At 41.4% G+C, this 144,179-nt stretch overlaps 1 protein-coding gene and 1 long non-coding RNA gene across 3 annotated transcripts; both read right to left on the reverse strand.

Annotated features, from left to right (window-relative positions):
• Positions 1–12,116: 12,116 nt before the first annotated feature.
• LOC135981436 (uncharacterized) lies at positions 12,117–63,940 on the reverse strand. Of its 2 annotated transcripts, none has more exons than XR_010598458.1 (3): positions 63,833–63,940; positions 62,625–62,744; positions 12,117–15,743 (listed from the first exon to the last, which is right to left on the reverse strand). It is a non-coding gene; the product is annotated as an uncharacterized LOC135981436 (long non-coding RNA). The 2 variants fall into 2 exon arrangements; XR_010598456.1 differs by lacking the exon at positions 12,117–15,743 and adding an exon at positions 57,019–57,631.
• On the reverse strand, positions 39,972–42,516 carry LOC135981435 (uncharacterized). The gene is made up of 2 exons (XM_065583974.1): positions 41,536–42,516; positions 39,972–40,541 (listed from the first exon to the last, which is right to left on the reverse strand). Exons 1-2 carry the CDS (start codon positions 42,110–42,112, stop codon positions 40,066–40,068), a joined length of 1,053 nt encoding a protein of 350 aa, XP_065440046.1. The 5' UTR covers positions 42,113–42,516; the 3' UTR covers positions 39,972–40,065.
• Positions 63,941–144,179: the final 80,239 nt, after the last annotated feature.

The raw sequence follows: 144,179 nt of genomic DNA on the forward strand, positions 1-144,179 counted from the left end.
CAGGACTGTGAATCATGAACTATGGATTCTATTCCTGGCTCTGCCACTAACTGTGGCACTGGGTCATTTATTCAAAGCTTTCTCTGCTCTCAGCTTCCCCATCTGTAAAATGGGGATGATAAAAAAAATACTTACCTACTTCAGTGGGATGTTGTGAGTTAATTCACTCAAGTCTGAGTTTTCTGACATTCTCAGATAGAAGACATTATATGAATCAGAAACCAACAAAACCCAACATTGTTCTCAAAATGTCAATAGCAACATCAGCAACAAAATGAATTTGATGTTCTCATTGTCACTCACCTTTAAGTTTCCGATGAACTGAGAATAGTTCTAAAGTTATCCTACAAGCTGTTTTGGGGTTGCTAAATTCTGTTCTCAGCTACACCTTTGTAAATCGGGAGTAGCCCCACTGACTATAATTTCCACATAAAATCATACTAATTTAGGGCTTAAGTGTACAACCCTTACTCACCTTGGCAAGCACTTAGACTAAGATCCTCAAAGGTAGTTAGGTGCCTAACTCCCACAGATTTCAGTGGGTTTGATGCCTACATATCTTTGAGGATCAGGATCTCAGGAACTGATCCAAAGCCAATAGGAGTCTTCCAGCAAGCCTTTGACTTCAATGGAACTACCCATGGAATAAGATACTACTCAAAGAGATGAAGGTTGGTGAGAATTTGGCCTTTGATGTATGCAAAAGTTTAATTTGCAGCTTTTTTGTCACAGTCATCAAAAGCATACAAAATGAGCACGCTATTTGAAACATCTTTCTGCAGGGCAGGGAAATTATTCATTTTAGGAGAAATACACTTATTAATTATATCAAATGGAACATCAGAATCATGATAATTTTATAAATTTGTATAAAATGTTTATCATAACAAAAACAGCTATTGTGCCCTAGTAAATTAAAAGAAAGTTAATAATAGCCCTTCTTCATTTTTAATTCAGCATACATTAAAAACAATTATCCTACTGATCACTTCCCTACATCATGCCCTAATTTTAATGCAGTAGATAGGAATTGAAGGAAAACAGACACACAGAATGTGGATTATGAAGTGTAATGCCATGGAACACATGATTGACAGTCTTAATAACTGGGGGCGGGGAGGTTAAATATCATGGAATGCCAGATCTTGGTAATATTAAACCAATATCAAAATTCAAAGAAACTTGAATAGGATGAAGTTTTAACCTGTTAGACCAAATCTTAACTCATATTTCATGATTTCAGGAGGACCCCAAACATTGCTAAATGGGAGTGAGAGGAAAAGCAATTTCCAGAGTCTGCCAAAGGCTTTGTGGACTTCTGCACACCAATCCAGTCCCAGTTCTACCGCTGCTCCACAGCGTTTCCTGACAGTGTAGACAGCGCTAGGTCGATAGAAGAATTCTTCTGTCAACCTAGCTATCACCTCTTGGGGAGGTGGATTACCTATGCTGATGCTTGGTAGGATTACCTACCTAGCTGTGCTTCCATAGCATTTTAAGAGTAGACAAGCCCTGAGTGAAGTCATTTAACCTGTCCAGGGGAAGCGCTTTATATAGACTCTTGTTCAGCACATTGTTTATAAACATCAGTTTATTAAACCTTACAGAATGTTTCAGAGGCAGTTATTATTGTGATACATACCTTACAAGTTGCCATACTGAGGGATGGAGCGATTAAGTGACAGACCCAGGGTCACACAGTGACTGGTGGGGTGTGGGGGAGAGAGAAGCAAACTGAGTTGTTGTTTTTCCCAGTCTTGAAGCAGACAAATAAAATGATTAAACTACCATAAAGGGATATCAGAGTGATTAGCAGGTTGCAAAGGGGAAACAAAATTCTAACACAAAATCATAACAGATGGCAAACTCTGCCATAGTTTGTTCAAAAGGAATAAAAAAGTAAATATGATGAAAAATATAACATAGAAACAGAAACGAAACAACTCTTATTAGCCTAAAAGGATAAATGGGATATTTAATGTGCAGCATAATATAAAATGAATGGAATGATGAGGATTATTGAAAGCAAATCCAACTATATAGGAGCCCATTGAAGCAATTATAAAGGAGCCCAGTCTAGTCTCTCTAAACTTGAATCTACAATATGTATAAATATTTTATATATTTCCTGTACTCTTTGTGAAATTGCTGAACACATTTTTTTCCATGGAGTACACTATATGCAAGCATAGGTTTTTGATTGTTCAGATGGATGGCGATGAGTTTAGTATGAACCTGCATTAAGAAACTACTTGTGTTACGCATGTAAGGTTCACTTAAAAACATTGGATGATATCCTAGCCCCATTGAAGTCAATGAGACAAATATTTCCTCTCTGGGCAGGTAATTTCATATTTGACCGCGTCTATGTTTCTTGCTCCTTCTCCTGAAACCACTGGTAATGGCCATTGTCAGAGACAGGATACTAGATCAAGTGAACTGTGGCTGTGATCTGGTATAGCTGTTTCTATGTTCTTTGAATCCCTGAGTCCCCACCCAATCACGACTGCGGTGGGAAGTGCCAGGTCTGGTCTAATCTAGAGTGGCTGTCACAGCTGCACTCCTCTGAGGGAGTAGAGATAGGATGAGAACAGGGCTACAAACCTACCCCTATCTCTGAAGCAACAAGAGTCAGGATACTGCTTGCGGCACCATTTCAGAATCAGCCATAATTCCTCTAGAAACCCCTCCTGGTGACCCTCTTCTCAGCCAGCATTTTAAGGCATCAAACTGACCCTCTATTTTTACTTGAAATGCATTATAAACTCCATGGTATCCTGAAAAAAAATCATTATCTTGGGTCACATACAGGCATACCTTCCTTTTTATGCTGCAGGATCTAATCCCACAGGAAATAATATGTAAAAAAGGAAAAGGTCATGCAGAGTAAATTAAGACTATTTATTGTGTTCCCATAGTCTATAATGAGACTATCTAAACTTATGGAGGGCAGTAAACAAGAAATATTGAGAGCTCCCTCTGACAAAGTTTTTTTTTTATTGCTAGTAATTTTTGCATAAATGGAATTGGAATGGCACAAACCGATTTTAATCTGAGTCTCCTCACTTTTTTTTAAACAGATGGTAAAAATAGAAGCACTAAGAAAATGAAATGTTTTCCTTACTGAATGAAGTTGCCAGCTTCTCTTTAAGATGTATTGAAGGACCTGCCATCTTGGTTCTGATCTTGTTCAGATTAATCTCTTTTCGAAAAAGGAGCTACTTGCTTCAAATGCTACTTGAACCAGCAATCCAGAAGCACTACACCTTATGAAGCTCCTTGACAAAAAGTGGAAAAAACACACTCAATAATGGACTGCATCCTGGCTACATCCTCTAGATGTGTCTTCTGACCTACCATCAACTCTCACTTGTGTGGATTGAGCATCAGTCAACTTGTCATCCATAGCTATATCTCTGCAAAGCACAGAGACAGCATCATGCAGGGAACAGATTTGCCAAAAAAGGTCAGAGCTCTATGTTATCTGCATACTAATGAGATGGTCATCAGTCAATGGGATACAACAGTAGATAATATTACTACTTACACTAGACAAAGATGTCCAGAGATGTAACCAACCTGTGGAACAGGTATAAGCCCATATCATATATATCTGTGTGTGTATATAGCTATCTATATCTATATATCTATCTATAAATGTTTTAAAGGTAGTTCTTAAAATCTAGAATTTTCAATTCTATGACTGGAATATCTTCAAATTTATTTTTTAACCACAACACTAATGAAAACTTGTTTTCCAACAGAAAGTGCATAGAGCAATTAACGTCAAGAGGTTTTCAGTGCAGTGAACAGGAATTTGCATCAGTGAGTCACATTATTATAGTCCTAGTAGGTTAATTGGACTGCAATTTTGGTTCTCTTTATGTGTTGCTATCAATGGAAAGTAGTATGTGGGAGGTACTGCTCAACAAATAAGCACATAAATGTTGCAGGAAAAATAAAAAAGACGACCAGAGACAGGCTTTTGGGTAGACAGGCAACAAACAAACTGATTCTTCCAAACTCATCCATGGAAATGGTGTATTAAAGTTTATCATCAAGCAATTTGTTTTTTATAGCCAAAGGGCAATACACAGCACCACCTTGTCATTCTTTCTAGCATGGTCAGGCAGCCAAGAGTATTTCCTTTGTGAATATGCTGCAGCCCGTGTACTTCAAGAGCCAGAGTAAGAACAGGGATATAATGCCTAAACCACCACTCTCTTTATTATGATAAGATGGCTCCTGCAGACTCCGCACATGCAGAACTGAAATGTGTCTGCATTGTGTGAGAGTGCCCCTAGTGATTACACATGACTAATTTTAAAGAGACGGTACCACCATCTACTACCCACACGGTCCTTTAGTACTGCATTTTACTGATAGCTCAGAATACTTGAATTGCAAATTTCTGCTCCAGATATAGATCCTGAACACCCCCAAAGATTGCCAGCATTTACATCCAGGATCTTGGTTTGATTGATTATAAACATAGAGGCCATTTGCATCCAGACTCAGATTTACACCCATGGGGATGAGGGGGATTGGTCAGACTAGCAGGAAATAAAGACGCTAAGTCTGGCCCTTAGGGGTAGGAGCAATGACCTACCTCTGTCAGCCTTGTGCTGGAAACAGGAGGAGCCCCAGTCTTCTTAGCCCCGCCTCTACAGTCTAACTGGTCCATTCATGGGCCCCAAGAACACCTTAGTGGTCCAGCTTATACATCTCCCCTGAGCATGGGTCACTGTTCTGCACCTGTTTGTTTCTTGCTGCCCCTGCCATTCCTTTGAGTTTGGTTAATTGAAGCTAGATTCCCCACCTTGCTTCAGCTTTTAGCTTTAGTTTTTCAAGGGGCCAGGAAGGACTTTTTTGACTTTGCATAACTGCCAGACAGCAGGGTGGGATTTGTGCCCGGCAGTTATATGACAGTGTTACAATGTTTGGTACCCCATGGGTTCACTAAGGTAGCAGAGGAGCCAGAGTTGCCACTGCAGCCCTGGGAATTGCCTTTCTTCTACCTCATTGGCCCCTTGCAGTGACCTGCAGGGCCAGGGTATGGCTTCAATATCTAGCACTACAGGAATAGGGTATCCCTAATGTAAATCCTCATCCCTCATATGAGGAAGTGATAGGGGATCTGGGGTCATTTAAATCCTGTTCTCTGGGTTTGGTTTTGCAGGAGGATCAGAGGAAGCCTCCTGCTAAGGATTATAGAGCTTTTATGGCTATCCCCTAGTTCTTTTATGTCATAAATCATTAAGAATGGTGGCTTCTGTTTATTATAATTTCAACATACGGTATCTCATTTTCTGTGGCCCAAATGAGATCAAGGATGTAACATTCAAATGACTTCTTTTGCAGGCACAAATAATTGACAGTGCAAAATTGTGCCAGCTTCTAGAAAAGTGGCCCTAAATAACTTGCCTCAGGTCACAAATGAATTGTATGGCAGATACAAGATAACAGTGACAGATGTGGAGCTCTAGCTAGCTTTGAGGCACTATGTTTTTTAAAAGTAAGGCTTAATATTAAAAGACAATATTTCAGTGTGTTGCCTGATTAACAGATTCAGACCACAGTTATCCATTTTATTTATCTGTATTTTGATGTTGTAGATAGAATGGAAAATTGCACTAATTTATTCTGCTGTTTATAATAAAGTCTCATTTATCCCATCACTCTGTTCCTTCTGCTTTTTGCAAAATGCTGAGGTGGGATTTCCAAAATTACTCAGCATTGACCTAATTCTGCTCCCATTTAAATCAATGGTAAAACTTCCATTGACTTCAACACGAACTGAAATGTTGGGACAACACAGAGCACATTTAAAGAATCCCACTCTTTTTTATACTGTTACTTCATGGTGACATTTTCTTATGTCTTTGTTGTACCCTTTCTATACAGGCAGCCCGAGAAGAAAAAATATACATTCTACCCTATAAATGGTAGTAAAATATATCTACCTTGTAATGTTTTATTTGAGTATCATTTAGAATTAAGGAACATAGTTTTGCACATTGCACTTTTACTCTAGAATAGCATTGGTTAAAATATTTAACAGTATAAATCATAACAAATCCTATACAAGCAGCAGAGTTCTTTGGACCCAATCCTCTGTTCCTTCAATGGGATTTTTTGGTGTATAAGGAATATAGGATGTTTATGGGTAAAGTGATCATTTTTAATGATCATGTAAACCATAAGTATGAGGAATTCTAGTGGATATACTGAAGGAAAAAAAAACATACAGTTTCCCCCCAAAAGACACTTATTTTACCTAGATGAAACAGAACTATTATTTCTTATTAGGCAAACTCCTGCCTTAAGAATTAGCCCAAAATACCCTCCAATTTACTGAGCTGATTTTTTCAGCACATTAGTAGAAGACACCCTATGTAAAGTTAAGCAGCTGATTTTCATCAGTCCTTTCACTAGTCTCTGAAGAGAAGTTTAATTATACATGTCCTAGTTTTAGCATATGTAATATTCTCTTCTATCCCACAGCCCCAAACCCACCCCTCCACCCACAAACCATGTGACCTAGTCTGCAGTTTTCTATGTATGATGTGACATAACTGACAATTTACAGCAAACAAACTTGATTAGGAAATTTAACTAAAAAATGAAATCTCTAGCAAATGAAGAGCGAGAACTATACACAGAGCTAGACGAGGCAGTTTCATTCTACAGCTAAAAGGTATAAATTCCAGGAATGTTGTTACAACCATTATAGGCATGACTTTAAAGGACCATTAAAATGTCTTTAGACTTAATGAACTAAGGATAAGTGTTTCTGGTATTACACATAGCTGCAAATATAATATCCAACTATATATTAAATATACAGTGTTTCACATAGCATATACTGAATATACTCTGATTAAAGGAACAGTAAAGCTTGGTTGTAGTTGGAGAAATAGATCTGTAATAATGAGATAATGTAGTTTTGTATTTAATCTTTATCAATAACTTTTGGAAGAAACTTACTCAGTTTACAGTTTTACCACATGGGAAGAAATAGAATAAAAAGCTTGGAAGGTGCCTAGGTAATACACTGATAAGCACCTATATATATATCCTTCTCATTTTGTCTTACTTTATCTCAGTGCTTTTTTTTTTTTTTGGTAGAAAATCAAGCTGGCTCTCGCATCACTACCAACAATAAGGATTCTGCTATTGGAATTTAGTGTTGATGATGATTTTGTTGACTGTGAATATGGAAAGAAAGAATTTATCTCACTCTTCCAGAGTTGTCATGCATCTACAATGTTGACAGTTGTAGAAATTTGGTTTGGTTAGTAAAGTAAACAGATAGGAAGTTAGGGGGCATGGACTGGCATTCCATGTAGCCCCTAAATCTCCATTGATTTCAGTGAGTGCTTTTGGTGTGCAAGGAATACAGGATTGATGCCAAAGAGAGTGAATATGTTGAAAAAGAACAAAAAAATTGCTGACTCCTGTCTACTACACTGCTATCTCTTTATACAAAGACACATTCAGCTACACCACTTGCTCTCTCCAAATCCAGCCTGTGAAAACATACACACACACACACACACACACACACACACACAAACACCCTGTCATTCTCTGCACTCAGTCTCAATTACAGGAAGTAAACACAAACTTGTTTTAAGAATATTTTACCTCCCCCCCCTTTAATTAAAGGTAAACAGAACTGGTGACAATACAAGTTGTTTTCTTACATAAGAAAGCAAATGATTGTAAAAGCTGTTTCTTCCCATCAGTTCTCTTTTTGTTTCAATTCCAGAGTCCTAATGGGATAATTACACTAGAACTCATTTCTAAAGAGACAACTTTTAATTTGTCAACTCTTTATATTCCCCTCAGGGCCAGCTGTTCTAGATCCTTCCTTCTCCCTTGATGGATGACAGTTTGGCTATTTTAGTCAGCATTGTCATGTGGGCCTTTGACACTGCACTATGATCTTGTGTTCGGTTGTGCTTCTCTTCTGCTCTAGAGGAAAGATGCAAAATGTGAAATCACAGTTCAACAGTGCAATGTATAAATGGTGATGAGAATTCTCTTGATCTACTCAGGTCATACATAACGTAAGCTTGGTAATGGAGAATTATCTTCCATTGGCCCCTTCCTTTTCATGAGCAAAGTGTGGATGTCACTAATGAAAGCTTTACAACTTCTGGAGTTAGAGTGACCAGATAGCAAGTATAAAAAATTGGGATGGAGGTGGGGGGGTGATAGATGCTTATATAAGAAAAAAAATCCAAAATCAGGACTGTCCCTATAAAATCGGGACATCTGGTCACCCTATCTTCAATATAACAGTTATCAGCAACTATGTGGGTATCACTAAGAATAAGGATGAGGTTATCATTAAACTATTTTATGAGAGGAATAATGGTGGTTAAGGAAATGGCCTGGACCTCAGGAGACTGAGGCTAAATTCCAACCTCCATAGTCTTCCTGTGGGACATTGGACAAATTACTTAATCCCTCTGTTCCTCTGTTCCCCATCTGTAAATTAGGGATATACTTCTGTTCTCCGACCTTATGTCTGTCTTGTCTATTTGGACTGAATGATCTCCAGGGCAGGAACTGTCACTTACCATGTATTAGTACAGTGGCTAGCACAATGGAGCCCTGATCTAAAATGGGGCCTCTAGGCACTACTTGAACGCAAATAATAATGATAATAATAACTACTATGCCTAGCACTATTAGATTTGAAATTGCAAGTGGAAAAAAGGTTGCAATGATAATGTGCTCAGCCAAATCTCTGAACCCACAATAAAATTCACACTTACCTCATTGGAAATCAGTGAATTAGCTTTTGTGGAGAAACTACCTTGAGAAAGACCTGACATATTATGAATGGGTGCCACAGCAAAGGCCATTCAGAGAACATACAGTACTTGCCTTTTACTTTCCGGGAAGAACTGTTATTATCCCAAAGGGATTTTGTAAGGATATTAATGATCAGTAACTTGTTTTTGTTTGTTCTTTTATTGTAACCTAATGCTCCTAAGTCTAGTAAAGCTGATAAAAGCGTAAAACAAAAGAAAAACATAATTATAATGTGTACCTTTAAATAGCTGCTGGTTGAAAGTACTGAATGCCTTTAAAGTGATGTTTTCTGATAACTGGATATACACAGCTTCCATGTCCCTTTTTCACCAAGAGAAGATGTAGGGAAACTATTAGAGTTCCATTTATAGTCTCCTGATGGAAAGTAAGGTCAAAGGAAAATGGAAGATTGTTATTGTAAACAACAACAAAACCTCTAGGGAATGCATTAGACCACTGGTGGTTGTTTTTTCCCCCTCCCCTTCTTATTTTTTATTTGTAACTGATATTTTCTCTTTGTTTTACTAAAGGTTTAGTTTTCCTTCTTAAGTGTACACTGTTCTTTATTATTGGCAATGATTTACTCCTGACATCATATTATCTGTCCAACATGTCCTATTCAGAAGATACATTTTGAGATGATTTTGCAACTTGGATAAACAAGATGAAACAGCTCAGTTCTCCAAATTTCCAATTGCTTGTCAATGCTTGTAAGGGAATATTTTACCCCAGTACTATCAGTGGTGACACCTATAGCTTAACTTTTTGCACATTTTCCGCATAAAGTTAAGTTATAGATGTCATCTATAAAGTAAGATTGTAGGGCATATTGATTTTCATTCTGCAGTATTTCCACAAGGAAACTGAGTTCAATAATCTATCATAGCCCCCTTTCATCAACTGTTAATTTCCATTTATTTCCTGTCTGATCCTGCTGAAGCTTATGAGAAAGAAAGCTTCACTCGGTGAGGGCACTTTAAAGGAGACATATATTGCAGCTTTGAAAGTGCCTCAAACCTATGCAGTTTAGCAGCCATAATGCTTCATTTTATATGACCTCTCTAGAAGATTAGGCAGATGTATTGTGTTCCATTACTGCCATAGTTTCTGCACCTATCTATAGATATTGGGTCCCTGCTAGTTCAGGCTCTATCAGGGGTAGATAAAACAGATTATAATAGACATGCTAGTTGCATTACTCAAATGTAGCAAAACAAACCTTCAGCACTCCAGCAAGATGTAACATTGCAAAAGAAAGTAAATACAAAGGTTACAACTTTCAAGTCTTAAATGGATAATGATAACATATTTGCAATTTTATTTTGCATTTTTTTACCTTATCAGTAAAATAAAGAAAACAATTTGCTTGAAAAGGGTTAAAGAAAAGAAGAGTATTCTCCATGTAGATCATTCCCCTCTTAAATCAGGTGAGGACAGATATCTCGCAGAGGATGTACAGCATCTAGGCACTGCACTACTCACTGCAAAAACAACCAAGGCCCAGGGGTTTGGAAGAGATGGATTTAGAAACTAATAGTTGTAATGGGGAAGGCCTTAAAGGAGAACAGCCATCACCCAGTGGACATTTGCAAACCAGTATCTTTAATAATTACCTGTAGTCAAAAAGATCATCACATAGGATGGTAACCCTTCAATATACATTTCTAATTTATTTCTCCTCCATTAGGAACCCTGATCTTGGTCAGGCTCTCTAGCCACTATTAAAATAGAATATCACTAATACAAAATAATAGCATGTTACTACACATATGGTTCCTTTGAAATTAGTGAGACTACTTGCATAGTAGCAGGTATGTCTCCTCATCAATAAGCGCTGCAGAATTGGGTCCAAATAAAATAAACAATGTTTTAAATACTTCTGCTGTGTAATACAAGAAGCTCTATCGAGAGGGATGCCTTAAGCATTATGCTGCTACTGCTGGAAGTCTTGTTGCTTTTGGGGGGAGGGATTTGGTCCATGACATGCAGTCCCCAAGTGATGTTCCCATTGGTATGGGTGAAGGCACTGACATTCATATGTCCAACAGCTTCATGCTATGAAATATTACTTGTCTGGTGGGAAATTTAGTATTGATTTTTTTGTATAAGAAAGTTTAATTTTTGACTAAATTTTTTTTGTGGAAAAAGTTTGCTTTCCTTGAATTTTTTACCAGTTTTTCACTGGAAAACTGATAAACATAAAAAAAAAAAGGCTGAAAACTGAATTGTTTTCTTTCTGCAAAAACTGTTTCAGTTTTCAGTAGTTCTGGGGATAACATTTTGTTCTTTTTTTGATGAAAAGGTGAAATTTTCTACAGATGGAAAAAACATTTAACACCTCTATTGTTAGTATCAGTTTCCACTGTTTACTGTCTCTCGTTTTGTTTAATATAAAGGGGAGGATAGAGTATTAGCTTTTTATTTCCTGACACTCAGACTTGAAATTAAAAATTCTGCCCTTAGTTCCTCTTTCACTTTTTAGGTGTATTGTTTATAAAATAAACATTTATTAATTATGTCCTATAATGAGTGTCTCACATTTTTCTGGCATCATGGGTTTCCTTTAGTTTTTTCCCCCGCTTAAATTGAGCTCAGTGCTAATCTGGCAGTTCAGTAAAGCTTTTGAACTTTGATTTGACCTTAAATTGAAGATGAAAATTTCGTGGTTTCTCTCTGTCCCAAAATTTTGTAACCTTACCATGTACATCTTCCGTAATGAAGTGAAGCCAAAATAAGGGATGAGGAAATTCAGTTAATAAAATGTTAATTACTGTACCTATAAAAATGTTAATGAACTTCAATCTAAAATGCCAACAGGAAAGTGGGTGTAGTCTTTGTTATAAAAACGGACGATATGCTTGATTGATGTACTCTGTGAAACAAGGCAATATTTACCCCGTAAAACAAATAAAACAGATTTTCCAAGTTATAAAGACAGTGACGTGTTTTCTGTCTCAAGCTCAAGTATGTGGAATAAATGTAAATCAACTCAATGCTTGAAGCAAGCAGCAGCTTTGTTAGGTGCCTGTGAACAATTTTTTCCAGCATGAATCACTGAAATAACAAGATGCACTACAAAAGAAGTCCTTATAATTTGTCATTATTCATATTTTCAGAGCAAACCTTTCAGCCATTTAACAATCAATCATATTAGCTCTTTCCATTAGCTCAATACTACTGAATTTGCTGCCTTTTCTTTTTTTTAAATACAAGTTATTTGTTTCCATTTGATATGTCAGTACGTACAAGACAATCCCTTGTTCTGCCACTAACTAAGATGTTCCACTGAGTAGTCATTAATGCTTTATTATTAATTTAGACGGTACCTGTTATAAGGCCTCAAAGCATCATACAGTAAAAACCAAAATACACATAATTCAAAAAAACGCAAGTAGTTCAAATGCTCAATCAGACTGAACCCTGGAAGTGACCATAGAAAGAAATTTGACAGCTCTCAGAACAAGCCCACCATCAAAGGACCTGATCCTGCACCACTCATGGTAATGCAACCTTTTCCATTGATTTCAACAGGCGTCGGATATGACACAGAGAAAGGGATCAATTCCTTAATGGTACAAAATATGCTATAAATGGGGTAAGAGGAAGGGAAAGATAGCATATGCAAAAACAAGGGAAGGAGACCCCAAATTTTAAATTAGACTTGCAGCATCTTCAGTCTGACACATTTCAAAAGCACTAAATACCATTTTTATAGGATATAAGTTGTGTTTACATTTCCTTACCAGATCATAGGTTTCAGATCAACACATTATTCTGTGCACTGAATTTTGTTTTAATGGAAGTGTAAATAAATATTCCAATTTGTAAGTCTCTTATCTGAACAAGCTAACCATTACTCAGAGTATTTCCTTTTATTAACGATGAGGCACATTGTAGCTTGAAACGTGTGTTTTTATACTTTAGCTCTTGTGTACAACACTTGACTTACTTAATCCTATAAAGATAAAAATCACATTTAAATAATGATATCAATGCATGTGTAGAACACTGCAAATCAACACAGTGCCTACAATGCCAGGAAAGTGGCACATCGATAGCAGATTCCTTCCCCAAAGGGTTTTTATAGTATAACAGGAGGAGGAAGGCAGAACAAATAAGCCTAAATATGCCATACACAGAGTGGTGAATGGCTACTAGTGCACAGATGCTTCATGGAGGAGGCTTCAGTGGCTTCTCCAAAATGAAGATGGACAAAGGTTGCAGTACATTAATGAGAAGGATAGGGTTGTGGTGGAGCATGCTGGGCCCTTTAAAGCAGAGTTTCTGAAACTGGGGGGGGGGAGAGGCATGCCCCTCTAGGGTGGCATTGAATGTATTTGGGGTGGCAGCATGAGAAGCTTTAGGGGGGAAAATGCACTGCACACATTCAGAGCTGGGCAGCCAAAGAACGGCCACTTTTGGCTGGGCACCCAGCTCTGAAGGCAGCGCCACTGCCAGCAGCAATGAAGAAATAAGGGTCACATGGTATGGTATTGCCACCCTTACTTCTGTGCTGCTGCTGACAGCAGTACTGCCTTCAGAGCTGGGCACCCAACCAGCAGCTGCCAGTCTCCGCTCTGCCTTCAAGAGCTGGGCAGTGGGAGAGTGGCAGCTCTTGTCTGGGCGCCCAGAGGGGGGTCGAACTACTACAGACACAAAGAAGGGCGGGGGGTGATCAAATAAGTTTGAGAACCACTGCTTTAAGGGTGGGTGCCACTAGCCAAAAGTGGCCCAAAGCCAAAAGTAGGCTCAGCACACTCCATTACAGCGATGGCAGTGAAGTATGAGTGGATAAAGAAGACGAAGTAGGGAGGTGACAAGCATGAGCAGAAAGTAGGAAATAGGAGAGACTGTAGGAGCATATAAGAACGGAGATTCAGAATTATTGACATCTATGCATGTGAGGTGAGTGGGAGCCAGTGAAGAAGTATCAGGAGGAGAGACCATGATCAAAATGGTGGTAAAGGAAGATTGTCTAGACAGAAGCATTTTGAACTGAGTGGAGTAGTAGGATGTGGAGGTAACAGACGATAGTGGGGCAAACAAAGGAGAATTACAGCAATCAAAACATCAGCACGGACCAAAATCAGAATGGAGATGACAGGATAAATTTTCAAGACTATTTTGTCTGTTTATCCCTAACTAGAACACAACTTAATATCTGCAATTCCTTCCAAAGTAAATGAACTCTTTTGAGAGAATAATTATTGTTAGTTCAGCATTACAAAATATAATTGCTAAAACAGATAAAACCTTCATCCCATTATAGTTATGAGAGTTTCCCATGATTTTAAATTTGAATCCTGAAGCACTAATTTGTTGATCGGCTGTGAATTATAATACCAATTTGACAAACCAGAGAGCTAAACCCCAGTTCTATAAATGTGGCTGTTAAAATGGTGGGAGAAGAGAATGAATGAATGCTCACGACAGCTGGTACTTATGACAACTTTCAGAGAAACTTCAGGCTACCTAAACTTCTCAATGAAAACAATTCAAAGTCCTTAAAACCATGAAAGCAAACACAGGGTATCAATACTACATAATTAGCTTAGTAATTAATTAAAACTAATTGTCAACCTGGATCCTGTCTGCTTGTGTCAAAAAACTTGAAATAAAACACAAATCTGATGTCATTTTTCTATAGTTCCAAATAAGTCTACAGAGCCCTATATGACTCAAACAGAAGAAAATACACAGTAATTGTAAATTGCATCTGATGGGCATTCATCACTTTGTAGGATCTATGAAATGCATGCACAATATCCAATCAAGTGTCTTAATCACTATAAAATCCCATAAAACTGCTATAAATATAGTTATGCAGTAGCATTTTGAACCTAACTTACTGTTATAGTCCCAGGGTAAACCCCAGATTATCTGTTTTTGCAGTTTATGTGAAAGATGCTTAGAATTTTAGACAGCAACTTTTCAAAAATATTTTAGAAATCTGAATAAATTCATAAATTAAAATGGTACCCCAGATGTGGGATAGACTTGCTAATGTATCTGATATGCATCAGATTGCAGAAAATCAAGACAGGCATAAGAACAAGATAAATATTTAGATATATGGAGGCCTTTTATTATATATTCAGAAATTAAATAGCACCAGAAGTTAAATCTATGATGTCCTTTACATATTGAACATAATTGAGGTCTAAAATGTTGGACAAATAAACTAAAGGATTTAGACAAAAAGAGTTCCTTCAACACTTCCATTAGACATTCTGTTATTCAGGGTTTCAGAAGAAATAAATGTCTGAAATGTGGTTTGGTCTTTACTGATCAAATTCACATGTATGTTTTGTTTATATTTTCCACTATGCCTTTTTTATGTATCTGCAAAAATAATTATGTATGAAATGTAAATATATAGAATAATTATAAAATAAATATTTTTAAAGCATTGTTCATTGAGGAAAGTTACTTTAAATAATGTGATGGTCTTAGTCAACATTATTCACTTTGTCGGCTTCTTGATATTTATCTTACAGTGGCCACTATTATAAGTCAACCTTTAACACAGTCATTGCACAGTGATATCAGATTCAGCAGCTATTTTATATTTGACATAGGGGCACTTTACATAAAAGCAGATAAACCCACAAAGGTTCAAAGTTCAGATCATATATGAAAGAGTCGCTAAATGTTTGGAAGCTTATCTAAAGTTTATGCAAAGTATATGAACTTCTGAAGATGCATCCCACTGGTTCCTCTCGCCTCCTGCTCCTCTGGATATACTGCAGAGTGGCTTCCTTCCCTGCACTTTCCTCTTCCACAGCTGGATAGCAGCTCCAAGACTTTCATGGGCTCCTGTCCTCCTTTTCCTCCACTTATGCTCATAGTAGAGGCAGCTGGGCTGGACCTTCGTCTCTAGTTTCTTTCTCCAGACTCCAAGCTCACATCTAAAGTAACTGGAAACAAAGGAGACAGACAGTCCCATCCATTTTTTTTTTAAGGGAGAATTTCCAAATGCCACACAACTACAATTTGGTTTCCTCCTGTGGTTGGTCTCCCACAATAGATCACATTTCAGTTTTAGCATCCAAGGGCATGTCTACACTGCTATGTAAGCCTAGGGTTCAAACCCAGGCTCAAACCTAATCAAACCTGAGTCAAGCTGGGATCCAGGGTCCAAGTCCTATTGCTCTGCAATGTAGACATAGCTCCACTGGACTTGTGCTCTGAGAGTCTGCCAAAAGTATTCTACAATCCCACAGGCTGACTTTCTTTCTCCTCTGAACAGTCAAGTTTGGTGGACAGTCAAGTTTTCCCACACTGCACCATGAACAAAGGGCTAGAGCAACCACAGTTTGGGATGGCACTAGGAAGTCTGGGATATGGGTGGTTGGACTCAGATCCGCATAATGCAGTGTAGACACTGGGGCTTCAGGGTTCAACAATCCCCAACCTGGGGTTATAAATGGGGGTAGATGCTCAAGCCCTAGGTTAACAAACCCAGGATCTTCTAACTCGAGTTCTACTAGTCCTGGGCTTACACTGGAGTATAGACATACCTCAGGGTCTGGATAATGGGGTTGTTTGATAGTTTAACTTTGTAAACCATCTTCTGCTTCTCTGTAAATATATCCCTCTCCAACCAATAACTGCTCCCTCAGAGCAACCACACTCCTGCAAGAGCATTTCCTGTACTAGGCCTATGTTAGGTCAACATTTCTGAGCTAGGAAATATCTAGGAAAGAACGAATGTCATTCACATAGGATTGGACTAATTTGGAAAGCAGTGACTGAGAAAAGGAATTAGAGGTCAGAGTGGATAAAAATCTCAACTTGAACTCCCAGTGCGATGTAAGGAACCAGGTCCTCTTCAAACAGCTGCTTCTCTTCTAATCTGGCCAGTAGGGGTAGACACTATAAAACATTGCCTCCCTCCCTTCATCCTCTTGGAAATAAAAGCATCACCTCACAAGCACCGCTGAAATCTGGGGTTGCAAACATAGGATTCTAATGTGGATCTCCCATAGGGCAGCATTTTGTATCAGAAATTGGGTTTGACTAGATGTCATTAAAAAGTGAGAGCCTCACCTCTGCTCTGGCCCCTTTATACCACGTAAAAGCACTGGAGTGGTACAAAAGGGTCCCATGAGCCCTGTGTCTAGCTGGGGGACAATACCCCAATTCAGGTGTAACCCACTAGTTAGCTTGAATACGTTACCAGCTTTATCCCTGTTGATCAGCTGATTGTCTTAAGACCAGTATTGAGAACAATATTTTCAAAATGGTCACTATATCAGATAAAAGCAAAATCATTAGACACTTAATAGAAGATGTTAAAACAACAACTAAGTAAATCTTTGGAGTTTGAGAAGCAAGGATTAGACAGTATGCTACTAACTGCTTGGCTACTGAACTGCTTGTATGGTATTCACTAAACAATTTTAGGTGAATTTTGGCTTTTTTGGTGTGTGTGGGGGGAGCTTCACAAATTACCATTATTTGAGAGTCCACTTATGATTCAAAAATACTGAATATCAAAAGTGCGCAAAGGGCTTCTATAAATCAGTGATAATATCTGAGATTCAAAATTTGGTACCCATGTTTTCAAGTAGATAGAATATGTGTATAAAAAAGTTTATGATATTAAAGCCAATCTCAGAATTTTGGGGGGGTGAGGGTTGGAGGGGGTGACTCATGAGGTTTGAACACTTTGGTTTGTCAGTACTGCTCCTAGTATGTGGTTCCTCCAGAAAGGAACTGAGTCATACTGTCAAGCTGCTGCAAAGGGGCTTGTGTTGCTTCTGAGCCTGGTTACACAAAGGATGTTTCATGTCAAACCAGTACCTTTCATAATCATTACAATCTGAAGGTGGGGATACTATCAGTCGGAGATATTCAGAACTAGAACTAGAATTAGGATTATAATTTTTAAGGCTGGTGATAGATGTCACAAAATGTCTCTGTAAAAAAACTACTGCCAATGAAACCTATGGACAGGATTTCCTGTCCGACTTCTTCCTAGAATGACATTCACATCAAGAAGCAGCTAAACTCCATTCCTAAGAGGGAGTTTAAGAGTCATAACTTGGTAGCAAAAAAAGAAGGGGTACAAAATATAGGCAGAGAAACTGGAAACAGTGAAAAGTCAAGTGATTGCCTAGGCATCTACTCAATAGACTTGCTTCCCACATTATGCAGATGTGCTTGATCTTCTGTGGGGTCTGGGGTGGGCCAAACAGTGTGTTATGCACTATAGAGTGGGGAATGGAATCTCAGCTCCTCACTGGAACAATTGGGATGAAAATGCTACAAGGTGAACTTCCTGGAATTTTCCTCCCTTTTTGTCCCCTTCACCAAGTTTTCCTGTGGAAGAAGGCCATCATGACCTGTACATATAACAGACCAACTAAAACCCATATTTGTACATAAGCTTGTGTAACTGAAAAATATCTCTATACAACAAAAATAAATTGAAAGAATTTATGAGATGATACAATGTGCTAATAAATTCACTCCCCCACCGCTGATAAAATAGGACAAAGAATTATAATGATCAACCACCCTTAAAGGCCAATCTTTAATAAAAATACTATCCAGAAACAGAAATATACCATTCATCACTCCATTAGCTCTCAGAAAGATAGGGCCTAATCTCCTTTCATACCAATTTTGCCCCAGCATAAACCCACTGATTTCAATAGAGTAATTGCTGGTTTATACCTTCTTAAGGGCTGGATCCTGCTAGGTTCACTCTGCCTCCAAACCAGAAAAGAGTTAACGCCCACTGCCATGGTGTGGATCTTTGTCCCCCTCTAGTGGTAAGACCATTTATAGAGCAAGGTTTATGAGTTTTATACTGCCTCTTGGGTGCCCAGGTTTAGTTCCTGCAGACAATCTCATGGAGGGAGGGGAGTATTTACAAGTGATTGTGAAGTCAGTGGGACTACCCATGTGTTTAAGTGCTTAGCTGGATTAGGGCCAGAGTTCTTAGCACTTTGCAGGTTGAAGCCATAACTGAGAGAGAATCCACTCCATATTCCTTCTACTGGTTCTGGTTAGGCATGTGTTCATTATTCCTAACGACATTTAGTGGAACAAGAAAACATGTATGTGTTTTCTTGTCCTCTTTTCTTCCTATGATTTAAACTTTATAATTACTAAGAATCTGTTTATCTTTTTCAGAGGTCTGCACAATTTATCAATACAGGAATATTTTGCCTATGTTCCAAATCAAATGTTATCTTCACAGCAAATAGTCTACTTTCTTTATGCTTAAGCAATTTACTGAAGGTTTGATATTGCTACTAATGCAAGACACCAGATCTCACTTAACTATCCTCTGCAGATGTAATTAAGTGCTTCCAAATGTTTTGCTTAATTGCGTTCCTTAATGTTCTGAGTGATGTTTTGCTCCTTTCCTCCAGTTACAAATTGCATTTATAGCTTCCAGTAATGCCATTTATCATTGCAATTTGCTTAGCTTGAAATGTGCTCCATTAATTAGTTCTTTTCTAGTCTTTTAAAAGAAATGTCTGGAGATCATTAATTCTATATAGGCAATTTATTATTGCTTAGGAGAATTGCATATTGTGGTCTTCCTTCCCTCCACCCCAAACTTCTTTCAATATTTCCCTGTGTACAATTGTCTTACATGATCACCTTGAAAGCCCTCTCCTGTGAGTGTCATTCTATTTTTTATTACTACAAAAAGCTCCCAAACATTCCATGACTAATCCCAACAAACAGCACTTGGAATACACTTTTTTTTAATGTATTTATTTATTTTGCAAACAGTTATTCCAAAATGAGTTTGTAAAGCTGCTTATATTACCAAAATGAGCTCTTTCCTTGATTTATTGGTAAACAACATGGTAATGATGAAAGTGCACAATACAAAGGAATTCAGTGGCAGAAATAATGGACTAGCTCATTGTAAAATTATTAATCTGGAGAAGAAAAGATCACTCCATTTTTCTACATCAACTTTTGGAATAAACTGAAAATACAAAGCTCAACTCCCATTCTCCACTGAGTTCGGCACTCTGAACAGGTTTAAGGTTCGGATCTTGCAAAGGATCATACGAAACATTGCGTTCATCAGTAATCTCACAGAACTCAGTGCCTTTGAGCATGTGAGTAAGACTTTGTAGGATCAGGGTTTTAGGAATGGGAGGGTCTGTTGACAGCATTACAAGAGAATTTCCAGGTCCATATGTTCCCGTTCTGTACGGTTTTTTATTATTATTTATTTTTGAAGAGAATGAAATAGCTAATAAATACATAAAAATAGTAGACCTTATTCTCCTCTCACTTACACTGGTGTAATTCAGAAGTATCTCTATTGAGGTCAATGGCATTATAGTGGCATCAAACATGTGTAATCTAGAATAAGGCCCGCTACATGCTAGAACTGCAGGCACCTGTCTGAGGAATGAGTATGTTAAGAAAGGTAAATTTGTCATGACATTGAAGTTATAGGATAAGTCTGAGATCTTATTGTAACTACTAGGTGAATTGTCTTATTGTAACTACTAGGTGAGGTGAAATGCATTCCATACAACATGAACTTCCAGCATGAATCATTATAGGAAAGATGGGGTCATTTTGCTTTTCATACATATTTTCAGAATCCCCTGAAAATGTTCTAAGACAATGAATTGGTTAGTTTACTGTATTATCTATTTAAAAAAAATCTCTAGGTTGAAGAAAGCTCTGTGATTGACCTGTGTTATGTATGCGTAAAAGGCACTGTACGTTATGTTGGTGAATGAGCTCACTGGGGCACTGCTGTTAGTACCCAGGAGTTGTTGTCTAGAAAGGAAAGGATTCACTTTGAGTCCAATTCAGCATCCTCCTGCCTAGTGGGAAGTTTGTCTGTATTTCTCCTGTTCCTGACAAAACCAAAATAAGAGAGTTCATTGTTGCCGCTGACTGTAGTGTCCTTCACTACACAGATAATTTTTCTGGTGACAAGGATGTGATCCTGTTAAAAATTAAAGACAAGCAGCAGGATTCTGGAACCACACCCAGTAGAAAATCATAATCTCAAGAATGACCAGCAAACATTTTATTTAGAAGGCTGCCATCTTGGAATCTGAACCAACGTTGTGCACCTGCAACTTGAAATGGCCATGTTGGTACATATGGAGAACTTTGATGCAAGTCAACCTGAATCATGGTATTCTTATTCAGAAAAAACGTATTTATTATTTTGAAGCAAATCTAATCAACTCCAGACATAAATAGGCTGGTCTCTGATCATCTGCAAGGCCAGGATATTCAACATTATATGATCACTCATTGCACCTGCTTTGCCCCGGACCAAGGCATACAATGAAATCATAACTTTGTTGAAGGCACATTTGTCACTTATGTCATCTGTCAGTGTTCAACTATTTCAATTTCATAAATGAAATCAATGAGCTCATGAGGGCTTCACCACCTAGATTGCCAAGATATGTCACATCGCCACACATTGTAACTTTGGTCATTTTCTCAATGACATGCTGTGAGATTGCTTTGTCTGTGGAGTTCAGGATGAAGAACTTCAGTGCTGTCTCCTTGCTGAGCTGAATTTATCATTTTCCATTACACAGGAAAAAAGTCTTTGGCCACCAAAAATAAGGAAATTTCTGTTGTGGCAACCAATGTGAACGCTGTCCATCAGGATCAGAAAGATGATCATCTTTCTACAAACTCAGTGGAAGAATAGGAACTCAAATCACATTAATGTGGACATTGGACAAGATTAATTGTCCGAACATCTGCTTAGGCTGAGGAGGATAGTATCACTCTGCTTGCAGATTCAAAGACATCAAGTGCTGTTTCTGCAAGAACAAAGGTCATCTTGAATTAGGTTGACTATCAAAGATCAACAATGTGAACCAAAAGAACCATGAGAAGTATTCTCATTCTCAAGCATCAAACAACCTCAACACTTTATTCAACAATGGTGTCAAGAATCTGCATTCCATTCAGAGCATCCACAACAAGGAATCTTGAGTTTCTGAAACATTCGTGACAGTGTCCATCAATGGCACTGAGTGAAAAATGGAAGTTGACTCTGAAGAAACAGTTTCAATCATCAATGAAGACACATTGTTGTTTTTTTTCCCCATATTGTCCTCCCAAGTTTCCACATCCATCATGCAGCCTTTGGGACTACAGTGGACAAAATGTTGACCTCATCAGAAGCTCTGATGTGAATGTTTGCTATGGCTTTTTCTGTGAAAGATTGTCTCTCATTGTCAAAAAAAGGTCATTGTGAAAACCTTGTAGGCATGAACAGGTTTACACCACTGAGAATCAGCATGCATGGCATCCATGGCCTCAAAAATAGTAATTAAGAAAGATAATCAACAAACTCCCTCAAATGTTTTCTGAAGACTGGGAGCTTACAAGGGACCACCAGTGTCATTCCATCTGGATTCGGCAGTCATGCCAATCCATATGAAGCTCAGGACATACCATCTGCCCTACATTCAAAGATTGATGCAGAGCTAGAGCACCTTCTTGCACAGGGAATCTTTTATCCTGTTACACGTATGAAAATGGCTATGCTTATAGTACCCATACTCAAGCTGAACAGAAATGTATGAATCTGTGGAGATAAGTGCACTTTGAACTGGGCACTCAAACAGCACCCTAATTCAGTGCCTTTTGTTAACCAACTACCCTGTTCTTGCTGGAGGAGGAGTCTTTGCAAAACTTGACCTTGCATAAGCATATCAATGACTGATAGTTGACAACAATGCTACAGATGTCCAGATGATTCTGTCTTATCAAAGAGCATTTCAAATTAAGTGCTCCAGTTTGGAATTTCCATTGCACCTGGAATTTTCTAATGCTTCATGTAAACTCTACTTTCCATAATTCCATGTGCTGTACCATATTTTGACAACGTCATGATAATGAGATCAACTGAGGATGAACTTGCCAAGTGACTTCAAGAAGTCTTGCACTGATTTGAGAGGTCAGTCATTCGAGTCAAGAAGGAACAATGTGAAATTGGAGCTATAAATATCACCCTCTTAGGCTATCACATCAGTGCACCTGGCATGCACCTAACAGAAAACAAGGAGGCAATCCATGATGCCTCTGAGCCAAAATCCAAACAGGAACTTCAAGCATTTCTTCAGTTGCTCAACTTCTACTACAGTTTTTCTTCCAAGAAAGGTAACAGTCACTGAAACTCTTCATTTCCTTCTTGATAAGGAGTTCCATGAAAGCAGATGTCTTCAAGAAGGTCAAGAAGTTACTGACATCTGATTGAATCCTTGTCCACTATGATGAACAGAGGCCATTGATCATTACCTGTGATGCACTTCCCTACAGTGTCAGCACCATTCTCAGACATTCTCTTTCCAGGTGGAACTCAGGCACCTATCACCTGCTATTCAAGAACTTTAACATCCACCAAGAAAAAAAAAACTATGCACAAATTGATAAAGAAGTGCTCATTATCATTGCAGCAGTCAAGAAATTCCACAGTTACCTCTACAATCATGCATTTGAGATTTGGACTGACCACAAGCCGGTTCTATGAATTCTCTCCAATAACAAGCCGACACTTGCAGTCATGTTTAAACTTAAGCTTTCCACCCATAAAGGATGCCTCTTATGGGGACATCATGTCATTATTCCAGAAAGAGATGGCTGAGTCATCTTAGCTACATTACACATAACACATCCAGGAATTGGGCACATGAAAACATTAGCCCAAAGTTATGTATGGTGGCCTGGAATGGACGTTGACATAGGAAAAATCGTAAATGAGCATAGCGCATGCCTAGTTACTCAACAAAATCCACCCAAAGCCCCAACATCTCCTGGGAAGTGACTGAGAAAGCATAGTTAAGAATCCATATTAATGTCGTGGTGCCCTTAAAGGGAAAGATCGAGTAGACTATTTCTCAAAATGGTTTAAAGTGATATTAATCTCATTACAAACGTCTACTGCAATGATCACTATTCTATGTCAACCGTTCATGACTCATGGATTCCCAGATACTATTGTGTCCAATAACAGAACTGCTTTTACAGCTGATGAGTTCAAAGACTTTGCCAGAAACAATCTCATTGGAGCTGTCACTATTGTGTCATGATATCCCCAAGTGAACAGTCAGGCCGAATAGATGGTGCAGACAAAGTTGCCAAAACGAGAATCATTTAGGGAGACTGGCTGACAAGACTTGCCAGGTTCCTCATCACTCGACGTCACTCCATACCAGACTACTGGAATTAGCTCATCCAAGATACTCATGGGATGACATTTTAGGACATGCCTTGACCGTCTCAACCCTGACATCTCTGAGGAATTGCAACACAAACAGGATCCGTTTCAGGAGTCCTCCCTGTCATTATCTACCCTGTGTTTCTTCATACCACAAGAATGCATATTCACTAAAAGCTACAGAGCTGGACCAATGGGCATTCCTTCAACAATCATTGAGATCACTGGTCCCATCTCATAAGGTCCAGACCACAAATGGACAAGTTTGGTGTAGCCACATTGACCTGCTGAGAAAACATTAATCTCTGAGCAACTTACTCCAGAGGAGCCTTCAGATGTGTCTCCTTTAGAGACAACCATTGATTCTTTGTTATCAGTGCCACCTCCAGTCTCTGAGCTTGCTGAAGTTGATACTCATGGAGGACAATGCTCCTGTCTCACCACAGGTCCATGTTGAATCACAGTCAACAAAGACCATGCATCACAAAGAGCATTGTAGAGAGAACACAGTGCAGGCGAGATCACCCATGATGGCTGGACGATTGCGTTGCTAAGAGGGATGGGATGTTATGTATGCATCGGGGGAGCTATAGTTCACACAGATGAATGCACTCACCAGGCGTGCTGCTGTTAGTACCTCAAGTTGTTGTCTATAGAGGAAAAGAATTCAGTGTTCTCCTGGCTATTAGGCAGTTCATCTGTGTCCTGTTCCTGACCAAAAAAAAGTTTATTATTGCCACTGAGTGATTACATGTGTTCCTCACTAAATAAATACAGCAATCTGCAAAGCAGGGAATGGCAGGTCCTATCAGCAATCTCCCCACTACACTACCCTTAGCCCTAGACATGTAAGGGAAAAGGTCCTGGACAGGAAGTGGCCAGGGTCTGTTTGGAAGCTGAAGAAGCAGCCACTGAGCAACATGGCAAGAAGAGAGTTGGAGAAAAGTTGGAAGCAGGAACAGACACAGAGCCATGTGTGGAACAGGCTGTGAGCACTGGATGTTACAGCTTGGTGCAAGCAGAGCCATCCCTAGGGAGGTGAGCGGGTCTGGACAACTTAGCCAATATGGGGCCCTGGGGGCGCTGGTGGGGGAGATTGAGGCAGGGGGCCCAATGGTGGGGCAATGAGGTTCCAGCTGCTCTGTGGAGTGTGGGCTGAGGCGGCTTACCTGGAGCATGGCACATCCACTGGTGGTCAGGGGTCCCCGTCTCCTGGGTGCAGGTGCTGCCTCCTGCATTTGAATAATGGTGGGGCTCAGGTGGGCACACAGGGTGGGAAAACTGCGTGTGCAGCACCCTCCTGCCAACACTGTCCCAGGCCTGGCAGGGGCGGGGGAGGCAGGGCCAGACACACCACGCTGCCTCCTGCTCGCTGGCTGCCTCTGCCAGCTCTGCTCATGGCAAACAGTTTCTTTCCTCACCTCATCTGACACCGTGATGTCAAAGCACGGGGGCCCCCAAAGCACAGGGCCTGGAGTGGTCACCCTGATTTGCCCTACCCAAGGGATGGCTCTGGGTGCAGGCCTATGTGGGACTTGTGGGGGAGCAGCAGTGGCTGGGCAGGGAGCTAGTACAGAGGGCCTGGAAACCCCCGGCACTAGCCCTGAAGAGGCCTGACTATTAATTGGACTGCCCCAGAGATCAAAAAAAGATCTGCTATAACCCCCTTTGACCTGTACATGTGCAAGCCTCTGCACCTACAGTATTTGCAACCTTTCCTCTTTCCTTCCAGCCCTAGTAAAATCCTTTCCCTTAGCCATGTGTCTGAGTGGCTACTGGGACCTAGCAGGGCTAGCAACTACAACGCCTAGCCTCTGAGAAGCGGTACACCAGGTATGCTATTGCACCCTAGTGTTTTGGGGGTACAGAATAACCCCAATAATTACAGCTCACTGCATCTGTGATTTTAATGGAACCCCCACCTGCAAACAGGTGAAAACCAAAATTGACGAAAACCAATATAAGGCTATTTGTCTCATTACAAAATATTTTTACTAGCATATCAAAGGCTTCTATTATGTTTTTTTCCAGAGAGATATAATAAGGGGTAGATGTAACAGAGGCTCTTCAAAAATTTGCTTGTGCTACATCAGCAGCTTTCTTTGAAGAGTAATAATAATTAAAAACATATAAACTATTTCTCCTTAACTAGATGTAAAACAGAATTTTAACTGTACCATTCAACTGCAAAACAACAACCCTGCTCCTTGTTTGACAAAAAAACAAGTGATTTATCAGCTTGATGATTCCATGTCCTAGGAGTTGTGCAGGAAAAGAAAGAGGCATTACACGAATTTGATTAATGTTTGTTTCCTGGGAAATAGAATTCTAACTGAAAAACTGCCTAAAAGAAATTAAATTTAGCAGAAATTAGAAACAATTGTTTCCTTCCAAGCACTGTGATTTAATGTGTGAAAAGGCAATAGAAAATATTAAGAGACACTGTAATGAAGATAAGTGGCTGTTATTGCTAAATATACCTTTTCAATACGTTTTTCACAGGTGTTTTAGAGTTTTCTAATGATAAACTATCTCTTAAGTACTGGTTCATGCTGTAGTTTATTGAACATATTTAGACAAGAAAGGCCAATTTCTGAATATGAGAAAAAGTGAGTAAACTGAAAGATGTTAGGTGCCATAGGACAAAAGCTCATTTGACACCCATTGAAATCAATAGAAATACTTCTGTTGACTTCACTGGGCATTCAATCAGCCTTTGTATACACAAAAAGGCAGCTGGATTCAGTCCATGTAAAAAGGCTAGTATACTGCTATTTACAGGTGAGGCTTCAGATCAAAGGATAAATCTATGGTGACTATAAAGTAGCTGATGTTAGCATGTGCATCATCACCTAAATGTGAGCAGCCAAGTGCACCTACAATTTTGTAGAGCTGGACTGCTGAGGAGAAAGGCAGGCATGCATGTGGAGCTCTCTGCTAGGTGGATAGGTTCTGTTGCAGTTATATGGAAGCACGGGGGAAAGAGGGAACAGGGGTTGTGGGACCTAGTACCCACCTCCATGACTGCAGATGAGCATGTGAATTTATCTGTACTGATCCTCAGCTGCAAAACCTTGGGGGAGGAGGGGGTGTCTCAAATAATTTTAAGAAATATTTTTGCCATATTGATGGCAGGGTTTGTATACACAATTACATTGTCTTTCTCATCCCCAGGCTGGAACTAGAGACCTCTAGAGCAAAAAGCCTGATCCATTACAGCTTGAGCTCAAAGACTAAGCTCTGGAAAATGTTTGTGTCAACAATTTTAGATCTGCACAGGCATTCAGGCATGAAACACCGATTAATTTCCTCCTTCTGAGGATCTAGGCCGAAAGACACATAGATGGGAACTGTATCAGAATCATCCCCTGTGGATCTGTCACAGAAAGGGACACAGAACACATACTGAACCATAGGTTGCACATGCTTGTAAGTTTTTTTTTTCCAATATGGCTTCATTATGACAAAACATCATCATGCCCTGATGCAAGATCCTGATACAATAAAACAGTCACAGGATGTAGTTTTGATGGATTTCCCATTCTTTGCCTTTATGGGCTGGTAGGAAAGCAGCTCTAAGCCTGAAAACAACTGTTTATGAAACTTTGATGATAAAAATATCCATTTAAGTTAATATAAAATTCACCAGAATCTGCACAGAACCCCAGATGGTCCCCACATCTGTGGATTATTTGGAAAACTGTTCATACAAAAATGTTCAAGTGGTACCAATTTTATATGGAAGAACCTTTACTGTTGAGTGAATAAAAGATTCTCTGATACATAAGCAGGAATTGGCCAAGCCACAGGAACAGGAAAAGAAGGGAGAATATGATTAGAATAGGCAGAGGCAATAACCATTAACCAAAGAAGTGGGAGATAATCAGATCTCAGGTTGCAATGAAAGAATAATTTTTACTATAAAGTCCCTCAGCTCTATTCTGCTCCCACCTAAATCAACATCAAAACTCCCATTGACTTCAGTGGGAGCAGAAGTCAGACCTTTGTGTTCTTTCCTTTCTCTTCCTCCTGAGGGAAGTCACATGCTGGAGATGCAGCATGCCAGTGACTTGTTTCCCCTTGCTGCTCCCTGCTCTGCTTCTACAGGGAGGCGCAGAGGGAAGGAGCTGTCTAGTGGCAAGAGCATATTCCCATTTGCAACTACTCATGCCGTGTATTTATAGTAATAACGAAATAATATCCCTTGAGTTACCTGTCAGTTCGTTCAAGATGTGACGGTCACGGACCTATAAAAGTGGAATTGTACCTCATTCTTCAGCTATGGAGTTATGACTCTGGAGTTATGCCTTTTTTTATATTTAACTTATACACACTCCCTTCCCTTGATATAAATGCCTGCTGTACTTCCTTTTGCCTCATTGCTATGCTATTACTCTAATATTTCAAAATTTCTAATAAATATAATTAAGAAAAAAAGCTTCATTATTAACTCAGCTCTAATTTGAAATTAGCAATGCAGCAACTTGATATTTAATGGCACTACTGAAATGGAGGTAATAGAAATTCTATTGAGCCAAGTAAATGTGAATTAGTAATGGTTCTCATATGTGCATTGTATCTAAATTTAAGATTAAGGAAATGGCAATTGTTACACAAATTAACATTGAGACATTTTAAAGAGTGTTTAAACAAAGTTATTTGGCAATACGTTTATCAATGTTTGACTTTAAGAGTTCATGCAGTCCTGAACTCTGAGTGTCTTGAATATTTTAGCATTTTTAAGCCATTTTGGAGACTTGGGCTCAGGTTCTTTCAAGAGCCTAAGTGAGCCCTGTCAAAGTACTTCCCTGGACATCTATCCCAGGACATTCTGTGCACTGGTAGAATAGTTATTCTGAACCAGGCAGAATGTATACTAGAAAGAATTTAAGATGAGCCTGGAAACTTAAATTTATATCTCTGCTGGACAATAAAAAACAGACTTAACAGAGAAATTGGTTTCTGGCTAATTACAACAATTTGTAACACACACTATTGCTTGCTTACCCTAATTGCCCACTTTATTTTAAATGGTCTCCTATTGCATGTGTGAACCCCTTATGTTTAACTATCTGTCTTACCTTGTGTTTATGTCACTCTGGTTACCTTGTCAGAGGAAGAGCTTTGTGAAGCTCAAGAACTCAGTCCTTCCACCAGCAGAAGCTGGTCCAATAAAAAAAAAATTACCTTACCTACTTTGTCTCTCAGAAATATCATTTTAAGTCTCAACACTGAAAGTGCGTTGGTCTTTACATACACCTGCAGGTCACCCTTAGCTGTTCATAAACTGAAGTTTGCTTGAATCGTTCAATCAACAGACAAATTTTAATGATTTAAACAATCTTCTATTTCAATATACTCTTCTGTGTGTCTACTATCACAGATAATAAAGATTTCAGATATTTTATCATGATTTTAGTATACTGAGCTGACCTCTTTTTAATTAACCTGGGGATTAAGTTGAGGAATATTACAGAATGACTAGTACAAATGGTTAAAATAGTATTAGCATTTCTCTTCCTAGTTTCCCAACAAATGATAAAGAACACTAAATTCTGATCTTTAACTTCAGCAGAGTTGTTCTGGATTTACATCAGCAGAAGAGAGAAAACATGAATATCAAAAGCAGAGCTTCTTCTATCAAAGAAAGGAAAAGAGCAAAAGATTCTTGCTATTTACTAGGTGCTTCAGCATGCAGACCTAATACCTGGGAAGTACTTAGGTACTATGGTGATGAGTGCTTATTGTTATGAAGTGTAGAAAAGTGATAAGGAAAGCTAAAGACATTAGGCGAAAAACATGTCTGGCAGGGCTTAGGACAATAAAAAGGAGATTTTAAAGTATATGGGGGTGGAATCTTCACAATTTATAGTAAAATTGTTCATAATTATAAAAAGACAAGTGTTCAATAAATATTCTGTAGCCGTGTTAGTCTGTATCCAAAAAGAAAGAAAAGAAAGAAAAGAAAAAAGAGTCTGGTGGCACCTTAAAGACTAACAGATTTATTTGGGCATAAGATTTCATGGGTAAAAAACCCACTTCTTCAGATGCATGGAGTGAAAAATACAGATACAGGCATCAATATATATTGGCACGTGAAGATATATATTGGCTCATGAACTCCCTTCTCTTTATGTGCCAATATATATTTATGCCTGTATCTGTAATTTTCACTCCATGCATCTGAAGAAGTGTGTTTTTTACTGACAAAAGCTTATGCCCAAATAAATGTTAGTCTTTAAGGTGCCACCGGAGTCCTCGTAATTTTAATAAATATTCTATTTTGTATTTGTAAATAAGAAAGTTGATATATTTGTATCACATGAGGAAATTAAGTATTTTCCAGTCCATTGGTAACCAAAGAGGATGTTAAACAAAATCTACTAGAGATAAACATTGTTTAAATCAGCAGCCTCAGATGAGTGATATTGCACCCAATTGTCCTAAATGGGTTCCCCATATATTACCCCCAATAGTCCTGAAAGGGCTGGCTGAGGCGATTTCTACATAACATAAGAATGGCCATACCGGGTCAGACCAAAAGTCCATCTAGCTCAATATCCTGTCTTCTGACAGTAGCCAATGCCAGGTGCCCTGGTGGGAATGAACAGGACAGGTAATCATCAAGTGATCCATCTCCTGTCACCCATTCCCTATCGCCCATTCCCATCTTCTGGCAAACAGACGCTAGGGACACCATCCCTGCCCATCCTGGCTAATAGCCATTGATGGACCTATCCTCCATTAATTTATCTAGTTGTTTTTGAACCATGTTATAGTCTTGGCCTTCACAACATCCTCTGACAAGGAGTTCCACAGTTTGACTCTGCATTGTGTGAAAAAATACTTCCTTTTGTGTGTTTTAAACCTGCTGCCTATTAAAGATTTGAACCTACACCTCAATCCAGAGACCGGAACACCCACTTGAGAGCAAGACAGAGTCTTGTGCCTTAGACCACTCGACCATTCTGACACTGTAACGCAGGTCACTAGAGTCCCGGTCCAATGCTCTATCTACTCAGCCATACAGTTTCTGGCCCGTTGACATTAATTTTTAATACATCTTGGAATGCCAGGAAAATTTCAGACAACTAGAAGAGTGCTAAATGTCATTCCAATTTTCAAAAAGAGCAAGTAGGATGACCAGGTAACTATAAGCTTTCGAGTTTGACATCAATACCAGTAAAAATAATTGAAAAGCTGAAATGAGATTCAATAAAAAAAAATAAAGAATAGGATTATAATTAACACCAGCCAACATGGTTTCATGGAGAATAGAAAATAGATTATGTCAAACTTGATTTTATTCTTAGATGAGATTACAGGATTTGTTATTAAAGGTAACTGAATATATGGGATATCCTTAGGTTTTTGTAAGGCATTTGACTTAGTACTGCATGACATTCTAATTTAAAAATTAGCACTATGCAATATGAATAAAGCACCACATTAGATGGAATAAGAGTTAACTAACAAACAGATCTCAAAAAATAGTTGTCTATGGCAATCATCACACGGGGGTGTTTCTAGTGGGGTTTTGCAGGGATCAGTGCTAAGTCTGATGATATTCAACATTTTTGTCAAAGATGTGGAAGTAAATATAAAATCACTCTTACAATTTGCAGATGACAGAGATTGAAGGAATGGTAAATAAATGAGGACAGGGCTGTCATACAGAGGGATCTGGATCACTTGGTAACTTTAGCCTATGTAAACAAAATGCATTTGAATACAGCCAAAGGCAAAGTTATACATCTAGAAACAAGGAACACAGGCCATACCTACAGATTGAGGGAGTGTTTCCTAGAAAGCAGTGACTCTGATAAAGATTTATGGGTCATATTGGACAAGCAACTCAACATGAACTCCAGTGTGATGTTGTCCCAAAAATGGGGTAATGTAATCTTTGGATGTATAAACTGGGGAGTAGTAAGTAGGAGTAGGGCCTGAGAGGAGATTTTACTTCTATACACAGCATTGGTGAGACTGATAATGGATTACTGCATACAGTTCTGGCATCCAAATTTTTAAAAGCATATTAAGAAATTGGAGAGGCTACTGAAAAAAGCAACACAAAATTATTTGCGGGCTGGAGAAAATGTTTTCTAGTGAGAGACTTTAGGGTGACCAGATGTCCCGATTTTATAGGGACGGTCCTGATATTTGGGGCTTTTTCTTATATAGTTGCCAATTAACCCCCACCCCCGTCCCGATTTTTCACACTTGCTATCAGGTCACCCTAAGACACTTAAAGAGCTCAAACTGTTCAGTTTATCAATAAGGACTGAGAGATGACTTGATTATAGTGTATAAGTACCTTCAAAGGAGAAGATACCAGGTACTAAAGAGCTCTTTAAGTTAGCAGAGAAATGCATAACTAAAAGCAGTGACTGGGCCCTGGTCTACACTATGTGTTTAGGTCGAATTTAGCAGCATTAGATCAATTTAACCCTGCACCCGTCCACACGACGAAGCCATTTTTGTCGACTTAAAGGGCTCTTAAAATCGATTTCTGTACTCCTCCCTGAGGAGGGGATTAGCGCTGAAATCAACATCGCCGGGTCGAATTTGGGGTAGCGTGGACGCAATTCGACTGTATTGGCCTCCAGGAGCTATCCCAGAGTGCTCCATTGTGACTGCTCCAGTGTATCTTTCAACTCAGATACACTGGCCAGGTATACAGGAAAAGCCCCGGGAACTTTTGAATTTCATTTTCTGTTTTGCCAGCGTGGTGAGCTGATCAGCACAGGTGACCATGCAGAGCTCATCAGCAGAGGTGACCATGGAGTCCCAGAATCACAAAAGAGCTCCAGCATGGATCGAACGGGAGGTACTGGATCTGATCGCTGTATGGGGAGATGAATCCGTGCTATCAGAACTCCGTTCCAAAAGACGAAATGCCAAAATATTCGAAAAAAATCTCCAAGGGCATGAAGGACAGAGGCTATAACAGGAACCCGCAGCAGTGCTGGGTGAAACTTAAGGAGCTCAGGCAAGCTTATCAAAAAAACAAAGAGGGAGTCTCATGCAACAGGGATGAGGATTTTGGGGATGAGGAGGATGAGGAGATGGAGGAGGGTAGCACACAGCAGGCAAGCGGAGAAACCGTTTTCTCCGACAGCCAGGAACTGTTTATCACCCTGGAGCCAATACCCTCCAAACCCTCCCAAGGCGGGCTCCCGGACCTTGAAGGCAGAGAAGGCACCTCTGGTGAGTGTACCATTGTAAATATAATACATGGTTTAAAAGGAAGCGTGTTTAGTGATTAATTTGCCCTGAAGACTTGGGATGCATTCACGGCCTGTACAGCTACTGGAATGCAGTCAATCAACATCCATTCTTTATCTCTGTGTTATCCTCAGGAGAGTGATATCATTCATGGTCACCTGGTTGAAATAGGGAAATTTTATTAAGGGGACATTCAGAGGTGGCTGTTCCTGCTGGGCTGTGTGCCTGTGGCTGAAAAGAAATAATCCTCGCTGTTAGCCACACGGTGGGGGAGGGGTGAAGTGATCATCCCAGAGAATTGGGTTGGGGGGGGTTAGTTGGGCTTGTACTGCACGTTAACTCTAAAACTGCAGCCCTTCAGAAAACCAGCAGGGCCTTAAGAGGCAAAATGCGACCTTGTACCAAAACACATGTGCTATATAATGTTAACAGCTTGGTTCACCTTGAAAGAGTCCACCCATTGTTCTCTAAAATGTGTCTTTAAAGAATACTCTCCCTTTTCTTTCTCCCACAGCAGTAAATGTTTCTACGCTCCCCCAACATCTCCATCCCAGAGGCCAGTGCAGATAAGAAGGCAAAAAACCACATTCGCGATGAAATGTTCTCTGAGCTCATGCAGTTCTCCCACACTGAAAGAGCTCAGCAGAATGCATAGAGGCAAACAATGGCAGAATCCAGGAAAGCAGAAAATGAACACAAGGACAGGAGGGACGAGCAAGAGGAAAGGTGGCGGGAGCAAGAGGAGAGGGGTGGCAGCGTGATGAGAGGAGGCAGGATGCAATGCTGAGGCTACTGGAGTTTCAAACTGATATGCTCCGGAGTATGGTTGAGCTGCAGGAAAAGCAGCAGGAGCACATACCGCTGCTGCAGCTCTTGTGTAACTGCCCATCCTCCTCCACAAGTTCCATAGACTCCTCACCCAGACGCCCAAGAACAAGGGGTGGGGGGAGAGGTGGCTCCGGGCACCCATCCACTCCACCCCAGAGGACTGCTTTCAATAAGTTTTGAAGTGCAGTGTGGCCTTGTCCTTCTCTCCTCTGCTCCTCTACCACCCCACCCAGTGCTTCCCTCCTCCTCCACCCCTCCTGGATTACTTTGGCAATTATCCCCCTATTTGTGGGATGAATTAATAAAGAATGCATGATTTTGAAACAATGACTTAATTGCCTCTGCAAGTGGTGATCAAAGTGGGGAGGTTGGTTGGCATACAGGGAAGTAGAGTGAACCAAGGGGGTGGGTTATCATCAAGGAGAAACAATCAGAACTCTCACACCGTAGCCTGGCCAGTCATGAAACTGGGGAGGGGTGACTGATGACATGTACCCAAAACCACCCACGACAATGTTTTTGCCCCATCAGGCATTGGGAGCTCAATCCAGAATTCAATGGGTGGTGGAGACTGCGGGAACTGTGGGATAGCTACCACAGTGCAACGCTCCGAAAGTCGATGCTAGCCTCGGTACTGTGGACGCACTCTGCCGACTTAATGAGCTTATTGGGGACATACACACTCAACTGTATAACATCGCTTCCTAAAAATCATTTTCTATAAATTTGACCTAATTTTGTAGTGTAGACATACCCTGGAAGTTTAAGCCAGACAAATTAAAATTAGAAAATTGTTTGTTTGTTTTAAACAAAGTCAAACAACAGTGATGACAATTAACCACTGGAACAAACTATGGAAGTGATGGATTCTCCATCTCTTGATGTCTTCATATCAAGACTGGATGCCTTTCTGGAATATGTTGTGATGGGTTGGGTTAGATGTTGTTCTTCAGTGTTGGGTTAAAGCCTTCTTGAAACTAATAGGTATGTGTCACAGTTTCAGGGTAACTGCACTTGCATTCCCCTTCCATGTTCCCTTGAGGGAACACACTCTAAAGGTTTTAGACTCCCAGACATAACCTCTTTAGGGCAGAGACTCATGTCTCTCTTCCACCAGACAGGGAGGTTTAAAGCTGCACAGGTCCATGTCTTATACTGTGATATTCCCAGAAAACCAGACTGCCTAAACAGACCAGGATCTGCGCTTTGCTTTCTCTCTAACTGTTAACACGACTTCTCCTCTTTCTCTCCTCATGCTGTCGCTGGTTCTTCTTCTCTCTTGTACTGATGCTGGTACTCCTGGTCTTCAAGCAGCTGGGGTTCCAGATGCAGCCAGTCCCTCCTTAGCTGCATCCTCTCTTGGCCTACCAGCAGATCTCTCATCAATCCCTGTTGCAGTGATACATTTGGTCTGTACAGAGCACAGATGTTCCCTTTTTCTCTCCAGGGAGCTGACTCCAAGATTTCCCTGGCCTGTGGGCTGGATCTTCCCTGTGAACTTGAACCATTATTTCTCTTCTGGTTGTCAGAATACAGCAAGTTGACTACCTGTATTTTTATCCACTCCTCAGTGTTGAGCTAAATTTCTCTGTGAAATTCAATCAGCTGATCTTACTTCAGCTCTTCCTAATTCATTTTCCCTTCTCTCTCATTTCACTGTTCCTTTCTCCAAAAGACTGAACATTTCTCTGTGCTTTTCCCTTCTAATGTACTTCACTACTGTTGGTGCTTATGAGAATTCATGCTGTTCTAGATCCCATATATGCTGCCATCAAATATATGACAGTTCAGGGTAACTGCACTTGTATTCTCCCTCTGTTGTCCACCAAGAGCACCCACTTAAAGGTTTCCAGCTACCAGCTGTCACCACTCTTGGACAGAGACCTGTACCTCACTCCCTCCTGACCAGGGTATTTCAAGGCTAACAGCTCCCTATCTACACTGTGATATTCCCAGCTAGCCAGACTCCCTAAATAGGCCAGCATCTGTGCTTTGCTTTCTCTCCAGAGGCTATGAACAATATAATTGTCTTCAGTTACAAGGTACCAGAGAGCTCTTTCTAAACAAGCACATTTATTCTTAAGGTGAAAGCATTAAATAGAAAACACATTAAAAAACTTAAAAAAAAAATGTGCATGTATGCTAAAAAACTTACCATACGTCATCCCATGCTAACCTCAGGTTCTGGTAGGTGTCATTCCTTCAAAACCCACAACTGAATTTTCCCCATGGTTACAAGTTCAAAACTGTCTCAGAATCAGAACAATCTGTTGGACACTTCATTTGTTTCTTTATACAGGTTGGACTTTTGATCTCCAGCCAACAGGTAAAATCAGCAAAGACCCTCTCCTCAAGGCATGTTTGAATAACTGGATGTAGGAAATTTGCATTAATCTATTCCCCAGGAAACATTATTGTCCCAAAAGTCCATTCTTGTCTGGCATGTTATTCAATATAATTTTTGGAACTTCAATTCCTCATATCTGTCAGTTCACCCCCTTGTGAGGTTCAGTAAAATTCCGGCCCACAATAATACATAAAACCATTAATTTAATACAATGGATCACAAAGATACTTACACCTAATTCAATAAAGTCTTCCCAGGGATGTGGCAGTAGATTGCCATATCTGTCATAGTGTGAACATGCCCTTCCTTTAAGATACCTGTAAAAGACATTTAAGGGGCTCCACCTAAAACAAGGACAATAGAGTCTGCCCAGAAATTAACACCATGAAGATGGAGGGTTCCGTGAGGTATTGTTTGGCCAGATGTGTGTGAGAGAGAGACAGGGGGAGAGAGTGAAGAGAAAGACAAGCAGACACAGCCTGGAATGGCATTAATGTAGCTCTGAGATAAAGATAAGAGAAAAAGCTTTTAGGGTCCAGAGTGTTGGCTGGAAAGGCGTGCTTGGAACAGCAAACAAAGGAAATGCCCCTTGCTATGTGATTCTGACTGTGTTCAGAAACAGGACTTTGGTGAAATCTTGTTTATTTACAAGGAATGTACAAAGTTACCAGACTGTATCATTAATTTATACTCCCCTCTGGAACACCCGGAGTTCCTGGAACGCCCTGACCTTTGACTAGCTGCTTAGGTCTAAAAGGATAACAATGTGTTTTAGCCAAAACACAAGTTATGTTTTAGTCAAACACATGTTATTGGGCTCAATACAAGGGTAACAGGTGAAATGTAATGGTCTTTTATACACAGATCAAACTAGAGGATTGAATGATCTCCTCTAGCCTTCAATTCTAGGGAATCTATGAAAAACCACAGATACATAGATATATTCATGGACAAATTCTATCTTTTGCTTTCAGTCATGCCCTCCTTTAAATCTATTACTATTGGATTGAGAGTTTCAGAGCTTGATTTTGGTTGCTTAGCAACATAATCAGCAGTTTCCTTATTGATGTTAGGGATGGCTAAACCTGGAATGGTCTTGTTTAGCTACATATCCAGAGTTTAAACGTGTATCCAAATTCACATAACATATTGGTGGGTGGACTAAGAGCAAACAATAGAAAAGAAGATTGTGGATAGGCTCAAATCTCATCTGGGTCAGAATAAAGCACTTAGGCCTTGTCTACACTACGAGAGTAGTTCGATTTTACTTGCATCGAATTTTTGTAATCGATATTGCAAAGTCGAACGTGTGTGTCCACACTAAGGACAGTAATTCGACTTTGTGCGTCCACACTAACGGTGATAGCGTCGACATTCGAAGCGGTGCACTGTGGTCAGCTATCCCACAGTTCCCGCAGTCCCCTCTGCCCATTGGAATTCTGGGTGTAGCCGGCAATGCCTTCTGGGTAACAAAATGAGTCGAGGGTGCTTTTGGGAAACTGTCGTCATCCGTCCATCACTCCCGCCCTCCCTCCCTGAAAGCGCCGGCGGGAAAACAGTTCGCGCGCTTTTCCAGTCATTGACAGCGCGGACGCCACTGTACTCCGAGCATGGAGCCCGCTGCGACCATCGCTGCAGTTGTGGCCGCTCTCAACGTCTCGCAGCTTATCATAAAGGTTTCCCTGAGGCAGATGCAGAAAAGTCAGGCAAGGAGGCTACGGCACCGCGGTGATGTCCTGAAGTCTGAGAGTAGCACAGACCTGTCAGAAAGCAGGCGACCCAGCGCCGAGGACATCACAGTGGCAATGGGTCATGTTGATGCCGTGGAACGGCGATTCTGGGCACGGGAGACAAGCACTGAGTGGTGGGACCGCATAGTGCTGCAGGTCTGGGATGAATCCCAGTGGCTGCGAAACTTTCGCATGCGGAAGGGAACTTTCCTGGAACTTTGTGAGTTGCTGTCCCCTGCCCTGAAGCGCAGTGACACCCGGTTGCGAGCTGCACTGAGTGTACAGAAGCGAGTGGCCATAGCCCTGTGGAAGCTTGCAACGCCAGACAGCTACCGGTCAGTCGCGAACCAGTTTGGGGTGGGCAAATCTACCGTGGGGGTTGTTGTGATGCAAGTAGCGAAGGCAATCGTTGATGTACTGCTGCCAAAGGTAGTGACCCTGGGAAACGTGGAGGCGATCATAGATGGCTTCGCAGCGATGGGATTCCCAAACTGCGGTGGGGCCATAGATGGAACTCACATCCCTATCCTGGCACCGGACCACCAGGCCACCCAGTACATTAACCGAAAGGGATACTTTTCCATGGTGCTGCAAGCACTGGTGGACCACAGGGGACGTTTTACCAACATCTACGTGGGATGGCCGGGCAAGGTTCATGACGCTCGTGTTTTCAGGAACTCTGGTCTGTTTAGACGGCTGCAACAAGGTATTTACTTCCCGGACCACAAAATAACTGTTGGGGATGTGGAGATGCCTATAGTCATCCTCGGGGACCCAGCCTACCCGCTAATGCCCTGGCTCATGAAGCCCTATACTGGCGCCCTGGACACTGAAAAAGAACTCTTCAACTACCGGCTGAGCAAGTGCAGAATGGTGGTGGAGTGTGCTTTTGGCCGTCTCAAGGGGAGATGGAGAAGCTTACTGACTCGCTGTGATCTCAGCGAAACCAATATCCCCATTGTTATAGCAGCTTGCTGTGTGCTCCACAATCTCTGTGAGAGCAAGGGGGAGACCTTTATGGCGGGGTGGGAGGTTGACGAAAATAGCCTGGCTGGTGATTACTCACAGCCAGACAGCCGGGCGATTAGAAGAGACCAGCGGGAAGCGCTGTGCATCCGGGAGGCTTTGAAAGCAAAGTTCCTGAGTGAGCAGGGTAACCTGTGATTTTATAGTTTGTGTACTGAGAAGCTAAACCTGCCCCCGTTTCTTTACCCAGGTAATGTTGACTATCCTATCCAGTTACATACCCCCTTCACCCCCCCTCCAACACACGTGTCGAAATAAAAATAGTTCTACTTTGTTAAAGCACACCGTTTTCTTTAATACTGTTTTAGCGGGAATTTTTTAAAACTGGGACGCAGACTGTGGTGCGGGGCGGGTCTAGTGTTGTGATGCGAATGCAGCTTCTAAACTCAAGGATTGACAGGCTCCGCTGCGGTGGGATGCTTGTTTCAACGGAGCCTGTCACCCCTCCTGATCGGGACTGTGTGTATGGGAGGTCTATTTGACTTTGTGGCAGGGGGAGGACGGTTACAGATCCCATGCTGTGTGGCTCTGTGATCCTGTCTAAGGACCGGCGCTTAAGATCTGTAACTGCCCTCCCCCGCCACAAAGTCACAGAGCAACCCACCCCCCCCAACATTACATCAAAACAACCTCCCAGACTAACCGGGGCAACTAGTCACTGCATCACTGCACTGTGTATGTGCCCTGCTGCTGTGCCTGCCCCCGACTATGTACCCTGCCAAAGGAGACTGTCCTGTCCAATTTCCAACCCCCTTTCCCCTCCTCCTCCAAAAGAACATGATTGAAACAGTAGTTAACAGAAACGAATTTTTTATTATCAACTACACATGGCATTGGGAGGTGAAACTTGGACGTGGGCTTGTGTCAGGCGGGAAGGAAAGAACTTTTCAAATTTTGGGAAATGAGAGCCTTCTGCTACTAGAGCTCTCTGCAGGGGTGGAGTGAGAGTTAGCAGGGACTCTGCCGCCTCTCCTTCTTTGCACTTTGGGTGAGGTGGGTATGGGACTTGGTGGCGGGGGAGGGCGGTTAGAGATGGACTGCAGCGGGGCTCTGTCCTCCTGCCTCCGTTCCTGCAGAACATCCACAAGGCGCCGGAGCGTGTCCGTTTGCTCCCTCAGTAGTCCAAGCAGCGTTTGAGTCGCCTGCTGGTCTTCCTGCCGCCACCTCTCCTCCCGATCCATGTTGGCTTGGTGCATTCGGGTCAAGTTCTCCCGCCACTGGGTCTGCTGTGCTGCCTGGGCTTGGGAAGAGGCCATAAGCTCAGAGAACATGTCCTCCCGTGTCCTCTTCTTCCTACGCCTAATCCGCGCTAGCCTCTGGGAGTGTGATTCCAGGCTAGGTTGTGAGACAGTCGCAGACGGGGCTGTGGAAATGGGAAAAAGGGAGTGAATTCCTCTGAAAGATAAATGTAGTTGTGAACAAAGAACATAGTCTTTCTCTGTGAACAAGACCATGCACAGCACCTTTCACATGCGCACTCAGCACAAGGTCGAATTCTCGGCCTTCGCATTCTGTGCCTGGGGTCTTGAACAGCACATTTGAGAAGCGAGGCAGCACAACGGAATTTCTGTTGCAGGCAGACATGGTAAGCCGTACACTTGTGGCAGTTTAAAACTTTTATATTACCACTGGCCTCATTTCACATTTAAATCAATGTCAGTCCCTGCTGCCAGCAATCCGGCAAGCGGGAACTCTGCCCCTGTCCCACCCCCTCGCGGCTGTCCCCGGGAATGATCCCTTTCGGCTGCCCCTCTCCCGCCTCCACCGCGTGGCTGCAAACCAGCGGTGACAGTTCTGTAAAGGAACGGGAAAGCAGTCCCAACACTAACATTCCCCTACCTAATTAAAAGCAGGTCACCATGGCCGACATCACCCTGATGAGGATCTCCGAGAGCGACAAAGAGAGAATGCTCCGGGAAAGCCTCCAAAGACCAGGGCCGTATGCCGCCCTGCTGTGCAGAGCAATGATCCCCGAGTACCTGATAATCTCGTGGCGCGGCAACGTGTCGTACTTCGGAGGACCCAATAAGGCCGCTCTCCCCAAGAACCTCATGCAACGGCTTTCAAGTTACCTCCAGGAGAGCTTCATCGAGATGTCCCAGGAGGATTACTGCTCTATCCCCGCACATATAGACCGCATTTTACTGTAGCTGCAGTAGCAGGGAATACACAGTAGAGCGGCTTGTGCAGGACAATCACTGAAAACCGGACATTGCTAGATTTCTTTTCAAAACTTGCACTGCCCCTTACTAAACCGTTAAGCGCCTAGGGCACACTAATCATGAACAACCCATTCTTTTAATTGTTAATATTCCTGTTTTGTTAAAAATAAATGTTTAGATGTTTACAACACTTACTGGCTGATCCTTCACCAGATTCTGTGTCCGGGGTAATGGCTGGGGACGCTTCGTAGGGGATCTCTGTAAGGGTGATGAAGAGATCCTGGCTGTCGGGGAAATCAGCGTTGTGAGAGCTGCCAACTGCCTCGCCCTCCTCATCTCCTTCCTCATCTTCCCCGTCCCCTAACATGTCTGAGGAACCGGCCGTGGACAGTATCCCATCCTCAGAGTCCACGGTCACTGGTGGGGTAGTGGTGGCGGCAGCACCGAGGATGGAATGCAGTGCCTCGTAGAAACGGGATGTCTGGGGATGGGATCCGGAGCGTCCGTTTGCCTCTTTGGTCTTCTGGTAGCCTTGTCTCAGCTCCTTGATTTTCACGCGGCACTGCGTTGCATCCCGGCTGTATCCTCTCTCTGCCATGTCTTTAGAGATCTTCTCGTAGATCTTTGCATTCCTTCTTTTGGATCGCAGCTCGGAAAGCACGGACTCATCGCCCCACACAGCGATGAGATCCAAGACTTCACGATCAGTCCATGCTGGGGCTCTCTTTCTATTCCCAGACTGCACGGCCATCACTGCTGGAGAGCTCTGCATCGTTGCCAGTGCTGCTGTGCTCGCCACGATGTCCAGACAGGAAATGAGATTCAAACTGGCCAGACAGGAAAAGGAATTCAAATTCAAATTTTCCCGGGGCTTTTCCTGTGTGGCTGGTCAGAGCATCCGAGCTCGCACTGCTGTCCAGAGCGTCAACAGAGTGGTGCACTGTGGGATAGCTCCCGGAGCTATTAGCGTCGATTTCCATCCACACCTAGCCTAATTCGACATGGCCATGTCGAATTTAGCGCTACTCCCCTCGTCGGGGAGGAGTACAGAAGTCGAATTAAAGAGACCTCTATGTCGAACTAAATAGCATCGCAGTGTGGACGGGTGCAGGGTTAATTCGATTTAACGGCGCTAACTTCGACATAAACGCCTAGTGTAGACCAGGCCTCAGTGTAATGGGAAATGCAATGGGAGTAACGCAGATTGGAAACTTTCTGGGATTGTAGGGAACCTGAATAGGTAGAGTAAAGTTTGGGATGGGATGAAGTCTTCTTTGGGTTGGAAGAGAGCCTGCAAAAGATGTGGAAAATAGAATCAAGAAATGAATGTGGTAGAAGCATTTCTTATTTTTCTGAACCTCCTTAATTAGCTCATAATTAATTAGCACTTGTATCAGCTGCTGAACTTGTCTGTTATTTATTTGTTTGGGTGGTTACAGATAAATCAGATAAGGTAGAATTCAGTAGTTTATTCAATAGTTTATCCAGGTCTAATGTTCCATTTCAGGGGATAGATGTTTGATTTTAGTTTCAAAGCCATTCTGAATTACTTCAGATCAATCTCTCAGTGTTTATCTTTCTGTTTACACTGGCTGTGTTTTATCTTTCCTGTTTTTGTTGTTAAGGAAACAGAAATAATCTTTTACTGTGTCCCAAATTCTTCAGAGAACTAGAAGGGGGATAGGCCCTACACTGCACTGAATATTATTTAGCACCATAAATGGTTCTATGATTCAATAACTCCATTTTATTTCCAATACAGCTTATCTTTACTGATTTCAGATCAGACAGGATATAACTTTTGGTACTACTTGCATTGCCTTGTGAATACAGGGTCTTTACTCAGGCAAAACTCATACAATCCACACTGCGCAAGGAAAAATAGAAATACTAAAGCAATAACATGGGAGAGAAATCTTAAGACAACTCCTTAAAGTGGTTGGAAGGAATTCATAGCTGCAAAAGATTAATTGCCTGTTGAGAGGGAAGTACACCCCATACACCCAGAGCCCCCAAAGTGCCCATCTTGTAATTTCATGGCTGATAAAGCCTGAAGTAGAACAGGGATTCCACCCAGCACAACAACAAAATATGTCAGTCAAGTCCTCGGAGGTGATGCATGTATTACATTGATGTCTGAACGGAGAATAAGTTGAAGCCTTGCTTACCATTCCAAGCCTGCCTAATGGACAGGGAGAGACTGAATGGGTCACAATCCCGAGACAGTGCTGAGAAAGGAGACAGAGCCAGACCTGGAATTTGGAACTTGCATCTGAAGAAGTGAGGTTCTTACCCACAAAAACTTATGCTCCCAATACTTCTGTTAGTCTTAAAGGTGCCTCAGGACCCTCTGTTGCTTTTTACAGATTCAGACTAACATGGCTACCCCTCTGATACTTGAGAGCCAGCCCTGGTATTTGGAAGCACTGAGGTCACACCTGACCAGGACCCTGGAGCTGAGGGTTGACAATAAAATATATTTTATTTTATAATAAGAAGGGATGCAGGTGATGGACTCCTTCTTGGCGTTAAGAGAGGGAGAAGTCTGGTGAGCAGGGAGGGAAAAAGGTATCAAAGATACAGTTATCTTCTATCCTGTCCTAAATTGAGGAAATACTTTGGTATCTCACATACCCCTGCCTGGCAACTGTGGCTAAATGAGACTATTGTTCTCAGACAAAATATATTTTGATTAATTCCTCATATACTAACAGCTTTATGAAATGAAATGATTTTCCAGTTCCACCTGTAATACCAACTATAAGGAAATCCCCACTAATAGTACCATACATGCAAGTCAAATACACTGCTCTACAGCCAAAATACTTCTGAAATAAATGTAGTCAAACTTTACTAATTCTGGGTCACTGAGAATGAAAATGATGCTGAAAATTGTTGATTGGCTCTAGTTTTCAAGATATGCTATTGGGTCAGTATATACGACCCTTGACTTGAGAATGGCGGAGGATAAGTGAGTTCTAAAGGGAAGGGATCTCAATTTAAATCAGAAATGACTAAAATAATCTTTGAGTAGATCTATGAATAAATCTATGACTGGGTTTGGACAGTACTTGCTTTTTAGGCAAAACAATGAATGGTGCAATCTGAAGCTGGTATTGAATCATACATGATATGAATTGCACCATGTTATTCCTAGAAGTCATGGATGATGCAATCATAATGAAGCTTAAATCACCCTGCTGAACAAATTGCCCTATATCAGCTCTAGAAATCATACAGTGTCGTGCTCTTATTTGTCAGTGTTTGATTTTGCAAAGGGACACATTTCTGTTTAGCCAAAGTGAGCAGAGATGCCTTGTACTTGTGTGAACAGTGCAGATAATTTCTGCTATGTTTGCGGTGAAGTGACTATTGCATCACAAAAGCGCAGTATAACCACTATGGTTAAGAAAGCCTATCACCTTTATTTTGGCTGCAAAATTGGAGATCAGGACAAGAGGTGGGCCCCACACATATGCTGCAACACTTGTGCAACAAATCTTCGCCAGTGGTTGAAGAGGAAAAGGAAATCGATGCCTTTTGCAGTGCCAATGATTTGGAGAGAGCCAACAGATCATACCAGCAATTGTTACTTCTGCATGGTGCCTCCAGTTGGGAAAGGTGTGTCAAAGAAGAAAAAGTGGACTGTGCATTAGCCAAACATTCCATCAGCTATACACCCAGTACGCCATGAAGAAGGACTGCCGGTTCCTGATGCAACAGAATCATTCTCACTTGAGTCAGATGAGGAAGAGGAAGAGGATGAAACTTCTGGTCCTGAAGCATCAATGTCACAGGACCCACATTTTCTCCCATCCTCCTCCTCTGAACCACACCTCATAACACAAGGTGAACTGAATGACCTTGTCAGGGATTTGGAACTACCCAAGAGTAAGACAGAGCTGTTGGGCTCCAGACTACAGCAGTGGAATTTCCTGGCAGGTGATGTTAGGGTTTCCATGTTCCGTGACCGTCAAAAGGATCTTGTCCCATTCTTCTTCATGGAAGATGATCTTGTAGCCTGCAACAACATCAATGGTGTGATGGCAGCCCTCAACATCGTTCACGATCCAGATGAGTGGAGACTATTCTTTGATTCATCCAAGACGAGTCTTAAAGCTGTTTTACTGCATAATGGCAATGTTTTGCCATCAATTCCAGTTGGTCATGCAGTTCATACGAAGAAAGCCTATGACAACATGAAACAACGTTTGAGGTGCATAAACTATGACCAACATCAGTGGCAGCTTTGCGGCGATTTGAAGGTTGTTGCTCTCTTGCTTGGTCTGCAGACTGGATACACAAAGTACTGCTATTTTCTCTGCGAATGGGATAGTTGTGCAAGAGATTCCCACTAAATCAAGAAAGATTGGCCACTCCGACAGTCATTGGAGCCTGGGAGGAAAAGTGTTCAGCATCCACCACTTGTTGAATCAAGGAAGATTTTGTTACCACCCTTACACATCAAGCTGGATCTGATGAAGAACTTTGTCAAGGCCATTGACAAAACACAAGCAGTTTTCAAATAACCTTGGAAATTTTCCACGGAGGTAAGTGAAGCTAAGATAAAGGAAGGTGTCTTTGTTGGTCCTCAGATTCTTGAACTTCTTCGAGATAATGCATTTGACCATGCACTGTGTGGCAAGGAAAAGACGGCATGGAAAGCCTTCCAGTTAGTGGCAATAAAGTTTCTCGGAAACAACAAGGCAGACAACTACAGGTTGTTGGTGGAAAACCTCCTCAAGGCATACAAAAGCCTTGGTTGCAACATGTCAGTAAAGATACATTTTTTGCACTCCCATCAAGATTTTTTTCCACCGAACTGCGGAGCAGTGAGTGACGAGCACGGCGAGCGACTTCACCAGGATATTGCAACAATGGAGAAATGCTATCAGGGCAAATGGAGCCCATCAATGCTTGCAGACTATTGCTGGACAGTGACAAGAGATGCTCCATTTAATGAATACAAGAGACAAGCCAAGAAGTTCCAAGTAGACACTGAATAGAACTAAACTATGTACATAATAATTTTTTGCCTTTTGTTTCACAATACATTTTATTTATATAACCCTTTTGCTGATTTTTAAAGTGTTACATAAACAGGACAGGTGAAATATTATGTAAAGCAACCATAAACACATGAAAAGACCTAGGTTTACAATTTATGATTAAAACTCTACTATATATATATATATATATATATAGACATAAAATGTAAAAACTTAAATATCTTAAAACAACTGGCTACTGTTTTTAATTGTCATATTTGAATTCAGCACATCAAAATACACAATAAATAGCACATTTTATCTCTGAAGCAGACGACTTCTCAAAAATTGTAGACCAGTGATATTAGAAGGTACTCAAATATGCTACTATATTCACTGGCTTATGGCTTACCCCAATCCACAAATAAAGCAGCTTTATAACTAAAGCATATATACCATATATATAAAGAGTGGAAAACTGGAGAATGTCACACAAAGAGAATCAAGCAGGAACATCTGAACTCACCATTCAGAGCCCACTCCTTTCCCCACTGAAGTCAGTGGCAAAACTCAGTTTCTCAGATTTCAGAGTGGTAGCCAAGTTAGTCTGTATCAGCAAAAACAACGAGGAGTCCTTGTGGCACTTAGAGCCTAACAAATTTATTTGGGCATAAGCTTTCATGGGCTAAGTGGGTTTTAGCCCACGGAAGCTTATGCCCAAAGGCATTTGTTAGTCTCTAAGGTGCCACAAGGACTCCTTGTTGGTTTTTTCAGTTTCTCAAAGTGTCTTTGACAGAGCCTCTCTATTTTAAGTAGTAATTTCAAACTAGATATATATGATACTTTGCGTATCGATTTAACCCTGCACCTGTCCACACAATGAAGCCATTTTTGTTGACTTAAAGGGCTCTTAAAATTGATTTCTGTACTCCTCCCCGATGAGGGGATTAGTGCTGAAATCGACCCTTCTGGGTCAAATTTGGGGTAGTGTGGACGCAATTCGACAGTATTGGCATCCAGGAGCTATCCCAGAGTGCTCCATTGTGACTGCTCTGGACAGCACTCTCAACTCAGATGCACTGGCCAGGTAGACAGAAAAAGCCCCGGGAACTTTTGAATTTCATTTCCTGTTTGGCCAGCGTGGTGAGCTCATCAGCAGAGGTGACCATGGAGTCCCAGAATCGCAAAAGAGCTCCAGCATGGACCGAACGGGAGGTACTGGATCTGATTGCTGTATGGGGAGAGGAATCCGTGCTATCAGAACTCCGTTCCAAAAGAAGAAATGCCGGAATATTTGAAAAAATCTCCAAGGGCATGAAGGACAGAGGTCATAACAGGGACCTGCAGCAGTGCCGCGTGAAGCCTACTGAAGAACCAGAGAGGCAAACGGCTGCTCCGGGTCAGAGCACCAGACATGCCGCTTCTATGATGAGCTGGATGCCTTTCTAGGGGGTGCCCCTACAACTACCCCACTCCTGTGCTTCCCTCCTCCCACATCCCTCCCGGGCTACCTTGGCAGTTGTTCCCCCATTTGTGTGATGAATTAATAAAGAATGCATGAATTTGAAACAACAATGACTTTATTGCCTCTGCTTGCAGAGCTCAAAGGGAGAGGGGAGTGCGGTTGGCTTACAGGGAAGTAGAGTCAACCAAGGGGGCGGGTTTTCATCAAGGAGAAACAAACAGAACTTTTACAGCATAGCCTGGCCAGTCATGAAACTGGTTTTCAAAATATCTCTGATGAACAGCACGCCCTACTGTGCTCTTCTACTGGTGTCTGGCTGCACGTAATCAGCAGCCAGGCAATTTGCCTCAACCTCCCACCCCGCCATAAACATCTCCCCCTTACTCTCACAGACATTGTGGAGCACACAGCAAGCAGTAATAACGATGGGAATACTGGTTTCGCTGAGGTCTAACTGAGTCAGTAAACTGCGCCAGTGAGCTTTTAAATGTCCAAATTCACATTCTACCACCATTCTGCACTTGCTCAGCCTATAGTTGAATTGCTCCTAACTACTGTCCAGGCTTCATGAGCCATGGGAGCAAGGGGTAGGTGCGATCACGTGGTGCTGCTAACTGGGAGAGCAGCCTGAGGCAGAAGCCTCCAGCTGGCATGATGTTCTAGGCAGGACTGAATCTCTGTTAGACAAAACTTAAAGAAGAGAATGACCTGGAGTCATTCCCATTTTTGTTCAGGCGCCCCCGACCGACCTCACTGAGACCGGCCAGCAGCACCCATGTCTGCCCAGGCACCCCTGGCCAACCTAACCGAGGTTGGCCAGGAGCACCCACGGGACGATGACGACGGCTAGCAGTCGTATTGCACCATCTGCCGTCCGTAAGGCAAGGCAAGGGAATGCTGCTGTGTAGCACTGCAGTACCGTGTCTGCCGCAGCACCCAGGAGACATACGGTAACAGTGAGCTGAGCGGGCTTCATGCTTGCCGTGGTATGTCGTCAGCACGAGTAACCGAGGAAAAAGGCGAGAAACGATTTTTTGCTATTGCTTTCACAGAGGGAGGGAGGGAGGGAGGAAGGGGGGGCCTGACAACATGTACCCAGAACTACCTGTGATAATGTTTTTGCCCCATCAGGCATTGGGAGTTCAACCCAGAATTCCAATGGGGGCAGAGACTGCGGGAACTGTGGGATAGCTGCAATGCCCTGAAAGTCAACGTTAGCCTTTGTACTGTGGATGCACACCACCAACTTAATGCGCTTAGTGGGGATACACACAATCGACTATATCAAATCGATTTCTAAATAATAGACTTCTATTAAATCGACCTAATTTCGTAGTGTAGACATACCCTTACTGTGATACCTAAAAAAAATTATCTAAGGTCTTAAGATATATTTGACTTTATAGGAATGTAATATCACTTGTTTAATACTTTTCATTATGTTATCACACTTTATACTATTTAAGATTTAAGATAAAATCTGGTTGGGAAATTCAATTATCCTCAACATTTCATAACTTGCTTTGTGAGATCTAAGGATTAGTCAGAACTGTGGATTAAAGGGCTGCAAATTTTCATTTTAAAATGCAAATACATTTCCATGTTATAAGATGGCAAAATGCATTTTTATCCTAGCAATGGTATAGGATAATTACTAGACAGAGAAGGTAAAAATGTCATTAGTGAAGCAGAAGAGCAGAATAAATATTTCTGCTCTTGATTTCAGAAGAAACTGGATGATATAGACACATTTTAAAGAGATAATGAAATACTTTCTATTCCAACAGCAACTAGACAGGATTGAAACAGCAACTACTAAAACTGAATATTTTTAAATCTGATAACTTGCATCCATGAGTTTTGAAAAGAATTGACCAAAAAGATCTCTGAAGCATATTTTTTGTTTGTTTGTTAACACATCTTGAAATACTGGGGAAGTTTGAGAAAAACTGGAAAAAAACCTAATGTGTCAATAATCCCCTCCCCCCCCCACAAAAAAAGGGGACAACAGGAAGATTTGGGTAACTATAGGCTGATTAGCTTGACATCAATGGCAAGGAAAACCATAAAAGGCTGATATAGGTTACAAGCCGGATAGGTTTAAAGGATGGTATCATAAGTAATGCCACTCGTGTGATTTTATAAAACAAAGATCTTGTCAAGCAAAATTCATTATCATTTTTATGAGATTATAAATTTGGTTCATAAAGGTAACTGTTGCAATGTCCATAGATTTCCGATTCAAAATTAGGGAATTACAAAATCAATGTAGCTTATACTAATAGATTTTAAAAATGGCCAACTGACAAATGTAAAAATGTAATTGTAAATGAGAACTCGTCTATTGGGCATCCCTGTGTTATTCAATATCTTTATAAATGACTTGGTATAACACACAAAATCATTGCTGGTAAAGTTTGCAGATGACACAAACATTGATGGAACGATAAAAAATGATACTGTTCAATTATAAAAAACTGGCCTGAATGCCTTGGTATGCTGGACTAATTTGAACAAGATGTGTTTTAATCCAGACATCATACATCTAGGAACAGAGAGCTAGATTCAAAAAAGGGACTTAGGTACCTAACTGCCATTTTAGGTGCCTAAATACCAGAATTAGGCCCCACTGGGGTTCATAAAACCTCTGCTCAGCTGCTGCCGAACCTTGTAGTTGCCTAAATTCACCGGGTTCCTAAATTTTTTGCAGTAGTTACCTGGGCACCAACGTTTGAACCACTGAGCATGTGCACTGCTGCCTCACTCTACTCCGGATGCCTAGCCCGCAGTGAGAGTCATGAACTGGGGGAAGAGCGGTGTTCCTCCACCTAACTTGCCAGCAGAGCCCAATCCAGTGTGGTCTGAGCACTCCTACCACCACACAAAACAAATGAGGGGGGAAGGGAAAGAGGAGGAACTCCTTCATAACTTTTAGCCCAGTGATTAGAGTACTCACTTGTGATGTGGGAGACCTCTGGTTCAAGTCCCCACGCTGCCTGATGCCAGACTGGATTTGAACAGGGATCTGTCACCTCTCAGCTGAGTGCTCTAACCACTGGGATATAGAATAGTCTGATGTGGGTCTCTCTCAATATCTCCTAGTGAAGTTGTATCACTTTAATTAAATATTAATTAGACCAGAAAGAGTGAGAATGACTCTGTAGACCAGTGGTTGGGGCTCTCAGCTGAAAGGTGGCAGACCCCTATTCAAAACCCTTTGCCTTATTGGACAGAGAGGTGACATTCTAGGTTTGTGCTCTAACCACCTCCTTCTTTCATCCCCTCCATCCCTGGCTCATTTCAAGAAATGACTTATGTGTCTGTCTCCAGGAGAGCTTTCACAGCTGAGAATCCCAAACAGAGGGAGGCACTACCCACCAGCCAGGATGGAGGCACTAAACTCCCTTAGAGGTGCAGGGTTTTGGCACACATTTTTGTCTCTGGCATCTCCCTTTGGCTAGCTTAGGCAGGGAGCTACCCAATGTGCTGGCTTTTGTGAATCCTATTCTAAGGCACCTATCTCCCTCCAGTAATTGTATAGGAAGCCTGACCACCTAACTCATGTTTTGTGAGTTCAAGTGATCTTCTAAGCACCTACAAATTAGGCATTGTGATGCTCAGCATCACAACACATAAATTCCTTTGTACATATAGCCTGAAGAATGTAGGTCACATTTACAGGACTGCATGTTGGAAAGCAGTGGCCCAGAGAAGAGACTCAGGGCTGATGGCAGATAATCAATATAACCAGCTGAATTATGCCATGTGATGGTATACTGAACAAATACAGTCCTTGGACCATTACTGAAATATTGTAGCAAGTTCCAGTGTTCCCACCTTTAAAAGGATCATGACAAATTGGAAAGGAGTCAAAGAAGAACTACAAGAATGAGGTGACGACTGTCAAATAGCGAGAAACATATATTCAGCCTCTTTTGTTTATCCAAGAGAAGGTTAAGAGGTGACTTAATCACATCTATAAGTACCTACATCAGTGTTGGGCGACCTGCGGCCCATCAGGGTAATCTGATTGCAGGCTGAGAGACATTTTGCTGACGTTGACTGTCCGCAGGCATGATGCTCTGCAGCTCCCAGTGGCCGCGGTTCTCTGTTCCCAGCCAATGGGAGCTGTGGGAAGCGGTGGCCAGCAAGTCCCTGCGGCCCACCACTTTTTGTTTACATTTACAGACCTTTTGTTTACATATGCATGGCCGCTCGCAGCTCCCAGTGGCCATGGTTCTCCGTTCCCAGCCAATGGGAGCTGCGGGAAGTGGCGGGGACATTCCCGCACGTGGCCCGCAGGTTGCCCAACACTGTTTTAGGAGGTTAGTGAAAAATGAATCCACATACGGAACACCAGAAACATTTTACTTCAAACATTCTATTTTCCCTTTTGTTGCTTATAACAAAAACTGCACCCCGAGTCCAGCAGCTCCCATGTCTGGCATCTCAGGCAGTTGCCCGCCTCTAAATCTGGCCATGATTAAACCATTTACTTAGGGATGCACTGGATTCTCTGTCACTTGAAGTCTTTACATCAAGTCTAAAAGATATGCCATAGCACAACAAGAAGTTATGGGCCTGATTCAAGAACTACTGGGTGAAATTCTATGGCCTATGTTATGCTGGAGGTCAGACTAAATTATCAAAATGTTCTCTTCTAGCTTTAAAATCTATGAATTTGAAAAAAAAAACATTTTGTTTGTACTATCTTATGAAACGCTCAAAAACAGCTGAACTAATTAATTTATTTAAAAAAAAAAAAAACCTTTGAGATTGAGCTGAGCTTCAGCCACACAAAACAGGTGGTTTAAAGAGATCATGTTCACTTGAAATGCTGACATAACAATAACTACAGTGTAACAGGTGCTGCTATAATTAACAGCACATTCTGAATGACTGATTACATACTTTGGAGACATGTTATTTCCCATTAAATAGACAAAATGGGTGAGGTAATATCTTTTATTGGACCAACTTCTGTTGGTGAGAGCTACAAGCTTTCAAGCAACATAGAGCTCTTCTTCAGATCTGGGAAACTTAAAGGTAAAGGTCTGAAAAAGGTACTTTCCATTGTAATTTTCACAGATCTCAGTAAAGTAACCATTTTGGTGAAAATGACAGGATGTGCTGATTTTAATTTACTCCTAAGTATCCTCCTGGGACTGCCCCTTTTATTCCTCATCATGCATTGATATTTTACTTTAGATTTGATCTTAACACATAATGTTTCATTTCTAAAAAGCTGTAGTTGAATGGGGGAAAGAAAAAGGCTGTAATCCTTTGTCTCTGAAATTATGATGTGTCAAGCATTTGGGTTTTTTTGCAACACACTAAATGCTACTTTCAAAGACTTGGAAGGCTGAGTGTACAGTATGCATCTATTTGTCTTTAATAATTCATAGTGAAATGTAAGATTTGCACAAAAGATTTCTTACAGCTAGGTTGTAAATTACTATAAGGGATGAGGCCTGATTGATTCTGCAAAAGTCTTACTTCAGTGTTAAGAAAGGCCTAACCTTTTTCAAGTTTTTTTTATTTTGTTTGTTGGTTTTGTTTTGTTTGCTTTTAGTTTCTTATATACTCCAGAGATCTTCCCTGACTAGCCTGACCAAACAGCTTATTATTGTAGTTACTCCAAATTTAGCTATAGAAACAAATTTTACTTCTACCATGCATCTTTTTCCATTTTTCTCTCTAGGGTGCCCATTATCACAATGACTGAATATCATATACAGGAATTTAAGCTTTACATGAAGATGTCCACAGGGGACTCAATAGTCTATTCTGCTCTTTCCATTTCCATCTTCGTTGTTTTAAATTGAGTTTGGCCTACGTAGGTGTCCTGTCTTTTAAAAATCTTATTTGCCCAGCTGAATCCAGAAGAGTCTTTTATTCAGTAAAGTTTCAAGTTTGATTAAAAACCAATTTCTGTTTTTTTTTTTTTATGATCCACACACTATGTCCTGCCAGATGGAAAAAGTCACTCCAGACCATGAACAAACAGACTCAAGCGAAGGCAGTAGCGACAGCTAAAAAACCCTGCAGATCATCTTATACTAGTTTAAATGCAAAGTAACTCTATTTAATTAAATGGACTCATTCCTGTATAACCAAGGACAGAATTTGTCCCTAATGAAAGGCTTTTTGAGCCTATATTTATAGCATTTAATGATGATTCTCCTATTTATCATTCCCCCCTTCCTTTCTCTTGTCATTAGATTTTAATATTAAGCTGACCAGCAACTATTGGCAAAAATTTTGTTCTGGATGATGTTTGTGCTAGTTAATGGTAGGGTTTATGACCAAAGATCAATTGCACTGAATAACAACCAAATTATTCTAGAGGGATACTGATTACAGACTTGACTCATCCCTAAAGACGTGAAATAACATTTAACATAACCATTACATTACAAATGTTAATATTTTTTCATCAAATAATTTGTCATTTTTTTAAAAAAAATTGCCATTTCTACTCACCACAAACAAACACACTTATCCTCTCAATAATCTTCTCTCTAAAAATCCAACTTGTCCCAATGGGTGGTAATTCCAATCTTTTGACTGTTAAGGAAAAGTTTGAGCCATTTGGTTCTGCCGGTTGTTATTGTCACTTTGATATACTCTGGAACAAGCACTGTGAAAAGCATGTTATTTAACACTGTTTGCTCATTTTTTTTTTACAATGTCTGTATTTATCTAGTGCTTGTTTGTCTGCAACACAGTACCTACAATATGTGCAATACATTTATCTTGTTGTGATGTGTCCTCAATGTGTTATTATTATTATTAAAATTATTTTGGAGCCATGGGAACTGATTGCAACTGAATTTCCATCATACACCTGATTTTGTTTCATCTAGAAAATAAGGAATATACAAAGCTGGAAGGTTAGGTCAGGGTCTGAGGTAGAATTTTTCAACAGTATTTCAAGTAGGCGAGACAAGGGGATTCTGTCTCTTGGCACCATAAGAACAGAAGTGTTCACCAAATTCCAGAAAGACTTCAACTTTTTGCCTCTTTGTAGCTAAACAAAGCAAAGTGCAGAAGGAAGGAGAGAGCTAAAACTTAGTTTACTGGATTCATCTAATCAAAATCTAGTGCACAGGACCAAAGATTAGGTGATTAGACTCTCATAAGACAATTATCAGGGTAATAGAAACAACAGAATTGGCTACTCTTGGAGCTTGCTAATTTGGTCTAATTGGAATTTCCAGAGTCACAAGAGGGAAAAAGGAGAATGTAACTAGAGGGAGGGAAGTTGTCCTCCTGCACAGTGGGAGGCATGCCCCATGCTCTTCTGAATCCCTCCCAATACCAGTGTTCCCATCACACTTCTAAGTGTATACACCCCCAATGACATCTTTTCAGATCCACAGGAAGGGATCCCTGCTCCAGCCGACCTTAGGAGTGCTGCAGAGCAGTGAAGGAGCAGGAAAGGGGCTAGAGAGAGCAAAGGAATTAGGTGGAGGTTTGGGAATCACTCGCCACCATTTTCTGTGGACCTTTTGGGTACGTCTACGCTGCAACTAAAAACCCATGGTGGGCCTGTGCCAGCTGGCTTGGGCTTGTGGGGCTCAGTCTGTAGCCCAGGCTCTAGGATCCAGAACTTGAACATCTACATTGCAATTTAACAGTCCCTTAGCCCAAACCCAGAGAGCCTGAGTTAACTGGCATGGGCCAGCCGCGGTGTGTAATTGCAGTGTAGACATAACCTTTTTGGGAAGCAGAAGTAGAAAACCTTTAGTTAATCTTAGTAGGCTCCTCAGTCCCCATTTTTCCAATGAGCCTTAGGATGCTTATTCAGTGCTCCACTGTGAACCTTACGTTCATTGGGGACCATCCCAACCCCTTTGAACATTAGTAGGATGTTTAGTTCCCCAGCACCCTATTCTGGCTCAGTGGAAGCTGAATACAAGGGAGGGAGATGAATTATTCCAGCTAAGTACCAACGTGGACACGAGAACGAATGGATATAAACTGGCCGTGGGGAAGTTCAGGCTTGAAATTAGACGAAGGTTTCTGACCGTTAGAGGGGTGAAATATTGGAACGGCCTTCCGAGGGAAACGGTGGGGGCGAGGGATTTGTCTGGCTTTAAGATTAAGTTAGATAAGTTTATGGAGGGAATGGTTTAATGGTAAAACATAGCTGTCAAGGAAAACCAAGCAATGGTAGGTAAATAGCATAATGGCTAAAAGGGGTCAGAATGGAGACTCTTGCCTATATGCTCGGGGTCTTACTGATCGCCATATTTGGGGTCGGGAAGGAATTTTCCTCCAGGGCAGATTGGCTGAGCCGCTGGAGGTTTTTCGCCTTCCTCCGCAGCATGGGGCAGGGATCTCTAGCAGGAGGGTCTCTGCCGATTGAGGTCACTAATAACAGGATTGGGGACTTCAGCAGCAGAGTCCAGGGAAGGGGCGGGGACGGTTTTATGGCCTGCAGCGTGCAGGGGGTCAGACCAGATGATCATAATGGTCCCTTCTGACCTTAAAGTCTATGAGTCTATGAGTCTATGAGTCTATTTTGACTCAGTAGCATCCTCAGAACCTACTAAGGTTGTTAGGGAATGATGTAGAGGGACCTAATAAGCCCATTTAAGCTACAGGATGGGCTCTAATTAGCTTCCTAAATCTTAGACCGAGACCTGGGGGGACACTGTCAAGACCATTCTCAGACTCGTGGTTGTGGAGGGAAGCCCCTGATGAGCCTACTAAGTTGGAAACAAAAATGTACATCACAGAAGAGATTTTTCTGACTCTGCTACATTATATATTAGTAATGGGACCATGTGTCACTATATGATTGGACAGTGTCTAGGACATTTGTGGGTCTTAACATAACATAAATAGTAAATAATCAAGAGGTCACTACTGACTTTAGTGGTATTACTCCTGATTTACAACAGCATGAGAGCAAACTCACGCCTTATTTGTACTAAGCGTTTCCCTGTTGCAGTTGCATTAGTATATTTTATTTGCTGGAGCGGTTGATAAGCTAAAATCTTTGTAGCATTATAGATGCAGGATGCTTTCAGTATAAATTACAGAGTGTCTCCAAACTATTAGTGATTCTCTGACTTTAAATATAATCTGTGGTTCATGATATTCTGTTTGTGACAATGTTTATCTTGATGGGCTTATCTCTGCTTTTATTATCTTTATTTTCCCCTTTGTTTTTATATAGGTTAATCAAGTGAATTCATCAAGGTTATATGAGGAGGACTCTATATGGATGTAACACAATGCTGCATTGTTTCCCTTTCCACATTCAATCAAAGGAAAAATGGATTTGTTCATTTCCATTAAGCTATATGAAGTGCCAATTATTTTAGTTTTATAAGTGACAGCTCAGGATGTATAGGCTTCACTAGGGTATACTATTTAATGTAGGTCAAGGTAATTCTTGTCACTGAATAAGGTAGTTCAGCTAGTGTGCTTTGGACTCTGTGCATCATAAACAAGTGAGAGTAGCAAGTCTGCACATTATGCACTAGACTGTCACCCTTGCTCACACTGGAGAGTTCATGTTTATGTGGGTAGTCACACTCATGGCAGTGTGACTACTTATATGATTGTGCAGCATTACTCACATGAAAAATTCAGTCATATTTGTATTCTCAACTGGTCACTCATGTTAAAATATTAAAATGCAATAAAAAGTAAAGGGGGGAATAAAAGGGGCTTTAGCCTCTTAAAATGGCATCAACGAGGCACTCCCATAGACCTGTAGTGTAATTTTGCCACAATTGCATGTCATAATTGAATTGTAATGGTGTCTCCAGATAAGATGAAGTAATCAGCAGAAGGCACTTTGAGTGAGGGGACTGATTTAGCCCTGTTGAAAAAAAACAAAAACAGGTGGACAGTAGCCATCAGAGAGAGATGTAGGTCAGTAGGTCAGATACATTAAGACATTTAAGCGTATACTGTGTGATATTTGCAGAGTGCTAAAGTTGATGGATTCTCTCTATCAGACTGTGTGTTTAGATGAATCTCTATCATGCTATTGCTCACAATGGGAAGGAGTGAAAAATAAAAGTCTTACCTTTCAAATGTAGGAAACCAGAAGCAAACAAGGAAGTTAGGCAGAATTTTTACACAAGCGTTAATACATATGTTGTTAAGTCTGGAAAACTTTCTTCTGTGCCCCAAGCACAAGTTCACTTCAACCTTCCCAGCACTCTAAGCCCTGACCCTTAGGAAATCCCACAAGCATGGCTCTACTTGGAAGCCCTACAGTGCTTGAAACTGAGATGACTCAACTCACGTGCCGTAGGGCTTTAGAAGCACAGTATGCCCTATGAAGCAGAAGTGTGACATGACCAGTAATAGTGGAGGGTGGGGGGAGGGAGAGATGTCAACAGAGAAGTTACCAGACTTGCTAGTTACTTTTGACCTTCAAAGGGATGGGGGTAGGGCAACATTAGGATAGACAAATGATACAAGTATAGTAACTATGTAAAGGTAGCATCTTTTTACTCAACAGATCTGATCTATATGTATTAATCATCATAGCTACCTGGTTTAGGGACAAAAATGTTTTGACTCCTTTTAGGTCTGAAGACCCAACCCAGCTAGGAGAACCTGAGCTGTAGTCTCTCTTTTGGATCATAAGTAGGTTTGTTTCTTAAATTCCAGTCAGAGAGTCAATCTATTTAAAATAATGGGGGGAGGGGTTGCCACAGTCATCACTGAGGGCCTAGCTGAAGACTGGAAAAGTGTTGAGTAAAAGCCTCAGTAGGAGTGGAGAGACAGGGGAGGCTGGCAACTAGACTAGCTGACAATATGCAATGGGATTTGGAAAGATGTTGGAAATTGAGTTTGGTGGATACCTGTTGGAGTGGTCAAGATTTAGCCCTGAATGTTGCGATGAGTTCCATGCAGATAGGCCCCTGCACCTATATTTAGTCCTCTGCCTTCAATAAAAATCAGAGCAAGCAGAAAGATCCCACTTCACAGGCATCTCATTATCAAGCTGGGAAAATGTAATGGGAGTGAAAAGGACTGTTGAAGACTAAATTGAGACCAGAATATGGAGCAGATTGAGGATTTAAGGTTGAAAGGGTAATCAAGGTTTTTTTTTGTTTTTGTTTTTAAATTGAAAGACATGAAACCTGGATGAATATACACATACAAATGTATAGAGATACATGAATGAAGGAGGAATGGGTGAGCCAGCTCATGAAACAAAATCTGTCCCAAACCTTTGCCATCCACTGATGTAGACATAGAATTCTTGACATTTTGGTACAAACTGTGCTGCAAATAATACTTCTTGTTTTCATTTTATATAAATATCTATATAGGTGTAGACATAAATGCACACAAATACATTTTCTAAAAAACTATGATTGTATTTTCATTAAGAGTTCTTTTGTAATTCCTGATGTGACATTTTACTCACTTACTGGTTTCACTGTGTCCTTTACTAAATGTTGTATGTGTAGATTACAGATCAGTTAAATAGTATATTTGTGACCTGTGGCTGGTAAATATCTTCAGGTTTATATGTACATCACATTTTTGCTCATCTACTTCATGCATCTTTACTGCCATCATTAATTATAAAATTGTTTTAAAAAGACAGTAATGTTATATAGATGCCAATAAACTTCACTGCCAATGTTTAATTGTATCATAAAACTAAGCATGTCAGAAAGTTGAGGAATTTTCATTATAATTCTAAGTTTTTTATTGTTCAGAATCTTACTTCAATTAATGTAATTACATCTAGTAGTACCTTTTAGAAATACTGTACCTCAGCTGAAAGAGCTTAATCTAAATTTAAAAATCCTGGAGATAATATTACAAATGCATTAAAACTAAACAACAGCAAGAATACATCATGGCTCCAATAGTACAACTGGTTTTCATTTTTGGCCCGAAGCTTGTAGTGATTCTAATATGCTTTTACTGTGTTTCTACTTTGCTGGACCTCATTTGCAGGACATTGATACTGGACCTAGTATGTTAGCAGCATAATTTCCTTCAGGCACAGCTATTGAACAGCATATGTGGTACTTGTATGAGAGATTATTGCAATGTGTCAAATTTCTTTTTCACTCATAAGAAAAATTAATGGTGAAATGTACCCTTGTGCAGCAAGGCAGAACAGGCCTATGAACTGTGTAATTCCACTTAAATCCCAAGACCTATGTGTTGCTTAAGTGGGCTGTAGTGAAACTTAAGTCGTGCATAGGCTTTAGAGTTTAAGTGGGATTTAGGTAGTGCAACTTCACTCTAATGACCTGATCTCAGGAGGTGTTCAACACTCCAGTTTCCACTGCAGTCAAATAGAAATTGCTGGTACTCAGCACCTCTCAGAATCTGTCTCTAGGTGCTCCAACCTACATTATGCCCTTTAGTAATTAAAGATCTGGAATGTTATCATTATGTTATTACAGATTATCAAATGTTGCACACAGCTGAAGTGAATTCAGAGATGAAGCGCCCAAGAGTCAAACTTCTGCGTGTGTTACCACAATTAAATAAGAGCATAAATATTCCCCAAACCGCCCCACAGTATAGACACAAATAACCCAACTTCCACAAATCACCATGACAAACTGTCCTCACTCATGTCAGGGTATAGCACCTGTTTTAACTTGTCTGCTTCCAGACCTCTAAGGCTATGTCTACACAACAATTAAATATCCCCAGCTGCCTAAGTCAGCTGGCTCAGGCTGCGGGGCTGCAAGTTTGCTGTGTAGACATTTGGGCTTGGGGTGCAGCCCAAGCTCTGGGACCCCACAAGGGGGGAGGGTCCCAGAGCCCAAACCCCAGTCTGGCCCTGAACGTCTACACATCAATGTTTAGTCCTGCAGCCCAAATGCCAGAGTCAACCGTGCCGTGGGTTTTTTATTCCAGTGTAATTGTACCCTGGTAGAGTATAGCGCTCAGCCAATTGAACCATTCTGCTGGTTACTTAGTACATCTTTTTTTAAAATTTATTTTATTTGAGATAAAGAAAAGATAAAACACCACATACAAGATATTGGCCTCCTAACCACAGTTCAATGTGCAGATTACATAAATTCACACAGCAGCATAATATGGCACAAAAATAGTTCACCAGTGATAAGACAATTACAACAGTAGCAGCATAAACCCATCCCACTCTGCCTAAAGACTCAACCTCAGCCTCCCCAGCAGCAAATCTTAGAATGTTTTAGTAACAAATGCTGACAGTCTCTTCCCACCACACCATCCTCCACAGATCATTATGGTTTACAGAAAACCAGCAACTCATGAAATGTTGAGAAAGGTGGCTAGCAAGCCAGTGCTTGTTTGCATTGACTATAGCATAAAGAACATTTTCATTACCATCTGCAACAGTGACAAAGATAAATAAGTTGTTATTAAGTCTAACCAATTATTCTTAAGCCATAAGCATCAGCTATGGAGTGGGAGGCAGACTGATGATGAGTCTAACCTGTCTTAGCTCGGTTGCAGATTTGGTTTTTTTCACAGTAAAGGATTCTCTATCTGCTTTGCTGAAAATATCCATTGCTGTATGCAGTGACCTGACACAGAGCTCTGTGTAACTTTAAAAACTTGTCTCTGTCACCAACAGAAGTTGGTCCAATAAAAGACCTCACCCACCTTGTTTCTGAAAATATCCTGTGCCTCTAAGGTGATGTAGCCTGTGCTCTAGTTGCAGTCTAAAGACAGGAAGCTGAGTTTCAATCTAGCATTCTTAGCAAGATATTGGATAGAGCTTATCCAATACTATCAAAAAGTTTTGCAGGTTGATGTTACATGATTTCACTTCAACTGTGTTAACTTTTATGATTTATTATGCTGCTGGGTGAATTTAGGTAAACTGTAAATATTTTCAGACAGCTGAGCTGACCACATAATGGAGAAAAATCTGCAAATATTTGGTCAAATACAAAGTACGTTCTATATCGCTGTTTCCATGACCCTTCTGAGTTCTCATTCTGTAAATATACAAACTTTACTAGCAGTAATGCTTGCAGAAAAATGAATTATGAGCTCAAATATATAAATATTTGCTAAATATGCTTTCCAATAATGTATTTGACTAGAATATTGACATTCACACGGTGTTAGTTTAGTGTTGCCAACTCTCACAATTTTATCACAAGCTTTGTGATAACTGACATCTTCTGAAAATTCCAGCTCCTGCACTCATGATTTCAAGAGAATATCAGCTTTCATTTAAAATACAGCAAGTTTCTCTCTCTCATGGTTGTGGAGAAAAACTTGAAAACATACCCATTAAAGCCTCCACAACCAAACGCCAATTAAACAAACCCAAAATGGGGTGGTGGTGATGGGGGTGGAGTTTTAAATCTCATTAATTTTAGGACAATCTCATGGGTTTTGTGGGCCTGTTTCTTGATTTTAAAATGCTTGGCACTGATTGGTTACATAATATCCACTCAGAAAACAGAACTCCACTTGTCTTATGTCACTAACTTATACAGCATGAGTTTTAAAGACTGAATATTACAGCTGGTTGAAAATTTTCTGATGGAATAGTTTTCCATCAGAAAATGCAGATTTGATAGAATTGAAATGTTTCTTGGAACATGTTGATTCTGTCAAAAAGGTTGATGGAAATCAGGCAGGTACACAAGGAGGCTGGCTGGCTCATGTGCAACTGGTCAGCCTTCCTGCCTACCCACCAGCCAGCCAGACAATAGGCAGGTACACCAGCAGGAATACAGTTAGGGACATTGGCCAGCTGACTGGCCAGCTAATTGGCAGCCCACCAGTCCAGCTTATGGCTGTCCATGTCTCCCCAGCTGCCTAGCCACTTTACTGAATGTGTGGTTCCCCAGCTACCTGGCTTTGTGGCTTACCTGCTGGCCAGCTTCCTGGTTTCCTGGATGCTTGGGTTGCTTTCCTGATTGCCAGCTCCCCAGCTGCCTGGTCATCCAGGTGGAAGGTGGGCTGGCTGATGGTGATCACCAAATAGATAGCTGGTCATCAAAACGGATTGCTATATTTTGTCAGTAATTCTGCAGTGTTGACAATTCATTTTGGTGCAAAAAGAAACAAACCAAAATTTCCCATAAAATGGAAATTCCCTTTTCTGGCCAGCTCTATTGAATATGAAATGTCATAGGACCAGATTCTGTTACTCCTACTGAATAGAACCTTAGTCCATAAATTCGATGGCGTTTCTCATGGAGTAATGTATTACTCACCACAAATAAGGGCATGAGAATTAGGCCCATTATGAATTATTTCCCAGATATTCAGACAAGAAAAAGCTACATGAAGGAAATCATGAATATGTGGGTCATATTTGCTTAAATTCACTAATTTTTTTTGAAGATTCCTTCCAGAAAACTCATTCAAAACGTTTGTGGAGAATGAACACAGAAGGGACTCTAACAGAGATAAAGCAAATTCAGTTTAGTATAGAGATGAACATTTATGGATATTTGTAAGGTGTTCTAGCTCAGCTCTAATTATTATAACCTGTTCTCTGTTAAGAGACATAATTCCCAGAAGTTTGGGTAAGAAATGACAGATGTACAGCAATGGGGTAACAGACCCTAAAGAAAAGTCTCACTCCACGGTCTCAGCTCTACAAGCCATTCTGCATTGGGACTTTGCACTGGGTCCACCCATGACTTCAGTGGGGCTCCTCACATGTCTAAGGGTCTGACTGCATAGAGCAGTTTGAAGGACACTGGCCTAACACTGTAACAAGAAATTTAGAGCTTGTAGAATTTTCCTCTCTGTGCCCCAAATAACCTATTTGAGTAACCTTATTGTGATAGGGTCTTCAGTGGCGGGGCAGCCTAGTGGTTAGGCCATTGGTTGGGGAGGAGAGGTGAAGGGGGACCTGACCTCTCCTTCTCTCTCAGGTCCTGGCCCAGAGTCCTGTGTTGCTCACCCCTAAATAGGGGATATGGACCTTTCTCCCAGTCGTGAGGAGAGTTGTTTTCCTGGGCTGCTGCCTATGCAAGTCCTTTTAGTTTGGGGCATGGCCCAGCTAGTCCAGTTTTCCTGCAGTTGGAGCTTGTCTGCAGGTTCCCTTTGGGAGAGGAAGACTTACTTGCCTCCAGTGGCTGCCTTGGCAGGCAGGTTGCTGGTCTCTGCCTTCAGGCACATAGAGAGCTCCTGCCTCTTCACCAGTCAGCCCCTGACTGAGCCAGGCTCCCTTCTTTTCTCCCCCCTCCAGGCCTGTCATTGGCTGCAGGTATAATGGGGTGGGATTGGCTGAATCGACAGGTGTTCTTTAACCCCTGCTGTGCCTGGCTGCAGTCTCTCTGCTCCTTCATTATTATGTTTTATATATTTTCTCTCTTGACAAACAATGATCTGTGTATTTGAGTTATAAAAATCAAAAGCAGGTGTTGGGTTTTTTTAAGTTCCATTTTCACAAGAATAGCGATTTGCTGAATCTTTCTATGTTTTCATTAGCAACCTTTTTCACAAGAAAATGTTTTAATGCCACATTATCCTGTGGAAAAAAAGACTTTGAGATCATTGGAGGTTTCATTGCTTATACCAGCTCTCATAACCAGCACAAGCAATAAAGAGTATTTGAAGATAAGAGCAGTACAGCTTTTATAGACCTTAGTGCAGATTAATATTCTTATAGCTCATTCATAAGACTGGAAAATGGCATAAATGGATCAATTCTTAAGACAATGATTGTAAAAAGGATGGGAAATGGTACAACTCTATTCGCTGTAATGTTATTTTCTGGCCTTCCTGGGTGAGGTTTAAAACTGTTGGCTAGTATGCTGAAGAAATATGGGTGAAATATTGGGTAAATGGCAAATATCCCATAGATTTCACCCATGATAATTAGGCTACTGGAGGAATAAAAGGATAAACCAGCCTCTTAGGCACTGACAGTCCCTACATTGGAGTACAGAAGCGGGATGTGAAGGTTTGCATAGGAAAAGATTCTCCACCCTGTCCCCTAATCATGGCCTCCCCAAGTCCCACCATTTTCTTCCACCTTTGTATACAAAAGGGGAAAAAAAGCACAGTCAAAGTCAAAATAATATTTACTGACAATGTTTTGTAGTATCTACTCACCTCTAATAGTGACTAGAGAAATGTGGGTCAGGGAATTATTTCTAGAAGAGTGACAAATTATCCAGTATCTAATATAGCAAGTATCCAGTATGTGTCTATTATAATATATTGCAAACCATAGATATAAATCCACACATACACACTGTCAAGATGGTACACAAGGGTAGGGTGGCATGAAGATTTTATCGCAGTGAATTTGGCATCTCTACAGTATTCCCAATTCATGAAATCATGGGTGAATTATTCAGTTTGTCTGAAACAAATACCAATAAAACATTTATACTACACCATTAGGTATGCTATATATACCCCAAATTTTACAGAAAAAAAAATACTATTGCAAAATAGATGTGAGAGTTTTCAAACCAACAAATTTAGACAGTGGTACGCACACAGGATCGGATAGACATGGCATGTAATCAAACATCAACAACTTCAGCATTGTTTTATTTACTTTAGGAGAATTAGTATCATGGAACAATGGACATTTCTGAAGACGGCTTGCAATGCTGGCCTGTGACACACAAGGCAATTCAGGGAAAGCCTATGTTTATTTTGAACCCAGACCAAAATATATATATATAGTAATAGATTAAGACAGCAGGTGATTTTGAAGAAAAAGTGATTTCCCCAGCACTAAAATTTAAATTTCAAATTAATTTTAATCCAAGAGGGGTGGGATGGTTTCCTAGCAATTTTGATCCCAATGAAGGTAAACTTGATTTTCAAATGCCTAAATAATATGAACTTCCCTACTGTTTAGATGGATACATCTCTTCACATTGCCTTGGAAAGCTGCAATGTGAACTAATAGCAGGCTTATTAGCTGAAAATGGGTGTATGGCATAGCTTTCAATTTTTAGGTGAAACTGACATTTCAATGCATCACATCATCACACCATGTAACAACATGACAGCCTGAAATGACAAAATGCCAGCTCTTGGCTGCATCGTTGAAGACAGAAAAAAAAATTATTTTGAGATTGAAAAATTGCTGTTGGGTTATACAGCAGGGGGGAAAAAAGGACATTAAAGACTTTTATTCTTTCTCCTAAGACATCCAGTAATGCCACCAGAACTATTGCTGAAGAAATCTGAAGGACTAGTGAACTTTTTTTTTTCCTTTTAACTGACTTTAGCAGTCCTTGTTGAACTAATCTGCTTTCCATTCCTGGCTTTCAGAATATAGAATCTGGAGAAGTAAAGAGAAAAGTCATAGCTTTCTTAAGGCTGAGATCAATGGCAGGAAGAAGGATGTCAATGATATTAATAATAACTTAAGTGTGAAACCTTTGCAAGATTCCTCATTCACTCGGACCTCAATCCTGATACACCATTGTCAATGGAGCATGACTGGATCTGTTTACATTGGACCTAATACTGTGAGTTCACTGTGAACAAATGATAGAGAGCCAATAGCTACATACTGGTTCCAATCCAAATCTTATTTTAGCCCCCTTGGCTTGCAAAATTCCAATATGTTTCGTAGTTCAGAATTACCTTTCTTTTGAAATCTGAACAATATCAAAATAACATTCTTCTATATGCTTCACAATGGGCGTGTGTTCAATAATTTTCTGAAACCAGAAAAGTACAGCTTCAATACAATTTTATCCATACTTTGCAAGGGGTAAGGTGTGGGGTGGATTGGTGGTCCAGCTACTCTCCATGGGATTCATAGATTCATAGACGTTAAGGTCAGAAGGGATCATTATGATCATCTAGTCTGACCTCCTGCACAATGCAGGCCACAGAATCTCACCCACCCACCCCTGTATCAAACCTGTGTCTGAGCCATTGAAGTCCTCAAATCATGGTTTAAAGACTTCAAGGTGCAGAGAATCTTCCAGCAAGTGACCCGTGCCCCATGCTGCAGAGGAAGGCGAAAAACCCCCAGGGCTTTTGCCAATCTGCCCTGGAGGAAAATTCCTTCCCGACTCCAAATATGGCAATCGGCTAAACCCTGAGCATGTGGACAAGACTCACCACCCAGACACCCAGGAAAGCATTCTCTGTAGTAACTCAGATCCCACCCCATCTAACATCCCTTCACAAGCCATTGGGCATATTTACTGCTAGTAGTCAAAGACGAATTAATTGCCAAAATTAGGTTATCCCATTATACCATCCCCTCCATAAACTTATTGAGCTTAGTCTTGAAACCAGATCTCCTCTGATGGTTAGAAACCTTTGTCTAATTTCAAGTCTAAACTTCCTGATAGCCAGTTTATATCCATTTGTTCTTGTGTCCACATTGGTACTGAGCTTAAATAATTCCTCTCCCTCCCTGGTAGTTATTCCTCTGATGTATTTATAGAGAGCAATCATATCTCCCCTCAGCCTTCTTTTGGTTAGGCTAAACAAGCCAAGCTCTTTGAGTCTCCTTTCATAAGACAGGTTTTCCATTCCTCAGAACATCCTAGTAGCCCTTCTCTGTACCTGTTCCAGTTTGAATTCATCCTTCTTAAACATGGGAGACCAGAACTGCACACAGTATTCCAGATGAGGTCTCACCCGTGCCTTGTATAACAGTACTAACACCTCCTTATCTCTACTGGAAATACCTCGCCTGATGCATCCCAAGACAGCATTAGCTTTTTTCACAGCCATATCACATTGGTGGCTCATAGACATCCTGGTATCAACCAATACTCCGAGGTCCTTCTCCTCCTTTGTTACTTCCAACTGATGCATCCCCAGCTTATAACAATAATTCTTGTTATTAATCCCTAAATGTATGACCTTGCACTTTTCACTATTAAATTTCATCCTATTCCTATTACTCCAGTTTATGAGGTCATCCAGAGCTTCCTGTAGGATACCCCGGTCCTTCTCTGTATTGGCTATACCTCCCAGCTTTGTCTCATCTGCAAACTTTATTAGCACATTCCCACTTTTTGTGCCAAGGTCAGTAATAAAAAGATTAAATAAAATTGGTCCCAAAGCTGATCCCTGAGGAACTCCACTAGTAACCTCCCTCCAGCCTGACAATTCACCTTTCAGTATGCCCCGTTGTAGTCTCCCCTTTAACCAGTTCCTTATCCACCTTTCAATTTTCATATTGATCCCCATCTATTCCAATTTAGCTAATAATTCCCCATGTGGAACTGTATCAAATGCCTTACTGAAATGGAGGTAAATTAGATCCACTGTGTTTCCTTTGTCTAAAAAATCTGTTACCTTCTCAAAGAAGGAGATCAGGTTGGTTTGGCACAATCTACCTTTTGTAAAACCATGTTGTATTTTGTCCTAGTTACCATTGACCTCAATATCCTGAACTACTTTTTTCTTCAACATTTTTTCCAAGACCTTGCATACTACAGATGTCAAACTGACAGGCCTGTAGTTGCCCAGATCACTTTTATTCCATTTCTTAAAGATAGGAACTATGTTAGCAATTTTCCAGTTATACGGTACAACCCCTGAGTTTACAGATTCATTAAAAATTCTTGCTAATGGGCTTGCAATTTCATTTGCCAGTTCCTTTAATATTCTTGGATGAAGATTATCTGGGCCCCCTGATTTCGTCCCATTAAGCTGTTCGAGTTTGGCTTCTACCTCGGATGTGGTAATATCTACCTCCATATCCTCATTCCTATTTGTCATCCTACCATTATCCCTAAGCTCCTCATTAAAGACTTAGGCAAAGTATTTATTTAGATATTGGGCCATGCCTAGATTATCCTTAACCTCCACTCCATCCTCAGTGTTTAGCAGTCCCACTTCTTTCTTTGTTTTCTTCTTATTTATATGGCTATAGAACCTTTTACTATTGGTTTTAATTCTCTTTGCAAGGTCCAACTCGACATGGCTTTTGGCCTCTCTAAATTTATCCCTACATGTTCTGACCTCAATAAGGTAGCTTTCCTTGCTGATCACTCCCATTCCTTGTAGGCTTTCTGCTTTTTCTTAATCACCTCTTTGAGATGCTTGCTCATCCAGCTTGGTCTACAACTCCTGCCTATGATTTTTTCCCCCTTTCTTGGGATGCAGGCTTCTGATAGTTTCTGCAACTTTGACTTGAAGTAATTCCAGGCTTCCTCCACTTTTAGATTCCCAAGTTCTTCAGTCCAATCCACTTCCCTAACTAATTTCCTTAATTTTTTTAAGTTAGCCCTTTTGCAATCAAAAACCCTAGTCAGAGATCTACTTTTGTTTATCCTTCCATTTACTTGAAACTGAATTAGCTCATGATCTCTCAAACCAAAGTTGTCCCCTACAACCATTTCTTCTATGAGGTCCTCACTACTCACCAAAACCAAATCTAAAATGGCATCCCCTCTTGTTGCTTCAGCAACTACTTGGTGAAGGACTCCATCAGCTATCACATCTAGGAAAATCTGAGCCCTATTATTATTACTAGCACTTGTCCTGCAGTCTATATCTGAGAAGTTAAAGTCTCCCATGATCACACAATTCCCATTAGTATTTACTTCATTAAAAACATTAAAAAGGTCTCTATCCATATCCAAATCAGATCCCGGTGGTCTATAGCACACCCCAAGCACTATCCCAGGGGAGGCTCTAGTAGCTTTCTTCCCCAATGTGATTTTTGCCCAGACCGACTCTGTCTTAGCCATTCCATCCCTTCTTATTTCTTTACAGTCTACCTCATCATTGATATACAATTCTACTCCACCACCTTTGCATTTATTTCTGTCTTTCCTAAACAGCACATAACCTTTAATACCTGTACTCCAGTCATGACTACTATTCCACCATGTTTCTGTTATCCCTATAATATCCGGTTTCAGTTCCTGAACCAGTAACTCTAGTTCCTCCATTTTGTTACCTAGGCTCCTCGCATTGGTGTACAAACATCTTAATTCTTGCTGTTCGGCTTCACTCATTCTTTACCCAATTAGGCACAGACATTCTACCACCAGTATCACCTATTTGAATTGTATCTATAGTACCCTTCCTCCATATGTCCATTCTCCTACCCAAGACAGTATCCTTTCTTGCTTCATTTTCTTCCCTCTCAATGTTAAAATCCGGCATGGAGATTACCTGGACATTTCCCAACCATCTCCCCCAGTTTCTAGTTTAAAGCTCTCTTAATCAGTTGTGCCAGCCTCCATCCTAGAAGTCTATTTCCCTCCCTACTCAGGTGAAGTCCATCCCGAGAGAACAGTCCTCTGTCCATGAATGCCTCCCAGTGGCCATACATCTCAAAGCCCGCCCTATAGCACCAGTGCCTGAGCCATCTGTTGATCGCTATAATCGTGTTACACCTTTGTTGTCCTTCTCTAGGAACAGACAGAATCTCACTGAAGATCACCTGAGCCTCGATTTCCTTAAGTGTCTTCCCCAGCTTGGCATAGTCTCCCTTGATACGTTCCAGTGAGAATCTAGCCGTATCATTCATTCCCACATGAAGGACAATCAGCGGATTCTTTACCGCTCCCATTAGGATCTTCCTCAGCTTCAGGTCCACATCCCGTATCTTAACACCCAGCAGACACCACACCCTTTTGTTCTCTGGATCAGCTCTGGTTACAAGCCTGTCTATTCTTCTCAGTAAGGAGTCCCTAATCACATAGACCTGCCTTTTCCTGGTGATGGTGCGATTCTCCGGTCTATCCCCTGTTCCCTCTGCTTGCAAGTCCTCTTGATTCCTATTCACCCTTGCAATCCTCTGCAACCCATCCCTTATCCTCTTGGGGCTCATATTTGTTGTCATCTCCATTGACTCTTCCCCTCTCCTTATAGGGGTAGCTGCTCTTTTCTTCCTTGCCCTCTCACCTTCAGCAACCACCTGCTGTGCCCCTTCTTCATTTTCCAACTCTGCAAACCTGTTCGAGCTCTATTGCTCCTTCACTAGCCCGTCTTTTCCTCTGCCTGGTTCACTTAGTCACATGCTTCCACCTTCCACTTTCCTCACCCAGCAGTCTCCCCTCAGAGTTCTTTGGTCCGGCTTCCATCTGCAAGTCCGAGCTTTTCCCTTCAGCCTCATCATGTCTTTGCTCCATCATCCGCTCAAACCCCCTTCTAAACTCGACCAGAGTTTCCATCTGCATCTCCAATCCTCAAATCTTTTCTTCCATCAGCTCTATCAGGCAGCACTTCATGCAGACAAAACTCTTTTCAGGTACCCCCTCCAGGATCATATACATGCCTCAGCTTCCACATCCAGTCATCTTCATTGTGTCTTTCACTGCTTGGGTCACTACAACTGCTGCCTCTGTATCTGTCATAGGCTTCCCACCTAAATCCTGTAAATCTGAGAAACGCAAACCAACCCAAAACACCACCCCCCACAGCAAAACAAACCCCCAACAAGCACCAAGATACTGCTAGAACACAGCACACTCCCTTCAGTAGCCTGCGTGTTCCTCTGCCTGCCTCTCTAAGTCTTCCCCCCAAACTCCCCCTGTAAACTCCCACTCAAACTCCCCTGTTTACAGCTCTGTTTGCTGGCTCCTGCGCCACTGCTCATTAGTTTTCCTGTGCCACACTTTGCAAGGGGTAAGGTGTGGGGTGGATTGGTGGGCCAGCTACTCTCCATGGGATTGTTACCACTCCTGACCCAAGTGGCTCACCAAATTTGAGGTGTTGTGGGTTGTTCCAGTTAGAAAAAATAGATGACAGAGCCTGGTATTTTCTTTGATTCTATCTTGTTTATTTAGACAGATAATACATAAAGTCCTGTTTCTCTGAACAAAGTAGGAAACAGCAGGAGATTTTATTTTTCCTCTCTATTCCAAGCCTGTCTCCCAGCCAGTCCTTTGGGTCCCAAAAGCTCTCTCTTTTAGCTTTCTCTCATGGGCCATATTACCAACACTTCTGTTACTATCTGCTTGGCTTGCTGGCCCCTTCTGTCTCTGTCTCACATCCACACAGAAAAAGCCACCAATGAAAGCCCTAGGCCCTGCACTTGCTAACAATGCCCTGGGAAACACCGATGGCCACATGGTTCAGCTTCCACTCCACCCTGCCTTATAGAAAAAAAAAAATTGAGTGTTACTGCTGTTGTTTAAGTCACCTGGTTACAATGACTTCTTTACATTTATCCTTAATGAAAAGTGATAGTTACACCCAACCCATAACAAGGGCATGAGTTACTGCAGAATGAGTTCTCTCTTCATAGTGTGAAGAATGTTTTGGGGCAGTGGTGTTCAGGATAGCCCTGGCAACAAGATTTCTGTAGGAGTCATTCTATCAAGATACTATTGAGAGCCTGTCCTGACTGTGCAGCAGTGCAAAGGGAAGGGATCCCATGATGATGGTTCTTGGCACCCCCTCGGATGTGCAGGGAGATTGGGTTGAACTCTCCAGCTCTTCCACAGATAGTAACCCCTTCTGGCCCAAAAGAACAATGAGAAGGAATTACTGTAAATTGAAACTAACAGAGCTTGCACTCGCTTATGTGAAAAATTGTTGATAGTGAACAAACTTAATTCTCCACACTCTCTGATACAGGTTATTCTTCCACTTGATCATTTTTTAACCTCCATTATTTTACCAGAATTTAAGATATTTGTATTGTCATAATTCAAGAAAAGCCCAGTCCCATACTGCACATGTTTTCAATACTTCAGTCCCTTATTAGTGGCTATCACACCCATTCTGGATGTGCTACAAGTTTGCTCTTTCCGTCTTCCTGCTTATCTCTGAGTTTACCTGTTTTCTTTTTAAATGCTGTCAGCAGGCCTTTACTAAAATGCTATCCTCTCAGAATCAAGATATGATTAATCATGATAATGTTTTAACTTTGCCTTTGAAAACCATAAATATAATCCAGAAAAGTATCCATAGCGCTTCATGTTTTATAAGAATTTTATTATTCAAGAACATCCAATGTGCATCATCTATCAATCTACCTAGTAAAACACTCATCACTGTGGCATCTGGTGCTGTGCAGCAATACAAAACACTAAAATACAATACACTGAAGATTTTTGAAAATTGTTAGTTGAGTTTCTTTCTAATTTGAAAATAATAGTCTGTTTTCTTAATCCTTTAAAACATTGCCAGTATTTCAACTTTTCAGAGGCATTTATAAATGCTCAAAGAATAAATCTGTAATCTCCAGTAGTGTTTCATTAGAATTGGCCTGTGAATACTAGCAGATTTCAGCTTTTCTTTCCACTAGTGGAAATGCAGACTAACTTCACATTTCCTGCCTTTCCTTTCACAGCAGGTAGTTTTCTTTGATGATCTACTTTGTACAACAAGTGATTGTATTTAGGCTGGTAAAATTAAAGCAATCAGTGATCTGTATTTTAAACAGTGAGTGGCAGCAGTATAGATAATTGTGGTGATAAAATGGGAGACTTGTATAGCACAAACTCCATTCCAGTTTATTGGCAGAATAGAAATTTTGGTATTATGATAAGCTGTTTCCAATTGCAGGATTGTTGAATTATGGCAACTGATGTAAGGCTCAGCTGTCAGAACATTTGTATCAAAGTTACTGCAGCAGCAACCACAGCAGCAAAATGGGAAATAAAAAAAAGCAGGGAAAATAAATGCAACAAAGGCTTAACAACTATATTTGGGGTGGGGGGGGGCAAAAACCTCTGGGAGTAATAGCATAATAGATTTACACCATGCTGGCTGAGTGAGTGACTGTTTCTTGGCACACCAACCAACAACCTCTGGGGTATTTCTACACCGCAGCTTGGAACAAGCTTCCCAGCACAGGTACACAGACACACGCTGGCTCTGGGTGAGCTATTGTACTAAAAGTAGAAGTGTGGCCATACTCGCCAAGTTGGCGGCTTGGGCTAGCTCCCCAAGTGCGTATCCAGGAGCAAGGGGGTGATGCGCTTGGGCAGCTGCAGAATATAACACCCTAAAGGGTGGGGCTCTTCCCAGATGCGAAGTATCATTGTCTGTGTCAGGAACTAACACTGCAAGGAAACTCAGGGGCACATCTCTGGTTCCTAACTGGGAAAAAGAAAAAATGTTTGATAACTGCAACAGCACCACCCAAAGGGGAGCTGCCTCTTTACCCTCCTCCTGCAATACAGTGATATGTTTCTGTGCTTTATGGATCTTGCCCCTACATCATTGTCAGTGTCTGCAACAATAGCGATTTTATTGTGAGTCTCAGGATATATCCTGTTCTCTTAAAGCCCCCAGCTCCTGGAGTCAAATGGAATATCTGTTTTCATTTTTAAAAATGGTTCCTAAGTAAAACTGGAAAATAGGAACCAAATGCTCCCAAAAGAATAAAAGGCAGAAGGCAAATAAAAAGAACCTTATTTTAAAAAATGACTTTGGGGGGGGGCTGACTCAGCTTTTTGGCCAAATAGCATTATGGCATTCTGCCTGCTTGTGCTCATCCATCAATAAGTAGACCACAAGGTCACGTTGCAATAGAAAGCTAAATCGAGTGTAGTGAAGATTACAATTTCTGTTGGGAGATTCCCCATTTCAAAGTGCCCTCACATGGAGTCATAAGTTGGTCACACACACACATTCTCTCTCTCAGTCTCCTCAGCTATGTAGCTCCATTTCAGGCATATTTCTCAACCTGCCAAGGTCTAAATGTGTGACAAAACCCCAAATGGTGAACACAAAACATTTATGTATATGGTATATTTAAAATGCTGTGGGATTCCTTCCTTTGGCAAAAATAACTCCCTAATTTCAGTTTTATGATTCTTTATTTCAAATTAGTGCATTCCATTATTAGCATAAACATTTCTAGATTTCCAGACCTTCAGCCTAAGAGGTATGCAGATCTATACTACATGAAGCATCTCTATGTATCAGTCAAGAAAGCACGTGATTCTCCTCCTCATATTTGCTCACCTCAGCTGTGTGCCATGGAGTGCAGCAAAGTGACAGAAATTCCCTGTATCAGGGAAGGTGCATATAGGAAGAAGGGGAGTATACCATATCACTTGCCTCTCTGGGCAGCCTCCCAGTACCCCAACACAACCAATAGCATGCAAGTTCATTATATATGACTGAGGTGAATCATAGAAATGTAGTACTGGAAGGGACCTCAAGAGTTCATCTAGTCCAGTCCCTGGCACTCATGGCAGGACTAAGTATTATCTAGACCAGCCCTGACACGTGTTTGTCTAACCTGCTCTTAAAAAGCTCCAATGATGGAGATTCCACAACCTCCCTAGATAATTTGTTCCAAAGCTTAAGTACCCTTACAGTTAGGAAGTTTTTCCTTATGTCCAACCTAAATCTTCCTTGCTGCAATTTAAGCCCATTACTTTTTCTCCGGTCCTCAGTGGTTAAGGAGAACAATGTATCACCCTCCTATTTATAACAATCTTTTATATACTTGAATACTGTTATGTCCCCCCTCAGTCTTCTCTTTTCAAGAAGAAACAAAACCAGTTTTTTCCAATCTTTCCTCATAGATCATGTTTTCTAAATTTTAAATAATTTTCATTGCTCTCCTCTGGACTTTCTCCAATTTGTCCACCTCTTTGCCAAAGTGTAGTGCCCAGCACTGGACACAGAACTCCAGTTGAGGCCTCATGAGTGCTGAGTAGAGTGGAATAATTACTTCTCATGTCTTATTTATAACACTCCTGATAATATATCTGTCATGGGGTCAAGACTCACCACCGCTGGTGCCTCCTGCTGGTAGCTATGGGAATTAGCTCTTGTCAGCTGCGGAGTGCTCTCTGCACGTGGTGTCTCGCCCGTTGTCTGCTCTGTTGTCCTGGGACCCACATCACTCCCCGCTTGGCAGTGTCCCCTTTAGGACACTGCTCTCCAGCAGTGCCCACTACTCCAGTCTCATTCCATTCCGATCAACAGCAGTCTTTCGGCTTGCACCTGCCTCAGTGGCCAACCACAACCCCAAAGTCTAGCCCCTCTAGCTCAGGGGCAAGTTGCAGTCTGTATTGGCCACAGTCCTCTGTGGCCAGGTGAAGTATAAGGGAGGAAGGAGGAGGGACCCAGGCCCTCCCACTACTCTGGGTCCCGACCCAGGGACCCTCTAGCAGCAGCCTCTTTTTGCCCTCCTTCGTTCCCTTCTTGTCCACCTTTCTTCCCTGGGCCACTTCCCCTTTGGCCCTGTGCACCTCCTCCTTCGTAGCAGGGTCTTCAGCCTGGAAGGTAAGGGGGCTGGAGCTCTCTCCTGTTCCCCTGAGCCTGCCCAGCACTACTGTGTCTAAGGTGCTATCTCCTTACCTCAGGAGCCAGACCTTCTCTCTCCCTAGTCAGGGAAAGACTGATCCCTTCTCTGCTAGGCAGCCTTTATATAGGACCCAGCTCGGCCCTGATTGGCTGCCTCTTCCTCTGCCCTGATTGGCTCTACACAGGCCTTTGCCGATTGGCTGCTGGCCTGCGCAGCCTCTCTGGCCTGTTCCAGCCCTCTTTCTCATAGGGTGGGGCAGCCGCCCCACCACAATATCCCAGAATAATGTTTGCTTTTTTTGCAACAGCATTACATTGTTGACAGGTATTTAATTTGTGATCCACGATAACCCCCATATCATTTTCTGCAGTACTCCTTCCTATGCAGTCATTTCCCATTTTGTGTTTGTGCAATTGATTATGCCTTCCAAAGTGTAGTACTTTGCAATTGTCCTTACTGAATTTCATCCTATTTATTTTAGACCATTTCTCCAGTTTGTCAAGATCATTTTGAATTCCAATTTTGTCCTCCAAAGTGCTTGTAACCCCTCCCAGCTTGGTATTGTTCACAAACTTTAAAGTGTACTCTCTATGCCATTATCTAAATCATTGATGAAGATATTGAATAGAATTGGGCCCAGGACAGATCCCTGCTGGACCCTGCTGCCCTTCCAGCTTGACTTGTGAACCATTGATAACTACTCTCTGAATAGTTTCAATTTGTTGGATTAAATGCTCTCAAAGATTGGGGTATCATGTTTCTTGGGAATTACCCCCAGCTTCTAGCGACTCAGAGAAAGGTGACCAACTTTCGGCACTTGGTATTTGTGTTTTTTGAGTTAAACTGACTCAGGTGTTGGATTATCCTTTCTCATGCCGTTACACCATTTCCAACTTGGCCCCAACATTCTACTCTTCATGCAAGTATTTTTTACTCTGAGTTGGGTTGATTTGGTTTGGTTTGAGCTGTCCCGATGCAGCTGTGCCACTGTAAGATCTCTCATGTTGCTGCTCTATGCTGACAGGAGAGCGCTCTCCCATCAACCTAATTAAACCACACCTAATGAACGGCGATAGCTACGTTGGGGGAAGAAACTCTCCCACCAATATAGTGCTGTGCACACTAGCGCTTATGCTGGTGAAATTTATGTCGCTCAGGTGGGTGTTTTTTCACACCCCTGAGTGTCATAAGTTTTGCCGGCATAAGTGGTAGTGTAGACATGGCCTAAGGTACACAGACACTTTGAGATATGAAATTAATTGTAAACTGATTATTTTAAAAGGTGGTCCTTCTGCAATGCAATTTTGAAGAAAAAACACCACTTTTTAGAAATGAATCTTTGCAGAAGAATCAAGTTTATTGAATATGAATTAAGTTTCAACAAGACTTTTTTTTTTAAAAGGAGCAAAGATTTCTCAATATTAAAAGCATTTTCTCCAACTTTTTAATGTATTTTACACTTTGAAAAAACTACAACATAAAGAATCAGTCTGAAGTATTAAATAGTTTTTGTAAAGTCCTCAGTTCATATTCAGGACCAAGTATCACTGGGGTTGGGGGTTTCTGCACTTGGTTTGCTTGGGCACCAATTTCACATCCTCCCACCTAAGAGTCTCTTTTACTAAGGCTATGTCTACACTAGAGACCTTACACCGATGCAGCTGTACCATTGTAAGATCTCTCATGTGACCACTCTACACGCTCCCTGCTAGTGCATAGGGAGGTATTGCAGAGCTAACTGTGCCCCAGGCCGGGGGTGCACGGTTCTTGCACAACCTCCCAAAACCGTCTCATTGCTCTTGTGTAACAGAACTGCACTGATTCTCTTACCCTGCCGAGGGACTTAATTGGTGGAAATTTGATGTGACCCACCAATTTTGTCACATTGTATTCAGTATGCAATAATGTGTGTAGATGACTACATATGGGGAACTGAGGCCTTGATTTCCTCAAAACCAAAGTGAGTGTAAGTTGCTACCAAATCAATGTTCTACATCCATTTTGCACTAGTGTAAATGACTGTTGAAGAAACATGGAATTAGTGAAGCCCAAGTTCCTCAAATTTGAGAATTCCACCCTCATGAGCATTCAGCTGGTGAGATCAGCAGTGAAGTGACACTGTCAGGGGTGGAATGTGTTGGGGCAAGAAAGGAGGTGATGCTAGCTGCACATCACTCGTACTTAGCTAGCCCCCACTCCACCAGCAATTGATGCAATAATACTGATATGATCTTGCAGAAGGCATGTTTGAAATCTGAATCCTGTCTTTTTGATTGTCTGTTTCAGTGTTACCTGGTTTGAGGGAATTTGTTTTTGAGGATCACAGGTGGTAGAATTTTTTTCAATCTTTACAGTTTATGAGGGAACTCATGACCTCAGTTTTAGGAGTTAGGCCCTTTTATGTTCAACCAGGGGAGGAGTCTTTGAAGTTGGCCTGAAGAAAGCTATTACGAGTGAATAGAAAAAAGTGATAAAAATAAAATATGTGAAAGAGTTCTGATTCTGTTTTCTTCCATAGTTTGTACTTTTGTATATTAAGGATTGCAGATGTTTTTTCTCCTTCAGTCTGAGGTATTACATTTTTTCCCCATCTAACCCATCCCTATAACATTTATTCTCAAATCCTCAAAGGTATGTAGGTGCCTAATTTCCATTGATTTAGGTGGGCATTATGTGCCAATAGAGCCCTAACCAGGTCAGATAAAGGATTTCCAAAATGCTTATGGACTAAGATTCTGATGAAATGATACTTTCCAGCATGATATATGTAAAAGGGAACCAGAGCAGACCAACTGACACATTAAAATATACATTAAAAGAAAATAAACATAAAACATGAGCTGAAAGGTGTTAACATGTTTCTAAAGCTTTCTAAAGAAATAGAATTTGAATGGAGGTGGCATTACAAATAGAAAGTAAAGTTCTCTTTGATCTAGAATGCTCAGATGCACACTGTGTGGGCAAATCTGGATACTTTCCATACACTCCCTGACACCTACAAGTCATGCCAGGTAATTTAGTGCACTTACATTCCATTATTTTGAAACAAATATTTTAATATGCACTGATGCTAGAATGTAGGTAGCAGAAATCCAAATACCTGCAAGGGAGTCTGCATTGTCATGTATGCAATCTGTTTATTTTTACTGTTTTTCCACCTACAAAACCAAACCCTCACACTAGCAAACTCTTTTGAAAAAAAAAAGTGGTAAGATCTTTGTGTAACCCTTCTGCCCATCAGAGTTGGCAGCAACAAGGGCCGGGTTCAGTATCTAGGGGTTCTGTTTCAATAACACAATGCAAAACTGGCTTGAGCCCCCACCCAGTGACCTGGGACAATTACATACACCCCCAGGCGCCTCTAGGGGGCAATACTTCCCCTCTCGCAAGCACAGAGTCTGAGTGTAGCAAAAGCCTTTTAATATAGGAGGGAAACAATGCGGCATTATGTTGGGGAAACACCACAAGCAGGATTCATAACACAAACCATGAACAAAAGACTCACCGCCAAGTAAGTTTGGCAGTGTCCTTTTCCCCTCAGGGTCTTAAGTCTAGCAACTCACCAGTCACCCCACCCACAGTTTCTTTCCTTGGTCAGTACCACCCCAGAGTGGTTCTTGAGTCCAGCAACCCAAAAGTCAGCCCTCCCACATTTTCTGTCCTTGGTCAGAGCAGCCCCCAGAGTTCAGAAGTTCTCCTGCAGAGTTTACCGCCCAGCCTGGGTGGAAGTGGGGGGAGGTTTGGGGGCATCTTACAGGCTCTGCTGCTCGGGTCAACGGCCAATTGCCATGCCTCTCCGTGGGGTTCTGCTGCAGTCTTCACTGCCAGCTGCGCCTCTCCGCCAGCCATCCTGCTGGCTGCTCCTCTCCGCCAGCCGCCCTGCTAGCTGTTCCTCTCCACCAGCCGTCCTGCTAGCCGCTCCTCTCCACCAGCCGTCCTGCTAGCCATGCCTGTCTGCCAGCCACCCTGCTAGCCCCCCCCCCCAACTTAACACAGCTCTCAGTGAGTTCAGCTCGTAGTAACTTTAGCTCTTTAGTGATTTCCATTCTCAGTGATTTCAGCTTTGAATAGGGAAGCCTCAGTGCTGATGCACTCAGAAGCACTAGTCCAAAGTAGGTCTAATGCTTAGACCTAGGTATCAGTGATTTCAGCTCTACAGCATGTAACAAAACTTTTAATGGAGTCAAAATTAGCTCTGTTATTACACAGTGGAAAGAGACAAGGTCAAAGTGGCATTTAGGGCCCTCAGAAAGCACCCACACTACCAGGTGCACATACCTGTTCCCAATCTCTCTCTCAATTCACTGGGCTTTGGAACCCATGTCGCTTGCCTAGCGAGTGCTACTTAGTTGAGGGCGAGTCCCTCCATCATAAAAAAACAAGTACAGTTCTACTGTCCTTGATTCACATAACCAGGATAACAACACTTTATTAGTCCTGCCCCAATAACAAAGAGACTGGGGATCCCACAGCAGCCAAAGTGACCATTTGGGCAAGCAGTCCCATCATGCTAGGTGGGGTGGGTGTGCCCCTGCAAACGAGATCAGCCCCTGAAGTCCTTTTCCACAGCTCACCACCAGATGTCAGGGTAGAGCTCATTCTGACTCTGCTTACATCTGCCTTCATGGTGTATTGTACTGTTGGCCTGGCAGAGTAATGTGATGACAATGATTCATCGGGCAAGGCCATTTAAAAATAAACTAATATAGGAGTGCTCGGAAATTGCACAGAATAAAAGAAAAAAGAAAGAGGAGGGAAAGAAATATTCCATCAAGTTTCCTAGCAGGCAGGTTATAGAATCAATACTGGACTGACATTCTAAAGGGATTATGTCTGGTATGGGGGGGAGTGCACAGGAGAGAGGAGGAGGAGAATCTTTCATGGAACTACCACAGTTATGGTAGCTGGCTAAAATGTATAGCAAATGGTTCTCTTAAAGTGTAGCCCTACAGGCTTATCTAGATTAATAGTTAGCATGCTGCAAATTAGAGTGTAAATCACACTAGCATGCCGCATACTAAGTGTCCGTGTAGGCCCTGCTACCATGCATGAAAAGTTCTCTAGTGTGTTTTGATCTTCACTACATTGAAACAGGTGTAGGTCAGTGAAAACTAGGTGACATTTGGTGAGCAGTAGCAGGATCTACATGCAAAGTTAGTTTGCAGCATGCTAGTACATTGTAGCATTACATTCCAGCTTGCAGTGCACTAACTGTCTAGATATGCCCTAAGTGTAGTCTAAAGACTTACTTCAACAATGGAATTGTGAGACTTTATGTTTATTATCTTTCAATGATTTTCAGATCTTATGTACTCAGTTTACAAGTTAAATAATGCTTTTTCTCAAACTGTTAAGTATGAAAATTCAACCTGAGACCTGACATTGAAGCTGGGTTCCTTCCATCTCATGTGTCATCACGAGTACACAGATATTATGCTCACAGTGACACCTGTGTTGCCTTCAAGTGATTAGAATTTAGGCCTGAATGCTCAAAAGGTTTTGGGAACCTAAATCCATGTTTTATGGACCCAAGTTGCACTGTTGACTCCACAGCATTGCCCGAAATATTCCGCCAACCCCTAAAGGTGCCTAAACTCATTGGGCACCCAAATGTCATGCTTAAAGTTCCCTAAGTGCCTTAGTTTTCACCAGTAAAATGCCCTAGGCACTTTGGTTTCCACCTGTGGGCGTAAACATGGCAGCTTCACGCCAGGTGTCCAGACACCTGTCTCATACCTCAGCCTCAGAGCCCGTTTTTTTCCCCTCCAGGGCCAGATCCCGTAGTTGTACTAAGGCCATGCCTAACACCAGATGCCCATCACCTCCACCCCCAGCGCAGGGGGCAGAATACAGGTCACTAGTAAGTTTAGGGCCCCACAGTCTACACAAAAAGGCCACATTTAAGTCTGGGGTGAGTGGGAGAGAGCTATCGAGTGTGAGCCAGTGAGCAAGAGAGTGATTCCGGAAGACAGTAGACTAGATAGTGATAGGTGTATATGTCAGGGATGGGAAGTGGGTTAGCAGAGCAGAAGGTTAGTTAGTTGGGCATCTAGGGAGACACAGATTAGAGGTCAGGAACACCTGGGGTGGACAGCTAAAGTGGGGGAAGGGGAACCAGAGATAGCCAGGGCAGGGAAGTAGAGGGGGTATCCTGCGGAGGCAGAGGGAGGTCTAGGACCAAGCTAGGGAGGGAAAGCGGTTGCTGGACAGGGAGGGGGCGGCCCAGAGAGAAGAAATATGCACCAATGAAACAAAGATATTCATGCTGCGGTACCTTCTCTGTCAGCAGCACCAAAGAAGTGAATGGAGCAGAAATGACACACCTTGAGCCACAGCCCAAGGACAAAGGCAGCCCGACATGTGTCCCCTACCGAACTTATAGAGCTCACCACAACTTCACTTGGATTTTGCAGCAGACACGTATACAGTGTCAATGCCTGGACCCAGATATACCACTGCACTTATGTGACGTGCTGCACAGCAATCTCATCATTGCTGCATGCAGAAGCCACTCACTTTCTCTTCCCATGCAGACCAGTATAGCTCTGGCCATACTCTCCTCAGGATCATTTCAATGAGTAACCAAACTACCACCATCACCTAGCCCACAGCCTCCAAGGGACAACAACAGTTCATGGGGTCATCGTTAATCACATGGGAAATGCATCCAGAGTAGCTCCGACCCATAGGCAAAACATGCTAGATTTCTACCAGATTTCAGCCTTCCCCATGTGTTAGGCAGAGTGGATGGCACATATGTGAATACCAGAAAACCCAAGCACGAGGTACACATCTACATCAATGGACATTGGACTTATGCCACAAACATGATGGCCGTCTGCATGTGCACCACACAGATGCAGAGGATACCCCCTCCACTTGTGCAATCTTACAGAAGGCAACAGGGATGGACAGATGTAACTGAAGGGAGCACTCAGCCTGCACAAATCTATTACTGGTGATGATGCATGAACCAGAACAAACCCAGCTTGTCTTTAAATTTCTAGATGATAATATAGGCCAGGCACAAAGATTTTTACTTAAAAACTAAGCAAATTTCACATGAAATTACTGAGAAACAATAAATGTGGAATCCCACAAGCCCATTCTTAGGTCACTTTTCAGAGTAAAATTGCACTTGAAATAAGAAGAAAACAAAGCAAATGTAAATGTACACCTTGGGCTGAATGGAAATATGTATGCTGCATTGCCCACTGGGGACATGTGGATATATTATCAACATTCATCCTATCATTTAGTGGACATGTGCAGGTGAATCACTTCTGAGCTACAGAAATTCTCCCATTTCCGGCCATCTTCCCCTTCCTTGCCTGAGGCATGGGAGCATTGCTTATTTTTCACCACTGATGAAATTTACTTTACCTGTATAAAGTGAGGATAACACTGGTCTACAATTTTTGAGAAGTCGTCTGTTTCAGAGATAAAATGTGCTATTTATTATGTATTTTGATGTGCTGAATTCAAATATGACAATTTAAAAAACTGATTGGCTATTGTTTCTAAGATATTTACGTTTTTACATTTTATGTCTATGTATATTGTGTAGATAGTAGAGTTTTAATCATAAATTGTAAACCTAGGTCTTTTCATGTGTTTATGGTTGCTTTACATGATAATACATGTTTATGTAACACTTTAAAAATCAGCAAAAGGGTTATATAAATAAAATTTATTATGAAACAAAAGGCAAAAAACTATTACGTACATAGTTTAGTCCTATTCAGTGTCTACTCGGCACTTTTTGGCTTGTCTCTTGTGTTCATTAAATGGAGCATCTCTTGTCACTGTCCAGCAATAGTCTGCAAGCATTGATGGGCTCCATTTGCCCTGATAGCGTTTTCCATTGTTGCAATGTCCTGGTGAAATCGCTCGCCGTGCTCGTCGCTCACTGCTCCGCAGTTCGGTGGAAAAAAATCTAGATGAGAGTGCAAAAAATGTATCTTTAGTGACATGTTGCAATCAAGGCTTTTGTATGCCTTGAGGAGGTTTTCCACCAACAACCTGTAGTTGTCTGCCTTGTTGTTTCTGAGAAAATTTATTGCCACTAACTGGAAGGCTTCCCATGCCGTCTTTTCCTTGCCACACAGTGCATGGTCAAATGCATCATCTCGAAGAAGTTCACGAATCTGAGGACCAACAAAGACACCTTCCTTTATCTTAGCTTCACTTAACTTTGGAAATTTTCCACGGAGGTACTTGAAAGCTGCTTGTGTTTTGTCAATGGCCTTGACAAAGTTCTTCATCAGACCCAGCTTGATGTGTAAGGGTGGTAACAAAATCTTCCTTGATTCAACAAGTGGTGGATGCTGAACACTTTTCCTCCCAGGCTCCAATGACTCTCAGAGTGGCCAATCTTTCTTGATGTAGTGGGAATCTCTTGCACGACTATCCCATTCGCAGAGAAAACAGCAGTACTTTATGTATCCAGTCTGCAGACCAAGCAAGAGAGCAACAACATTCAAATCGCCACAAAGCTGCCACTGATGTTGGTCATAGTTTATGCACCTCAAAAGTTGTTTCATGTTGTCATAGGTTTCCTTCATATGAACTGCATGACCAACTGGAATTGATGGCAAAACATTTCCATTATGCAGTAAAACAGCTTTAAGACTCGTCTTCGATGAATCAAAGAACAGTCTCCACTCATCTGGATCATGAACGATGTTGAGGGCTGCCATCACACCATCGATGTTGTTGCAGGCTACAAGATCACCTTCCATGAAGAAGAATGGGACAAGATCCTTCTGACGGTCACGGAACATGGAAACCCTAACATCACCTGCCAGGAGATTCCACTGCTGTAATCTGGAGCCCAACAGCTCTGTCTTACTCTTGGGTAGTTCCAAATCCCTGACAAGGTCATTCAGTTCACCTTGTGTTATGAGGTGTGGTTCAGAGGAGGAGGATGGGAGAAAATGTGGGTCCTGTGACATTGATGCTTCAGGACCAGAAGTTTCATCCTCTTCCTCGTCTGATTCAAGTTAGAATGATTCTGGTGCATCAGGAACCGGCAGTCCTTCTCCATGGGGTACTGGGCGTATAGCTGATGGAATGTTTGGCTAATGCACAGTCCACTTTTTCTTCTTTGACACCCCTTTCCCAACTGGAGGCACCATGCAGAAGTAACAATTGCTGGTATGATCTGTTGGCTCTCTCCAAATCATTGGCACTGCAAAAGGCATAGATTTCCTTTTCCTCTTCAACCACTGGCGAAGATTTGTTGCACAAGTGTTGCAGCATATGTGTGGGGCCCACCTCTTGTCCTGATCTCCAATTTTGCAGCCAAAATAAAGGTGATAGGCTTTCTTAACCATAGTGCTTATACTGCGCTTTTGTGATGCAAAACTCATTTCACCGCAAACATAGCAGAAATTATCTGCACTGTTCACACAAGTACAAGGCATCTCTGCTCACTTTGGCTAAACAGAAATGTGTTCCTTTGAAAAATCAAACACTGACAAATAAGAGAGCATGACACTGTTTGATTTCTAGAGCTGATATAGGGCAATTTGTTCAGCAGAGTGATGTAAGCTTCGTTATGATTGCATCATCCATGACTTCTAGGAATAATATGATGCAATTCATATCATGTATGATGCAATACCAGCTTCAGATTGCATCATTCATTGTTTTGCCTAAAAAGCAAGTACTGTCCAAACCCAGTCATAGATTTATTCATAGATCCAGTCAAAGATGTATTTTAATCATTTCTGGTTTAAATTGAGATCCCTTTCCTTCATAACTCACTTATCCTCCACCATTCCCAAGTCAAGGGTCGTATATACTGACCCAAAAGCACATCTTGAAAACTAGAGCCAATCAACAATTTTAAGCATCATTTTCATTCTCAGTGACCCAGAATTAGTAAAGTTTGACTACATTTATTTCAGAAGCATTTTGGCAGTAGAGCAGTATAATCAGGCTTTAGGTGAGTCAAATGTGCATTGTTAGGGTGGATGTGAGTGTAGGAAACGTTCCCCCTCTCCTACCCAAAACACAGGCTTTAATAATGGATATAGACTCTTTGTACCACTTGAGATGTGTTAGAGCCACAGATCTTAGATATAGTGGCAACTTCTGGCCCACCATTAAAATAGACTTCTTCATTGATTTTATAGTGCAGAGACCCTCTCCCCAGTACACAAGCAGTATGGACACACTCTCCTTGGCTGTTCTGCTCATTTTAAGACGCAAACTTGAACCAAACTGTTTAGGGAGTTTCTGAATAATTTGTTTTTCTCCCCCACTTGTGGTTTCTGATCTAGACTGGAATCAGAAATGCAGTCAGTCTCACAGACAACATGGTTTTGAAGATTTGCAATTAGATTTGGCAGAATCTATTTGCATGGTTCAGATGAACACCTTAACTTTTGACTGTGTAACCTAACTGAAGTCAGACTGCGAACGATTCACATTTTGTCCTTGTCACTGCTGTTCTGGTGGTGCTAAATATCAGGAGCCCTGATGCAGACTAAAATAATGAAAAGAAGGGACTTTTCTATACTGTAAAACAGAAGATTATACATAATTCACCTTGAATGTAAAGACACCATTATTCCTTTTCAGGGGCTATTTAGAAAGTAAAAAGGAAAGATGCTGAACTAACTTTCTTTTCACCTTTATACATTGTCCTAAGGAATGTTTCGTGGTTGAAAAATCATCAGCAATTCTATTTTAAATTTCTATTGTGAAATTAGGACAGCTTTTGTGTTTGCATTTCACCTACACACAGGGCAGCTGCCCTCAGTATTGTGCCAGTTCTGAAACAGGTATGCTTTGCAGCCAGTGTAAGAAAAATCCTTCAACAGATCTTGGGCTAATGCTAACCTTGTAAGACCTTTTCACACCATATTTATTCAAACAAGAAATTATTCTCTACTCATAGGTCCAGAGGGACTCAGAGTTTTCTACAGGAGTTTTAGATATTTTGCTACTTGGACAATTGCCACTGTAATTGTCTATTATCGCAGCAGCATGAAACTTTATGTGAGTGGATATTAGTTGGCAGCTGCACTCGACTATTGTCTGACATAAAGGAAAGATGATAGATGATATTGTGTAGTCTCTGGACCAGATTGTCCCCTCATATACACTGGTTTAAATCAGGAATAACAATAGTCAAATCAAGGAAGCTAAGATTGGTGTAGTAAGGGGAGAATCAGGTCCTCTAGTTTGCAGTTCTGTCTTAGTTCTGAAACCAGCTGGTATTAGGTATGAATTTAACTTCTCTTTTTGCCACACACCACACTTCCTGTGCACACTGAGATTAGTGGGAGTGAACTTTTTTTTTAACATTATCATGACTTCATTTCTAGAAATACTCCGTTAAATTATCTTCCCAGTTACAGTGCAACAATTCCCTTGGAACTGTGGTGTAGCAGGATAGTCACCCCACTCTGGCCCTGAAAGCCAGCCCTTGGAGAGGGCTGGGGCAGAGAGCCAATCAGAAAAGTCTGGGAGGCAGCCAATCAGGGCCAGGCTGGGCCCTCTAAAAGGGCTGCTAGACCAGAAGGCAGTCAGTCTCTCTCCAGCCTTGTAGAGAGAGAGAGACCTGGCTGCCTGAAAGAGGAAAAGGGTACCTTGGACAGAGCCATGCTGGGGAACGGCAGGAGGAGCTGTGGGAGCATCAGCCTGGAAAATCCCCAGGCTGAGGCCTTGCTGTCAGGTCCGGAGGAAGTACTAAGGCTGTGGGGAGGTAGCCAGGGGAGGAGGAGGCAACAGGTCTAACCCCCTTGCTGATGATCAGTAACCACTTCAGACTGCAGTTTGCCCCTGAGGGAAGGGGCTACATGAAGACTGGCAGTGGGTCACTGAGGTGAGGTGGAATTAGGGTATTGGGGTTCCTTAGGGAGGGGAGGACCCTGAGTGTGGGAGCACTGCTGTGGGCAGTACCCAGGAGAAGGGGCACTGTGGGCTGGGAGGGACGCGGGGCCTGAAGTATAGTGGTGGAGATTGATAATGAAAGACAAGTAGTGACAGCAGGAGAGACACTGGCCAGCAGCAGGTGCTCTGAGGCTGGGATGAGCTAATTCCTGAATGACGCAGCGGTGAGTGCCCGACCTGTTACATGTGATAAGATTATTTGTTTGGCATGTCTGTTTTAAAGCCTGCCCTCTGTGAGCCTGCCTTTAACTGTCTGAGAGTACAGGTATTTCCTTCAAGGCAGTCATGAGCTAAGCTACGGGTCTTCTGCACTGTAAGTATCGTACCTTACTTCAGGAGTGCTAAAACACTGTTTATAGTGGGGGTATTCATGGTAGAAACCATGTATTTAGTGTTTATTACTACTTTAACCCAGGGATGTGGCTGCATCCCCGGCACTCCTAGTTCCAGCACCCCTGCCTGATTTAAATCTGTTCCTCTGTTTACAAAGGGCTTTTCTACCTGACTCTGCAGTTCAGACTACAGGGATGTGAATTGTAGCACACACTATTATGCTGCTCTGTAACTCCCCCTTGTGGATGCTGCTGGTGCAAACTAACAGGTTCCTAGTTCACGCTAACTTAATCCCATTCGAGAGAGAAGTAGCTAACACAGCTACTTCTAGTTTGCACCAGCAGAGCGTTACAGCATAGCACACTGTGTGCTCTGTAATTCATAGTCCAGTAGTTAAAACTGCAGGACCAGGTAGACATAGCCTAAATCTGGATTTGTTGTTGATCTGTGCCCTTCCACCACAACTGCAGCACATGGTCCTTAAGCAGTGTAACAGAGTATTTAGCCCAGAGCTGCTTTACTTTTGTGCTTGTGATTATGTTGCATGCATCAAACAATTTTCAGATGAACAATGTTCGTATTTCTACAATCCAGCCTATACATAATTTTTAAGAAATATATTCAGGCCAAGATTTTCAAAAGTGGCTAGTGAGTGTGTGCACCAACTAGGGAAAGCTTAGAGGGCCTGAATTTCAGAAAGTGTTGAGCACTCCTCCTCTGAAAATCAGACCTTTCTAATATGTCTCCAGCTGGGCAGCTAAAAACAGGCATCCAAAATCTCTATTCACTTCTGAAATACTGGATGTATAGCATTGGGCGCAGTTTTCAAACAGTCCTCCATAAAAGAATGAATTGAATGACTAAATAAATAAAAGTGCTTCTTGAAGTTAGGGAACTCTTCACCCCACTCTATGGTTAAAAAGTGAGTCGCAGAAAAAACATTTAATCTTATCTTTATGTTTATGACACTTAGCATAAGTGCATGTGCATTTTTTAACCCTCCTACATTTTTCACTGCCAATGAATCATTGATCCTTTGGGACCTTTTCCCCTGTATCTTTAGTACTACAGAATTTTAAGTGCTTAGAATAATTTACAGAGAGAGAGAGACCTTGTACATATTTATGATGTATTATGTTTGGCCTACATAATATAACATCTTGAAAACAACAGAAATGAAGTCTTCAGATTTATGGGAGTGGAATTGTTCTCCTCATTTTGTGTTTTACTGTAAACTCATTCATCACCAGATCAAAACCATTTCCAAGCTTAAGCTGAACCACTGGATCTAATAATGCAGGACATATGAATAAGAAAATACTGATTGCATAAGTATAGTGTGAATGCCAGGCAGCGACTGCCAGAATAATCTCAGTGGTTTACTTTTCTTGGCTACCTCTAATTGATGGAACCAAAGACAAGTCAGAGCCAAATAAATCATCTTTCCTAATTTTCCTCTTGTCAGAAATATAAGCTAAAAGGATTTTTTTTTTTTTTGGTAAATGTTTTATGGGCACATTATCCTACTTCGCTTGCAGAAGCCCATGGTTCTATGTTGCATCACCCTGATGATTTAGTAATGGAATTATACATTAAAAGCGTTGTGGAAGTTTTTTGCCATGTTGTTTTCTCTTTGGAATTACCTGTAATATATTATGGCACTTCGCCTTATTGGCTAATTTGTACAATTCTGTTACTGTACCCAAAGGCCTTCGGGTACATGGCTTAGGGAAATAATGGAGCTGGGCTATTAGGACTTCTCCAGCTGGCAGCTGCCCCCAAAACCTCTCTTAAAGGGAGAACCTTAGCAAAGAATATGGCCATGGAAACTGTACATTACATTTCCAAGGTAATCTCTATGGGACTGGTGAAGGGCTGTGGTGTGTCCTCCAATCTCCAGCCTGCCAAGTCTTCACCTGCATCTTCTCCTGCCTCAGGTGGATCCCCAAATCCACAGAGAGAATTTGTCAGTACCAGGAGATGAAGAGAAATGGAGTGATGCTATCTGAGATGGCTGATTCCCTTCCTCTTTCTGCATGGAATGGGAAGATCCTCCAAATAGGGCTCAAGGGGGAACTACACAGATTGTTTAAAAACTAGAAGATTTGGCCCAGTATTATGCTACAAATGCTAACATTACCACAGGGTACTGCTGTGCAGAAACACCTATACAATTTAAACAGCCCCCAAACTATCACACTTCAGAGTATTACAACAAAACAGGAAAGTGAATCTAGTATGTTGTATGCCCTTATAGGTGTGCATAAGGAATTCCCATCTGTGATAAGGGGCAGAGACAATTTATATTAGCCAAAATTAGGTTTTGCAATATACAAACACCATGGCACTGAACCATTGTATGGGAAATAGACAGAGAAATTGACAAGATACTGTCATAAAAAGTGAAATCTACTAGTCTAGTCTGAGTGTGATGTAAAGGATAAATGGACAGTGTTAATGTTAAAAAGTAAAATAGATGTTTAGGATTCTTTCTAATTTTGATGTACTAAGATTTTATTTCTTATAGGTAAGGAGAAATATTAACATACAGTTTTTACCTAGAGAATGTCACTTTTCAACAGGCAAGTGAGAGAAAACAGATTTCTAGTATTTAACTCTCCCAGATGCCATTTGGACATAGCTGTTATACCTTGCTTAGCACATTTCTTAATATGGCAAGGATTTCTGAAGATAAAACACACACATTGGCTAACTCCCGCTCACCTTGTTCAGGGGAATCGTCCCATTGAAGTCAATGGTACCATTCAAGTGACTGAGGTGAGCAGGATTGCACCTACTGGGCTATTACGGGAATGAAAGCTTACACTGTCAGCACAAACATCACCCACTATACTGGAGAATAACTCGAGGAAGGAAAGGGTATCATTACTCAGTTCTACAAGACAAAGCAAAATAATACAAGACACTAATTTGTGCAGGAGTGGTATGCTCTCAGGTATGGAGCTGCAGCACCATTCATAACACAATGGGCCATACTGTGCTGTTAAGGCACAGGTCTGCAGTGGGACAATATAGAATGACACCACTCTAGAGGGAGCTCCAGAACAGTCCCTGAGGGAGGCACACTACTGCTCGGAGCACTGTAAGGTGCCCGTGAATACATCTGTTGGGACACATTTTAACATGTTCTCCCTTCTGTGGTTTGTCATCTCTGCCAACTGGCACAGCATAGAGAAGAGCAATGACCTCTTCACTTTCTTTGGGCTGGCTTGCCACAAGCAGCAAGCAGATGCTAGCAGGAAGCAATGTGGGGACTCTGGCAGTAGTATGTAGAGGTAGGAGAAATCTCCTTTTAATTTCCCCCATCCTTGTGTCCTACACAAGGGCCAGTCACAATCAGGCCCTATATTCCCTCTTAATTGATAAGAGACAAAAGCTACAGTATAGAAGGATTGCAGAATCTGACCCTATCTGGTTCAAGTGATCATACTGCTGTTGTACCATGTGAAGTTAATGGTTGGTAAAAAGTCTACTCTGTTCACTAACTGCATGCAATATATTGCTTTTGGAAACCCACTGTTCTATATACCAAAAAGATGATCATGGTATACAGATTTGTGATGGCCAAATATGAAGAGGTTTAGTTGCTCCGTTCAGAGAAGCATCTGAAAGTTTAGATTCACATAAGCATCTCATCTGAATTACCCACACCTCTTGAGTCTGCAAAATTTCAGTGGAAATCTTACAAGAACAGACTCTACTGTAAGATTTCTGGTTTGTCCTATTTATGATCAGCCAGGAATACCACAGAAATAACCTGTTTTGGAATTATCTTATTTCAGCATAGCTGTTTCCATCCTAGGGAAGCACAGAAATGCACACAAATGAGAAAAAAACATTTTTTTTAATTAATCTCTTATAATGCTCAAAAGATTTAGGAGGAAACTCAAAGTGCACCTAGATGTCCAACCCCATTGAATGTCAATGGAAGTTGGACACCTAACATTCATTTAGTTTAAGATGGAGTTCGGAACAAATCTTCAGATCCGTTCTTGTTTCAGTCTAACCTGGTCCTTATCCCTAATACATTGTACTGCTATGTTCCCACTGTGAAGTCCCTGCACGAGTCAACAATATACACTACATTTTTTCTTATTTTAAAATATACTTGGCTTTTTCTTCTTGAATACTGCCCTGCACCAATGGTGAGGCTAATCTTGATCAAGCTGAAGCCAATGAGAGCAGGACTGGACCCTGTATTCATTGTTTCATTATGCTTTTTAAATTTTCTTTTCATGTATTTAAGAAAAATGACTGGAAAAAAATCCACTACAACTGAAACTAATTATAACAAGCAGCAACTTAATTGTTCAGCTGAACACTACCTTAGCTAGCTTGGTTTATTATCATCACTATAGGAAAACCTTTCGTTATCCTCATTTCTTTCAAGAGATGCATCTCCAAATCATGTCCTGCAGCTAGTGAACAGCTGGCATAGTTGTGTGGGTTCATCTTGGGGGACACAAGGTGTTCAACATTTCATTCTGGGAATGATATTTTACCATCCTTAACAATATTATCAGTGACATTCTGAATAGTGGCTGCAGGTTAGGCAGCTGGGGAGCTTTAAGGTTTTTCTGTTTCCAACTGTCTAATGTATTTAGTTTGTATTTCAACAATTACAAAAAAGGATAGTTTCCCAGGGCACCTATGTAAAAACCAGTCAGTTAACAAGGCTAACAGATATGCTGCTAAGTCAAAACAAAGCCAAACCTATCTTCTGTTATGCGACCACAGTTTCTTGTGTGGCAAAGCAAAAGTGATGTTCTTTATTAGCTCTTTCTAGAAGAGACTTGTGGATTCAGTTTTGTTTTTTCATCCGTGCTTCTTAAAGAATTTGTTTCTTCCTATGTTAGTTCCCTAAAATGGGAAAGATCCCCACCCCACATAAAAAAGCCGGGATAAAAGGACAGGAGCAATGTAAGGGGCTCTTAAAGTCCCAAATCCAGTTGTGGAAGGAGTTCCCTGGTGCGGAACTGCAGAGGATAGTTGTCAGGATGTCTTCTGACAAACCCCTTGCAAGCCCTAGCACAGGGTTATACCTGAGTACGGAGGGACATCTTGGGTTCCCACTATGTCATGATTAGGGCCCTATCAAATTCACGCCCATGAAAAATGCATCATGAACCATGAAATCTGGTCTCCTCCCATGACATCTAGTCTTTTATGTGCTTTTACCTTAAGATTTCACATTGGAGACCAGCGATTCTCAAATTGGGGGGCCAGACCCAAAAGGGAGTTGCAGGGGGTCCACAAGGTTATTTTAGGGGGGTCACAGTATTGCCACCCTTTCTTCTGCGCTGCCCTCAGAGCTGGGTGGCCAGAGAGTGGCAGCTGTTGGCCGGGCGCCCAGCTCTGAAGGTAGCACCGTGCCAGCAGCAGTGCAGAAGTAAGGGTGGCAATATTATATCATGCCATCCTTAGTTCTGCACTGCTGCCGGCAGCTGCACTGCCTTCCGAGCTGGGATCCTGGACAGCAGCCACCACTCTCCAGCTACCCAGCTCTGAAGGGGGCGCTGCTACCAGCAGCAGCACAGAAGTAATGGTAGCAGTACCGCGACCCCCTCTACAATAACCTTGTGACCCCCCCCGCAGCAACTCCTTTTTGGGTCCCTACAAAAACTGCTGTGATTTTTTTCCAACAGCAGGGAGGCAGACGCTGCTATCTGCATACACCCAGTCCCATGTGCTCAGTGTGACCATTGTGGCACATGGTAGCCTCATGTCAGAACAGCAGGTTGGGGCAGGAAGAATAGACAGCCATATTGAGAGTCAAATTCAGCTTTCATTTACCCCATCATAAGTCCAAAGTAACTCCATTGCATCACACCAGCATTACTAAAAGCAAATTTAGACCAGAGTATGAGACCTGAACAAACTTGAAAACTCAGCAATTTTCACTGAAAGCAGGTGCAAGTTTCTCCAGGTTCCCCTCCTCTTCTTTCCTGCTGCCATCTGCCAACAGCTGCTCCAACCCTGGAATAATCTGATCCCTCTCGTGATTCAGCTCTCCAGCCAGGCCACATATTTATATATCTCCAAAAGGATGGATATTAAAGAGTCTGTCCAATGTTCAGGGAAGGGGCTCCCAGACCTCCCCAGGGCTAAGATCTCAGGATCTTGACTATCTGGGGTTCCAGCATATTTTCCTCACTAGATCCCCCTGGATCAGCAGTAGGTTTTCTGCCTTCTGCCCTGCCTAGAAGTTAGTAGGGGAATCCAGGCCCACCTTCTCCACTGGGTTCCAATTCAGGGCCCTGTGTTAAGTAGCAATGGTCTTCACCCCAAAGGTGCTCTACCACTGCTTCCCTGGTGGGTGGTGTCCTAGCATCCCCTTTTACAAAAGGGCAAAGTAGAGACAATAACCCAAATAAATCCAAGGTAAATTGCAGAACTTCTAAATGTCCAGAGTCCTTTTCTGCTCAGCAGTTCTGGTAGAGTCCAAATAGCCAGAGGCCCCAATCAGCTGGACCACTCAAAATGGCCCTTTCAAGGACCTAAGAGTGTAGGATTGCTCTCCTCTAGTTGCCTGCTCCTGAGTGGCTCTCTTCCCCTTTCAAGTTCCTCCTCTTCCAGCCCATATATGGTTTTCAGGTGTGGCAACCTGAGGCTAAAGTAGCATTTTAACCATTTCCTTTCCATTGCAGGGTTTGTACACCTGATCATGCTGACTAAAGATGAAGTAATACCTTCAGAATTTGGCCAGAACTTTGGAACTCTTTTTTGTAATGAAATGTGCTATAAAATGCATAGCATTAGTGGGTTTATCTTTTGAATTTGTGTGCCTAAATACTAAAGGTGGTCAAATTATATAATGCAAAATGATCTGATGAATTTTGGCATTTTTCTTTGACTAAATTACTCACAATATCTCCCCCCCGCCCCCAATTATTCAACCACCTGTATGGATACATTCTTGAATAGAATTTGGCAAATAATATTATTTGATAAATTGCTTTCCAGTATCTGTCAAATTAATTATTCATGGATACATACTTAATTAATTGGTCAGCTACCAAATCAAAATTTAGGAGTTTATCTTTAAACACCTAGACATTGGGTATATTGCCATAATTCATCTACAAACAAAAATAACAAACTACAGTTGAATCACCTTTCTTTCTAGCTCATATCTAAAGGCCAGTGCAACAGATACAAAACCCAGTTGAGATCAGTAATTGGAATTTAGAAGGAAGCTTATCCTGTATCTGAGGTTTATCAGGGCACATGTCCATTACAGGTACATTTGATAGGCTAAAAAAGACTTTCCAAGATTTTCAAAAGTGACTAGTGACTTTGACTCCATTTTTGGGCACCCAATTTGAGAAATCTTTACATTGCATGATTTTCACAGGGCAGATGCTCAGCGCTGACTGAAAATCAGGTCCCTGTAAGGCTGGGGAACCCCAAATCTCAGGCACCCATAATCACTAACCACTTTTGAAAATCTTGGCCACATTTATAGCCCCCATAGCTCAGCATAGCCTGTTGGTTATTAATTCTTTCAAAAGAAACAATATGTATATAAAAAACGTCAGATGCAGCCAAGTTATGCAATGATGTGAAGAAAAAAAAATCAGAAGTCAATTTGACTTGAGATTCAGCCACAGTTTCCAAGGCATTTATTATTTTTGCCTCAGAGTGCTAAGCTGCCAGGAAGAATTGCATGCATTGCATAAAACGACTAATGGCATACAGCAAAACTAACATCATACTGAAAAGCAAGGCTTAAATGGAGTTTTACCCATGCTTATAACAACAGGAATAGTTTATATGCTCCTGTTTTAAGTGTGAGATATTATATATGATCCTTATCCTTCAGTGCACTTTGTCCAGGCAGTCATCCACTGGAAGGGAGCTAGGCATGAAAGAGGAGAATAAATTAAACAGGTTTGCAGTGTGATATGACATCAGAAAAAAACAACCGAGAAGGATATTCTATGCAGAGGCCTCAAAGTGCGTGAAGTTCCTGTCTTGATGTCAGCAGGGCTCTTCATTGGTGCAGGGATCTGCTCACTGCAGGATCCATGTGTAAGCGCTCTGTCCCAGGAGAGAGAAAGATGTCCAGAAATGAAAATTAAAGCCAGTAATTCAGCCAATAAAATGTCAATAACTTATATTCTGTAAATGGAAAGTCAAAGATCGTGGACCTCATTCCCCTCTCACTTAAATGAGTTTTACACCAGTCTAATTCTACTGATTTAAAGCTCCGTAAGTGAGGGGGGAGAATCAAACACCTTAGATGGGCCTGAATCAAAGTCTCAGATCTGAACACCTATGAACTTTGGGAAGGTTTGGATCTAAACTTTACAGCTATCTCCATAATGGGATGAACTAAAACTCTAGATGCAAACACTCCTGAATGCTGGGGAAGTTTGAATAATTGCCAAAAGAACCAGTGGCTAGAGCCCATTTCAACTTAAACTTTTGCAAAGCAATGTGTTCATTTACTAAAGAAATATACTGGGAAATTAAAATGACAATGGAAACAGAAAGCACCATGCAAAGGAAATGGGAAATTCTCAAATGGGGATTGCAGTGTTTCTAATTACATGAATACCATTAATACATAAATAAGTGGGTGTGGGGACAGAAAAGGGAAACCGTGCAGATGACCAAGCAAATGCAGGGAGTGATCAAAGATGAGAAAAGTACATAGATGTAAATCTACAGCAGGATATTTATATGATTAAACTAAAGCAATGTATGAAAATGAGCAAAATGGCCAATTTTTAGAATGAAAGGAGGGTTGCAAAAGAAATAAAGGCAAATAATACAATATTTTATAACATATCTAAGGGGCAAAAGGGTGGTGAGAGACTGTATGTCTTCTGAAGAGCAGCAAGGGGGGACCTGCTGAACAGAAAAGGAAGATCTGACTGGAAAACTGAATAATTTATCTTCAGTTTGTATTAGGGAGAGTTGGGAAATTATGAGCCTAATAGAGAGATTTTTCAAGTGGTAAACAAACATTTACTGCAACAAAAAGTCACATCAGAAGTGGTTGCAATACTGTTTGAAAAAGGACTATATGTCCACTAGGGAATGTTTATTGCACACAATCAGGGTCCACATGTGCCAGTTAGTGACCTATATGTTGATGCACATTAGAATTTAAAACCCAGCTGGTGCAGTCCCATGGCACCATGTAGAAAAGCCCTAAAATACAATAGATAACTAGGTGGCATCTGTTGGTAAATGCTGACACAAGATTGTGTTTGTTTTGACATATGCCACAATTATTGTAAAGCTAAAAAGTAATAGCCTAGACATTCTGCTTTTGAGCAAAAGAATTCCAGAAGCTCCAAATTGAGAAATAGACTGTGAATTTAAAAAGGCTTCACCATCCCAGAGCAGACCAAGAGGGAATTATGAACCACTGTAGTAATTCCCTCCTATCATGATACTTTTTTAGATCCCATTACTGTGATATATGAGTGCCTCAAAATCTTGGATGTATTTATCCTCACAATAGCCTTATGAAAAGCACTAGTATCTCCATTTCACAGATGGGGATAAGAAATATTAAGTAACTTGCCCAAGGTCACACAGGCAGTCTGTGACAGAGAAGGGAACTGAATCTAGATCCTAGTGCTCTAACCACTGGGCCAGCCTTCTTCTTCTCTCTTTATGCTGTCTCAAATGTGCTGGCCCATGCATTGGAAAGAAAGGCAGAGCTAAAGATCCACCCATCCCCTGCCCCTTTCCACCCACTCGCCACCTACCTGTCCAGTAGCTTGATTAACAGCCCCGTAGAGGCTGCTCTCCTCACCATGCTGGGGGTGCCTTAAGCCACATAAGGCAAGGACAATCTTATACTATGCTTGTGTTAGTTAAAAGCATGTCTGAAAGAGGAAAAAATAGAGAAAAGCATGAAAAGGGGCACAGAAACTTGCCCCACACTAACACTATTGAGACCATCACTGGGACTGTGAATTTAACAAGCATACATTATAAGGAAGAAATATTACCTATACTGGGGTGGCCAAACTCACTGACCCTCTGAGCCGCATACAACAACCTTCCGAAGTTTGAGAGCTGGGGCGCGCCTCTCAGGGCTTCAGCCCCGAGATCTCCCTCCCTGCAGGTCTGAAGCCCCAAGACCCCCTACTTGCTGGGCAGAAGCCAGAGGCAATGTGTGAGGGGGACACATGGGATCACATGCCCTCCCAGACTTTTGCCAGGGTTTGCTGGCCCCACTCGGTCACATGATGCTGCCACCTCCCTGCATGGCAGCTGCTGGAGCCAGCAAGCTGAGAGCTGCGACTTAGGTAGAGGCAGATGTGGGAAGTTCCAGAAGCTGCACTTTAATTGTAAAAAAGTCACATGTGGCTCACAAGCCGCAATTTGGTCACCCCTGACCTATAGCCTGGTTCAAAACCCCATCACCAGATCCTTGGCAAAGACAACTGTCCTGTCACTTCTCATCACAGCCAGTCTGTCACAGCAAAAGTCTCTCCTGTGCCTTTCAGTTCCTCTTTGAGTCAGACTACCTAGCTTTGATCATGGCTAGTATGTTCTCTGGCATCCTGGAACACCAAACACCACATTGTGATACAGTCCTTTGTAGCACACCAGATGTGTCATGGTTGAGGTAAGTGATAGAGGTGCCTTAGCTGTTAAAGGCATTTCAGATCTAAAACCTAGTGGAACCAAATACCATTCCCCAACTGCCCTCAGATGCCACGTTCCTTCCTCACACAACCTGTCTCCATGGCCCTGCTCCTCCCAAGTGTCCTCCTAACTGCCATGGATACTCCCTCTGCTGCCCCATCATCCTACCTGTCTATAGGCAAAGAGCAACAGAAGAATCTAACCCAGCAAATTCACCATATTGCCCTCTAAAGGCCCATGACCTCTCAGCAGTTTCACCACATTATACACCAGCCCTCGTATTGGCTAGTTCACAAATCCAGTTATTAGTGAGCTTCCTGTGTTACTTTCAGCCCAGAAATAAACTAAAGGGTAGCAGAACTGGACTGAACTCAGTTCATACTAACTCCCAACATGGACTCACTGGGATGCTGTGGTTCAGGTACTGGACTTGGTCCAAGTGCTAACTGCACCCTTTAGATTCTAGTACCTGGCATTTCCCAGTAAGGACTCTGACAACTCTAACTGCCCATAAACCTTCTCCTGCTGGCAATCTCTGACTCTCCAGAATAGAGAGAGCACAGTGGTGGATTCATCACTTTGCCCTCTGCTGACCTATGATTGCTACGCAGATTCATCACAATATAACTCAAGTTTTCTTTTATGCACCCAAGGACACTTCTACCCCCCATATATGTTCCATTCACTTCCTTGGTTTCATCCAAGTTTTCATCCACTGATGTATACAGGTGTCAATCATTTGCACAGAGAGATTAAAAAATACATTCTTACTCTACATTGAAAACCTGTTTTATACGTGAACTTGTTCAAAAGAGAAGCTTGCCAAGCTGGCATGTCATGATCATTGAACTTTAGGCGGCCTTCTGTATTATTTCTAAATCCAATCTGAAATCTCAGAGAACGAAATGTTTATCCAAAAACAAAATTAGACCAGATCAAGAGCAGGGGTTACTTTTGCAAGAGAACATGATGGTAAAATATGAAAAAAACCTGTACTTGTGTCAAGGCTCCTTCCCCACTCTGAACTTTAGGGTACAGATGTGGGGGCCTGCATGAAAACTTCTAAGCTTAACTACCAGCTTAGATCTGGTCCGCTGCCACCATCCCAAAGCTAATTCCCTTCCCTGGGTAGCCTTGAGAGACTCTTCACCATTTCCCTGGTGAATACAGATCCAAACCCCTTGGATCTTAAAACAAGGAGAAATTAACCATCCCCCCTCCTTTCTCCCACCAACTCCTGGTGGATCAAGATCCAACCCCCTTGGATCTAAAAACAAGGAAAATCAATCAGGTTCTTAAAAAGAAGGCTTTTAATTAAAGAAAAAGGTAAAAATCATCTCTGTAAAATCAGGATGGAAAATAACTTTACAGGGTAATCAAACGTAAAGAGCCCAGAGGAATCCCCCTCTAGCCTTAGGTTCAAAGTTACAGCAAACAGAGGTAAACACCCTAGTAAAAGGTACATTTACAAGTTGAGAAAACAAAGATAAAACTAACACGCCTTGCCTGGCTGTTTACTTACAAGTTTGAAATATGAGAGACTTGTTCAGAAAGATTTGGAAAGCATGGATTGATGTTTGGGCCCTCTTAGTCCCAAGAGCGAACTCTCCCCAAAAACAAAGAGCACAAACAAAAGCCTTCCCCCCACCAAGATTTGAAAGTATCTTGTCCCCTTATTGGTCCTTTGGGTCAGGTGTCAGCCAGGTTACCTGAGCTACTTAACCCTTTACAGGTAAAAGGATTTTGGTGTCTCTGGCCAGGAGGGATTTTATAGTATTGTACACAGGAGAGCTGTTACTCTTCCCTTTATAGTTATGACAACTTGAAATATAAAATGATTTGTGTTTCTATGAATTATATGTGAAAGTTTTCTCCAGTAACAAAATTACTGTTGAAAAGGGTTTTATATACCTGAAAAACAGATGACCAGGATATGTATCATTATGAGGGCCAAATGCAGATGGGTTGACTTCCTTCTATTTTTGTTTGCTTCTTTTTTGTTATTTTTCCTGATTTCAATAAGTTTGCTGCCACTTTAACTGGGAGACATATAATACGGAATGAATGGAAGCTTTTCACAAATGAAAATATTAATGTGCTGCTTTACATTTTCAAGCCCGGTGTCATCCTTTCAGCACAGTATAGAACACTCTGCATACTCAATAAAACACAGCACATCTGACCTGTGACATCTCTTTTAACAATGCTCTTTTCAGCTAGAAAGAAACAAAATAGTCTTCTGCTCATATGGCTCTACAAGATTATTTTAACCTGAACACCATGTTTTAGTTCGTTGGTTTGTTTTTGTTGAGGTGGAAATTTGACTATTGTTTTTGGTGGGCTGAGGACATTGCCGCCAATAGAAAAACTCCTATGGACTTCAATGTTCTTTTGATCAAGCCCCAAGACAAGAGCATGCAGCACCTTTTTTAAAGGGTATAACAGTGGCTGCTCCTGTCTGTGTTCTCCAGTATTCTCTCTGCCTCTGTCGTCTCCAGGCATAATGTCTCCAGTGCAGTACCTTGCAACCTTGCTGACCTATCCCTAAAATGGGGATAATAATGCTTGCCTACATACATCAGAGCTGAGGGGACACAGCACCCTGCAGGAGGGCCTCAGCTCATTGTACAATAGAATTCAGTGTGAATTCTGGATGCTCTTTGCATCTGCCAGGCTCTCTACATTGGTAATCATCAGGGCTAACTTATCCATCTTAAACTTTTCTTAGGCATCTGTCGCTTTGCTAAGTGCCCCACAGCAAACTAAAATACAGCAATGATTGTGCCCTTGCAAGCTATATCTTCATAGCCTTCCTTGTTCCTGGTCTTCAAGTTTCAACATTTTGTTTTCCCGTCTTCACTCTTTCATGACTTTTACTTCCTATCTCCCCAGTTGTGGGCTGGTCCTTGGAAGATGCCATTTCTGGAGAAAGCCTTCATCAGAGAAGTGGGGGTTGCTTAATTGTATCTAACGCTGAATGGTCTTGGTCAGACTAACTCTGGACTCTTCTGGTGAAGTATTCTACACCTGCTGAAGCACAGCTGAAATGGTCTGTCCCTGCACCCGAGAGTCATATCCAGGTCCTATTTAGTTGAAGCACCATAGAATGTAGATATCTTGGAGGGTGCTGGAGGAAAAGGATCTTAAATTAAATCTGGAAAAAGGATAAGCAGCCAATGAATCATAGAATATCAGGGTTGGAAGGGACCTCAGGAGGCCATCTAGTTCAACCCCCTGCTCAAAGCAGGACCAATCCCCAACTAAATCATCCCAGCCAGGGCTTTATCAAACCTGGCCTTAAAAACCTCCAAGAAAAGAGATTCCACCACTTCCCTAGGTAACCCATTCCAGTGCTTCACCACCCTCCTAGTGAAAAAAAAGTTTTCCTAATATCCCACCTAAACCTCCTCCACTGCAACTTGAGACCATTACTCCTTGTTCTGTCATCTGCTACCACTGAGAACAGTCTAGATCCATCCTCTTTGGAACCCCCTTTCAGGTAGTTGAAAGCAGCTGTCAAATCCCCCCCCCCCATTCTTTTCTTCTGCAGACTAACCAATCCCAGTTCCCTCAGCCTCTCCTCATAAGTCATGTACTCCAGCCCCCTAATCATTTTTGTTGCTCTCCGCTGGACTCTTTCCAATTTTTCCACATCCTTCTTGCAGTGTGGGGCCCAAAGCTGGACACAGTACTCCAGCTCACCAATGCTGAATAGAGGGGAATGATTATGTCCCTCGATCTGTAGGCAACGCTCCTACTTATACAGCCCAAAATGCCGTTAGCCTTCTGGCAACAAGGGCACACTGTTGACTCATATGCAGCTTCTCGTCCACTGTAACCCCTAGGTCCTTTTCTGCAGAACTGCTGCCTAGCCACTTGGTCTTTAGTCTGTAGCAGTGCATGGGATTCTTCCGTCCTAAATGCAGGACTCTGCATTTGTCCTTGTTGAACCTCATCAGATTTCTTTTGGCCCGATCCTCTAATTTGTCTAGGTCCCTCTGTATCCTGTCCCTACCCTCCAGTGTATCTACCACTCCTCCCAGTTTAGTGTCATCTGCAAACTTGCTCAGGGTGCACAATCCATGCCATCCTCCAGATCATGAAGATATTGAACAAAACCGGCCCCAGGACTGACCCTTGGGGCACTCTGCTTGATACCAGCTGCCAACTAGACATGGAGCCATTGATCACTACCCGTTGAGCCCGATTATCTAGCCAGCTTTCTATCCACGTTATAGTCCTTTCATCCAGCCCATACTTCTTTAACTTGCTGGCAAGAGTACTGTGGGAGACCATATCAAAAGCCTTGCTAAAGTCAAGGAATAACACATCCACTGCTTTCCCCTCATCCACAGACCCAATTATCTCCTCACAGAAGGCAATTAGGTTAGTCAGGCATGACTTGCCCTTGGTGAATCCATGCTGACTGTTCCTGATCACTTACCTCTCCTCTAAGTGCTTCAAAATTGATTCCTTGGGACCTGCTTCATGATTTTTCCATGGAATGAGGTAAGGCTGACTGGCCTGTAGTTCCCCGCATCCTCCTCCTTTTTTTAAAGATGGACATTACATTAGTCTTCTTCCAGTCATCCAGGACCTCCCCTGATCACCATGAGTTTTCAAAGATAATGGCCAATGGGTCTGCACTCACATCCGCCAACTTTTTTAGCACTCTCTGACGCCTTTTCTGGCTAGTAATGTTGGATTAATGTAGGTATTTTCACTTAGAAAAGATCATAATAATCTGTAGTAATCTTATTTCTTAAATGAAAAATGGCAGCAAGAAAAGAACAGATGTTGCTGTGTGTATGCCCCTATTTACATTAACAATTATTTGGTGAGTCATTCATGGCAATTTGAAATATATGTCTAAATTTGTATTGCTCTGAATGAAAGCACAATAACAGTGGTGAGTGAATCTAATATTGATCACAAAATCTTGAAACATCTGGAGCATTATCATAGACATAGTCAGTGGTATCCGCATCAATAATGAGCTCTTATAAGAATTGATGAGAGGTTTGATGTTGGGTTTGAGAGCAGCCTCTAGTTAAGTTTCACTGGGTTACAAATACGTTTCATGATGTTTTTTGTCCTTGGTTTAATCAGCTTCTAGTTTTTGAAGTGTGAAGCTAAATGTAATTATTTTATTACAGTAGCGCCTAGAAGCCCTGACTAATGTTGGGGCCCCAGTGTACTAGACATTGTACAAACACATAATAAGAGACAGTCTCTTGCTTGAAGAGCTTACGTCCTCAGTAGGTGAGAGAAACGGGTGGGAGCAGAAACGAGACACCATGAGGTGAACTGACTTTCACAAAGGCTCACTGTAGGCCAGTGCCAGAGCCAGGAACAGCATTCACTTCTCAAAGCCCAGTTCAGGGGTCCATCCACAGACCACACTGCTTTAACTGTTGGTTATTGTTTTTAGTACATGAGCTCCAGTGCAATGGATAATTGAAGTTTAATAAACTACATATTTTAGGTTCTGATGCAGCATTTGAATCTTGGTCATAACCATTTTGGACAACTGTGCTAGTTGCCTAAAGTCACAATACTGATTGATAAGCATATCACAAACATTGATTTTACATGTCTCCTGTAGGGAAAAGCCAAGAGCAAATACAACAAATCTATATCATTAATTTGCAAGTATCTTAATGGAAAGTTTTCAGTCAGTATTCATTAGCCATATTTGCAGAATGTAGAAGGATAGGAAAGTAATGATGCCATCCACAGACCACAGTACTACCTAAAGTTTTATACCACAGTATTTTTATTTATTTTTAATACCCTGGCCCTATTCAGGGGTGATACTTCCTATTGTAAGATTTTAGGATTTGCTGGGTGATGATACATATGTATCTCTCAATTATTTATGTTGCTTAACTGATGTGCCTAGCTAATAGCTGGAATAAATAGGCATATCTCCACTGAAGTCAACAGACCTGTACTGAGTTATGGCAGCTGAAGATCTGGTCCATAATGCACAAACCTTGTCCTTCAATGGGCTTTTGCCATTTCACAAAAGATTTAGGGCCAAACCGTGCCATTTAAGGACTGGTCCGGGGCCATGCAGAGATGTACCACTGGAGAAGGAGCTTGGGGAGGGATTGTGCCCGAGATAGAATCCCACCCCTAGCTCCCTGGTCACCAGACCACATTATACTTTCGCTAGAGTGCCTGTGTGCAGCAGAAATGGTGCCATCATCCTGCCGCCTCTTCATGTCCCTATTCATTGGGGAGATATGTACCAAGAGGATGCATCACAAAAGCAGTCTCTATGCCCCCTGAACACAAGGCCCAAGACTGAGATCAGCTTTTTCATGGGGTGTGCAAGTTGGGGTGATGTTCCTTGCACTTTGCCTCTGCTGTCCGGTATACTTATAGAAAAGCCAGTTACTATGTGAGTTTTGTGATCGTTTGCCCCAATTGCATAATGGTGAACCATTCTTGTTATGGCTGATTTTTAAAAGTAATTAAATAACGGACACATATCACCATAATTGAATTGTCTCATAATTTATTCCTGCTAAGTTAAAGACGTCTGGGTCCCCTTGAAATCAATGGGAGTTTTGCCATTGATTTTGATAGGCTCCTGATTTCACCTTCTGTTATTTGTCATGTCTCACTGTACAGAATCTGAGTTTATAGCAGCAATGTTAAAGACATGTATTAATTTACATATGTTTCCTGATCACCCAGTTAGTGCTTATCATTGTGAAAGAAATATATATGTTAATTTAAAAATAACCTGTGCACAGTTTTACAGTATTTACTATAGTTAGTAAGATAATGTGATTTAGACACACATTAACTTATGTTAGAAGGTTACATTGCTATCTGACAGTTCTATTTTATTGGCATTTTATACATGCTTATCACTTAAAACTAGAACAGAAAAATGCTGCTTTCAATCAGGCTGGCATATCATAATTATTTCTTGATTGAACAAGATGCTTGATTGCAATTTACACTGTATCTTGTTAATTATAAATGACCCTTTTAAATGATTTTTACCTCCCAACTTGGAAGCAGAAGTGACAACTATTCTCCACAAGTTTCTTCTATGGTTATTATTACAGTTCCTGTTCTGACTGTACCAAAATGATCCCAATCCACTCTGGAATGGCTTTTTCTTATTTGACAGTGTTTGTACAAAAACACTTTACATTTCACAGAGATGTTCAGTCATGCACCATGAAAATAGTAACAAAGGTAAGAAGAATAATTAAGGGAAAGGGAGGAAAACAACTTGTAATCTTGAAGCTCTCTCTTTTTTGCCAAGTCCTGTTCATAAAGCACCTAGGATTAATCCAGAATAATGGTGATACCTTGGGAAAGATGAGCTACTGTAACTGACTGGTAAAATGCTGACACTTAAGAATTATCCACAACTAGAGTCAGTGTGAAAGCTTCTTCACCCATGCAATTTCATCCTTTGATTTCAGACACTGAGAATGACTTAAAAAAAATCTGGACAAGATCTAATGAATAAAGAGAGAGAAGGTCTGGAGGTAATGGTGAGAAAAATAAACAGTAACAGTAGTATCGGAAAATAGCTGCAATAAAAAAGCTACTACAGGAAGATACATAGTTGTGTACAAACGCACCCTGATTTCAGTGGAGCCAGGATTTACCCTTTGGCTCCACTCCAGCTAAGCATTTAAGCATATGAATAATCTTTTTGTCTTCAATGGGACCATTCACATTCTTAAAGGATTAAGCAAACACTTAAGTCCTTTGCTGAATCAGGTCCTTTGGCAGTTCGGTACACAGAGTATACCTAGGTAGAGGGTGTAAAAAGGAGCACAGTACACAGATCGAGGTGATGAGCAGGGGTCATGTGCCCTCCCCCCCCCCCGATTTCTGCCAGGGTGGGAGTCTGGCTGAGGGGGACATGCCTGGGAAAGGCACCAGCACCTAGTGTTCCTGCTGAGCCCTGATAGGAAACACCAGAGCAGGGTAAAGAGATGGGGCTGGCAGCACAGCTCTGCCAGAGGGGGTACAGGAAAGCCCTTTAAGTCCCGTCCCTTCCTTGCCTGCAGTCACAGTTACCTGCTTGGCAGTAGATGTCCTGAGCCCACTACAGTCTGTGCCATGCCTGCAGCAGGGAGGCAATGGGAGAAGCAAGTGGGGAAGGAGCTGTGAGGGGAGCGGGGGCAAGGTGGTGCCTGCTAAGAGCAAGTGTGGGAGGCACAGGGCAAGTGGAAAGGGAGCCAGAGGTAATGCATGGGGCAGTCATGTTCCTACCCTCACCATCAAGAGTTACGGGTTGTCTCTGCAGATAGCACTAAAGCTGTCCAAGAATTTCCATGATAAGATCCTGTTTTCAGTTGTTTGTAACATTCCTGAACTGTAACTATTTAGGCTGAAATTTTCCATATAATTATCTACCTCAAGCTGAAGGGTTTGTGGATGGTGTGTGTGTGTGTGTGTGTGTGTGTCTGGGGGGGGAGCGGTTGTTTGTATGTTTGTCTTGTGTGTGATTGTTTTTTTGGAAATTTCAGCTAAAATGGTGGAATTATTTCTCTAAACAGGAATAGGAAAATACATTGTAAGAATTGTTTAACATGGGCAAAACACTCATTTCAATATACTAGCACTTGCATGTTTTGTAACAGGGACTTGACATTTTGGCAGGGGTAGGCAGGGGTCACCCTGATGTCAGTGTTGTGTTTTTTGCTATCCCTGTGAAAATCTGTCCAAGTTATGAGCCTCTGAAAAGCTCCATTTGCACATGCTAGGTTGAGCATGTTAAGAGTTTGGCTAAATTCCCTGAAAAATTCTATCTACACCAGGTAGGCACCATCCCAGAGCTGCAGGAGCTGAGCAGGACTTTCCCTGCAATTTCTCCTTCCAACAGTCAGAGGCCTCTGTAGTGCTGGGCACAGGGACAGAGAGCTGGGATACTGTCTCCTGTGCTCTAGCTGCTACCCTGCTGGCACCCAGTCAGCAAGGAGGAGGAGGAGCAAACAACATTACGGGACAACAGAGAGGTAAGGGGCTGTGGAGTGGGGATTGGCAAAGAAGGAGACTTAGACAAGCGGCCAGAAGGGTGACGTGGAAGAGACGGAGATGAAGACCAGGGAGTTGGGGGGCTTGGACAGGGAACTTGGGTGTGGGGGGGGGGAGGGAGTGAGGGAAGACAGAGAGTGGGACATAGATCCAAGATGGGTCATAGAGTGGACCTGGGATATTCAGCCAACAGGGGAGGCTGGGATGAGGAGCCAAAGTGGGTGGACTGGGATGGGGCAGAATGTGTCAGGCTTCTTGAGTCGGGGCAGAAGTCTGTAACCGTTATAGCACACTCCGCTCAGAACCTGGAATGGAACCCAGATTCCAGAGTGTCAAAATTCCTCGGCCGTCAGCAAATATCAGTGAAACCCATTGGCAAAACATGTGCCTCAGGTCCCTCTAGTGGCTTGTCATCCTCTGCTTGGGCTAATCAGCTAGTGCTATCAGTTTCTCTGTTAGCTCAAGTGACAGAGATCTGTGTGGTGGGTCTAAAGATTCCAACCCTGCTGTTGAACCATGCAGGTGTTAATATGGTTCCACATGATGGAATTGCTGGGATTGTTATGCAATTTACTAGGTGTTTTTAAAAATCAAACTAAAAAAACCCACATAAAGAACATTGAAGTTGCAAAGTCAAGCACTCAGAAAGTTAGGAAATGCCAAAATTAAGTTGGTGTGTGCCACCTTAATTTTGGTCCCTTTGTGCTTTTACAAACTTATGAACAAGAAGCAGCCTGATATGTTGGTGGATCTGCCTATATATGGAATGTGGCATACATCATTATACATGAATAGGCAGGTGAGACGTGTGGTGTAGAATGTCATATTTACCTGTCAAGCCAGATTCCTTTTGCATTTGTTGATAGTATAAAGAGATTGTGGATGAGGAGCAGATAAAGATTTTTGTTTCCTGACTTGGAACACCAGCAACCCAAGTGAAAAAGCGAGAATTGTGGTCTGTAAAGAGAGCCTTCATGAAATATAATGTGGACTGGGTCCTTTTTGAATACCATGTAAAGCAGTTCATTTAGGTTTCTGCTGATTGAGCAACCCCCAGAATTGAACAGAACAGGATCAGAAGCATAACGAAGACAGAAAAAAACATCAGGAATAAGGCAGAAATATGACAAATTGTTAGCAAAGGTAACTATATGATAGTTCATTTAAATTATCATTAGAATTACAATGGCACCTAGACGTCCCACCTGAGATTGGGGTGCCTTGCTCTAGGTGTTTTACTAACATAGGAGCTCATGGAAATTTGATTTTTGTTTTTGATTAAATATAGGCATAATTGTTTCACTAACAATTTTGTGAAATATCTTTTTCAACCAGCTCTGATCTACACATAATAAGATTGTCTCTGCAACTAAAATTACAGTATAAATAAACAAGACAGACAGAATTGAAGTATTAATAGCTCAATTTTTCAAATGGGAAACTGAGCCAGGGAAAGATTTAATGACTTGCTCAAAAATCTATAGGAAGTCTGCAACACAGCCAAGCATTGAACCCCATTGCAGGCCAGGTTGTTAACCACAAGATAATCCTCCCTCTTTCCTTTTCAGTCGTGAAGTGGTCAGGGGCTTTTCACGTGACCAATGAAAACCCTCTAATGACATTGATTTAGTATAGTACTCAGATACAAAGGGCCAGATTTTCAAAATTATGTACAGTAAATATTAGACTTCTAAATGCTGTATATAAGAATGGTTTCAAACACATTTAGTCTCAAAATTTTACAGCATAAGCAAAACTGCGTTTCCGCACATCACTGTATAAAATGTGTTAAATGACATTTGCTGTCTCTACAGGACTTATGTAGAATACAGCTTTCAATTTGTGAGTATGAGAATGTGAAAGGGAACAGATTTTCCTTACAATTGTTTGGTTTTATTGCTAACAACCCAATAAAAGAAGGAGTCAGGCAAGCTCAGCATAAAAATATATTGTGTTATAAACTTATGACTAAACACTGAAAAAGCAGTGAACTGTAAAAACAGACCATAAGAAATATAAATACCTTTTAAAGCATTTTAACTTATTACAGAGTTAGGGGAAGCTGCAAAGCTAGCAGTATAGCTGCGTGGTAAATGGATTTCCATCCTTGTGCATATTTTAGAGAGTTTGACATTTTATCTCAGTCTCAAATCAGGATGAAAAGTCAAAATCTGGAAAATATTTATAAACCGTTTTTTTTGTTTTCATAATTTCCAATCAGTTTTATTTTGACATTTTTTTCTTTTCTTTCCTTAAAAATAAATTCAGTCTAACTTAATTTCTAAACAAAGTCATTTCAAACTGGAAAAACAGATTTTTTTTTTTGTTTAGAATGTATTGAAATTAAATGTTTCATCATTTTTTATTTTTTTCTTTTTTTTTTCCCCAGGGAAATTCATCCAACCTGACCCTACTTTCCAAACAGTTTTGTATTCAACAAATCGGTGTTTTTCAACAAAAAACAATGTGTCAAAAATGTCCTGCCTAGCTCTAACTAAGAATCCTCCCTGCAAGGTGGAGTTGTATCTTTAGGTCACACATGCACATACTCTGCAATGTCAAGCCAACAGGCATGTCAATGTCTTATTTTGATTGGGGTCAGAATCCTTCCCAATCTGAAATGCAGAGGCACCAATTAGGTTGTTCTAAGTCTGCTGCTACTGTAACTTCAGGTCTCCAGTAGCATGTTTTTCCTCTTTGCAGCCTTCATCCAGGGGTTTTGCCAGTGGGATCAGTTATTCCTTATAATGCTTTAAGGCTGAAATTTATCCATGGAGAGTAATCACAAGATACCAGTTATGCTTCATTTTGTGCCATAGGGAACTATGGGTGGCATATCTCTGGGGTCCCTCAGCACAGAAGAAGAGACCCTCTGGAAAGGCTAGTGCAGGAGGCTACAATGGAAAGGGTAAAGGCATGCCAGGGGCAGAACCACAGATAGGAGTTTATGAAGTTCCAGTAGTCTTAACATTGGGGAAAAATTGCTTACCAGTAATACAGCAGAAAAGTTAAAACTGAAACTGAAGAAATAACATGATCAGAAAAGAGGGAAGGAAGGACGTGTTTGATGGTGTTGCTCTCAGATTCACCTGCTTTCCTGTGCTCAGAAGTTCCTTATAAACATCAACAGTGTAGCAGGAAAAACCTTTCTAAAATGATATGGAATTAAAAATCATTAGGACTTACTATTTACCGTCAGAAAATGAATAGCTCAATTTAAGTAAATTCAAATTAACAATGGCTCTTGAAATGCAGCAGAGCGCGGCAGAGATAGAGACTATTAATTTCCAATGTCATGGCAGATGCCTCCCAAAGTTGCATGGACATATTTTATCTTTTATTTTGCAAAGTCATGTCGAATTTACTGCCTATTATAAAACCTAAATCTCATCCAGCATCACTGTCTTCCATTGCGATTGCATTCTTTCCCCTGCAGATGTATCAGCCAGCATTTTCCAAAGATAAATCTCATTTTGTTATTTCCTGCCCATGTTTCTAATCTTTCTAAGTCCCTTTTTATTATGTTTCATACTCAGTGATATTTGCACTACCTCTCAATTTAGTATCATTCATACAGTCCATTGAATTGCTGATTCTTCCTCTTTCTGATCATTGAAAAGATAATAAATAAGAAACACAAGTCCTAGTAGAACCTACTAGACATCTCTTCCAACTCCATACGTTGCCTTTCCCCTTTGTTTTCTGTATGCAAAGAGGACAATCCCATTGACTAAATCAAGGCCATGAGAATAGATGCTAATATTTACATCAGAGCTGATAAAAATTAATTTTGTTAAGTTTTCATGAGACTGTACCAAAGGCTTCCCTAAAAATTGATATACATCACACTTACTGAATTTCCTTTCTTAGTCAATTTTATATTGTTTGGCTAAAACTAACTAAAGATTATCAGGCGTGTTATTTTTTTATAAACCTATGTTATTTATTGCTCCAGGTTCTATTATCCAGCAGATGTTTCTAGATTTTTCTGGTAATATTTGTTTCATTGTTGTTATAGGAACTGAAGGTAAAATTATTGGACAGTGATTGTCAGTCATTCTCCTGCCCTTGTTTGAAATAATCATGTTCCACCCCTCTCGCCCCCTTTAAATCTTGTGGTACCTTCGTACTTCTCTGTGACTTTTAAAATATACTTGACAGTGATTTGGCATAGTCATTACCAAACGTCCTTAGCACTGCAGGATTCATGGCATCCAGACCTGTTGATTAGTATATGTTCACATTTTCACATCTTCCAAATGTCCCCTTACCTGTTTTAACAATATATTTTAACAAGTCTTCATATTACTTTCTAGATGTCCAAAAAGTGTCTGCTTTATTTTTCTCATTAAAGTCAGATTTAGAAAAAAGGAAGTTTAGTAATTCAGTCATTTTGAGGTCAGAATCAGTGTCTGACTCATCAGCCACCAAATCATCTCTGAGTCAGAACCCATTATGAAGCCTGCTCTAGACTTGCATTTTGTAAGATATTGTGACAGATCTAACGTATATAAGTTGTAAGAATATAGAATGTGGTACAGTACCATATATTTTAAAATAGCTAACCAATTTTTAGCTTAAAATAGCTAACCATCTGGGGTTTTTTTGGGGGGGGGGGGAGAAATTTTGGGATTAGGTTTATTTCACTGTGTTAAATATAATAAAAACATATCAGATTTACAATTTAACAACTGGATTCCTATTGATCTGCCTAGGCTTTTGATCAGTGCAGTATCTGAGCATGATCGTCTTTCCCCCACACATCCCAGAGTTTAATAGTGTTTGAAGCAGGGAAGTTAGTTTGTTCCATTATAGAAAATGGGGCCCAATATGAGATTTGGATCTAGATCCAAGTTGCATATCTAAATGCTCTATTTCTCAACCCTCCAAAAATTCAGGTGTGTTCAGATCTGGGGTTTTGATTCAGGCCCACTACCACCTATAATTACTCTAACTACATAATTATATGGAGATGTATATATAAAAAAATAATGGAAATATCCCATCTCCTAGAGCCCCCTGCCTTCACTACCAGGACCAAGTACTGATTTTGCCCCAGATCCCTAAGTGGCCTCCTCAAGGATTAAACTCAGAACCCTAGGTTTAGCATGCCAATGCTCAAACCACTGAGCTATCCCTCCCCACTATATGAGATATAATTAGCTATAGCTTTAGCTTTTGCCTTATATAATAAACTAAATTAAATCGTAAACATGTTTCTTAGGGATATTTGAAGGATTTTGTTTTCTTTTCCATAAACTGATACTTCCTAGCACTACATTGTATACACCAACACTATCACATACTAATCCAATAATCCTTGCCTATTTTTTCAGGTTCCAGGAAATGTCTTCTCTCTCTTTCCCTTATTACTACTTTGCTCATCTCACAATGCTTTCAGCCAGACTACAGTTACTCTCTAGTGTCCACAAAAGGACTGGGGTTGTATCTCTTCTTATGATGTCACTGATATTAGATGATGCAAGCACTCTTCCTAACTGGTGGATTGTTGTCCCAGGTGATAATCTATGAATGGTGGTAACAAGTATCAGCCCCTGCAATCCATCACTATCTGCCAGATACAAGTACAAAGTACATGAGGGAAGACTCTTAACAGTACATTGCATCACCTAACCTGATTAGTAATGCAGCAGTGAAACATCTTAGTCTTTACGGGGAAACAGACTCAGAAAGTCCATACATTTTTTAAAAAGCTATTTTTGCTTCATAGAAGCTTTCAAAAATCCATATGTTCTTTTCAGTACTTTTGCCCGATCTTGTATCTAAAAATACTGCCCCAAAGATTTTCTTTTTCAAATGAGTTTTAAAAATATTTGTACATAGGCTCTACTCTCGAATTCTGGGTTTTGGCCCAGAATGAATTTTTACAGCCAAGTTATAGGTTGTAAACAAAACTTAAATGGAAATGCTGTGAGACCCTTAGCTCTAGCCTCAGTCCCAGACCTTGTGGGAAATGTCAACCAAAGCATGAAATACTATCTCAGGCTTGTTGATGCAGCTATAAATAAGCACTCAAGTTACAATGATCTGCCATGTCTCTCAGCAGACTTAGCTTTTACCTTTAGGACTTTTTTATTTTTTCATCAGTTTTAAAGTTCTTCCGTTTACTTCAGCCAGGATTATTGATGTTTATTTTACCTATATACCTGTGAATAGAGATCAACTGCTATTAATTACAAGGGAAAATGATGAAATTGTGTTTCTGGCTCAGTGACTGAGTAGAGTATTTAGTACACAGTGTCATCTAGAGGCCAGAGAATTCTTTAAAAAAATAAAAAATGATAAAAGCTTTACGGTGACGTGGTTTTTTTTTTCACTTCAATGATCAACAATTACATCTCCTTGACTGGTCAGATAAATTATCTCTATAAATAGCCTCTGTGAAGACCACTGCAGTAATTCTAAGTGTCTCAATTGACACCAACTGATCAGCACACAGGTGATTAACTACAAGCTGCACATTACTGAATAAGCTGTATGTATGTGACTAACATTTTAGAGATAATGCAAAACTTGTGAACTCTTTTCTACTTATCCTTCAAAGAAAAATTGCCAGTATAGGGAACATCAAGCATTCATCAGAGAATCCATAAAGATTATTTACTACTAATAAATCCTGTCAAAAGTACTTCGATTGGGATGGATACCACTAGGATATAAAACCGCATAATGCACTTGCTGAACAACCTTCCATTTTTTCAATTTTTTCTGGTAATATTTTATAAAATAACTTGCAGTAAATTATACAGTATAGCTACAGTAAGTACCAGCACTTTTTTATATAGCCCTTTCCTGATGATAAAAGGAGCATGCAGTGGTGACCATTAAAAGGTCCACCTTTACCAGCAACTACCACACAGAGAAATATAAAATAGTTTAGACAACTGGAATAGGAAATCACTGTGGTACCTGAAAATACCTCTTTGTGGTAGCTGCTGGGAAATTTTTGATTTTTAATGCCAGTTATTTTAAGCATTTATTGACGTGTGTGCATATTGTTATTTATTATTTGTATTGCAAGAGCACCTTGCAATCTCAACCAAGATTGGGCACCCAGTCTTCTAGGTAATGGACAAACACATGGGTAGAACTGAGCTAGTAATGGATTTTTCTGTTCAGGTCAATTCCAAGAAAAAAATTGTATTTTTTGGTTAAATCAAAACCTGACATTTTCAGTGACTCAAAGGACAGAAAAAATACATTTCAGTTGAACAAAACATTTTGTTCACCTTAAAATGAACTTTTTTTTTTCATTTTGAATGTTTAACATTTTAAAATTTTTTTTAAATAAAATTAAAGGATATCTTTAAATGAAAAAAGAAAACATTTTTTACAGAAGTAAATTTGCAAAATCAACATGAATTCATGAAAAGTTTCAGTTGTCACCAAATATACATTTTTCACCAAAAATTTTCCCCCAGATCTTATAATAAAAGACAGCCTCCACTATGAAGAGTCCTAAAGAGACAGGACCAGATAATGTGTGTTATAGATACTGTACAGAACTAGTTTATATAGGTAAAGATTTTGGCCTTAATATAGGATATACCATTTTGTGTTGAAAATCCACCTATAGGGATACAGTAGTAGAGTACAGAGAGTGCAACTCCCAATTCACCACAAGGGGCCTGGGGCGCCAGCTAAGAGGTGACCCGAGCAGAGTCACAGTGGGTTGGATTGAAGCAGCTTCTCTCCCAGGCAACCTCCTCCAGAAAAAGGTCTTATGGATCTCTAAATTCAGGGATCTTCCCCTTGCTTGCAACCTACAAGACAGTGATGGCTCAAACATCACCGTTTTGTTCTCAGAGATGAATGACTACAGCTGACTGCACATGCTCAGGAGAGTACAATTTGTCCTCCAGAGTGAGTGAATTGAGCCTAGTGTAGTCAGTAGACCATTCCAAAACTGCTTACTCCACACTAGAGCTATGGGAGACCCTGTGTACCCTCCCCCCCCACACACAATCTTATTTGTATTGCCTTTGTAGCCCATTTCATGACTTTGATGCACAATTTGCATGCATGATTTATCCCTGTCATATAAGACAACAAATGTGCATGCTAGGATCAGTAAATCTGTCTTTATTCATGTGATATATAAACAAATAAAAATTGTTTCCTTTAAGCTTATACAAACTTTTTAATTTTAAAAGTAACTGAAATGTACTAACAGTGTTACAATAGGTGACAGCCTTAAAATGTTAACCCTAGTCCTTTAGTTCAAAAGCTCTCTTTTCTTACCTTTGCCCTCATGAATTGAACCACGGCATCAAAGAGAGCAAAAGACTGGCCAATGGCATTTTCAGGCAATAAAATAGCAAACAATGTCAGTCTCTCATCAGCCATTAATGATCAATGATACGTTTTAATGAGCCTGAGGTTCGAAAAGCTGCACTGACCACTCACGACTGACCGGCAGCTATCCACACAGTAGGAAGAGTGTCCTTCAGCTCTGCATCATGAATGAATTGGGGAACTTGGAGTGGAAAGTGCTTCCTGTGTGACAAAATGTGATGGATGTTGTCCAGTTCAACTTAGAGGCCTTTATCACTGATGTCCAAATATTCCCCATGTGTCAGCATCCAGTTAAGTTCCATACAATTGTTCAAGAATGTTTTTCTGTCCATGGACAGCTTATTAAGGTCATACAAAAAAACAAAAATAACAGGTATTTCTTTAGTGTTGTAATTGTCCAAATGTTTCTTCGATGGACACTCGATAACTGTCGAAAAGCGAGCAAAAAAACTTCCCTCTTGAATTTTTCTTCAGAGTTTCCTATCACCTAATCTCTGCACTCATAACCAAACTGTCTCTTCTATTGATGAGTAAGAGTTTCCTTGAAAATAGGCTCAACTCTTAAGCTTTCCACCATTTCATTGGCAGCAGTGATGGAATCTTCAAATCCATTGTCTCTGTAGGCCACAATGAAAACAAGACAGCTTCTCATCAAAATAGTAGTGGTTGCGATGTCCATTGACTGAGTTTTTAATGCCTTGCTTAGAATAGTTTACTTAGAACAGGATATCATGCCAAACCACAATTGAGACCAGGAATTTGAAGTCAGTGATCTGGTTTGACAGGCTTTGCGTCTCCTGTTGTTCCGGCCTTGGCTTTATTCGACAGCGCCAGTTCCATCAGGGTGTCATAAACCTCAGTCACTTGCTATCTCACTGGTCTTCCACTGTCAATGCAGCTCAATGGTAAGTGTCACTTAACAGCTTCATGGTCAGATTTGTAGCATTGTCTATGAGGATATTCTACCTGATAGTTGATGCTGAAAACAGGACATATATCCTTTACAGTACTCTGAAGAGAGATACTGAATCTAAAGTAGATGATGCTGCATTTGACACAACTAGGTTGAGGGAATGGCAGACACGAGGCATGAAAAAAGTTCTTGGATTTAACTCAAGAATTCCTTGCCTGGATGCCGTTTCTTTCCTTCATGTTTGTGCTGTTGTGGTAGCCTTGCCGTGGCAGTTCTGAAGCTATGCGGGGAGGGATAGCTTAGTGGTTTGAGCATTGGCCTGCTAAACCCAGGGTTGTGAATTCAATCCTCGAGGAGGCCATTTAGGGATTGGGACAAAAATCTGTCAGGGGATTGGTCCTGCTTTGAGCAGGGGGTTGGACTAGATGATCTCCTGAGGTCCCTTCCAACCCTGATATTCTATGATTCTTTCTTTTATGCTCTTTCAAAAACAGTTCTTTGGCCTTTGCCAGTAGAGTCATCCACAGACTGGAAACAGATAAAGTGTTCCTTTACTTGGATTAGCCATTCTCATTGTCAGTAAATCTTACTGTAAATGACATTTTTTCATTGACTAATACAATGTGGGAGTGCAGTTCATTATTACGTCATAGTACTTCGTTTTGTTGAACTTCATCAATATGTTATCAAACTTCCTTGCCATAAATTCAATCAATTTGTTTTGAATTATTTTGCTGCAGTAACAGTCTATAGCTTCTTTACAAATTACTTGATGAAGGTGCTCACGCATAACATCATCATATTTCCCAAACCGAACCAAGGGAAATACCATTATGTTCAGTGAACAACTTATCCGACAAGCCCTGGAAAGCCAAATTATTCATTGCAAGGAAGAGGGTAATCAAGCACATCCCTCCATTGCTGTTTTTCTACATTAATAATGTGCTGGTTTTCTGCATCTGTGAGTTTATTCAGCTTGAGCCTGGACTCGAACTCCATCCATTTGGAGTAGGCCGTAAAATGTCCCAGTGACTTTTCATGTTGTTTCACAACATCAGCTAAGTTATGCCAGTAATTGTACCTGGAAAGTGTAAGCAGCAACTTGGTATTCTTGTCAAATATTTTGCAACTGACAGAACACTGTCAGTTGATTTCGAGTAAACTAGCCAACGCCAATTTAGTTTCTCACCATTCTCGAGCACTCTTTCACAGTGTGACTTTGAGAAGTGTCGCTTCTGCTCACTTACTGGAAATGTCTTTGACTTTGCCCGGTCCATTCAAAATTTTATGATCAATATCAGCAGAGTTTAGGATCTCTGGCCATAAAGCAGGATATGATGTATCAATTTGTGGTGTGCAATTTTTCTCACTGCTGTTTCTGTCATCATGAGAGGCTGACTCTTCTTTATCATTTCTCTCCTTTCCATGTAAACCAGATTTTTGTCATTACTCTCCTTTTCACGAGAGCCACATTATTCTTTAGCATCACTCCTCTTTATGACGCCAGGAAAAGTGGATGATTCTCCATCACTTTCCTTACATTTCCATTCCTTATCTTCAGGTAAATCTGCTAAATCCTTAGTAATCAAACTTTCATAGTTTACATTTTCCTCCTCAATTTCTTCTGCACTGGAATGATTGCTACTGCCTAAAGCCCGGTCTATGTTGTTCTGTTTCAGATATTTTTCCCATAAAATTTGCTGCTTGCTGCAAACTAAATTGCAATTGAGCTTTTTGCTTCCTATACTGAGTTCCTGAAGGCTTCTTCGGGGGTATCTTTTATTTTCTACAGGGGAAAACAGACAATATTAGGGAGAGCAAAAGTCTATGTTCCGCAGTCTTAGAAATTCATCAAACATTGACATGTAACATGGCAAATTAAGTAACAGTATTTCTTTTATATTGTTGGGTATTAAGGGATTTGATAGATATCTCGAGCATCTCATTAACTATGTCCTTTATTAGTCACTACTTACACTCTTCAAGTCTTAAAACACAAGTATATTTTTACAATTACACAATAAAACAAGGTTCCCAATATTTCAGCTGGGCTCTCACTTTTCTTCAGTTCATTCTTACATCTCACTGACTGACTAGAGATGCCCTGCATCTTATATACCTGTGAGGACATGGCTGATAACAATCTAGGTGGTTTGAGGAAAATGCAGTTCTCAGGAAGTCTGGAAGGTTTTACAAGATTCTACAAACATTCAGAACATTCTAGGACGTTAATGAAAAATGAATCCACATACAGAATATCTGAAACATGTTACTTCACACATTCTATTTCTCTTTTTGTTGCTGACAACAAAAATAGCACCCCGGCGCAGCCCTCCCCACATGCCCAGCACCCCAGATGGTTGCCTGGGTTGCCTGCGCCTAAATCTGACCCTGTATAGAGCTCTTCTTCAGAAGCAAGTCAATCACACGTCTGTTAACCCTCTGGACCAATAACGTAGTCTAGCTTCTTTATACTGAAGTAAACAATAGGAGTATTAAAATAATTTGATTATTTACACTTCAGAAAAATGCATTTCCATGGTAGAAAATCAAAGCCATTTAAAGCCTAAAACTTATGCTCTATACAATTTATTGGGTGGGGAGAGGGGAGAGAATGGGTATATTCTACATAAAGAGTATTGAAGCTGTCTGTTTGCCAGAAGCTGGGAATGGGCAACAGGGGATGGATCATTTGATGATTACCTGTTGTGTTATTCTCTCTGAAGCACCTGACATTGGCCCCTATCAGAAGACAGGATACTGGGCTAGATGGACCTTTGGTCTGACCCAGTATGGCCATTCTTATTTTCTTATGTAGCTAAAATTCCCTGGAAGATCAAAGTTGTCCTTTGTTTCCCAACATATACATAAACAGTGTGATCTTATACATATTTTAAAACCCTTCAAAAAAGCTTTTCAATATATATAATGTTTTTCTTCAACCTATGATAATGACAGATCATGTTTTACTCAGTAGAAAATGTTAACATAGTATATGAACTGCATAATGAGCATCTCATTTAAAAACTTTAACAAAATGGGTTTGTACTTTGAATACCGGTATGAAACAGAATTAAGGTTAGAATGAAAATATGTTTTTTAATCAGTGCAAAAAAGGAGGGAGCTGCACTTTGCAACCAAATAAATAAATAATAAAATAAAAATACCCTCTGTTTTATAGAATTTGCTTGCACTACTAGTTTTCCCATTATCCCCTGGACACACAGGTGATAGAAAAGGAATGGGGTGAGGCCCTGACATTTAGGATAGCTATGATTTACATCAAGAAGCAACCATTCTGTCAGTGATTTGTTGCGCTGGGAAACACAAAAGGGACTTGTGCCAGACCTAATTACTGTATACACATTGTGGTAGCTTTGTGTCCTGCTCCAGCAAAGCAAATAAGCAAACAACATTAAGCTCATCAGTAGTCCCACTGACTTCAAGTGCTTTGTGGGATCAGGGCATAAATCATAGACTCATAGAATTGTAGGACTGGAAGGGACTTCGAGAGGTCATCTAGTCCAGCCCCCTGCACTCATGGCAGGACTAAGTATTATCTAGACCATCCCTGACAGGTGCTTGTCTAACCTGCTCTTAAAAATCTCCAATAATGGAGATTCCACAACCTCCCTAGGCAATTTATTCCAGTGCTTAACCATTCTGACAGGAAGTTTTTCCTAATGTCCAACCTAAACCACCCTTGCTGCAATTTAAGCTCATTGCTTCTTGTCCTATCCTCAGAGGCTAAGGAAAGCAAGTTTTCTCGCTCTTCCTTGTAACAACCTTTTATGTACTTGAAAACTCTTATCATGTCCCCTCTCGGTCTTCTCTTCTCCAAACTAAACAAATACAATTTTTTCAATCTTCCCTCATAGGTGATGTTCTCTAAGCCCTTTAATCATTTTTGTTGCTCTTCTCTGGAATTTCTCCAATTAGTCCACATCTTTCCTGAAATGTGGGGCCCAGAAGTGGATACAATACTCCAGCTGAGGCCTAAAAAGCATGGGGTAGAGCGGAAGGGTTGTTGTTTTGTTGCAACAGTGTTACAATGTTTACTCATGTGCATTCTTCTTAGGAATGAATGAACTACAATGATATTAAGGAAATATCTACTCGCACTCTGGAGCAAGGAAATGCATTACACACTAAAGGGAGTTATATATTGGATTATATTTGTATGGAGAAGTAATTATTACAATTATTTTAAATTAACTTTATAAAATAGTCAAAAATTACGAGCATAGGTATGAAATCTACCCATCTCAATTTTTACCATGGTAATTGACAATAATGACACAAAAAGGTCATTTGATTTGCCGACCATAAATAATTACTTGACCCAGGCAAATGGGTGAGAAGAATTTGCAAGGACATTTTAAATATTGAAAATACATCACTTCCACATATGACCAAACTACTGGCATTTTAAGGAATTTAAGGTCTTATCTAGTTCTATTGAGAGACAAGGTGGTGAGGTAATATCTTCTAGTGGATCAACTTCTGTTGGTGAGAGAGACAAGCTTTCAAGCTACACAGAGCTCTTATTCAGGTCTGGGAAAGGTATGAAGAGTGTCACTGCTAAATGCAAGGTGGAATGGCACTGACACAGCTACAACACTTCGCACTAGTACTCTTGAGACATAAAAAAGTATGAGGAGTCTCATTATATAATGCTTCCCAACCATCACATGGTAACTTTAATGGATGTATTTTTGGTCATGGCCTTCTATATCCATATCTAGCCAAAACACTGAAATAAGTGCAACAAGGAGTCTGGTGGCACCTTAAAGACTAACAGATTTATTTGGGCATAAGCTTTTGTGGGTAAAAACCTCACTTCTTCAGGTGCATAGCTGAAGTGAGGTTTTTACCCATGAAAGCTTATGCCCAAATAAATCTGTTAGCCTTTAAGGTGCCACCAGACTCCTTGTTGTTTTTGTAGATACAGACTAACATGGCTACCCCCTGATACTTGAAATAAGTGGTTATAGTGAGGGTGGTGGCATTTGCTTTAAAAAAAAATCAAAGTATGAAAACTACAAAACAATTAACATAAAATTGTTTGCACTACATGATTAATAGGAAATCAAAGGCAATGGCTTAGTTTATAAGAAAAGATGCATGTCCTTTCATTAAATATTCACTTGCTAGTTCTTTGTGGAAAACCATGAAGCATATTGATTAATTTATATGAAAGGCACATTAGAGAGATTGCTGTTTGTTCTCAGACAGTTTTCAGAAGCATGTGCAAACATTTTTGTACTGGCAACTCACTCTAATGGTATCTGCAAATGTGGCAAAACTAACAAATTGAAACAACCCATCAGCAACTGCCAAATATAACAGATGTAGTTAACGAGACGCATCACTCCTTTGCCCACCAGAATTGCCTAGTGCCCAAGACAGACCAGGCTGGGATTGGTTTCCAAAACTAAATCTCAAACATACATACCTAATACATAAAATAAAACATTAATGTTCCATGCCGATTCACAGGGAGCAAGGAGACCTGTTGTTGTTTTAGTTCCATAGCTCCCAACTTATTTGCACCTTGGACACTGCTCATCGTTTCTGTTCTTGGTAAAGAATTTCACCACCATAATCACCCTGCCTTAAAGTTAATTTTTGTTACTTTGATATCCTGGTCATCAACAAAAATACATCTCAGCATCATTTAATTAGGGAAAAACCTGAAAAAACATGTATGTTAAATAAGCTTGTAGCCTTGCACAGTACCATGAGGATCATGAGATTCAGCTCCAGACAAATGATGTAGCAAATTCCCGAGCTAAGGGCCCTCCACTAAGAATGCCCTGTCAACAGTCCTCAGACATTCAAATGCAGAGATCATTGTGGCCTGAATTCAAGTATTGAACAGAGAGAAAGGAGGTATCGTCTGTAGCTGGGTTTCAAACCACATATTTGTAGGGCTCCACAGATTGACATGAACAACAACTTGAGATGCTCCCTGTGACGTTGTGCAGTCTATATGGTTTTATGAAAACTTGATAATAAGTCAATATAATGTCACTGAGATAGTTTTAGAGAAAATACGGTAATAAGTGAATGTAACGTAACTGGGATATGCCTCATGCAAAAGGTCTCTTGTAAGGTATCATTACAAAGCTTATAATCTACTGAGTATGATCATCTGATTTGTATAAATGTACCACTCTTGTATCTAAAACTAGAAATATAAAATGTAACTCTGAGGGCCTATTGTAATTGTATAAAGTGTGGACCATTAATGATGGTTTGGAATCTTGATGACTCCTATTGTCTGCAGATGGCTGTAGTTACCTGTGAGTCTTCCTGTATATGTGTGTGCTGGCAAGTGAGTAATGAAGTCTTGCAGGGACATGTGATCATGTCACCTGAACTGGAATCCATCTTTAACCTGGTGCTTTTCCAGTGAGGGGGGGGTGGAAAACCAGAGAGACAAAGAGTTCCCGCCTTATGCAAAAGATATATAAAGGGGTGGAAGAGAACAGAGAGGGAGAGGAGCCATCATGAAGAATCCCCTAGCTACCACCTGAGCTGCAACAAGAGCTGTACCAGGGGAAAGAATTGTGCCCAGGCCTGGAAGGTGTCCAGTCTGAGAAAAAACGTACTGAAGCATCTCTGAGGGTGAGATTATCTGTATTCAGTTTGATTAGGCATAGATTTGCGCATTTTATTTTATTTTGCTTGGTGACTTACTTTGTTCTGTCTGTTACTACTTTGAACCACTTAAATCCTACTGTCTGTATTTAATAAAATCATTTTCTATTTAGTAATTTACTCAGAGTATGTATTAATACCTGGGGGAGCAAACAACTGTGCATATCTCTCTATCAGTGTTATAGAGGGCGAACAATTTATGAGTTTGCCCTGCATAAACTTTATGCAGGGTAAAACGGATTTATCTGGGTTTAGACCCCATTGGGAGTTGGGCATCTGAGTGCTAAAGACAAGCACACTATTCAGGTAAACTTGCAGCTTTGGGACAAGTGATTCAGACCCTGGGTCTGTGTTGGAGCAGATGAGAGTGTCTGGCTCAGCAAGACAGGGTGCTGGAGTCCTGAGCTGGCAGGGAAAACCGGAGCAGGGGTAGTCTTTGCACATCGGGTGGCAGCTCCCAAGGGGGTTTCTGTGATCCAACCCATCACACTCCCAGAAGAGAAGAGAGAGTTATAGTGCAGGTCTGGGAGCACTGGTGAAGAATTCTTCATGTTACGAATACCACGAACTAAAAAGTTTACCATATTTGGCACCATCTGTAGCCTTCAAGTATTCATCAAGTGTAGCCCCATAATGACCGTGCTAAATTACAGATTGGAGAGAAATAGTTTCAATTATTGCACCAGGATAGATGGAAAAAATGCACTGCTCAAAAGAATAAATGGACACAAATCAGACATCAAGAATTATAACATTCAAAAACCAACCAGTCGGAGAACACTTCAATCTCACTGGACACTCAATAACAGACTTAAAAGTGGCAATTCTTCAACAAAAAAACTTCAAAAAAAGACTCCGATGAGAAACTGCAGAACTGGAATTAATTTGCAAACTGGACACCATCAAATTAGGCCTGAATAAAGACTGGGAGTGGATGGGTCACTACAAAAACTAATTCCCCCCCTACTGTTACTCATACGTTCTTGTCAACTGTTTGAAATGGGCCACCCTGATTACATTGGCCTCATTGGCCAAAAAAAGTGATTTTTCCTCTCACTTCCACCTTAGTTGAATTGTCTTATTAGCACGGACACCCCACTTGGTAAGGCAACTCCCATCTTTTCATGTACTGTGTATTTATACCTACCTACTGTATTTTCCACTCCATGCATCTGATGAAGTGGGTTTTAGCCCACGAAAGCTTATGCCCAAATAAATGTGTTAGTGCCACAAATACTCCTCATTGTTTTTGTTGATACAGATTAACATGGCTACCACTCTGAAACCTCACACCTCCTTAAGACTTCAATAGTAATGGGGCAGGTGATCCAGAAGTGTCCTTAGAACAGCAAGCTCACTAAAAACAGGAAATATATAAGTTGAGAACTTCAAGACTGACTAGGGGACTTACTCATACAAATCCCATTGGACCAAACTTGTCCCTGATGCAAAACCACACAAGCCCAAGAGGAAGGATGCTCCCACCTACTGAGATCAATGGAGTGACAAAAGAAGTGAATTTGGCTCATGTTATTTTATTGGATTTTGCACACAAATCCTGATAAACTGAATAAGATGTCCATGTGTGGTTCTAATGCTGGAAAAGGGAATGATGTGTCCTGAATTTTAAAAGATTGTTATTTTTCAAAGCAAATAGAGAAATACATAAAATAAAGTAAGAACAAAAACAGTAAAAGAAACTGGCATATGTTCTCCCCTTGTCATACTCTAGTCCTTAATGAGAGAGAGTACCTGACTTAAGAAAGGACAATGAATTCCATATACATAAAGAATTAGTCATCTCTGCACTGTGAAGAAGTTGTTTCTGTGCTTAATTTAGCACTATTACGATCAGCCATGGAGTGTTCTCAAGCTTCCCAAATTCAAATTATAAACCATATTACACCAGTGTAATAAAAAGAGTTGAGACTAGACTGACTAGGTTAGAGTTCCAATTTGCTAGCTTTTTTAATAACAGACATCTTTTTAATCCATTTAAAAATATTCCTATTTACTGTATGTCTTCTGCTTCTTGATTTAAAAAAAAACAATGAGCTGGAGCCCTGCAAAATCACAGAGTTAGCTCATTACTTTAAGTCACTAGCTAGAAATGTGTTATGACAAACAGCACTGGTTTCTTTTCCAAAGGAACTGGGTTTCTGTCTAATGCATTTGCATTTCATTCCTTAGAGAACATGTATGAGATGTATAATGAGAGGCTTTTACAGGCTGCAACAGTTTCATGTAAAAAATTTTGTCACTAGCAGTAGATTTTTTTCCCCCTTTACAATTCCATATACACAATGACTTGGGCATTCCTAGATGTAAGAAGCATAAGAACAAATGAGTGCATATTTGTTTTACATAATTTTATAAATACACATATTACACACACACACACACACACACAAACACACGGTATTTGCTAAAGAAAAACAAAATCTAATTAAACCTAGAAGGCAGCAGCTTGTGCTATGATCACAGTGCACAGAGTAAGGTTTCTTTTACCCCTAGAAAAGTAATTCACTGAGAGGATTAATAGTGTTGTGTAAAGGAAACACTATTAGAAAAATTTCCATTGCAAACTTTTAAAAATATCTATTTCCCTATTCCATAATCTGATTAGTACATATTATAGGTAATGCAAAGGAAGTATTTTTTGTAGATATATTTCATATTTTTGTCTATCTCAAGACTTTAGGTCTTTATAATATTGTAGTATATCTCTCCTTTTGAAACTGTTCCACATTGTATAGAAATGTAACTAGTCATTGGGACAGAGAAAGAGAATGAGTATGATTCTATAGCCTGGGTTTAGAGTATTCAACCTGGCTGATCAGGGTCCAGTCTGCCTGCTCCAATGATTATTTGCTATTTATCCAAAGTGGAACAGCTTCAACTGTAGAGACAGATACCCCCACATCAGAATATGCCATAGCTCAGTGCTCTCCTGAGAGGCAGGAGACCCCAATCAAATCTTTTCTTCCCTGCTCATGGAGACCGGGGATGTGGCTGTACTAAAAAGGGAAACACAATCACCAACTTTGCCTCCTCCAGCTAGATTTTGTATGGCTCTGATCAGGTAGATACTCACAAGAGATAGATGGTGGGGCTTAGGTAGAGGTGTAATAATTGGGCCTACAAATTTATCTTAGCTGTAAGCTTAAATGTAAAAAGTGAATTTTTATAAAATGTCACAATAACCTGTAATAACAAATGTTGATGGGAAAAGAGAGAAAGATTGAATTAGTCCAAACAACAAAGACCTGCTGATATAATTCAAGGACTGTGTTTACCAGGCAGGGTGTTAACAAGAACATATTGGACCGCAAATCTATGACCACAAAATTGGCATGTGGGAAATTAGGCCTATTTGATGGACAAAATATGGGATAGGCTATTATACGCATCACTCCCTTGTAGGGTCCTCAGGAAAGTATGCCGGGGAAAAGGTGGCTACAGACATACTGACTCTCAGAAAGGAGGAGATGGAGCAAGCTTCACCATGATGGGTGCTACCCCCACCTTCTCCTAGGGAATTAGACATTTGTAATCCTAATCCTGAAAGATGTCCAGGCCATAGAGAAAGACCCAAGAGACATTGCCACCTCCACAGCTAAATCCCAAACACCATCTGGGATGTCAAACTTTGTCACCTCTCAGTTTCCCCCCTCCTGTGTTTCTTTTTCTTCCACACATTATTTTTTTTTTCTTTCCTATTGCTTTCATTTTCCTTCTGTCTGATAGAGAGTTTGGTTTAGCCAGGCAAAACTGTATATTTTGCACCCCTGTTCTAAGGCTATGACCAGAAAGGCAGCTAAAAAAAATGCCCTAAACAGCCTGGTGTGGGTACAAGTTTGTCAGGTCTCGGAGTGGCTAATAAAACCATATACTGTATCTATTTTCCCAGCTGTGAGGTTGCAAGTGACAGTCAACACCATGGACAGAAGCTGCAATTTCTAATTTTGCTGAACAATTTTCTTCTCTCTTGTGGGTGTTTGTTTTGTTTTGTCTTCTAGGAAATGGGATAGGACTTCAACAACAGCAGTGCTAGCCCATCTAAACTATCCCCCCCCCCCTTTCTTCAAAAAAGGACAGCTATTATTCTGGTAACATTTAAGACTTTTAAACAAGGCAGAGGGTTCTCCCAAAGATTGTCTATAGCTGAAGGGAAAGGAAACATGGGATAGTGTAAAAATGTAAGCCGTACTTAGTACTTTATATTTCAAATGCTTTAAGTGTTCCCCCCCCCCCCCCCCGTATCTTCAACTTAAAAGGTTAAAAAATAATATAGAGTGCTTACCATGGTAGCAAGCAGACTGGGGTCTTGTACACCAAACTCTGAACCGTGTTTAACACTGTTTATTGTCTGGGTACACTGCAAGAAGAACAGGAGACTTGTTATGGGTTTAGTCAGGCTGCAACTTTATTATATAGATGTCTGGGACTACCCAGCAGATAAAGTGTACAGTGCAGGCAAATCCATGCCTATTTAAATCAGTTCTCCGGGGCTTTCACCAGCCCCCTTTTGTTCCCATCCAGGTCCCCCAGCCAACCCATGGCTTGGACCTTACCATCCACCAGCCTCGTAAGAGGGTTAAGGAGGGCTATGAGAATGGAGGGGTTGGCTTCCTGCCGTACCAATCATAGGAGTCCCCGAACCCCCTCCCCTATTCTGTTCTTTTATCCAGGACCTCCTTCTAAGTCCTTTACCAGGCCATTTTTTCTGGTCAATGGCTGCCCTCCCTATGGAGTACCTGCACTGAACATCTGCCACAAGGAGGCGCCAGCCATTTGCTTGGCTGCTTCCCCCCCAACCCCGCCATGTTCCCAGATGCAAATGGCCTTTTGGCTAGCAGCCCTACTGGGGAGAAGGAACCCATTGTCCCATATTTGATCGTCAAAGGCACCAGCAGCTGCATTGTCCTTGACCTGTTACTGCAGCAACTGCCCTTAACGGAGGGCCGCATAGGCGACCCATTCTCTGGATCCTTAAAAGAAAACAAAATAAACAACTTGTAAGCTGAGGCCAAAATTCTGCCTTTCACCAACCTCATGACATTCCAAGGTTCCAGAGAGCCCACAGCTTCCGTAATTTGGCAAGCTGGAAATGAGACAAGGTGTCTGCTATGCCATTATCCCTGCCCAGCACATTCTTGGAAGAAAAAACATGTTGAAGGTTAATCATTGGAGAACAAATGCCCTTACCAACTTTCCAATCCCATGCGATCTGGATGTTTGGCAACTGATAACTTGTACCACTGCCATGTTCTCGCACCAAAGGCACACCCGTATATTAGCCCCAAATTAATAACCATTTGTACCTCCACAATGATACCCCCTAAATTGACTTAGAAAACTTTTCCACACCCACAATTCTTACTACAACTGTGTAGTGACTCGCATGTAATTGTGTGGTCTGGCTATGCCAGTCGTTGCCGCTGCCAGCCGGACACAAAAAGCCCACCCCAGGGCAACAACCCTGCAACCCTCCCAATGCCTGGCGATCTGATCAGATGCTGAGCAATCATCCTAGCTGACTCACCCTCCCTGTGAGCAGCTTCTCTGAATGAGCCTGTCCCTTGCAAGTAGGGTGACCAGATGCCCCGATTTTATAGGGACAGTCTTGATTTTTGGGTCTTTTTCTTATATAGGCTCCTATTACCCCCCACCCCCATCCCGATTTTTCACACTTGCTGTCTGGTCATCCTATCTGCAAGGAAGTAGGGAACTCCCCCCCCCCTTTTGCCTTGCTGTTACCCCCCTGCGACCTGTCTTGCCTTGCTACCTCCCCCTCCCAGGTCCATTTCTCACAGCGCTAATCTGACCACAGCATGAAACCTGATTCCCCATGTGTCTGGCAAAAAGCAGGGTTGAGATGAGAGGGAGTGAAGCTACTTTCTCTCCCTCTCCCTCCCAATGCCTGGTGATCTGCTGGGATGCTAGCTGACTCACTGTCCCTATGAGCAGCTTCTACCCTGAATGAGCCTGTCCCTCTCTGGGGAAGTGGGGAGCTTCCCCCACTTTTTCCCTGCTCTCACCCTCCTGCGACCTGTGGCACCATGCTGCCCAGCATGCCTGGATACTCTGCTACCTGCTGCTGCCTTGTTGGCTTCCTCTCTGCTTGGACATAGACACTTGCCCCACCCAGGTTTCGTACCTTTATGCACATTCCTGGGGGGTGGGCTGGGGTGAGGTGGGGGGTGAGTCACCACTGCAAAGCACCTTTGGCAGCAGTTTCTGACCTTCCTCCTTCCCTCCCCCCACAAGGCAGAGCTGCCCTTCTCTGGGTAAGCCCAGACAAATTTTGCCCCACCTTTAGTTGTGGGGCAGTCATTTCTGAACATTGGGTGCATGTGCAGAGGCAGAAATGTAGACATCTAATAGACTCTTGCACATAACATTTTGGTGCTTACTGGGTTAGGTAGCAACTGAGCAGAGGTGTTGTCAGGGCCGGCTCAGGCTTTTTTGCTGCCCCAAGCGGCGAAGGAAAAAAAAAAGCCGCAATCGGTGGCATTTCGGCGGCAGCTCAACTGCGCCGCTTCATTCCTCGGCGGGAATTTGGCGGCGGGTCCTTCACTCTGAGAGGGACTGAGGGACCCACCACTGAATTGCTGCCGAAGACCCGGACGTGCCACCCCTTCCCATTGACAGCCCCAAGCACCTGCTTCCTGCACTGGTGCATGGAGCCGGCCCTGGGCATTGTGGATCACAGTAATGACTACATCTGCGATTTAGATGCCTAAGTCTAGGCACCTAAGTCCCTTTGTGAACATGCACTGAAGCATGTTGCCTCTAAACCCTTGTTGGCCCTGGGATTCAGGAGAAAAAGGTAGGTTTAATAGAATTGCAGTTATTGGACTTGCTTGCAAGTGCACAATGGTTTTCAAGTGGCAAAAATCAATTATCTCTTTCAGCAGAATAGACAATTGGGACTAGAAGGGTCTCAGACTATTTTGCTGGTGTATATATTTATTTGTTTGCCCAGTGGGAAGAAATACTCAAACAAACAAAAAGAAAGAAAAAAGAAGTATATGTCAGTGATTTGTGTTGCAAATGTGCCCAGACTTAAAAATAATGCTATAATTCTGGGTTGGAAATGACAGACTTGCTTTGGGGAATTTACTGCTCAATAGGTGAACCGCCAAACCTCCATTGTCCAGTTCAGTGTTCATAAACACCCAACGTGTTTACTATCCCTCTTCAGTCTTAAATTATTGGCTAAGAATTTCATAAGATCACTTCTTTTTCCTTACCAGAAACATCATGAAAAATAGCCTATCCAACAACAGGTTGGCACTTCTGGTCCTGAGTAGAACATGAAAGTTCAGAGGTGATAAGGAAAGAAGATAATCAAATAGGGTTTAAAAACTAGTCAGAATTCCATAGTGTGCTTTTTGTTTTGAAAACCGTCTTTCATTGGAGCGTCTTCACACCCATGTCCAATTTTATCAGGTCCAACTGATGTTCATTCTATACCTCTACCCCGATATAATGCGGTTCTCAGGAGACAAAACATCTCACCACATTATAGGTGAGACCCCGTTATATCGAACTTGCTTTGGCCCTCCCTGGTTCCCTGACCGCCCCCTCCAGAGACCTCCATCCCTAATCACCCCCAGGACCCCACCCCCTACCCAACGTCCCTGCTCCCTGTCCCCTGACTGCTATGACCCCTATTCACACCCCCTACCCCTGACAGGCACTCACCGGTAGCGGCGGGAAGCGGAGCAGCCCAGCCCCAGCCCACTCCACTCTGCCACCTCCCAGCCGCAGCGCTCCGCTTCCCGCCACCAATGAGTGCTGGGAGATTGGGGAAAGGACGCCCTCCACACCCACCGGCAGCGGGAAGCGGAGCAACGTGGCCCCAGCCCGCTCCACTCTGCCAGCTCCCAGCCGCGTTGCTCTGCTTCCCGCTGCAGGTGAGTGCGGGGAGGTTGGGGAAAGCCACGGCTGGGAGGTGGCAGAGTGGAGCGGGCTAGGGCTGGGCTGCTCTACTTCTGTTGCTGCCAGTGAGTGCGGGGGGATCCCTTCCCCCAAGCGACACGGCTGGAGCCGGGGCGAGGGAAGCAGAGGGGGCTGCTCCTGGCCCCCTGCTAATCCCCAGGGCCACTCTGGGACTGCGGGGCCCCCAAAAGTGCCCCCCCACAGCTCCTGCCTCCCAGACCGTGTGGGGGGGAGCCTCTGACCATCCTTGAGACCCTCTTCCCCTTTATCCAACCTCTCAGCCCCAGCCCAGCCCGGCACCCTTAACACACTGCTCAGAACAGCATGTCAGAGCTTTACCGCATTGTACGTGAACCCACGTTATATTGGGTTGCGTTATATCAGGGTAGAGGTGTAGCTACAAAGAGGATCTAATGTAGTATAATTCCTTATCACTGAACCTATTCACCTACGAGAAGAAACTTCCAGGAATGAGATGCTTCCAAATTGTCTGGGGCTATATCATCAATGATCAACGTTTTCCTAAAACAGAGGTAAAACAAAGTGCAGAGAGAGGTGCTAGTTGTAAAATACTCAAGTTAGAAAGCATTCTACCTATGCAGGTGCACTGGGGTTCCCACCACATCTCTTGTATATGAAACATGACAAAGTCTCTGAGCCTATATCCTTGTTTCAGTGAGGCCTCTTAACATCACTCTGACAACATAATTTTTCCCTCACTTTAATGTGCTTTTATACTGTCCAAGCTGTGTAACAGGGTCTTGATGTAAATAAAAAGTCAAGCCTTACATATGTAAAATATTAAATGGAAAACTCCACAATATCACAAATTGTCTATTTAGTCCATGCCTTTCTAGTGAATTTTACATACCCAGACTTCCACAATATCTGTGCTGTTTTACTAAAGTGAAATCTAAACACTAAATAAAATACTCAATTAAAAAAGAAGACATAAAAGAAAGTATTTTCCCTTTTATAGTATTGATTTCTCCTCTCATTCATTACATAAACATATGACAAATATCCGTTATTTGCAAAATGTTTTGCAGAAGTTTATCAAAGGTGTTTTTCCCCCTAACTCAACCTTGAGATTATTTTGTAATTTGAACTGCTCCAGTTCATAATTATGAACTGATCTGGATACAACATTTATATGTATGGCCCTTTATACGATACTTATATAATATTGTATCCAGATCAGTTCGTAATTATGAACTGGGGCAGTTCAAATTACACAGTATTATCTATCTAGATATATGACAGATTGACTAGTAGACAATTACCACGCCAATAGGTTTTTCTATTTTGACTGTAACTGTGATAGAGACAATTTTCACTTTGCTGGTATTCAAAAGGATTTGCTCCTTGAAGGAGTGAATCCAAAATGGAAAATGCAAACTTATCAGCAACAAGATTACCAGCTTGGAAGATCTAGTTTATAGTCCTAGGCACACACTATCTAAATGAACTACTCCAACTTCCTTGTATGAGTTTGTCCATTTTTTCCATCGTGTACATCTTAGGGCTAGTCTACACTACCTGCCCGGATCGGCGGGTAGAAATCGATCTCTCGGGGATCGATTTATCACGTCTCATCTAGACGGATAAATCGATCCCCGAATCAACGCGCATACTCCCACCTCGTCAGGAGGAGTAAGCACCGTTGACGGGGGAGCCACGGCGGTCAATTTGCCACTGTCCTCACAGTGGGGTAAGTCGAATAGGATAAGTCGAATTGAGCTACGCTATTCGCGTAGCTGAATTTGCGTATCTTAAATTGATCCCTCTCCCTAGTGTAGACCTAGCCTTAGTGAAAGCAGTATCTGTTTGCTGCATTTATTTTCATGATGCAAAGAAAAGATTTATACATGACACAAAAAGTAAAGTCATTAGTCAACAGGTCACCACCATTATTTTTCATTGTATTGAGCTCATTTGAGCCTCTTAGGCCATTCCTGTTTTCTTCAGGGACATTGACTGAGCTATTTTCTGTACTCATGGGAGTTTATCTGATTGTTGTTCTCAGATGTTCTGTTTATTCCTGGAGTCTAAATGATCTTCACCCAGATCTTTATGAGATGACCATATCTACTTTAAGGATTATGAGGTAGGCTGCCTTGATCATGCTTGATTTTTTTTATTTTATACTGTGAGATTGAATTATAAAGAAAGTGATCTTACAGCCTACTGTATACAATATTTGACAAGAGAACTTTAAAATATATATTTTAAACAGTTGAATATTACTCAAATTTATTTTCCAGTTACAGTATCTGTTTAAGTCAATCCCAAACACCTTTACAGATTGCATTAAAAGTGAATTAAATAAAAGTAATACTGAAACTCAACTGAAGTGATCTCTAAAAAGGAAAAGCACCTTTTAAAATATGCTAAGCTGTGAGGCATGTCTAACTGAAATGCACTGGTTATTAAATGTAATTTTATTAAGTCATTTCACAGTATCTCCTAGCTTCCCTTCATGTGTTTAAAGTCTCGCCACCTATAAAGCCTTCCAAGAGTTTCCCCTATTCTATTTTTTGTTTAGCTCCTCATTGGGGATCAACCTGCTTATTGCACCAAGGACAATTTAACCAGTAAAGAAAACATTCAAATTAGATTGAAGCTGAGAAGGTTTGAAGAAATGTAATCTCTATGTAGAAAATAGGTATTGGCTGGCTACACAATAATATACGAATTTTGCTAATTGCTCCACTTATGCAGAGCATCCTTTGTGCCGATGCACTGTGGCTACAAGCAGAAAGGATTCTGAGCACATCTTGGGACTCAAGGCATTAGGCTGCAACATTAGCCATTTCCCAGCACTCTGGAACTTCCCCACTATTCTAAGAAGATCACCATAAATGGCTCCGAGAGCTCCTTGGCCAATTCTTTTAAAACTACAGAGTGCAAGTTTTCTGGTCCTGCAGATTTATTTTATTTATTTATAAAATAACAATATTTAGGAGTTGCTATTTGACATCCTCTTTAGTTGCTGTTAAAGTGATAATAAAATACTTTCCATCTGAATATGGGAATATATGCTGGAGGTCTCATGCTGCCAGTACTAAAATGTCTTCCGAATTTCTAAATATTATAGATGACATTTTCCTAGCTGAAAGAGTGTTGCATTCAACACAGGAGAGTTTTATATTTCAGTCATCTTGACAGAAAAAGAGGAATTGATCACAGAACTCAAAAATAGTGGTAGCTTCAGCACAAGTAATAATGATTTGGTCACATTTGTATTGTGCAAACAGATAAAGTCCAAACCTATATATATATACACACACACACATACACACTTGGATCTTTAAAAGAGACAGTTTCACAAAGCTGAAGACAATGAGCCAAAGCAGTTGGGAGAAAGAATTTAAACAAAAAAATTGTGAATGATAATTGGGCATTGTTTAAGAACATTTCACTAGATGCTCAAAAAGCCACAAATGAAGAAGGATACACTGGTTTAAAAAAAAATCTTGCTTACAGGAGATGTGAAGGCAGCTATAAAAAAATTAAAAGTATGTATATAACAAATGGAAGCAAGGGGAAGATTATAGTAATTAGTATAATTTCAAGTTAGGAATTGTGGAAAATTGATAAAGGAAGCTAAATGATGCAGGAGAAAACTATGGGCAGCAGAATAAAAGACAAAGAAGGAATTTATTCAGTATATTAGGAACAAAAAGAACCCTAAGAATAGAATTGGTCCATTACTAGATGAAAATGGTAGACTTGTCAATAATAATGCAGAAAAGACAGAGGTGTTCAATACGTATTTTTGTTTGGTATTTGACATTTTTAAATCAGCAGGTCTGCATATATTACATTCAAGACTTCTAAAAGAGCTGTCTTAGGAACTCACTTGACTGTTAATATTGATTTTCAAGTCTTGGAATGCTGGTAAAGTTCCAGAACACAGGAAGAAAGCTCATGTGCCAATATTTAAAAAGAGTAAATGGGATGACTGCACTAATTATAAGCCTGTCAGCCTGACATTAATTCTGGGCAAAATAATGGAAAAGCTGACAAGGGACTAGACAAATAAGAAATTAACAAAGGGTAATATTGTGATGGATTGGGTCACAGAGACCCCCTTGGGAATGCCACCTGATGTGCTGAGACTACCTTTGAGCCTGTTTTCCCTGGCAGCTTGGGACTTCAGTATCCTGTCTTGTTGAACCAGACACACTAGCCTGCTACAAACACAGAGCCAGGTCTGAACCACATCCCTCAAAAGCTGCAGACTTAACTGAAGACAGCCTAGAAAGTGTTCCTGTCTTTAACACCCAGATACCCAGTTCCCAATGGGATCCAAACTCCAAATAAATCTGTTTTACTCTGTATAATGTTTATACAGGGTAAATTCATAAATTGTTCACCCTCTATAACAGTGATAAAGAGATATGCACAGCTGTTTGCTCCCCCAGGTATTAATTACTTGCTCTGGGTTAATTAATAGGCAAAAAAGTGATTTTATTAAGTATAAAAAATAGGATTTAAGTGGTTCCAAGTAATAACAGACAGAACAAAGTAAATTACCAAGCAAAATAAAACAAAAACACGCAAGTCTAAGCCTAATACAGTAGGAAACAGAATACAGGTAAATCTCACCCTCAGAGATGTTCCAATAAGCTTCTTTCACAGATTAGACTCCTTTCTAGTCTGGGCCCAATCCTTTTCCCTGGTACAGTCCCTTGTTCCAGCTCTGGTGGTAGTTACGGGATTTCTCATGACTGCAGCCCCCTTTGTTCTGTTCCATTCACGTGTATACCTTTGGCACACCCCTCCTTCTAAATGGAAAAGGATGACGTTTAAGATGGATTCCAGTACCAGGTGACATGGTCGCTTGTCCTGTGAGACCCCAAGCCTTCATTCTTCCTGGACTGACTCACATGAAGGCTTGCAAGTAAACAGAGCCATCTACAGTCAATTATCCTGGTTAATGGGAACCATAAAGATTCCAAACCACCATTAATGCCCCACACTTTGCATAATTACAATAGGACCTCAGTTATATTTCATATTTCTAGTTTCAGATACAAGAATGATACATTCATACAAACTGGGTGACCACACTCAGTGGATTATAAGCTTTGTAATGATATCTTACAAGAGACCTTTGGCATGAAGCATATTCCAGTTATATTGTATTCACACTTATTAGCATATTTTCATAAAATCATACGGAGTGCAATGTCCCAAATGTAACTAATGCCAAAATGAGTTCATGCCAAATAGAGCCTAACAAACTAATTTGATATCTTGTTTTGATGAGATTACACGTTTGGTTGACAAAGATAATAAGTATTGATGCAATATGCTTAAACTTTTTTAAGGTGTTTGACTTGGTACCTCATGACATTTTGATTTTAAAAGTAAAATGTTACAAAATTCTAGTGGGCTCCTGAAGGTATTGGTTCTTGACACTATTCTATTGAACATTTTATCAATGAAGTGGGAAAAAAGCACAAAATCATCCCTGTTAAAGTTTGCAGTTGACACAAAGATTGGGGAAGTGGTAAATAATGAAGAGGACAGGTCACTGATACAGAGCAATCTGGATTGCTTAGTAAACTGGGCACAAGCAAACAATATGTTTTTTTAAGATAGTCAAATGTATAGTTACACATCTAGAGACAATAAATATAGATCACGTTTACAGGATGGGGAGACCCTATGCTGGGAAGCAGGGATACTGAAAAAAATGTGAAGGTCATGGTGAATAATCAGCTGAACATGAGCTCAGTGTGATGCAGTGGCCAAAAGGGTTAATGCAATCTTTCATTGTATAAACAGAGGACTCTCAAATAGGAGTAGAGATTTTGTTTTATCTCTGTATTTGGCACCTGTGACCAGTATTACAATACTATGTCTGGTGTCCTCATATGAAGAAGAATGTTGGTAAATTGGAGAAAGTTCAGAGAAGGGCCATGAGAATAATTAAAGTACTGGAAAACATGTCTGTTACAGAGTCGAGGAGCTCAATCTATTTAGTTTAATAAACAGAAGGCTAAGGGGTGATTTGATCACAGTTTATAAATGCATACATGGGGAGCACAACTTTTATAATGGGCTCTTCAGTCTAGCAGACAAAATTTTAACAAGATCCAGTGGTTGGAAGCTGAAGATAGACAAAGCCAGAATGAAAATAAGGTGATACTTCTTTAACAGTAAATCGTTGGAAGAATTTACGAAGGATTACAGTGGATTCTCCATCAATTGCAATTTTTAAAATCAAGATTTAAATGTTTTTCTAAAAGCTATATGCTTGTTCAAAGAAGAATTAATTCAAGGAATTCCTATGGCCAGTATTGTGCAGGAGGTCAGACTCTCTTTGACTTTATAATTTATGACTGTAACATCCAGTTTTTTTCCAAATACAGTACATACTTACTGAACACTATGCATTTTCTCTATTATTATTGACAATTCTATCATCCCTCTCTAGTATTGGACCCATATCATCGCTAAGCTTTCTTTTGTTCCTAATATATTAAAATAAATCATCTTACTGTCCTTAACATTACTGTCTATATATTTTTCAATAATGCATTTAATTTCCCTTATTAACTGACTGCATTTCATAACTACTAATTTATAGTCATTACTATCAACTTCTACCTTTGTTTTATATAAATATACAAATTTCCCTTCTTAACTAGGATAGCATAGCATTACGGGTTTATTAGCATGTGTCTGGGCTCACTGCATTACAAATGAGTGGAACAGTCATCAATACATTTGGCAGGTTATCCTAAATGAGTTCCAATAAAAAAAATTTGATTGGTATTTTTTCAAATGTTTTCACTTGTAGAGCCAGGGGCTTTTCATTACCATGATCCCCACTGTACAGAAGGAGAAAAAACTACAATATTTCATCCTATAAAAATGACCACAAAGAGCTTTTCTATGCAGTGTACTGTTGAAATGTTAAAAAGTCTTATCTCTCCAGAGTTCCCAGTGATAGAAGAAAGTGGTGTTGGCAATATCTCTTTTCCAATTCTGTAAATCTCTCATATGTAGTTCTCTAGGAGGAGGATGATATATTGGACCTTAAATCTTAGTTCAGGACTATGTATTATTCACCATGCACCTCAGGCCACTATATTTTTGAGTGGCGGTGAGGGAATGAAATTGTGCATTTGGGGGGAAAAACAAAACAAAAATTGGGTTATCCCATTTTAGATGGATTGATTGGCAGAGTGGCAACTAAATGAGAAAAGGTGCATGCTGAATACAATTTATCATAAAAACATCATCAACACATGTGTATGTCTTTCTATTTTATATATATATATAAAACCTCTACCCCGATGTAACGCGACCCGATATAACGTGGGTTCATGTACAATGCGGTAAAGCTCTGACACGCTGCTCTGAGCGGCATGTTAGGGTGCCGGGCCAGGCTGGGGCCGAGGGGTTGGATAAGGGGCAGAAGGTCTCGGGGGTGGTCAGGGCTCCCCCCCAGGGTCTGGGAAGCAGGAGCTGTGGGGGGGCACTTTTGGGGGTCCCGCAGTCTCAGAGTGGCCCTGGGGATTAGCGGGGGACCAGGAGCAGCCCGCTATGCTTTCCTCGCCCGGCCCCAGCCGTGTCGCTCGGGGGAGTGGGCTTAGGGGATCCTCCCCGCACTCATCGGCAGCAGCGGAAGCGAAGCAACCTGGCCCCAGCCAGCTCCACTCTGCCAGCTCCCAGCCGCGGCACTCCGCTTCCCGCCACAGGTGAGTGCAGAGCCTTTCCCCAGCCCCCGCTCCCCAGTGACACAGCTGGGGACCGGGCAAGGAAAGTGGAGCAGGCTGGGGCCACGTCGCTCCGCTTCCCGCCACAGGTGAGTGGGTGGGGGGGCATCCTTTCCCCAACCTCCCCGGACTCACCAAAGGTGGGAAGTGGAGCACCGCGGCTGGGAGGTGGAGGAGTGGAGCGGGTGTCATAACTATAAAGGGAAGGATAACAGCCCTCCCGTGTACCATACTATAACCCCTCCTGGCCAGAGACAACAAAATCCTTTTACCTGTAAAGGGTTAACAAGCTCAGGTAACCTGGCTGACACCTGACCCAAAGGACCAATAAGGGGACAAGATACTTTACAATCATGGGGCGGGGAGGGAGGCTTTTGTTTGTGCTCTTTGTTTTGGTGGGTGTTCGCTCTTGGGACTAGGAGGGACCAGACATCAATCCATGCTCTCCAAATCTTTCTGAACACGTCTCTCATATTTCAAACTTGTAAGTACAGCCAGGCAAGGCGTGATAATTTTATCTTTGTTTTCTCAACTTGTAAATGTACCTTTTGCTAGAGTGTTATCTCTGTTTTCTGTAGCTTTGAACTTAAGGCTAGAGGGGGATCCTCTGGGCTCTTTGATTCTGATTACCCTGTAAATTTATTTTCCATCCTGATTTTACAAAGATGATTTTTACCTTTCTTTCTTTAATTAAAAGCTTTCTTTTTAAGAACCTGATTGATTTTTCCTTGTTTTAAGAACCAAGGGAATTGATCTGGACTCACCAGGAATTTGTGAAAGAGGAAGGGGGGAATGATTAATTCCTCCTTGTTTTAAGATCCAAGGGGTTTTTGGATCAGTTTTCACCAGGGAATTGGTGGAAAGTCTCTCAAGGCTACCCAGGGAAGGGAGCTAGCCCTTGGGAGTGGTGGCCGCGGACCAGATCTAAGCTGGTAGTTAAGCTTAGAAGTTTTCATGCAGGCCCCCATATCTGTACCCTAAAGTTCAGAGTGGGGAAGGAGACTTGACATGGTGGCAGCGAGGTGGGATCATTTTAAACCAAAAGCCAGTATGATTTTTTTCTCCTTTCTAGCTGCTTAGAAAGCAGAGCTGAAGGTAGATGCATATCTTATCTCTCCTTGCCTGAATGCACAAGTGTTAAGTTTTTTAACAAGGGTCTTTGTTAAGAGAAGGGTTCAAGCAGTGAGCAAACAGCTGGCAAAAGGAATTTACAAGCTGAATTGTTTTTTTTCTTTCTACTTCTCAGGGATAGCTAGTTAGAAAGCAGCCCTGAGCTGAGTGCATCCCAGGTTCAGAGAACTGCAGAGGGGGTGTGACCCAGCCCAACAAAACAGGAAAATGAGTACCAGTGACACCGCTACTAAACTAGAGCTAGCCAGACTGGCAGCAGAAGAAAGTGAAAAAAATCATAAGATACTGCTCGAAATAAAAGAACTCGAGAAAGCAGCTACTGAAAGAGAAGAGAAAGCCAAAGAGGATGCCCAGAAAACAGCTATGGAGGAAAAACAAAAAGAGATGGAGCAGAAAGAAAAAGAGATGGAGGAGAGAGAAAAAGAGAGGAAGCATGAACTGCAATTGGTGAGGGCTAGGCAGGATATACCAGTCAACCCTAACAACCCCTCTCCAGGTACCGCTTCCCATCCCAGAAAATTCCCCACCTACAAGGCAGGTGATGATACTGAGGCCTTCTTAGAAAATTTTGAAAGGGCCTGCCTTGGGTACAGCATCACTACAGACCAGTACATGGTAGAGCTGAGGCCGCAGCTCAGTGGACCCTTAGCAGAGGTGGCGGCTGAAATGCCTAAGGAACACATGAACAGTTATGAACTTTTTAAAAACAAGGCCAGAATCAGAATGGGGCTAATGCCTGAGCATGCCCGTCAGCGGTTCAGAGCCCTACGGTGGAAACCGGATGTGTCATTTACCCGACATGCCTACCACATTGGGAAAAATTGGGATGCCTATATATCAGGAGCAAGTGTTAAATCTACAGAAGAGCTGCCCTTCCTAATGCAAATGGAGCAGTTTTTAGAGGGTGTTCCTGAGGAAATAGAAAGGTACATCCTAGATGGGAAGCCCACAACTTCCGAGGTGGGGGAGATTGGAGTCAAATGGGTGGAGGTGGCAGAAAAGAAAAAAACTAGTAGCAGTTGGAGCGAATATCAGAAGGGGCAAGCCGAAACAAAACCTTACCACCGGGGACAACCCAAGGCCCCATCTACATCCCAAGGGAAACCCCAGACGCCTTCTCACCTCACCACACCAGTCTCCACCAACCAACCTCGCCCTGGTGATACCTTAGTAGGGCGATGTTTTAAATGTAATGAAACTGGGACATATAAAGGCCCATTGCCCCAAGAACCCCAACCGATTACAGTTCATTACACCACAATCACATCAAGGATCCCCAGGCCAAGATGCCTCTCAAATACCCTCGGAGCGAAGGGAAACCTTGAGAGTGGGCGGAAAGAAGGTTATCACATGGAGGGACACTGGAGCACAAGTGTCGACTATCCACCAATCCCTAGTGGACCCCAAACTCATCAACCCAGAGGCTCTGGTGACAATTCAACCCTTCATGTCACACTCTTTAACCTTGCCTACCGCCAAGTTGCCAGTCCTGTACAAGGGCTGGTCAGGAATGTGGACTTTTGCAGTCTATGACAATTATCCCATCCCCATGCTACTGGAGGAAGACTTGGCCAACTATGTGAAGCTAGCCAAGAGGGTGGGAATGGTCACCTGCAGCCAGGCTAAGCAAGCTTTCACCCCCATCCCTGTTCCTGAGCCGTCCACCAGTGCCCCGTCTGTGTTACCAGAGACCCAGGCAGAGGTGGTGGAACTTGATCCCCTGCCAACAACTGCAACAGCTGTAGTAGATCCAATCCCAGAAACCCAGCCAAAGCCAGTCCCAGAACCGGAACTGGCAACGTAACCAGCACCAGAACCATTGCCCGCAGTGAGTCCGCTTGCAAACCCGTTTATAACTCCAACACCAGAGGGAACCAGCAAGCCTGAACTGCCCGAAGCAGCAGATAACCCTACCAAAGAGGCTAAGCCAGAGCCTGAAATACTACGTAGTGAACCAGCGGAGAGCGGTTCACAGTCAACGGAAACAACTCCAGCACCTGCATCACTTCCAGAGGGATCAAGCCCAAGTCCACAGTCCAAGGAGGAACTGATGTCTCCAGCATCAAGGGAACAGTTCCAGGCCGAGCAAGAAGCAGATGACAGCCTTCAGAAAGCTTGGGTGGTGGCACGGAACACCCCACCGCCTCTCAGCTCTTCTAACTGATCCCGGTTTGTTGTAGAACAAGGACTTTTATACAAAGAGACTCTTTCTGGTGGACACCAGGAAGACTGGCATCCTCAAAGACAGTTCGTAGTTCCAACTAAGTACCGGGTAAAACTCTTGAGCTTAGCCCATGATCATCCCAGTTTTATCTTTGTTTTCTCAACTTGTAAATGTACCTTTTGCTAGAGTATTTATCTCTGTTTTCTGTAGCTTTGAACTTAAGGCTAGAGGGGGATCTTCTGGGCTCTTTGAATCTGATTACCCTGTAATGTTATTTTCCATCCTGATTTTACAAAGATGATTTTTACCTTGCTTTCTTTAATTAAAAGCCTTCTTCTTAAGAACCTGATTGATTTTTCCTTGTTTTAAGAACCAACGGGATTGATCTGGACTCACCAGGAATTGGTGAAAGGGGAAGGGGCGAATGATTAATTCCTTCTTGTTTTAAGATTCAAGGGGTTTTTGGATCAGTGTTCACCAGGGAATTGGTGGAAAGTCTCTCAAGGCTACCCAGGGAAGGGAGCTAGCCCTTGGGAGTGGTGGCAGCGGACCAGATCTAAGCTGGTAGTTAAGCTTAGAAGTTTTCATGCAGGCCCCCACATCTGTACCCTAAAGTTCAGAGTGGGGAAGGAGCCTTGACAAGGGGGCAGTCAGGGAACAAGGAACAGGGAGGGCCAAAGCAAGTTCGATATAACGCTGTCTCACCTATAACGTGGTGAGATTTTTTGTCTCCCGAGGACCGAGTTATATCGGGGTAGAGGTGTATAATAAAATTAAAAAAGACAAGATCTAATAGCTTATATAATTAAATACAGTTGTGACAGCTGTCAGCTTGGATGAAATACTGGGGATTGAATCAGGAACCTACTGAAAACATATGGCTGTACAGCCTCGCTAAAGACCTCACATCTGTAACTAGGGCTGTAAATGATGTACACCCTCTGTGGACCGGGCACAGAGACCAACATTATACAGACATGTGCACTGTCTCTCAGACACACACCCGTATTCAAGTAGAAAACAGCAAATCCCAGAAACTTGTGGAACTTAACCTTAGAGTTCTTTTAAGTATTTCAGAAATACTATATGCAAAGCACTTTGTAAGAAGCAAAACCTATACTGGAAGATTAGAAGTTCTTGAAGCTTCAAATATTAAATCTCTAGGCAGCTGCTCTTATATGCCCATGAAATCTTTGGGAGGCATGTATTGATGAGAGAGAAATATGTCTGATTCATACAGATATGCATGCACACACTGATAACAAATTAGTTTTCAACTTCAAAAGCAAATAAACAAAGATGAAAGGATTGTTGTTCCCCTATAGCATAAACAGATTATGCACTTATTAGTAAGTCTGATTATATTCTCCCCCTCCCTCTCCCCCCCCCCCCCAGAAAAGGCTACTGTAATTTCACTGGCTCAATCATAGGCCCCAATTTTCAGACGTGGCTTCTAATATTGTGTGCCTCTATTTTGGGGCATCTAGCTTTGATGCACATTTGTCTAACCATCCCTACTATGCTTTAATATTG

Source organism: Chrysemys picta, chromosome 2, assembly GCF_011386835.1.
Source record: "Chrysemys picta bellii isolate R12L10 chromosome 2, ASM1138683v2, whole genome shotgun sequence".
Classification (NCBI taxonomy): domain Eukaryota; kingdom Metazoa; phylum Chordata; order Testudines; family Emydidae; genus Chrysemys; species Chrysemys picta.

Bases quoted from the DNA above. Each gene is read 5' to 3' on its own strand.
- LOC135981435 (XM_065583974.1), bottom strand. From the start codon at position 42,112: ATGCAGAGCTCTCCAGCAGTGATGGCCGTGCAGTCTGGGAATAGAAAG. The intron at 40,542-41,535 runs GTAAGTGTTGTA...CCATTTCCACAG, and splicing joins ATCTGGTGAAGGATCAGCCA to CCCCGTCTGCGACTGTCTCA.